At 41.6% G+C, this 144,179-nt stretch overlaps 4 protein-coding genes across 4 annotated transcripts in view; 2 read left to right on the forward strand and 2 right to left on the reverse strand.

Moving 5' to 3' along the window:
• LOC107193116 (PH and SEC7 domain-containing protein 1) overlaps window positions 1–2,135 on the forward strand; it is a 4,895-nt gene extending 2,760 nt beyond the window's left edge. The window contains exons 5-11 of the mRNA XM_015582513.1: window positions 1–39; window positions 125–294; window positions 513–729; window positions 819–963; window positions 1,475–1,618; window positions 1,817–1,992; window positions 2,088–2,135. The exon at window positions 1–39 is cut by the window's left edge and continues 154 nt beyond it. Of these exons, the coding sequence (XP_015437999.1) occupies window positions 1–39; window positions 125–294; window positions 513–729; window positions 819–963; window positions 1,475–1,618; window positions 1,817–1,992; window positions 2,088–2,106 (910 nt within the window). The 3' untranslated portion in view covers window positions 2,107–2,135. The remainder of the gene's footprint in view (window positions 40–124; window positions 295–512; window positions 730–818; window positions 964–1,474; window positions 1,619–1,816; window positions 1,993–2,087) is intronic.
• Window positions 2,136–9,719: 7,584 nt separating this feature from the next.
• On the reverse strand, window positions 9,720–36,100 carry LOC107193068 (histone-lysine N-methyltransferase 2C-like). The gene is made up of 34 exons (XM_015582450.1): window positions 36,012–36,100; window positions 34,516–34,616; window positions 34,190–34,367; window positions 33,915–34,091; window positions 33,599–33,823; window positions 33,283–33,526; window positions 33,077–33,194; window positions 31,867–32,792; window positions 29,863–31,765; window positions 29,658–29,784; window positions 29,353–29,567; window positions 29,132–29,256; window positions 28,230–28,472; window positions 26,142–26,277; window positions 25,957–26,060; window positions 25,206–25,884; window positions 24,947–25,126; window positions 24,645–24,857; window positions 24,291–24,572; window positions 23,667–24,212; window positions 23,201–23,370; window positions 22,487–22,639; window positions 21,255–21,660; window positions 20,819–21,006; window positions 14,252–20,723; window positions 13,730–14,170; window positions 13,372–13,645; window positions 13,029–13,252; window positions 12,722–12,939; window positions 12,172–12,552; window positions 11,454–11,804; window positions 10,376–11,329; window positions 9,903–10,085; window positions 9,720–9,812 (listed from the first exon to the last, which is right to left on the reverse strand). Exons 1-34 carry the CDS (start codon window positions 36,098–36,100, stop codon window positions 9,720–9,722), a joined length of 17,319 nt encoding a protein of 5,772 aa, XP_015437936.1.
• A 573-nt stretch (window positions 36,101–36,673) lies between these two features.
• LOC107193070 (sperm-associated antigen 1) lies at window positions 36,674–39,862 on the reverse strand. Its single transcript, XM_015582451.1, has 10 exons — window positions 39,708–39,862; window positions 39,034–39,310; window positions 38,605–38,818; window positions 38,328–38,489; window positions 38,135–38,262; window positions 37,950–38,053; window positions 37,268–37,886; window positions 37,087–37,207; window positions 36,841–37,011; window positions 36,674–36,753 (listed from the first exon to the last, which is right to left on the reverse strand). The coding sequence occupies exons 1-10, from the start codon at window positions 39,860–39,862 to the stop codon at window positions 36,674–36,676; spliced, it is 2,031 nt and encodes a 676-aa protein (XP_015437937.1).
• Window positions 39,863–42,845: 2,983 nt separating this feature from the next.
• LOC107193102 (ras-related and estrogen-regulated growth inhibitor-like) lies at window positions 42,846–98,022 on the forward strand. The gene is made up of 5 exons (XM_015582491.1): window positions 42,846–43,470; window positions 53,592–53,648; window positions 63,819–63,895; window positions 89,066–89,247; window positions 97,727–98,022. The coding sequence occupies exons 1-5, from the start codon at window positions 43,410–43,412 to the stop codon at window positions 97,983–97,985; spliced, it is 636 nt and encodes a 211-aa protein (XP_015437977.1). The 5' UTR covers window positions 42,846–43,409; the 3' UTR covers window positions 97,986–98,022.
• The last annotated feature ends 46,157 nt before the right edge of the window (window positions 98,023–144,179 follow it).

A 144,179-nucleotide genomic window follows, 5' to 3' on the forward strand; every position in this document is an offset into this window, starting at 1 on the left:
GTACAATGCTATCAAATCGTTCCCCTTGGAATGGGCCCTGTAAGTTCGTTCAGCTGGCGGATCTTTGGAATCATCGTGGTTTTTATTGGACGGGTTCTCATTGATAAACGTGTTGTTTATTCAGGGATGAGGAGGGCGATGAGGCCGCGAATCAGGCGATGCAACAGGGTGACGGTCCAGCTATATCTGGAACCGGGAATCCATTTCTCGACGTGCCAAACGTTACGGGTGCTACGGAGTTCAAGAAGGGTTACGTTATGCGAAAATGCTGTTACGATTCCAACGGAAAGAAAAGTACTGATCTCTTCTGTTTATAGTCCAATACGGAGTCTCACAAATTTGTTCACACAGGGCTATTTAGTTTGATCTTTTTGAATATTAGAATTGGGTAAAATAGACGACAATGATGGGGGGAAAAGTCAACAATATAAGAATAAAGAAATAAGCCACATTTAAAAAAATTAGTTATATCTGAATGAATTTGTGAATCATTGTCACGATTTTTCTTTCAGCTCCGTTCGGGAAACGTGGCTGGAAGATGTATTATTGTACATTGCGAGAACTTGTATTATATTTGCACAAAGACGAGCATGGCTTCCGTAATGATAGTTTACACAACGCCATACGTATCCACCACGCGTTGGCGACAAAGGCGTCGGACTACACGAAAAAACAACATGTCTTCAGGTTACAGACCGCTGATCAGGCAGAATATCTCTTCCAAACGAGGTGACCCGAATGAAAAAATTCTCACCAAGTCGATGACAATACGGGTAAAGTTGTTTAAAAGTTGTATAACTGGAGCTGTTTGTTCCCAGTGATTCCAAAGAGCTGCAGTCGTGGATCGACACGATTAATTTCGTGTGCGCAAGTTTCTCCTGTCAGCCGTTAGCCGGGGCGGTCGGCTCCCAGCGAAAATTTCAACGACCCCTGCTGCCCTGCAGTCACACGAAATTATCTCCTGTGAGTAGTGTCCGAGCGACAGAGAACCCGTTTAACCCTAGAACGCCCAAAGGGGGAGTTTATGAAATTTGCATAAAAAAATAATTTTTTTTGGGAGAAATATGTAAGAAACGTGGGTTTGAGAAGCCCCCCCACTCCCGAGCATTTACGTGACAGTTGGAGGATCAGGCGTTCTAGGGTTAATGAAACGGCGTCCGACCGTGGAGCCACGTAACGGATATAATCTGTGTTCGTTGTTTCTTTATTTACAAGCCTTCCTCTACTATCCCCGAAGCCAACCTCGTTCTCTAATGTTTTCGTATCGTCGAAACGGAATACGGCATTGACCAAACGGGATTATCCCTTTCGGACACGAGATTTAGACGCATCTGTACAGAAATCAGTAGTGTATCATTTACATGCGTATATAAAACCACCAGAAATGTGTTTCCGCGTGTTCCACATCCCACCCGCCGCCTCCCCAAAGCGTTTAGAACTGACGATATCACGGATTTTTGACCCTGTTTGTCAGAGAGAACAGTTACGGGACCACGAGGACAGGGTTAACAAATTAGAGGCCGAACTAGAGGAGCACAGGCGGCATCCACCTGAAAGGGGGGCGAAAGCACTCACTGTACAAAACTATAAAGAAAAGGATGCCTATCTGCATCACGAGGTAATTACCGATGGCATTTAACAATGTAGGCAGAGTAAGTAAAGATTTCACAGAATTTCAATACTCCCATTAAAAAGTAGCGTCTTACCCTCTTGCTACTTATTGGTTCCAATCCTTCGAGCTCCAAATCGAAACTGTATCACTCAATCAACTATTCTAATAATTTCTACGTTAACTTCTCTGCCCTCTGAATTGCAGCTGAAGAGGTACAAGACATACGCTTACTTGTTACGGTCGAGGCTGGCATTTACCGAGGTGGAGCCGTCTTTGGTGGAGAGCAGTATCGGCGAAGTGGACGAGGGAAGCGGGGCGCTGCTGAACTCGGACGTGGCGTTAGTACCGCCGCCGGTACCCGATCGACCCGCCATAAATAGGTACAGTTACAGGGCTGCCATTTACAACCGTAATCTGCTAAACGGTCAGGACTACGGCGGGGACATTGGTTGACGTGTGATGGGTGTCTTTTCAGCATGTGTGGTCTAGTCTGACCTGCGTGTACGCAGGCCTAGCACAGGCACCGGCTGAAATTTGGAAGACATATTAACGAAAAAAACCTAACCGATGTATTCCGAGACGCATCACTTGTTAAGTACTTGTACATCATTGTGTACACCGTGTACTCACCACCATTCTCTTTTAATATATTTAATCGTGGTTTTACCAACGGCCATTGGGATACCCGGGTAGTGGTAGCATTCGTACGGCGTCAATTAGCACAGCAGCGTTTTTTTTTAAGTATCGCGATGTCCATTTTTAACTATCCTTTCTTTGTACACACATTCGATTGATTCATCCGTTTCACTGAAAACGGCGATTTTGTCGATTAGTTTTTATAAGAATGTTCATTATCGTGCACAAAAGCCACACGAACAAAGAAAACGGCTGCTGTCCTAAACGCCCATAACTCCAGGCCGGTGTCACAGACTGGTGATTGGGTCACAGAGAGTTTTCACGCCTAACTCAGTATAGTGTAAATGATTCACTAATTATACCCAGTAGATTGTTAAAGATTTACCAAAGACTTGACAAGGCCCGATTATGATTCGTGCCTTGACTGAAGATAAGACCAGTTACGTATAGAACAATTCTAATAGCCAGACGTGTCAAAAAGATGGTGTTCAGGCGTTGGAGAGTATCGGCATGAAACGGATGATAGCAGTAACCGTCGTTCAATTATTCGCGTAATAAGACTACCTGTATAAAAAAGAAACCACAAAAGCAGACGTTAACCAAGTATTAATTTGACATAAATTTCAGTAATTCCTGATATCAAGTGGTAAGAGGCCCTTCCGCTAGGGAAAAAGTGGCGTAGGGAAAATTATTTCAGTACTTGAATTAAATTTACCAAGTGGTAGGAGGCCCTTACTCTTACGCCACTTTTTCCCCTAGCGGAAGCCGAGTTTGCTCGCGATGGTACACTGCCGTTCATAAGAAATGTATAATATATGACGTAAATGTAACAGAACATTACATATGAAAGAAAGAATTTTGGGGATATTAAAGCTCTACGGGCAACACTTACGCTGACATAAAGTAATGAATATCGCCCAAAAATATATAATTTTTATGGAACATTCCTTCATACGGACAATTTATCCCCAATACTTTTGAACGGCACTGTACATTTGTTACCAGAAAACTCTAAGTACAGTTTTTCATGGTTGAATCACCCTTTCGTAAATATATCATGAAATTCAATTTAATTTTCTCGATATCAAGAAAATAATCCTGTAATTAAATCATTGCTAGATAGTCTGTAAACAAGTACAATCGAACAATTCCATGGTACTTTGTTACTATACCGAACTGTGTCTGTCTTCATGCAAAATATCTTATTCAAAAGCATCCCTTCGTGCTTCTGGTTTTCGCTTTAAGTTCGCTGCTCTAACATTTTCTAACGCAGACTAGCTCGCGCTGGGATTCGTGGTTGTAAAAGTAACATATCTGCTTCTTCTTGCTACTTTTAAGAAATTCGAAGTATCGGCGTAATCCCGCGGGCTCCCAAACCTGATTTCTGTGTCGTTCCACGAGCTTAGATCATTCATGAACTGTTTTAGGGCATACATCACAAAAAAAAAAAAAGAAATGTGAACGAACATGATCGTTCTTAAAATTTATACGACTGACTCCAAGCTGAATTCTGTTTCTTGTTGAATATTATTATTTATCGGTTTGTCAAGATGGAGATTGACCCGAAGATCGTTTATAATGATGTTTTATATTTCTCTATGGTCAAATTATCCGAAAGTATGTTTGTTCGAATCGTGTTACGTTGTTACCAATAATTGTACACCCGAAGACTTTAAGGAAAGTCTGGCGGGAGACGGTTCAGTATGTTCTGATGTTTCAGTTTTATGTTGTTGGTTCACAACGAAGGCAATTGCGTTAGGGGGTAAGAGTTGAGGTACGTTGTGGAAACTGAAAATGGATGAAAAGTATTTACGCGCAGGTTTAACAGATTGAGGATGGCAGCCAGTATCCTGTTTTTTTTTTTATATTGTTAATAAGTATCATTCCTATTTTTAATATGCTTGCTGATTAGATATAAATTTTTTTTGTAGAATATTATACAAAAATGAAATGACCTTCTACTAAGTAGACTCTCTAGTAAGTCGCTTGCATCATGTATTCATGTTTTATTTATTGTAACAGTATAACTCACTGGAGAGTCACGTTGGCCATTCACTTTTATCGATCACGATACTTGGTTCCATTAATTGATCATGTTAGATTTTTTTTTTTATTGTTTATCGTAGTCTGACCTTAATGGTTCACGCCAATCAATCAGGGTCAGTCAGGTCATGCCATCCTAAATATGTTGAATCCCTATTATGGCACGGTGAAACTGTGTATCAGCCATTTTACAACTGTAAATGTACTATATATTTTTATATTTGGTGTATTTATCGCGAACGATTCTATTTGATCTGCGATCCTCGATTTCTATGCGTTTTGCGGTCTGATGATGCTCGACGAATAATATTTAGCTCTGCTATACGAGATGAAGCAATTTTTAATCGTGTACACGTTTTTCTGTGATCGCGCGTCGCTTTTGTGTTCTGTAAATTGGTTGATACGTGAACGAGCAAAAAAAAAAAAGGAACAAGAACAAGAAATAAAGCGTCACTCGGTAGTAGTTTAGTGAACGAAATGTAAACCGCCAGGGGAAAGATCGAAGATCGTTTCGTTTCTCGTAAAAGGAAATTAATATCGCAGATAGGAGTACGTAGGCCTCACCTTATTCTAATCACTGTTCTGACATTACGTTTAGATGCATAACAGTAGCAATTTATCGAAATTATTCTAGCCTTTCTGAAACGACTTATACAGTACCGTATATATATGTATATATATATATATATATATATATATATATATATATATATATATACGTGTATGTATATACTGTGTACATATATACAAATATACGTATATGTATACGAATAATAATTATTCTTGCATAAAAGTATTACGTAATAAGCCAAATGCTTTATCGAACTGTTATAAACCGTGATGAAAGAAGTTTAGTATTTTTACCGGTACGAAAAGCCTGCAGTTTTCATATTGTTCTTTTTTTTTTTTTTTTTAATATAACAAATGTACTTTGTTGTTGACACTTACGTTTGGTGTACGACGTGTATTGAAGTAGTTAACTCAGAGCAGTTGACATTTCTTAAAACTACTCCTTTTATTGAGTAACTGTTGCTTCGAGCTGTCTCGAAATTGAATTCATATTGAAGTGAAAGCATTTGTAAATATTACATAATTATTTTATGCCGACATATTCTGAATCTAATAAACGAAAGCGACACTGTATTCTTGGGAATCCGGTATTAGGGCCCACTAATTACTTTCGTTTCAGTTTAAGAACGAATCAAAAGTTACAATTTTCAGTGGTTACATTGAACAACGTTCATCTAGCGATTTTGGTATAATTTTTCTTTTGTATTATAAATTGCAAGCATCCTTTTACGGCAGATGTTTCGACAAAATTTGTTGACTAGTCGGGTATTAGCATTTTCTAGATATGGTTCCTGTATATCGTATTGCTGCTCAGTATCTAAGAGACTATTAATTTAAACGTAGGCTAGCAAAATATATTTCCTTACTTTTGTATTTTGATTGTAGATAGCTGCTTCGATTCTCTGTTTATAATATTTTCATTGACATCATCCTTTTGTATCGTTCTCGAGAAGTCGTTCACTACATCTAATCATAGTGTATACTAGACCCCTTGTACATAAAACTGTATTATATGTGGATAATATAACGATTATTATAAACTATATAATGCTAATGGCAATAAAGATATACATTCTCCAGATTACATAAATCCACAAGTTTCATACGCAGCTCCCAATGTTTCAAATACCAGTAGGTACATCTAACACAATATATTATTGCATTTGCATTTCCCTTTCGTTGAAGCTGCATGCAACGCACTCTTATGTTGTATGTTATTTAGAGCTGACTACAGGAGTGCACAAGTGCCGAAAGTTCTGTATACTGGTTGCACATTAATTTTACGTTTGGTGAGCAGTGTTGATTGCATTACTAACGATTAGTGCATTGAAATTTTCTGCTATTAGCACGGTCAGAAGCAGTTTCTTATTTAACACAACTTTCTAGGTATGCATGAACTCCGAACATTCTTGCTAATGCATTTGAATATATTAAGTCCTTGCTAATACGGTTTCTATTACCAAGTTTTCAGCTGCAGATGAAGTTCTACAAACCAGCATGAATACTACACTGTCACACGTTAATCGCTACTGCTCATATACAGAACTTTATAATATTAAAAAGTACACTATATGTATTCAAGAAAAAAAAACTATACTTACATGTATTCAGTTCTTCTGTTCGAACTCTTTGCAGGCACAGACTGAGATATGTTACTATTCAAAAAATTAAGATTGTATACAATCTTTGCTGACAATAAAAGAAAACATAAATAATGTAGCCTAGTATACCATGTCTTTGATGTTATATAACATTGATTTTATTCTCTGTTAATAAGGTGCTGCATACATCTTGTGCCTTCAAAGAGTGAGAATGCATAAGCCATTCAGAAATCAATCTGATTAACTCCAAATTGAACAAACTTTAGTACGATTTTAAAAGTCTTTATGACGAATGAAAATATTTTAATCCTTTCGGATTTAGTGCCATGAAATATTAAAATTTTAAATTAAATGGAGTTACTGATATTGGATGCTGAAAAATTCGATACACAGATGTGTGCATTTATAAAAAGCATACAAAGAACAGTCTCTTTTATTTCGAAATGTTTTATTTAAAGACTTACATAATGATTGTGTTAATTTATTCCATGCAACAGGATTGAGCCAGTGTCATCGTGAACGAAGTAAGCAGGTGATCTTCAAAACTGTTCCAACGTGCACCGAAGTTACAGTATTTAAGTTTTATAATGAAAATTTGAGAGAGATTTTCATTTCATAGGACACTTTTATTCCTATATGTCAGATTGGTAAGCAATTGTTTTCATTTGTTAAAAAAGAGAAAGTGAGAGGGAGAGAAAGAGAAAGAGAGTAAATCTGTTCTCAGATGAGAAATAATTTGATGTATGAAACTCATTTGGAGTAAAATCACAAATAATGAAGAAACCAGATTTTATTTTTGGACACGTTTATTTTTCTAATGTTTTTCAAGGGTAAAGCATTTAATGTGTTTAAGGTTCGCTGCATTAAGAAAATTGCCAGAGAGATTGTAGATCAAACAAATTTTATTACAAGTGATACTTATTCAAATTCAGAGATACTTCAAAGATTTAAATTACAAAGTAGTACTAGTGGTGCCTCGAATAAAGCCTACCTAACGAACGAATGAAATTTTCTAGTTAATCTTTTTGTAATAGAGCAGCTCGAAAAGTGTTCCACGAGACCTAACAATAAGCTGCTGGGAGAAAGTCTCTACATCCATCGAAGAAACTTAACGTTTATGTTAAGGAATCACTGTAAACATAATTTCACACAAATACGTCTATGCCTACAAAATATTCAATTGACGTGTGGCGTCGAGAGGACGAAGTGAACTGCGTAGAGATGTAATATTTAACAAAGTGAAAAATGATTTCCGGACACGTTAGAGTTAAGGTACTCCGGCAATCCTAGCTAAATCTGTTATGTTTAGAAATAATATACAATATACAATCAACATCAATGTATACGTTAGTAGCCTCCAGTACTGATCAAGTATAAATTTCACGAAGCTGTTCTCTTTTTTTTTATAGTGGACATTTACAAAAAAAAAAAAAAAAGAACGCGACACCGAATATCATCATAGTACAGAAACTGTTTTCTTTTTTATGCGTTGTACCCTCGTCTTCGTACTTATTTTACGCTTAACGTGATAATTCCTCGATTGTACATACGTTTACTGTAACACGCTAGATCGCCTTTACAATTATATCGTGCATAAATGCCAAAGAATCGCATTTAAAATACATTTTTTTATTACAATGTATATCATCTTACTCGCATTTACACGTTCGTATATCCGCCGATTACATTGCTCGTTTTTGATATTTTGTAACGTACTGCTCTCTTTTGCGTTCACAGTTTCGCGAGATACGTTTAATCAAGTATATAAAGCTCCTGTTATTTTCCCCGTTTTTCTTTCGTTTTACTTCAATTGCACAATTGAACTTCTCGAAAACTCGGTTGTATTCGTTCTGTATAAACTGAATAATCGCGTCCCTATAGCCGAATACTCATTGTACATATTCTTTCAACATCTTGTATTCCCTCTTATAATAACCGAAACTCTGATGAATGACTGTGCACTGTCTGTGTGTACATGCGATATTATTCCTTTGTAAATATCACTTTACAATTATGAGAATAAAATTGTGAACATGATTCCCTTTTTGGTTTTCTTAGTCCTCGCCACTAAAACATATTTAACTTCGGATCATGTTAGCACAACGTTTTATACTTTAATAGAAAGTGTATATACATGGCTTAAAATAATTGTTTTTCTATCATATTTCAAAATGTCACTAGTCACATAGGGCAAAAATAATTTTTTGAAATGTATCTTTGATGGACCTTTGCATAGCTCTTTTAAAAAATACATTGTTTTTTAAAAACGAAAGAAAATGATTTCTTCTCGTCGTTAAGTCGTTTAGATACAGAATGTTATACAGTGGTCATAAAAAGTATTTACAAAAATTTGTTTAAAAATAACTTTATAGATCGTTAGGTTACATTATTAAAATTTCTATGTCACATTAGTTTTAATGTAGTAATTTTGCAAATAATGTACTATTCATTATAATGTATTTTATTCGTTTCTATATAATTAATATAAGAGAACTGTATGTGCAAATACCTTTTTTACTCGCTGCATATATTTACATGACAATATACTTTTAATATGAATATTCTTTATAGAGAAAGGCTGTTTAATATTTGCATATACATCATCGACAGTGAATGTTGGTCATTTTACCTACCACACAACAATATAGATATATCGTATTGCACGAAAAAGGTATTTACAAAAACGAAGGTATCAGTAGATTTTGTACGGATTTATTATCATATAATGAAATAGTTATAATTGTATATAATTCTAAATTAGATACTGTTACTTTACATAATTCATCTGGTGATTCAAAATAACATGGATCTCTACTTATGTACAGATACAGTGCAATGTATATGCAATAATAATTAATAAACGATTTATATTACAATATCGGTCAACTAAACGTTGACTCTACTCAACATACAAAGATACAAACTTCCTGTATACATACACACGACCCATAAAATTTATTTCGCAATTATTCCGCGTCGTGTCTTCGAGAGTGTCCGTAATATACAAGCGATCAATGTTTCTATGTTTTGTAAAGTAAAACTAATATTGTACAACTTTGGAGGAATGTTGTGATGGCATAGCACCAACTTCACTATGAATCAATTAGTCAAACTGCAATGGCACTTTACAAATTAAATAATGTGTCTATCATATATATATATATATATATATATATATTTATATATTTATATATTTTTTTCTTCATGTAAAACCTACCCAATAACGTAGTAACAATAACAACGGTGGATCGAGCTCTTTAGTTCATCCACTTGCGGCAGTTAGGCGCGCCACATGCGCATGCTATCTTGTGCTGGTCATCTTCAATGTCGAATTTATAATCGTATGCCAGCTGCAAGAAATAATAAATGGTTCCCAAAAAACGAATCCTATTTGGGAGAGAAAAAAAAGAAGGAAAGACACATATGTGAATTCTACATACCTCTTCGCCACGTGAGATTCTTCGCTTCGCAAAGATTATGATTCTAAGATCACGTTCGACCTCAACGATTTCTGCGACACAATTCGGGTTACAAGAGTGGTTGATGTACCTCGCGAGGCCTCCACACAATGTCGCATCCACCACTCTCTCTTCGTCTAGCCGGAACATATAAATACCACGATTCTGTAACAAACAATATCAGTATTATTTAATCAGCTAATTACAGTAGTCGCGCAACGGGAATAATATTAGCTTATGATTCTTGTCGAAGAAAGAACTTGGATTATCTTTAAAATCAGAATGTAATTTAAAAAGAAATAACCCTATTACTGTATGCATCTGTGATCTATGTTTAACTCTATTATTACATACAAAGTGTTTAATAAGAAAAACATTTCCGTCAGTGGTACAAGTGGCCTGGAATGGAGAGAATCAGGAAAAAAACGTAGGGTCGTGTTAATAAACAAACATACCCTTGCTTCGTACTGCTTCTCCCTAGTTTCAGCCAGCTCGGTACGAATGATCTCCCCGATGTACTCAATGACCATAGTGTGTTTCTCCAAGTCGCGCGCAGCATAGAGTCCTAGGCCTTGGATTTTCGAGCGGGCCAGGTAAACGTTATTGCGCCATTCTTGCTTCATTTTTTTGATGGAGTGAACGAATTGTTTTGAATAGGGGCAGGCCACCTCGCCCGCGACGGTCGCGGTTGGGACGAACGTGGCCCGGGCCGACGATCCTGTGCGCTGTGTATGCGGCCTCTTCCAAGGAAGTTGATTCCGTAGACGAGCCTCGGTCCTCGCGCTGCCGGTGGGATTGATTGCTAACGGTAATTCTAACAGGGGGTTCCGACCGTATTTAAATCTGTAATCGGTCAAGGTTTCGATGCCTGGAAGACTTTCGAGAACACGAACGACCGCCGGCTCAGTCAGTCCGAACAGATCCTCGCCGGAGACGTAGCGTGGGAACAGCTGGACACTGTGGGTGGATCTTCGTAGCTCGGCGAGTGGTTCAAGGATTCGGCTCCAAACAGCGCGAGGCGTGGCGTCCCGTAATTCCACATCCTCTTGGAGCGGTTCTTGTACCAGTACGCGGAATTCGGGCCGTCCGGAGACATCGTGGATAGAACAGACGTACCGGCACCGTTTGTTCGGCCGTCTCATGCTCCAATAAAATCGAACGATCTTGTATCCGACCGGGTATATGTAGTGCGGTGTGTGAAAGTTGGCAAGCTGATGCGGAAGTAGCTGACCAACGCTCAAGAATATCAGGCTACCGACTCTCAGAAGGTGATTGTGTTCCGAATGATGCATCACAGCTGCGACTTGTCTGTTTTCGTCACGATTGACGTAAACTCTTCTGTACACGGATAGCGTCGTCAGTTCATTGTCCTTCTCATTCTTTTGCACGTGTTGAGAACAATAGGTACTCTGGAAATGTTTGTACAAACAATTAATATCGAACGGTTGTCGAGTGAAAGATATTTGAAAGCCGTGAAGTGAACACGATTTACAGGGAAATCGCGGTAGGCGTTAGATGCTTTGTCTTACTTACCTTATTCTTATAAAAAACACAGCCATCTTTGACAGCGCAGCCAAGGTGGTACACGTTGGTGCAGCGCATTTTAAAGCATTTTACGGTAGCTCCCGGTTTCTCGCAAACAATACAATTTAATACAAGACTATGTTGCAAAGCAGTATCGAGATTCATCAAGGCACCATTTACAGTTTCATACACATCTTCCGACCATAGGGCACAATTCAAGTGCACCCATTTGTCGACGTCAAAATTAAGTAGTCTAGCAGGGCCGTCGGCTGTACCGTCACCTTGACTGTGGCAAAACATGCATCGTCGACTGTCTTCCGCTTTGGCGGGTACCACTGTGACACCCATACGGAAAAGCATCTATGAAAAGTGAAATAAGGGTAATTATTATTACCTTACACTGTGTGATGCACATTATTATTCGACACATACAGCGGGGGACAAAAGTATTCGTACATCCTTTAAAACGGAACAACTTTTTTCAAATTGGTCGGGTGAATTGAGTTCTTTTGTGAAGTTAGGAACATTAGTTTAATAAATCATGTGTAAAAAAAATTGAAAAAGTTGCAATTGGTTGGAATCGCGAAGAAAATAGTAAAGGTCGTTTTTTACAACCTTTTAATCTGAGGCTATAATGAAAATTTAATAAATACGGAATAAGTTCTGTTTTAAAGGGTGTTCGAATACTTTTTGTCCCCCACTGTATGTAAGAATTATTTTTTTTTACCTCTGTGATTTCTTTGTCGGTGGGTTTCTTATACTTCGTAGAAGGTTGCATCGAGCCAATGGACCAGGTTTTATATCGCAAGCCTCTCCATAGTTTCGCAGGTGGTTGCGTCGCCTCGATCGAATCGTTCGACTGTTCTTCAGCAGCCGGATGTTTCTTTGGCCGTTTTTCCTCCATCAGCTCATCTTTCAGTTCTGGTATGTCCTGGTCTTCCTTCTCCGTTTTCACCTTCACCTCAGATTCCCTCTCTGGCTGATCAACCTCCATGTTTTCAACAGGGTCGACCGATTGCTTAACCACGAATTTCTTTCCTTTTTTGAAATCGTCATCCAATATCTTATTTTCTACTTTGTGACACAAGTGATCTACTATGGTTGCAGCCTAAATGAAATAACAGAATATTTAATAATTGTCAACCTATAAATAGTTTTTTTTAGGGGAGCAGATTCTTATACGAGTTATTATATTTTTAAATATTATTCTTTATGTTATTATACTTTATATATATAGGACAAATAGAAACCTACACAATTGAAAACAACATACTCACCTTATATTGAGTATTTGATGGTGTTCTATGCATAAGAGCGAACTGCATGTAACAGGCGGCTGAACAGAAACATAATTCGTCACCAGGCTCCGCTTCCTCCTTACTTAAGAATGGTAAGTCTGATACTTTTTTCCTTATTAAACTATTCAATATCACAACCTCGCAATGGCGACAGAATTTCGCAGCGCCATTCAAAATACTTTGTATATCAATCGGAGCTGTAATATGACGATGTGGATTAAAAGGGGAAAACTATCCATGTCTAAGGAAATATCAATTTTACTTCGTTTACAAAAAGAATACATACCTCCCTCTTTACCATCTTTTCCCTTGGTTCTATAAAGACCTAATTTCTGACTAGGGGGAGTAGTGGTACGTTCTACTATCTGGTAACCAGTGGGAGGAGCTATGTTTAAAATATTAGCCAAATCCTTAAGTACTCCCATTATGTCGTCTGCAGCTTGACTATTCAAGGTCAATGTAACTGTTACGTTACCGTCCCTCAGAGGTATTGGAGGTGATTTTCCCAGTCTGTGTAAAATTAAACATAATATTACGAAAACGATAATGACAAAAGTTTCGTGTGAAAGGTGATGAAGCTTCTTCGTTTATATTTTTATTATGTTAGTTATCGTTATATTTTTTTTTACCTTGGTATTCCTAAATTCTCCTTATCTTGCTTAGCCGTATCCTTGGCGTATGCCGGTTTCAGTCTGATCGGTATCGGCGAAATTAAAGGTATTACGGGCGACACTCGTTTCAACCAATCCGACTCCTCGTCCGATTCTTCCTCGATCAGTCTCAAACCAGGAAATCGGTGTATGAATTCCGGAATAACGCATTCAGGTGAAGATGAACTGACAATTGTATCAGGAGAATCGACATCGCGATTCGCTGACAGAGAATTCTCTTTCTTCTCATCAGCTAAAATATGAAACATTTTTTCTTTTACAAATAATCTTTATAATTATTTCATTCACGAAGAACAGATTATAAAGGAATACTTACAATCGTCCAATTTGAGAGGTGGAAACTCTTGATCGTAAAATCCTCTCTGAGTAGAAGCAGGTTGTTGAGGTGGTAACGATTCTAATTCACCGAACGGCTGCGTGTTATAGTGATCAGAGACACCCGGCAACGTGGCCGATCCGTATGAACCTGCTAAGTCTCCTGTCCTGGTGTTGTAGTCCTTTTGACTTCCGATTTTCATCAAGTCGCCAGAGCCAAAGATGGGGCACACGCCGTAATTCTTGCCTAGAAGGGGTTCTAATACTGCCATTGGTTGAAGCTGTCGCAATTGTGTCATTAAATTGTCAATGAACGTGTCGTAATCCTCGTCTAAACGGGACACTTTTCTAGCCCGTTTCTTCTGAGGCGCTGTCGCCGCGTCCTTTCCCTGGCTTTGTTTCCGTTTCTGTTGATACTGTCGCCTCTTTAACTTCTTGAGATCTGTAACGAAAACAATGATCTGTGAATCGTCGATTTAACGAATCGCCTTTATCGAACAATTTCAATGATGTATCCGCGTACCAGTTTTGTCGTCAATCGATCCATCGATAAGCTCCTCTTTGGCAGTAAGAAAGTCTTTGGTATCGGTTAATTGGGTAGGTGTACCGCTAGATAGAACTTCATCAAGAACTTCCTTTTTGACTTCCACTAAAGGCACTGTGTGTTGTGCATTTGCACCCTGTGACGCCTGGGCTTGGTGACCCACAGTATGAGACACCGTATGAGGCACTGATGGCGGTATTGTGTTTAGATGCGGGGATGATGGTTGTGTCGAGACAATGGGCGGTTTCGGGGTGACTGGTATCTGGGGCTGAGGTTGCATTTGAGGCTGGGTAGTGGTTGTCGTCGATGTCTGTGTCACTTGTGTGGCACTCGATGCTTGTTGCGTCGTGGATTGCATGTTTTTACAAGCTGCTGTTGTGGTTACGGGCTTTACCTGTGGCACGACCCGCTGGACAGCCACAGGTGCTGATACACATTGTTGCGGGATTGGTACGGTGTTATTGATAATAGAGTCACTCGTGGGTTTCGCTTGTGGTTGTGTACCGACGCATTCTTGCTTTACAGGGGTCGTCGTGTCCGGGGGTTTCGCTATGAGCGTTGATACTTGTTTTGTAACCGTGGTCGTTGATTGTTGATTCCCTTGAGTCGAGATCGGAGTGGTCTTCGCAGGCTGTTGCGTTGTTACTTGCTGCTTGGGAAAGTTGTCTACCATCCGTTGTTGCGATAAAACCGGTGCTGGTGTCGGCGGCGGTGGTTTCGGCGGTTCCTCTTTGGTCGGGGGACTTTGTACCTTCAATGGTGTTACCGACTGCGATAGAAACGACGTTTCCCTGGTGAGAACTTGTTTACTGGTCACGGTCTTAGGTGCCGGTACTTCGTTCAGTAGAGGTGGTAAGACGGAGAATGGTGTAGGCGGCACAGGTCTCGCCAGTTGTGCCTCTAGCGACGGTACCAGTGGCAAACTGGGGCCTTGTGAAGAACCGGAAGACAGAGTCGTTGTTGCACACGCGGTGTTTTGCAGCAATTGCTTCAACAGTACATTCTGCGACTCCTCCATTCTGTGCGAACCAGTGGTGCTTTTGTTCATATCTAATTCTGGCCTAGTTGTCGGTGGTTTGTCAAGCATAGATTGTGGTTTGCAGTTTGTTTCTTCTTGGTCTTTTTTCAGGGGTGTACTCTGAGCCAATCTCTCAAGGTCGGTATTCTTCTCTGTTGATAAATGACCCGTTGACTTGTATTGATTCTGTCCAGATGTGAGCTGAGAGTGTAAGAGAGTTGGAGTTTGCGACAAAGTGGACTGCAGTATACTGGTGGTAACATTGATGTTATTGGTGCTTGATGTAACTATAGGTGGCACGATCGTTCTGACACACTGCATGGACGTTGTAACTGTGGTGGACGTAGCGTTGACAACGACACGCGAAGGGGCCGAAGAAACTCCTGAATTCACTTGCAGTATCGCTTGAAGACTCTGCGTACGTTGCACCGAGGTCGCCATCACGGAGCTCAGTAAATTGCTCGCTTGGGTCGGAGCGGTGTTCGTTCGATGGCCAGCAATGGTGGGTTTCGCTGAATTCGTGCCAGCCAACATGGCGTTCAGCATTGCGTTCGAAGTGATCGAAATCCCGGAATTGGTCGGCGGTCTGGGGGTGATCACAGATGACGTTGGTAAAGAAAGGCTACTGCTAGGTTGCGACTGTATCCCGCTGGCGGTTACGCGTAAAAATGGATCCGAAGGCGTGACTTTGCATAAAGTAGAAACAATGCTTACTGTAGAATTTGTACTATCTTTTGTATGTGGCGTATAACTAGTCGTGGTGGTCTCTAAATCAGCTTTACTCGGCGTCGTCGCGTGTGATGTGGTCATGGACGTCTGCATACGAAGGTTCGCGTTGCTGTGCAGATTATTTACAGAATTTGGCGTGGACGCGCACGTAGTCGACAGTAGATTTCCTATTTTTGGGCCCGTGAGCGACGACGACACCATCGTAACCATGGCGGATTGATTCACAGATGTACAATTTTGCGAGTGGTTTGTTTGCAGAGAGGAGAGCAACGTTCTCAGCTGGTGCGAAACGTTGGCAACGTTCGACGTCAGTTCGGTGGGTTTTGACAGCGGGGAAAGATGAGGTACCGTTGTTGTGCATTTCTGCAACTGGGCTATTGTGCTCACTACCATAGGAGTGCTCTGATGAGGAATGGGAGAGCTCTTCTTAGGCGTGGGTTCTACAGGTGGTGAAGTTGCTTTCCGTGGTTTTGGTCCTTTGCTTTCATTCGACAACAGATGTTCATTGTCCGAATGCTCTTGCTCCAGATCCATTAAAGAATCCTGGAGAATGTTCAAAGGCAACGTGTCCAACGGTGTTGGTAATTCATACATCATACTTGTCTTTCTGGACCTATCCTCCTGAAGTATGTCACTGTTCGCCATTTCTGGCTTGGACGATATGATATTATGCAGCATGTCCAATATATCGTCGGACGACTCGTCCATCATACCCTTCTCTTCATTCAAACAGTGTTGCACGTACGATTTGTTCGTTTCAATGTCTGCACACAATTCGTCGTGTTTCTTTTCTTTCTGAGGTACACTCAACGAACTGGTGTCTGCTATACTAGTTTCAATTTCCTTTGGCTTATTATTGATCCTCTGAGCTTCGGAAGTTGTCACAGTCTCATCCTTGTTTTCATTCTCAACAGGCTCTGCGTCATTTTCTAAAATATTTACCAATGATAAATCGTCCGTCACGGGTGATATCCTCTTAAACGAGACAGCATCTGTTTTACTGTCTGCACGGGTATTCTCTCTGCTTATGGTATTTTCGGCAGGATTATGAATCGCTTCTAGCATGCTCTCTAATTCATCCGTGGTGTTCAACGGATCGTTTTTCTTGTCATCCGACGACGTTGGTTCCTGGGCTACAGCTGAACTGGTAATAACGTTCATGCTCAACGAATCCGTACTGTTCTCATCTAAACCCTTCCCCGAATAATCAGTTTCATCCTTCTCGTTTTTACCTTTGGGAGTTTTATCGAAAGCGTCCAATTGATTTTCTTTTGTCATCGCCACCGAGTTACTTCCGGTTTCCCTTTTAGGAAGATCAGGTATAGACATTTTTGGTGTTGACAGCGTGACGGATGTTGGTTGCACACTCAGAACTAATTTTGTGGGATTACTTGACGACTCTATCGTGGTCGTAGCGGAGTTTTGCATGAAACTGGTGTATTCGTTTTGTAAACTGGGAGTCGACAATGTCAACTTCTCCGATGACATCACGAGAGGTTTCGAAACTTCCGGATTTGGCGAACCGACTTTCGGCAACGGCTCCATCTTCATCGTGCTCTGCGAACTAATTGTGATGTTTTCTAAAGCTGTCTGGCTCAGCTTCGCCGCGATTTTGGCATCCGCGACAATGCTTGCCATGGTCGATGGCAGTTGTTTCTTATTATTGAAAGAAGTAGACACAATGTCTTTCGTAATGCTCAAGGTTGTAAATATTGGGGTCGTTTTAACAGCCGAGTCGGTGGCTACTAAGACGCTGGTAGATGTAGTAGCTGTATTTACATTGCTGGTACTGATATTTGTACTTTCAAGAGTAGATAAGGAAACTGTCGGCTTGCTTGCAGACAGGTCGCCTATGTTCGCATGATGAACACTCGATGGCGGGATTTGATTATATAATACTTTCTCAGAAAACACGAACGACGTGGGACTTCTATTCTGCTTTGATTCTTTCTGGGATTTTGATTGATCTTCGGTGACCGGCTCCGGAACGGCGTTTTCCTTCGGTGCTTCCGGAACACTAATGCCATCTGCTTTCTCCACTTCCTCCGTACACGATTCTTTAGATAAATTATCCTCCGGCGACTTTGTACTAGGGTCGATAATCACTACTTCAGATTCACTAACGAAAGACACCATGAGATCTTGTTCGGGTGATTGGTCCATGTATGATCCAGGCGAGGGGTCCACACGAAGCTCCTCCTGATCAGGTGATTCAGGTGTGTCTGTAACTGCGACTAACCTCTTTCCAGATTGCAACGTCCTCACTATGTCCAGCCTAAGGCCCTTCTTATTTCTCGCGTGAGATGGCACCAAGTCCTCGTCGCTAAGTATTGGCTCATCTGTCTGAGATTCAGGATTCTCAATTTCTAATATTTGAACTAAATCATGCCCTTGGCTACCGTCGTTGACCAACGCATGACAGAGAGAATCGTTACTGTCTGCAGATAAGTCCACAACCATCCCAGGCTCGAATAGCACATATTCTTCCTGTATATCACCTTCCAACGTTCCCGATATCACGTCAACGAGTTCTGAATCACCAAACTGATCTATCACTGTGATATCGTCGCTGTCCCGTTGCGCAGTCGAACTTAACGTTACCTCGGTGTTTACAATAGTCTTATCGTCGTCGTAATCGGTTGTGTCAGGGATCGGTTCCATTTTGCTACTTGGGCTACCTAAGGTTAATGGCCCGTTATCAGACAACGATGTTGCCTGTTTACTTTCTATGGTAGTTGGTGGTGTCTGTGGCGGTGTATGCGAGTCATCGTCAAAGTCATTATAATCAGCACAGACTAACGAATTAATCTTCGACTGTGGTATGCCGGTCTTTCTGTGCACCACCACGGAAGTGTTCGGTTTCTCGTCGATGTTTAAAAGATGCGACTCGGACGTTTTTCCTTTACTGGTCTCCGCTTTCGTTGACCACATAGGAGAACCGCCTCTCAGACCGAGCTTAAAGTATCCAAATCGCCCGAAACCACTTAAGAATGGTATTGGATTCATTGGATTATGCGGCTTTCCTCCGCCCCTGTTTGTATGGTCCGCCGAAGAAGCTTGGTCTTGCTGTACTGACTGTTGTTGATGTTGATGAGATTGTTGTATCTGTTGTTGTTGGTCATTTGACACCGGGATGTTGTTTGAACTCTGAGTTGTATACGAACCGTGCGGTGTATGTGGTGCGTGCGGAGTATGTGGTGTTCTTGGGGTCCCTGGATTTTCGACGCTTTGCGGTCGATCTGGCATCGCTGGGCTATTACCAGTAGATTGTCTTCTCTGCATTTGCATGGGTGATCCGCCAACCATCGGACTTCTGGGCATTGGAGAGCTGGGTGGTTGAGACGTTGGAGGATGATGTGTGTTGTTCAATTGGTGTTGTAGCATTGGCGATGTCGAAGGATGATTACGAGACATAGGACTCGGTGGTTGATATTGCGATATCATTGGTGAGTTAGGTGGATGATTATGTATTCTAGTGTTCATTGGACTCGGAGGTTGCGAAGTCTGACTTAACTGCTGCTGAAGCATTGGCGAGCCCATCGTTTGTTGAACCATTGGACTTCGAGGCATAGGTGAACTTGGTGGTTGTCCATAATTTTGTTGAATCTGTTGATGTAGCTGAGGACTTGGAGAATTAGCTGGTTGAGAAACCATCGGTGAACTCGGTGGTTTCTGCATATTATGCTGTTGTTGCTGCTGCTGTTGCTGCTGCTGTTGCATCTGTAAGAACTGCTGTCTCTGTTGCTGTACGATTTGTTGTTGCTGCTGCTGTTGCTGTAGTAATTGTTGCCTTTGCTGTGCCATTTGCAGGGTACGCTGTGTTATAGTGTTCTGCCCATCTTGAAGGATTCCAGCGTTATCGTGCTGTTGAATGATCTGTTGCCGTTGAAGCATTTGTTGGTGTTGCTGGTTCATTAATGTTTGCTGCGTAGGTTGGGGGCTTCCAAGCGGCGAACGTTGTCCATAGACGATTCCTCCTTGTAATTGCATTCTAGGTCTTTGTCCAGGTTCGCCTACCGCAGGTGGACGGACGAAACGTTGAGTAAGGCCGTGTACTCGGACTCCTTGATCCCCAATGATTTGCTGTGTGCTCCGATTGTCTGGTGTAAACGCGCCTGGACTTGTTGCAAGTCTTCCAGTAATAATTGCACGATGTTGAGGAGACGTCATTCTAGTGGCCGTGGGACCACACATTCCTGGAGAAGGCATCGCACCCGGACTGAAGGGACTTTCTTCGCTCTGAGAATGTGGGGTTCCAATTCTAGGCGATTGTTGCATATTATGAGGAGACATTGTTCCTGGATTTCCTGATTGTGGGTTTCCAGGACTGTGCTGCAGTAACGGTGGATTTGGACTGTGCTGTATAATGGGCGTCACCGGTGAATGCTGTATCATACTTGTCGGGACATTTCCAGGGCCTGGGCTCTGAGAAACGACTGCCGCAGGACTGTGCATCGGTGACTGCTGAGCCGGAGACATCAAAGGCGAACACGGTTCGCTGGTTTGCTGTTGAGGTTGTCTCTGTTGCTGTTTGCTATGATACTCTTGTATCAACATCCCGTGTTGCCGCGTTTGCTTGCGACTCGCGTCGAGGTGCTTCTGTAATATTGCTTGCTCGCTGGAAATACGCTGAAGTTCGGCCGCATCGTTCTCCGGTAGTTCGTTCCCGGATTTTCTCAGCTGACGCTGTTTACTATTGAGGGACTGTAAAATTAGGGAAGAGTGTAACTGTAATGAATCTGGATCGTGCGAGACTAGAAAACAGAAAACACCGCAACAGAAAAATATTCTATCCTTACTTTTCGTATTTTACGCAGCTTTTGTACCTCAGTTTCGTAATACTTCAGTTGCTGGGTCAACACTTGATGTTGATGGTTCAGCCACTGTTCGTACTGCGCTTGTGCTTGACGGTCCTGTTCGTTCACGATATTCTCCGGGGGCGTGGGCGGAGCGGGTATTTGAGAAATGTTAAAGGTAGCAACCCTCGCTGTAACACAGAAAATAGAATGAATTAAGTTTCATTTCGATTCTCAGATACACTTAATTCATTTGATTCGTGTCATACTGACACAAACGCAGCAAGAATGCTTCAGTGGACTCGAAAAGTTCTAATTGGTGGTAAGCAATAACCTGTGTTCGACCATTTGGATACTGAAGTCTAACCGAGAACTTTTTATGCATTTGTGTAAGTATGGAACAAATTAAATCAGTTAAGTGTATATTTGTGGTACTGACGTTCAGGTGGTGTTTGTGTAGCTATCGGTTGCCTGGGCACTTGGGTTGTTAATTTTGAGGCATCTGGTACTGGTTGCTGCCAACTGGTACCTGGAGCGGATGGTGGTCTTGGTGTACAAGGTGGCCTAATTACAGGAACTCCTCCAGGTACTGATGTAATTCCTTGTGGAGGAGAAGCAAGAGGTGCAGAGCCCAAAACGTCTGCTTTAAATCTTTCAAACTCACTGTCACTAAGAAGAGATCCTCCAGAGCTTGCATTATCACTTTGTTGCTGCTGTTGTTGTTGCTGCTGCTGCTGCTGCTGCTGCTGTTGTTGTTGTTGTTGTTGCTGCTGCTGTTTCTCCTGTTCACGTTTTTCTTGTTCCAATAGTTCCTCCAGCAACAGCGGTTGTTCCTGCGATAATGACTACTGACAGCTTATCTAACTTTCAACAATTTAACCGGATATTGTGAATGTAAATAGAGAACCAAATGACTAATTCATATATCACAATCTGAGTTTATTGTAGATTGAAACGAAGCACACCGATCATTCCGACTAACGAAAAAATACGAACATGCAGGTGTATTAGCCCTACAACAATTTTCATTTAACTTTCACATCATAAAAATTGTTACATAAAATAGTTTTACAGAAATGTCGAACATAAACAGAACTTTAACATTGTTTTTTTTCCAGCAAATATCAATAATATTACATGTAGTATCATCAAGCCTAATATTTGTCTCGATTTATAGCACACATGCATACATATAAATGCAACATGTTTTACAAATTTTATAAGATGTAGCAACCATCAATCAGAATCCACTGTAATTATTTTTTATCTGTGAAATACTTTCTCAAGATTCAAAATACATAGCAGATTATCATATAGATATATCGTGTAATTACTAACGGTAAATTAATAAGTTAAAACAGAAGCGTATGTGTTGTTAGTACAGACAGAGAAAATCAAAGGGACATTGAGATAATTACCAATAATCTTTAATTAATTACTGAAAATTATTAATACGAACATACAATGCTTTCTTCGAATCGAAATAGTAACGTATTTTAATCAAATAGTATGCAAACAATTTATCATTAAGTGTATTTCTTGCAATCATTGATTACATTAAGGACAGAGGGGAAAAGAAGTGGTGCAAAAATATTGAAAATCTTTAATTCTTGGTATCATTGCAGGTGATACTTTGTGTCAAATGCTATAAATTCCCCAAGTCTTGCTCACCTGCAGAAGCAAGGGCCTTCGGTGAGGGTGAGGTGTCATTGCGGGCGTACCAGTATGTACCACAGGGGCCATTGGTGGGCCCGCCACCGGTACTGGGTGCCCTATATGGACCGGGGGCCGCGTCATACCCCGCCCACCTGGGCACAGCCCCATCTAGACATGCACCAACACCAATGCATTGCAAACACCCAGGCCAAAACACCATTTTACCAGCCAAAATACTCTCATATTAAATAAATTACTTGCCTACACCTACGTTCATAGCAAACTCGAAATCTCCTGTTCTCTCTGGTTGTTCTTTTTTTATAAACACAACTCGGCAGTATGTATCAAACAATTACAAGAATTCAGAATACTACGAAGTTACAGAATTAACTACCACCTTACGTTAAGTACTATGCCCACATAAATGTGAACTCACGTTTGATTACACCGTATTGATAAACGTATTATAATAAATATGTATGTGTGCATGATATTTGTATAGAATCAACGAACAACTTAATATCAAGTTTTATGTTTCTCAAGGTGAACGGAATTTACCAATTCGTGTTACGTAAATCGAAAAGCATTTATTACTTTCGTTCGGACTGCGAGAAATATCTTTTTCTCATGGTTAGAGGAGAGTGTTAGATATAATTGCGTAAAAATACTCAAGATTTAAAGCGATGCAAAAATTTCAAAACATCGAAAATGCCTGTAATATATACAAACCTGTATGGGTCCAGGGTATGGTGGTGGTGGTCCAGGATATGGAGGCGGCGGTGGTGGCGGCGGTGGCGCTAGTGGCATACGCGGGCCGATCATATGGTTCACAGCGACCACTCTACCAGCCACGTTTGGTACGCCTGCTACTCTCATACCTAGACGTTGTTGTTGAGATACTATAATAACAAAACAAAAATTAGTAAAAAAGAGAGGTACACAACCAGAGTTGGGCAGAATTTTATTAGAATAATAGTATCTAAGGGTGTCGTTCTGACCTTTAAACAGTTAATAGGATTAAATACTTGTTCGACGAATGTCGATTCATTCATAAAAAAGTATTATTTTATTATGAAAATTGAAATTTCCACAGTTATTCGAAACTTGTTATCTAGATAATGAGTTTGCCCATTTCTGTACACAACACATAGTTTTAATACGTCACTTATATGCAGTATTTTGTAGCGTTTCCTACCTTGAATATGCGTCTGCGGTAGTCTCTGAGGATGTCCAGGGAATGTGGACGGATAACTGACAGTAACCGTATTGGTCGACGTAACAACGCCAATTGCTCCATCGGGCGATACCAACCGTGTCCCCGGAGGCATAGGTCTGCCCATTGCTGCGGCTTGCTGTACGTGCTGATGCATTTGTTGTTGCACATTAACAGCTTGCACATGCGACTGGGGCATAATAGGGGATGGTTGCTGCGGTGTCTGTGATGTTGCTGTAATAGGTGCTACAATCGGCGCTTGTGTCGGGGCATTGGATGTTTCCGTCGGTGTCTGTACTGTGGTCGTCGTACAACTATCATTTATGTCACTATGCACTGCACTCGTGGCGCCCAAGTCTGTCGACTTCCGCACCTCATCCTTAACCTCCTTTTTTTGTTTTTCATCTTTCGTTTCTACTTCGACTTGCTCGAGATCTAGATCAAGTATATTTGTTTTTTCACCACCGGTTATATTGTCTAATTCGGGATCGGCATACTCCAAAATATTAAAGTCCGCTCCCATTTCAGCTGTAAAAAAAAAAAAACGTCGGTTATGTGTACATTCTGTGTTATACATATATGTATAATTACAGATAAACTGCTTACCGAGCAATTCGTCATCGTCATCGCCTAGGTCACCTAATATTGCACTTACGCCCTCGACCTCGACCATCGGTGCTCCCTCCTGTTCCAATTTCTCGAGCTCTGCAGTCACATTATCCGGAATCTCAGATGGTTCGGAGGGACTGACAGTAGCTTCGCCAACTGTTGTTGGAATAAGGGGTGCTCTCACCATCCCTTGCGTACTTAACATTCTGATTCCCTGATTTAAATTGTCTTGCGGTGCTCGCACTATGCGCGGCCCCATAATTTGTCCTTGATTAGGATCTGGTAATACAATTCTCAATAGTTACATATTCATTGACTTTTAGATGTAATTATATGACGCAACGGACATACCTGGAAACCTTTGTTGTTGTAAGACATCATACGGTTCAGCGATAGGACTCCTAATAGCTGGCATACGTGTTTGCAAAGTCTGACTTCCTTGAAAGTGTTGCTGGGGTATTGCTGCCGCTACTTGTGGTCTTTGCAGCAACATTCTAGTTCGTGGATCTATACTTTGCAGCCTGGCATCTACGTTCGCTGCTACAGGATGTCTTGCATTTATTCCTACATGCACATGAAATCATAGCAACAATGAAATATACATATAACATGTGTATCTTAAAACTCAGTAAACGAAAATAGCATAAACATACCAATTTGATTTCTTATCAGAACATTTGGCTGAATAGGCATCCTGGGTCTAACGATACCTGGAGGAAGAGGATGTCTGAAAGTACCCTCTCCAGTATTATTTGTTGCTTGAGAATGTTGAGGAAGTTGTATATGCGCTGCCTCAAATTGTTGTGGATTGTTTTCAGTGTTGTTCTGACCGTCTGAAAATAAATACACGGAAAATCAAAAATCAATATTATAATAAGAAAACACATACAATAGAGCTTTTATCGAATATACCTTGATTCCACGCAGGATTCACAGGTTCCATTTTCTTGTTGAACTGCTGTCGTTGGAGAAGATCACGCAACTGTCTATTCACTTCTGGCTGTTGATTGAATACCTCGGGCGGCTGCGAATCTTGCCTTGATTCTGGTCTTGGCGAAGGATAGTTTGGGGCAGGAGAGGGCGTAGGAGGTTGACTACTGTAGGGATCAGGTGTACGAGATGGTGCATATACATGTGTAGTAGGACGAGTAGTAGGGGCATTAAACATAGGCCGCGGTGTACCTGGGGGCTGAGAAAATACGTCGCTTCTGGGAGACGTAGAATACGTGGGTGTACCGGATATTTGTGACCTGGGTGTTTGGGATCCTTGGGAAAAAGCTTCGGTATTGTCGAAACGTTGAAAATGATCTTGTGATTGCGAAGAAGCTGGAGACTGCGGAAAATCATGGGGAGATTGTGGAGCTTGCGGCGAGAACGGTGAGGGTGGTTGCGTAAAATTATTCGGTATCCCAGGCCTGACCACAGTTCCAACTGGACGGGTCATTGCTGCGCAGGGTTGGTTAGGTAAACGTGGTATACCCTGATGAGGACTTTGTGGTGCTAGTCCTCGTGTCACTTTCACAGGAGGGGCAGCAAATGTGTTGCGTGATCCAGGAGAGGGTGACGCTAGTGGTCCCATATGATTTCCATCCTGTAATTTTTGTAAAACATAACGTATTAAAAATTATTTACGTTATTATATTGGATATACGATAATACTGACCTGTGAAGTGGTGACTTGTAATTGTGTTGTCAATCCTGCGGTATTGTCAGTATTCATTGGAGTTGTATTGTCTTCGCTTATTTGTCTGTGAACTCTGGCGATAGCTATTGAAGGGAAACGATGAAAAGTTGAATTTACGATATTATTATTATTATACTGTTTGTGTATAATCGAGTATTACATACCATGTACACGTTGCTCATGAATAACTTGCTGCTGCATTTGCGCTTGCTGTTGACGCAATGCTTGTAATTGTTTCCATTGGCGTTCTTGTTCAGCTTCTCTGGTGGAACGATCTCTATTGGAAAGTCTCTCTTGTTCCTGCCGAAAACAATTTTATTAATATAACGAAATATCGGACAATGTGAGATCATTATATCCTTGTAGTCATTGTTATTAGAGCACATAATAAGAATTTTCAAATAGCAGTGACATATTAGTGTTTTCAAATACTCTGTTACTTGATTAATATTAATCAAAGAATATAATGATCTGTTTTTCCTTGAAGCAATTAAAAATATACAATGAGGCGAATTGACAGTCAGCCAAAAGTGTACTTTAAGTTTCAACATTCAGGAAAAACAATGGCATATTACTAAATTAATACGATTAGCGAAATCTCATTGTTTCTGTATGTGCAACACAGTTATAATAATGACCAGCCACCATCTAAAATAAATGTTATATAATCAAAGGTTTATGTGAAAGAAAAACCAGCTTTACCACACAGAACACCCATAAACATCCAATCTTAGATTAATTTAAGTATTCTTCATGCACTGTACCACCGAATATAGAAAAATATATCACTTGTACTGTTTGTAGTACACGAATAAGATTACTTGTTCTGTTACATATGAACCAAGTAAAATACAAAGGACTTATTTCATTACACCGTAATATGCATAAGTATATGCGAAATATTCTGTACAATTTAAGAAATAACTGTAGTTATTCATGTTAGCAACTAAGAATTTTGAGTACATCATCAGACATTAATTAATAGCAGTATCTATTGAACTATAACACTATAAATACAATAAGTAACAGTTCATAGTACAAGAAGACACAAAAGCATCTGGAAAAGCAACAAAAGTTAGTAAAACTAATTATAACATTGTCGTGGATGGGAAATAAAGTACTACATTGCAATAAAAAAAAAAAAGAACTACCAAATAACTCAACACAAGTCACAATAAGCAACATACTTATTTAAGTACATGGGAAAGGAGGAAATGTCATGTTTGTATATAACATTTTCGGAATATAACGGATAAAGAATAAATAAATAAATTTGTGCTACCAGTTGTCTTCAACATGCCATATATATAATGTGATAAACTATGCAAATAAATGACTCATAATACTACAATCTAACATAATATATTGCTATCTAATAGAAATAAATGTATATGTATACAATTAACAGTGTCTGATCAATAAAATATAATACAACTCAATATGTACAAATGCAACATTAAATCAGTCACCCCATTACGAAGAAAGACCAATGTTCTGAAACACTATTTCGTACAGTACGAGACAATATAAATTACCTTCAACGTTAAGTGTTTCAGACCTTCGGTAGATATAACTAAGCTATGACTGAAATTATTGCAAGGCACCGATTCATGATAATTCTAATATTTTCATTCTAAAAAAGAAATGAAACAAAAAAACAGACGAAGGACACTAAAAATGTCGATCAGACACGTGGCACAAGGCAAGACACTAGAGGCACAGAACAGGTGGCTCACCATAGCCGGGGACTGTACAGGTACAGTGTGAATAATTGCAGTGGGTGGCGGATCGTAGTGCTCCTGGCTGAGGGAGGGGAGGGTGCGCATGATTTCAGATGGGGTGAGCACTCTAATCTGGTGGTCTACCGAGGATAATTGGCGAACAGGACCTACCCCCACCATAACGTTGGCAGTGGGGGATGCCTGAGAGATGGTCAGACTGTTAGCAATAGTACTGGTACTGATCGTAATGTGAGCAGGTGTAGGACGTTGCTGGGATGGTGACGTTTGATGCTGCCCTTCACCGGCGCCCGTGTTGCAGTAAGAAGAAGCAGTTGCTGTTGTGCAAGGCGTGGCTGGCGACTGAGCTACTCTAGCCTGGCCACCGGTAATCTCTTGGTGCGCCAGGCTGTTAATGGAATTAATAGAATTCACAGAACTGGGCCTGGGTGAAGAAGAAGGGGTCGTGGATGTTGGAGAAGGACTCGGGGAAGAAGATGTTAGCTGCTTCTGCGGTCCCTGCACCGCACACACCTCCGCATGATGATTACTGCTAGCTGTCGACACTGTCACTCCTGTCGCGGACACAGTCATTCCGTTCTTATCCTGTGACTTTTCACTGCCCACCGAAGTCAAAAGTCCGATCTGCCTTTGGTTGGAGGCCATAGCTACTACTGAAGAAACTTGAGCTGATGTCATAGTTGTGACAGGTTTGGTGATGATGGTAGGTGCACTTGTTGCAGTGACTGGGGTCGTGCTTGGTATATCCTTGGATATCTGTCGGTTCAAGGGGTGCCTCGTTCACACACTTACGTTATAGTATTTCATGGCTTACATATTTCCAAAATACATCATACACAGGTAATAATTCACCAAAGGATTCTAAGGAATATCTGGGGACGCTATGGGGGATCAACTAGATTTAGATTGGTATTTCCTATAGTATCGAATTAGCATCTACACTTCTAACAAAACATGATCTGAAGGTATGGACAGTGTTAGAAGAAATGATTTATATATTCATGTAAGTAGAGAACATGTGTTTCTATACGTGTGTAATTAGAGAATAGAATAACATTCATGATGGTGATTAATATAACGAAAAAGGAATCGCATAGTACGTTCAATATGGAACAGATAAGTATATTATTGGACTTTAAATGAAAGTTAATATAGTTTCACGTCGACTTTTTAAACTTTGCGATCTATACTGTATTTATGCCTCTGCACTTTGTCTGACTTCACGAGTGATAAAAGATAATTGAAACCTTAAGAGCTTCAAGTATAGGTATCGGACACAAAGGACAAGCTGTTAGTTTGACCTGTGTGTTAGCACAAGACATCTTTGAAAATGAAAATGGATACATATCACATATAAGATTCACGCTTCCTCTAACACCTGTATCGCTAATAAGATCTCTAAAAACTATTCCTACCTGTTGAGTCTTTTTCATACGAATCGCAGCTCTATTGTCTCGCGCGAGTGTTAGATATGGGGCTTTCTTGTCGTTGGGCAGTGCACGCCATTTCTTCAATATTTGCTTGCATCTTTCTGACCAAGCTTAAATGATATAGTCAAGTATATTATTAACTAGATCCATCTTGCATGCAAAATAGACACGAGGCGAATTAACTGACCGCTATTAATCATACGTACCTGGATACTCTGTTTTCCATTCTGGGTGATTGATATTTGCGTAGAGTACAGATGATATAGTCGCCCCCGTACCTAAAGCTTCATCGGCTTCCATTTTAAGATTACTTCTTTGGTTGTATGAGATTGTGGTATTGCCTGCCGGTGTGGTACCCTCGTCATCTGGATTAACCCAGGGACTTGGTGGTTCCGAGAAGGCAGGACTGAACTGAGGGCTACTGTATAATGAAAAGTTTGAATGTGTTAACTAAAGTAAGATATTAATTTATAATGTCACGATATATATATATATAAAAATGCGAACGTACTTGCTGTACTCCGAATGATATGGTGATGGTGGTGGAAAACTCATAGGAGAATTTAAGTTAGATTGGCCAACAGAGGGTAGTGTACCAGGTACTTGTGGCCTTGGTATAGGGATGGTTGTTTGCATGCCTGTAATTATAAGAATTAATACAGTTAAACTCGTATTCGATATACTGAAAATAACCATCTAATTAAATAAGCACGTACCAGGGTGTGGTGAAGGAGACACGAGAGGTGTTGTAGAAGATGAAGGGTGAGGGGCTTGAGCTTGAACAGAAAACACCGATGATTCTTGAGACTCTTGAGATTCATCAGTCAAAACCCCTTTGAATATCTCTTCGATATCTTTGCTATCCATATTAGGTAATCCTGTATCCCTAACCATCGATTCTAGGTTGAAATGAGGACTTAGAATATCCGTCAGTTCATCTTTAGTCGTCCCTGGCGTGTCGTCCAATTCATCTAATGCCTCGCCAGCTTTAGCTAAGTCTTCATCTGGTTCATTCATGATAGTATTGACAAGGTCACTATCAAGCAAATCACCAGAAATCGGTAAGATATCTCCAAGTGCTTCCGTGTCACTACCTTCGTCTTCCATACCCTCTTCTCTCTTGATGGGAGTTTCTGCGGGTAATTTTTCTTCTTCCTTCTCCTGCTTGGCCTTAACTTGTTCCATCGCTTTCAGTTCATCTTGAGACAGCTGAATGGTATCCGCGTTTCCAGATACATTTTTTTCGCTATCCGATTCACTGCTACTCTCCAGTTCCTTGTCTTTGGTCGTGTCCATAAGATCTTTGCCAAAGAATGCCTCTTGCATGTAGAGAGGAAAACATTCGGATAATTTCGTCTTTGGTTTTCTTCTCTGTGGTTTCCTCCTTGGCTTGTCATCATTTACACTAACCGTAGAGTCGGATGGTTTCTCAGTATCGCCGTCTTCCTCTTTGTCCTTGCGAGTGCCCCTTAGTCTCACAATAAAACCTCCAATACCTAACTTTTGCAAGTTACGCTGGCGTTTGCGTCTTAAAATTGGTATGCCATTTTCAGTTGTATAAATACTAAAACCTTCGGGCGGTGGCTGGTCGCCACGCGGCGTCCATACCATGCCCTCTTTGAGTACTTCGGTGGGTTCGTCCTTTACATCTCCTAAATCTAATTTTGCTCCATTTTCTTCTAAAGAATTATCTAAACTGCCACCAGCAACTACAGATTCTATGGTGGCCATTATGTCCGCTTCCTTGTCTATTAATGGATGCATTTTTCTTCGTTTCTTTCTCGTCTGTTGATGTTCGGACGTCAATGATTTTATGTGATTCATTCCGGCTTCGGATAAGTAAACACCATCGATCAAGTACTGTTGAGGGGACGGTTTATACAATTCTGGACTGCGTGATGTTGGCGGAGGCGAACGGGGATATTTGTTTGGTTGTGGTTTAGGTTGACTGCATAGAAGGTGTGGCGGCGGAACATCTCTTGGACGACAAAGTATACAAATATAACCTTCTTCTGCGCATTTCTCTGCTTCTGCCTCGCTCTTGATCGTGTCACACGCACAATGCAACCACCTTTCGCATTGGATGCATTGTATAATTAGGTCCCCTTCACTGTACGCCTCCTGACAAGATATGCAGGCAGTATAAGACGCACAAGGGCCACACTGCGTGTAATTCTTCTGCCAGCTGCTATTAAATCCTGGATCATTTGAACCGCACGTCTGACAGTGTGCACACCATTTGCACTTCCAAGTGCCGTGCGGTACGTAATCCAACGGCGGATCCATGCAGTAAATATGATAACTGATATCACAATCGTCACATAAAATCAAACGACCCTCGTCATTGCGTTCGCCACAACCTTCGCATACTGTACAATCAAGGCACCGCCAACCCTTTTGTAATATTACTTTAGTAACTTTGACATTAGCGCAATAAGGGTGATAGCATTGACCACATTGTGCGCAAGCAATTAAACACCCCTCTTGGTCAGTGCCAATTGCACCGCACATGACGCAAATATCTTGAGTCAATACAAACTTATCCTTTGCGGAACATAATACAAGTCTATTTTCAATGCCTGGTTCATCTTCCTTCGAAAATGAGTCTGACATTGGTCTCTGAAATAAGAATAAATATTCGTTTCAGAAGATTTACAATTATTTATGTACCTACATACAAAAAAAAAAAGGAATAATATGCAACGAAGTGTCTACTATACCTGTAATCCTACACCAGGTACTCCAAAGATACCTCTCATTTTCGCTTTGGGGCCTCTTTTCCTCCCAAATTCTGTCATCTTTTGTCGCTTCTGGTATCCAAGCTTACCAATTCCTTTCGGTCTGCCAATTAATCCACTCCCGAGTCCTAATCTCTTCTTTGCGATCTTCGATGCACAGAATGGTTTTCCTTTTCCAAGACCTATAGAATACAGTGCTTCTTCTGATCCACCTTGATAATCGAATTCAGATGAATCTCCATCACCATACAGACTGTCTTGCGACGCGCTTAAACTTAAATCTCCACCGTAATCATCAATATTATCTTTCCTTTTTACAAGCGCCATATTTTTGCAGTGAAGACAAACATATTCATAGTCAGGTTTAGCTTCCTTACGATGCTGGTATGTTAACGGATCAGCCTCAGGGTCACAGGTACCATGAACAAACTTTTTACATGCACTACATTGAACCATTTCTCTATACGCGGCAGCCCGATAAGCCTTTCTACATAGAGGACACGAGAAACCTTTGTTCCTTTGTTGGTAACACGAATCACATACGGTGTAATGAGAATGCCACCGTGATGAAAGACCGGCGCCTGGTGTACGCGAACCACAGTCTGTACATACACGGCAGCACTTACACTTCCAACCATATTTAGGTATAGATGTAACAATTGGTCGTAAACAACTAGGATGATACGCTTTTTCACAACGTTCACACAACATTACTTTCGAAACATCTTCTGGTTGACGACACACTTGACATACTCTGCAATTTACACACTGCCAACCAGCCCGTACACCAGGCAGTAGTGCTAAACCGACACAACTGCCATGGTAATGTTGGCCGCAGATAGAACACATTACTAGGTTGGAAACATCCCCCATTCCACGGCACTGCATACAAGTAACATCACCGTTCACTAAAATGAAACAGATCACATAGATGTACCCACTAATTTACTTAACGAGAACAAATTTACAAACACATTAGGTGTATAAAAGAGTAATGGCCATTGTATTTAACTTGGTACTGTGATTTTAATTTCATTTTATTGACATGGAAGTCGTGATAGTCATAAAAAATGAGGATAAATATTTCAAGTATAAGATATTGTAGTTACTGTTCAATATTATTGAAGATTTTTTATGGAAACACAGCCATTACTTTCGCATATACATAATATAAATTTCACATAGAACTTACACAAAAGTGGAACTTGTCCCAAATGTTGACTGCAAAAAAGGGACAAGCTCTTTGTATCCTGGAAACAACTTGAAGCTGCAGCGCATGGTAAATGAAAATAACGATTGCACGATGCCACCTGTTAAAGTATAAATAATGTACAATGTTATTTATTAGATTAAGAAGAAATTTTCTTTTCAACGAGAGTGAAACGGAAAGGCACTTACTTTGCAAGGAATTCCAGCTCCATAATGGGAACAATAAGCACAGCGCCTCGACGAAGCCTGTACTACTGCCGGGCTTAACGCTTCTGTTGTTAAATCTTGGGTACTGCTCGACCATATTGCACATGATTGATGAACATAATAGTGCCCAGTCGATTCAAATAATGTTCCTATTTCGGGTTCTTCTGAATACCCAACTATTGTTAATTCCTCCACTGGTTCCGTAAAATTTGTTAGACTAGTATTCCTATAAGACATTATTCTAGTACAATAATATTAACAATGTATTCTTTTATTACATAAGAATTTTTTAAAATACCTGCACTTAGCTAGACTCTTTTGCCGGCGGCAAGTCACAGCACCAGGACCTGCTGTACGTGGACTTTTGTCTCCAGTAGATATATCAACAAGATGATCAGTTGTATCGTCGCGATTGGTGGACTTTTCAGGCGTAAAACCTTCAGGGCAGGTAAATCTTAACAGTTCACCCTGACCAAGTTGACTTCGTTCACCCAAATTACACAGAGCACACACTTTCCCTGGCCTAAAAAATAGATATACACAGATATATTGTTACAACCATTCTATACCATCGTAAATTACAAAAAAAAGTAGAAATAATAATGTTTTCTTGCCATTGTTCTGGAAAGTATGGTGGCTCTTCTGGTGCTGGCATACATCGCTCGGTGTTGGATGACTCTCCGTCCGCAGCAGTAGCATCTTCACCGTGACGAAGAGGACTCGGGGACTCTGAATGCGTGTCGTCATCTTTACTTTTAGTACGGCGCGGTACACCTCTTGTATATCCGAGACTAAATGACGATGTATTTATGGATTATACATAACATAATTTAAAATTTCTCTTTCATACTTTTATGTTCTTCATTAACAGAATATATATAGTACAAACCCTTTTCCCCTAGTAGTTCCTCTTCCAAAAGGTCTACGAGTACCACCACCACGTGTAATTCCAGGTGGACGTTCTTTTCTAGGTCTACCTGGACCCCGTCTAATATTTAAAGGTTTACCTCCAGGGAGTGGAAATTTCTGGTACCGTAAAGGATCATGAAAAGCTTCATCCGGGGTTACTGCAAGAGAAACAAACTTTTGTGCTTCCTCTGAAATAACATATATACTTTTAAGTAATATTATATGTATATTGAAGGGGTTGAAAATGATAAAATTTAATGATAAGTAACGTAAATTAATGACTGTAACTGAAACACATATACTCACTGTTACCAGGTGTTGATGGTGTATGGCCAAGCAATTGATCAGAATTTGCTGGAGAAACAGGTATTCCTATTGTTTCTTCATCTTCATCTTCATCAATAAACCTAACAAAAAAATTTGTTTCTTATAAATTAACACTACTCTTTATTAATATAACTTGCATCAATATATAATATTATTTACCATTTTGTTTAGTCATGTGCTTTTAAGATAACAACATGTTGAAATTCTTCCAAATATTGCATTGAAATTTTCTTCAATGTTTAGGTACATATCCATTTATATTGAATTCTGGTCTTGCTTTTATACTACTATTTGTATTTTAAGACATAGAATCTTGTAAAATTAACTGTAGTATATTCTCTTCAAATTAATTACATATAATAATACTAATATGTTATATATTACATTGTGTATAACACAAAATTTAATAGCATCATAAAAACTCATAAACATATGTTATATAAAAACATAAAATATAGATCAATCTTGACCTTGAGTACATCCTCAACTTTTATATTTCATGCTCCTATATTTTTTAAAATAAAACTGATATACTTTAATTTACAAAATTTTTTAGGCATCAAAAATAATGAAATAAATGAAACAAGTTAACATTTGTAATAGAATATTCACTTTTATTTAAAGATCAGAGATATTTCTTAAGTATAGGAAGTACACCTATTTGAATATTCCAAAGTTACACTAGACAAAACTTTGTGCCACAAATTAATTAAAACTACATTTTCATTCAGTTTTATGAATACCAGTGCACTACATACAGTTTTATTAAAAAATAATTCTATTTTTGATATTGATACATCTTGACTACACTTTTGCAAAATTTTAATTATTACGTAAACTGTCGTGAATCTATATAATCTATGCAAAATCAAATGAAAATATTTACCGGGCGAAAATTCATGGTTTTATTGAAAATACGGCAAGATATGCCGCGTCTAAACGGTGTGCAAAACACATCAATCATTTCTTACGTGTCAATGCTCATTTCCACAGCGGGTATTATATATTCCCATGGTAATAATATTTTTCGCGGAAAAAACTCTGTTTCGCTTGAAATCGGCGTATCGCCGATAAATAAAAACACTAACTCGTGTATGGGTCCGAACTCACATAGCTTTTAATCTCTTTACAGTATAGAGCTCAGTCAGCTACAGCAGGATGGCGTGCCGCTCGACGATCGGCGGTCACTCCACGGTGGGGAAAACCGAGGCACTATGATCACCGAGAAAACGCCACTTTTCATCACCGGGAAACACAAATAGTTCTTGTCACTATGAGCCGTGTCACCACATACGAGGCACCGTTTCTTCGGCGGATTACCGCGTGCACAATTGACTTACGCTAAATAAGGCAGGGAACAATTTTGTTGGCACGGCCTTTACGGCGACAGTACGCCATTGCTATGTCAGAGTTTGCAGGCTATAAACATACCCGGGCCGCCCGTAACCACGCCGGATCACGTACCTTCCAGTTACTGCTGTCTTCTTAGCAGTTTCATGGCGGCTTTGCACGCGGAATTATCGGGATCCTCGTTGAAATTCGCACGGCTCATCCAAGTAAACATCTTGTAGTAACAGAAAAAAATGTCACAAGCTGCTTGAACGGAAGAGTACGCAACTGACGAAGCGCTAAAGTCACGGAGTCCGGATGTCGGAATAAAGCCAGAGTGCGCACTCGCTTGGATGGGTGTGTGTGCTGCCACATCGCGTAGTGCACGAAAATGCTATATGGATGATTATGGTCATCGACAATGAGGATTGAGAGAAGTATTAGTTAATAATGTTTCGATTTAACCAATAGATGCAGGAAAAATGGTAAGATAAGTTTCTTTCTTAATTTCGAGATGTCTCTTTCGGGTGCGCGATTGGAAGCTATGCAATTGTAGCGTTACGCTAGGACTTGGGCTAGAAATTATATAAATTAGTAATTTGTCGAAACCATGTTGTTCTTGAATATACTGTTATTATTAATTAATAACAATTCTTTTTAAATAATCACTGTTATAGGTGAAACTGAAAAGTAACTATTTGTAGTGTATCTCGTGTATTGTTACTAGGCTGTATAAAGTTGGTACTCGTCGCTGAAATGTCACTACGAAATTCAAAAATGCCTAAGAACGCGTGTAGTCTTCTTACAATTAGATGCAGTAAATTTGCCGCAATGACAAAGTTTCTGAAGTCCCATGCTCTTCTAAGAAATTGATTATGTATTTCACAGCTATAAAACAAATGCAATTGTCATAATTATGAAATACATAAAATGTTCACTGTCAAATGTATTTCCCAAAATTCAATATAAGCATACCTAGTTTGTCCTCAGTGTTCATGCACAAATGGAGGATGGAGAAACGTTTCACTTGACTAAATGACTTTAAAAAATTATTAAGTAACTCGGTGTCACTAGGTGTGCAAAAATGTCGCTCCAAACAACGCAAAATCATACTGAACATATTCCCATCAAGTTCATTGCCTAAAACTAATATAATTCGTTAAAGAATTAGTTTAAAAATTTTATCACAGAGTGTAAACATTTTATTATCCGAGTACCAACCTGAACCTAACTTATCGACACTCAAAGACCGCAGCAACTGGGCATGCATTTCTAAGTCATCATTCTTCAACGAGCGCCATGTACGCATAAACTCATAGGCTGTTCCAATATTATTATAATTCTGGAATTTTATTGATTTTTATATTTATTTTTTTCTTCGATCGAGTAATTGGAAACCTACCTTTAAAACATGTTTTTCCGGTTTACTAGTCTTTTTTTCATATTTATCAGCTATTTGAATTTTTCTTGCAGAAGACGTTACATTAGGTCCCCTATTTTTATTGGAATTTTTAACATTCGACTTATTATCAGTTGTTCTATTGTTATTTATAGTGTTTCCAATAGAATTATTTTTATTTGAACTTGTTCCGTTAAACTTATTTCTATTTGTTGCAGAATTATTGTTGCAAGTCTCGTTGGGCAATTCTTCTATGATAACCGTGCTGTTTCGTTTAGAGGGTGTCGGACAAGAGAAAATTGATTTCGGTTTCGTAAATGAAGAGGAACTTTTAGTTCCTTGCGTCGAACTAAGATTCTGATTAGCATTAAATTCTGGTATCTTTAATACATCGTTTTTAATCATTATGTTATGTCTATTATCGTTATCGAGGCAGTAATCTGCTCTAAAGTGTGGTCTAGGTTTCAAGTATTGCGATGGTCCTGGTGCTCTGTCGCAATAACATATACTATTTTCAATGCCTAATTTCTTAGTAGATTGCTTACTGTAATTTTGATTTTCCCCAACATTATTAATTTGTGACTTTTCATTTTCAGTTTCGTTCTGCTCCACAATAGTCATCCTGCAAATATCAGATGAGGATCAGTTCAATTTAATTTAAATAATAGTTTACGTTATTCCGTACCTAACTTTCCTAGACTCGCACGGTTTCCTTAATTTTTTCACACCAGCTATTGCACTCGTATTTGTTGGCTCTAATTTCAAAACAACTTCGTAATCAGATAACGCCTGAAAATTAATTAAACATTTGCTTTAACAGTATCTGCTACGAAAGTTAATACATGAACAAACTAGTTGATAAATGAATACCTCAGACGATCTTTTAAGATACTCTAAAGTTATAGCTCGCCGGAGCAAAGCTTTTACATTTGTACTATCCGTGCTAATTACCAAATTGCAGTCTTTAAGGGCGTTTTCATGGCGACCGAGTTTGATGACTGAAAATACGCGAATAGATTATTTTTAATATCAATTATTATAATGTAAAGATAAATTTTCTTACATGTCATCGCACGATTATTATAAGCGGTTACAGTTGAGTCTATTTTTATGCTAGTATTATAATGTTCGAGAGCTTCTTCGTAGTCTCCAGCTCTAAATGCCTCATTTCCTTTTTCTTTTTCTTGTTCCGCCATGACATTTAATTCGGTTCCGGTTAATGATGCTAATGAAATTGTGCGCATTTGTTTTTACTCCATATAATCAACAGAAATTTATTCAACGCTCAGAACAACTATAGGATGTATTGTATATGTGTCTATAGATGTGTTGTAACTCACATTTGTTAATAATAGTTTCTTTATCCAGTTTCTTTTTCTCTTTAAGTTCTTTTTGCTTTTGTTGAAATTTTTTAGCTTCGATCTGTTTTTGTTCGTCCCGTATGTCAATTTTACTTAATTCGGTGTCAACGTCGAATTTATCCCATGCAGCGTAATCACACGAGGAGATTCGTTTTGTTTTATTAGAATCTTTCATTCGCGTTGCTGTATTTTTCTAATTAGATCAAGAAAATAATATTTAAAGAAATGGATTATGGGGAATAGAATTTGCATATAGTCAATCAAGGTGACTTAAATATAATGTTTTCTTGTTAAAAATCTAATAAATACGCCCTAAATGTTATATACTTTTAAAACGACACAATGAAATAATAAGAATTGGCAATACGTAGTAATTGAAGAAAAAAGTATACAATGAAATGAATATACTTTCACGGATTCTTCATTAAATTGTCTAACATTCGGTTGCGGAATGGGATCTGTTATTGCAGTACTCTTTCCTTCCGCTAAATCTTTCTCTCGAGACTGCATTTCGGACGCCCACTGTTTAATGTCTTTATCAATCTCTTTAGATTCACTTGGATTTAACATATTTCGCGTTAGAATAGGTTCACATTTTCTTAGAATTATACTCGTTGGCTTAACAGCGGCCAGCCGTTCTTCCGCGTGTTTCAATAAATCGGGATAATACCCTTCTTCGCCGGACCTATTAATAAAACACCGTGTATGTATTTATTTGATGTAAAAACTATTTTAATTGGTACAATTTTACAGTAATATTCTATAGTAAAGAATTTGTAAGCATAAGAAATATTGAGAAGTTTTGATAAGAATTGAGGATACGAAAAAATGATATTGCTGACAATATTGGATCAGTGCCAAAATTTTGATATAATTTTGTAAATTAAAAAAAGGCGAGTTCTAGATGTCCTTTCATAATGTATTACCTTTTATTATTATTGTTTATTTATAATCCATTTTGTTATAATAGAATCAAACTATGTATTAGAAATTGTATCACGGATTTACAACAATCGAATTTGTTTATTAAAATTCAATTTTCGAAGAATTGAAAACCCCGCTGAATTATAGTTTACACTTACCGCAGTATAGTTACTATACGTTCCAACTTTTTTCCATTTGTACATTGAGAAATATATTCGTACGAAAGATGCTCGACCGGTATGTCGTACCTTTGGAGCAACGACTTTTTCTCCGGTTTCGCGATGTGAATAAGTTCTGTATCGTTCCCATCCATATTTCTAAACAAAATTCCACGTTGGTGGAAAAGACTTCCTCCTGTTAGCACCTGGTTAATACGGTTGCCATGGGTACCATACCAAATTATCAATTTCGTATAATTTATCAGCGAAGAAACATCTAGACTCAGTCGGTAAAGTAGAGATGCTCCTTATGATGCGTTTCCAACGAAAGTTTCATGGGGAATATACAGTGGTGTTTGAATACAATTTACGCGATCATTCATAACACACCACTCCGAATTATACCTAATATCTTGTTAGTTTCAGGCTCAAGCATAAAGAATTCAAAATACAGATAAGGTACGAATTAGATGCATATAAATAATATCTTCTTATCAAAAGTTCATGGGACTGAAGGATATATAATAATTATAAAAATAAATTAACAATCTTAATGTTCATCAGTAATGGTAATTAGATTTTATTCAATAAAAATGAAAAATTTACAGGAAAATTTTTATAAATGTAGAAATAGGAGCTTCTTTGCAGAGCTGCATCATAAGATTAAGTTCCGCAACCTATAGTTCACCTTTATCACGGATGACGGGCTCAACGATTGTTATCTGAAATTATCATCGGTGAAAAGCTTGTTCGATCCGATAACGATAACGCGATAATTCGAGGCACGGTACCTCGGATGCGGACGAAGTTATTGTGCCCATAAAGAGAAAAGTGTTCCCATAGTTACCTGTAGTCGCGCGGGACACGCGCCTGCATACTAGCGCTCGCGCATCGGTCTCCGCTTACCTGTTAACACGCCAGTCACCTTGTCTGCGTCGAGCGGTACGCCATGCCGTGGTCGAGGCGTGCAGTGGGCAGACTGGAGAGTGCATATTAGACAGCGCGAGGCACTCAAGCTCGAGCATTCGCCGGCGAGCGCTCGGTGAGATTGGTGCAGAGATCAATCCGTGTATCGTGCTCGTTCCCATCCGCATATTTCGTCGTCCCGTGTACATTATTTCGTTTCGCCTCGTCCCGTATTACGACGTGGAATAACGAAAAGATACGGGAGGGACTAACTTCGATCGTGGAATTCTTCGTCGAGTGAATTTATTATCGCTAGTGGATATCAAGGTATTTATTTATTCGTGCTTTCCGTACGTTCGTTACGTCGAATCGTATCACATGCCATTCTTATGGAAAGAAGACCGCCTTCCTTGTACAAACATGGGCCACATTTGATGTGCGCTGCTTGATGTTTGCACATGATGGTCGTCCTTCTGGAGGTCGTGCCGATACGATTTATTGACTTCCCGTTACACCTGAATCGATCCCAAAAATGTTCTTTTAACGCGTTTGTTTGTACGCACGGTTAAGAGGTTAAATTCTTTTCTCGCATGGCGCATATGTACGTCTGTAGGTGCGCCTGTTATACGGCGAGTACGATAAACCGCGATGAAGTGTTCAACGTGTAAGAGAAGCTGACTGACGTGTGTATTGTCCGCGAAGGAAATGCTGGGTTTAATTACACGTGTGCCGCCGTTTGTTAACACATAGATATTGATGATTCGCAATTTTGTACGATATGTTCCGGAATGTTCGTGTCTTGGCGCAGATAACGCAGTGTTTTCAAGGACATTGCACCGGTCTGTATTTTCAAAACAACAATACGAGCTGATGGACGGTAAAGTCAATTAACGTTATCTAATCTCGTGCCTGAAATCGCAACAAGTGAATCATATAAGTTGATACACGAATTATTTTCAAGGTTGAAACGTAGTATTTCAAGAATTTCCTTATATACATAATTCTACAACGATACTAGTTTCAAAAGCAACCGTTGTATTGGTCTACGGACGAAATGTAATACTTTATGAAAGTTGAATTTTTCGGTAGAACGGTCTAATATTCAGCAACATGAATTCACTAAAATTTCCCTAAATATTCTTCTGTCGTTAATTATAAACGCCCGTAATCTTTTGCGCGCGAAACAGCGGCAGGGTTCAAATAGGTTCACGGAGAAAAATGACATTTCAGGCGTGCCACCCTAATACCAGCATTCCCTTCTGCCTCAATCGACGCGGGAAACTTTAATCCACAGAAGTGTTCGCGCGTGCATGCCACAGCAGCGAAGAAAGTAGTTCCAAAAGTGTCGGTCTATCTGAATAAATGTCTCTTCGGTGATTGTTCTAAAACCTTTTCAACATTTATTGCCAGTTATTGGGAAACGTCAGAAACAACCGTGAACGAATATAACAAAATTCTTGGTCCCGAATTTCGTTCAGATGGGTCGACAGTTATTCCTGCCGTGCAAAGAATGAAAAAATTCAAACGGCGCGACGCAGGAATTGCGAGAGCCACGTGGGCGGTGCTCGGGAGTTTAGTTCTCCGCGCAGCTTTGCTTCCAGTATTCGTCTGCCCGTCCAACGGAGCAAGCGGTTCCGCTGCTGGTGCGCGCGCGCGTGCACGCGTCTAACCTCTTTTTTTCTTTCCTTTTTGTAATCCGAACGGGGCGACCGACGTTGGCGGCGCCAAGCGACAAGAGAAGATGAGGAGAGGGAGGCCGTCGACCCGTTATAAATGGAACTAGCAAGACAGCATTTCTTGAATCGTTTCTTGTGTTATTATTCGCAGCGTGTCGCGGTGCGCTGGCCCGCATGTTTTCCCGCGACGCGACCGGAGCGCCGCCGTCGTACGCCGACATTTAATCGAGACGTGGGTCCAGAGGTGGTTGATGCAGTCGAGCCGCGGCGAACGTGGAAAGTGAAGTTTTCGAGGGGAACAAAAAAGAGAAATCGGTGAGGAACGAGAAATCGAGGGGGACAGAAAGTGGTGGCATTTTCAACGACGGGACGCAAGAGACGAGCCTGTGACATTGTCAGTCGAGAAACTTTCGGGCCGTGTTCAGTGCGACAAATATTTCGACGAGGGATAAAACCGGAAGCAGGACTAGTGTGTACGATGTTTGGAAATCGCGCGTGCGTGTGTGTGTCTGTGTCGAATCGCTGGAACTAAATAGCAGTTCGTTCAACGAATTCGGTGAGCTAGTTGTCGCGTTACGCCAGTCGTTTAAATTGGATGTAACAATTCGAGGCGCACGGTCCATGAGTTCTTCGCGAGAGGACTGCAACGGTCGTGTAGTGAATCACATTCGAGCGACGTTTCGAAAGATCGACGTGTCGTCGCGGTTAAAACGGTGGTCCTTACTCAACAGAGTTTATCGCACCATTGGGGAGCGTGCATAGAATGAACATCGTGGCTTCGAGTACATCGCTGAGCTGTCCCTACTATTCGACGTGATTAGTGGAAACGGAACAAGTGATCAACGTTACCAGTGCTATTGGTTAGTTTGCAACTTGAACAAATAGAAGCTCGACACGGGAAAACCGTGTTTTTGAATATTCGTTTTGTGGCGCGCTTGTGCTCGTTACCCATAAACCCTTGCGGCGAGTGTCCTTACGCGCGCGTGCGCGATGTAAATGGACCTCAATGCCGCTAAAACGAAACGGACGGCGCGCAGAGTGAAAAGCAACGCGAATAGTGTCAATTGAAGAGTATATAATGTGCAAGCGAAGCTCGGATGACACCTAACATCCACGTCTGATGACAAACGTCAACAGGATCAGGGTGGTCGTCCTCGGCGGCCCCAGAGTCGGAAAGTCAGGTAACGTAAACTTTACATACTTTGAAGTTTCATTTTGTAACTGTTAATATGGCGGCTTCAACTGCGTCGCTATTAACGTATTTTCGATACTTTGCATTTGGACTGTTTTAAGTAATTTCAACTCTTTAATGGTGTTAAAATTTATTTGAATGATTGCATAGTGGATTTGGTTTGAGGAATTGAATTCATGTTTTAAGTAAATGCTATTAAGTGTGTCAATTAGTAATGCATCTTTTTCCTCAAATTCAGTATTTATTTTTAAGGACATTAAATACATATCATAAGAGTTTTTGATAAATACAACTAGATAGTGACGAAGATAAGCCGTTTTTACATTATTGTTTTTGGCAAATGTTTTTTCATTTGTTGGAGCTCAATACATTGGATTTTGTTTATACGCGAGAAATTATTTTTATTCGTGGGTAAGAACATAAGACTGTCTTTATAAACAGGTTTCCAGGAAGTGGAAAATCTTTTCTTTATATTTCATTTCATTTTACTGCATACTCAGAATTCCCTATAAAACATAATATATGTACAAAAAAGAATTCTCACATTCCAATTTATTTTTAACGTAAATTTTTACATGCTTTGATGCAGAAATTGAAACTTTTCCAAATGTAGCATATAAATTGCAAAAAATTGTATTTATGTGTGAAAACAGAAAATGTACATATGCATTAAAAAAATCGTCATTGTTAAAATATCTGAGGATAAACTATAAGTATAAACAAGTACAAACACATAAAAAGAGGGATTTATAATAGTTTTGCCACTTTTTAAATTTGAATGATTTTATATCTTTTTAAATTGTCATCTTTAAGGGGTCCTGAATTGTAGTTGTACTTTCCTCCAGATTTAATTATTTTTTAGTTACAAATTTAAATCCAGGCATGGTTCATTGTAACGCAAATATACAGTACAGTCACGATTGTATAAAAGTATGTCCCACGGTACGGATACAAATGTATCGGTGAGGTATTAATTATTATGGACGGTACTAATATTGTTCCATGTAAAACGTGTAATTTCTGCACGTCTATCTAATACCGCAAACGACGGATTGAATGAAAGTGCCGTTAAGATGAATACGTATAGTCTTTGGTATAATACAGTGCATTAGTTAGCCCCGACAGTCGTACGACGCATACAAAGCGAGTAAATGAAGGCAATAAGATAGTTCACCGACCTCGAATTAATCCCATTAATAAGCCATGGAACTGATACCATGAATAACGTGTAATTTCTCTGTTGTACACACAAGTCGCTATTTTTTTTTATCGTTATGTCGCGATTAATTGTGTGTATGAACTATTTATAATTCTTTGTTTAATCTCAGCTTGATTACTGCTATTGATTTATCCTTATAAAATACATAATTTCAAATACTTTACATTTTCGTTATATTTCTGCAAGTTAAACATTCGTGGTCAAAAACCAGAACATACTCATCATCATGATATTCACTTGTTTATTGGTAAAGTAATTTCAGATCAATCGTATCGAATCCAAGAAAAGTATAAAATGTAATATTTTGAAACGGTATGATAGCAAAATAGTAGTTTTGTTAGATTGCAAAAATTTGTTTAATATTTCCAACCAATCCGAGTTACACGCGAAAATATTTGCAACTAACCGTCTTTGCACGTAAAAATACTTCCAATCAGCTCACGAAATATCACATGAAAATATTTGCAACCAATGGGTTACCACGCAAAAATATTGGCGACTAATGGGTGTTACCACGCGAAAATACTTCGAAGCAACCGTATTTACAGTTTTAGCTGCGCGTCGAACCGCAAAGGGTTAATCCCTTGTCCATATTTCCCCGAGTTTCGCGATCCGAAAATACGTTCTCACACGACCGCCGGTTTCTATCGTCCCACCTCGGATAGGACGAGCGTTTGATCAGAAAGCGGATATTCCCGGCGCGCGGGGGGGAATCCGTAAAAGTCGTGAGAGAGCCAGTGTCCTGCTGGGTATAATAAGGACCTCCGTGGACGTTATCGGATATCACATGAGAGTGGTCAGCAGGTCGTTGAGCTACGAAAAATCCCTGCACGGCAGCAGCAGGTTGAGAGATCTGGACATCCGATACATCCGTTCTGTTACCGAGCAACGCGCTTGCCCCGTTCGGCCTCCTGCATGCCGAGCTTACGCACCGGTCCGATGCTTTCCCTCCCTTATCGGCTTCCGGCGAATCTATGTTTCCACGCTTACCAGCATCAAGGGGGGGAAACAACAAATCCCGTCTGGTTGGAATCGAATTAGTGGAATCCCTCGGTTCGGATGGCGACGGATTTTTCTCGCCAGGTCCTGGAGAGGGCTACCGGTTACTGGCTGGTTGCGTCTTCTTTCTAATTGGAATCCCTCGGCTCGCTTTGTTCCCTGAATCTTCGTTTGATCGAGCAAGGGGAGAACCGACGCGCGAGATTCTTTCGTGCCGACTCGAGTAAATTAACCCCTTTGCGTGCCGGGCACTTTTTCAGGCTAGCCTCTGGTAGCTATCTTGACGGGCTTTAGCGCTTTGACCTTCTGCGGATCGGGCCTCATTTGATCCTGGAGAGAATTATGCAGGGTGTTTAACACGTTGATTACCATGTCAGCTTTATAAAGATGATACGTGTTCTAGCGTGATGTTAATTAATTAATATGTGTAATGTAATTGGTGGCTCGGGCAGCCTGCGTTTTGTCGGTGTGAGTGTTCTAGGACTGTGAAGATAATGTGGGGAATTATCTGGCAGTCACGGTGGTAAAGAAAACGGGTTAAGGTTTTAAGAGATGGCAGAATTGAACATGAGGATTGAGGAATGTTTGATCGATTCAGGGTTCTGAGATCAGTTTTGTATCTTAAAAAATATTACTAGATTGCGGATATTAATGCAGCAAATTATTAACAAGTTCGCTACTTGTATCACGTATGTATGTGCGACTAACTTTTGTAGGCCTTCTTGTAGATTACGTATAAACCAGTATTGCCAATTTTGCAAAAAAAAAATCCACGAACATTTAATATTGGATATAGGACCGTGGTACAACCATGTCCGAGGTACAACAGGTTCCCCTATAATAAGTTCGTAACAATGTTTCGCGGTAATGTATACGGAGCGAAGCAGTTTTGCAGAATACATTAATAGAAAAGCTCCTGGAAGCGACGAGAAGCGTCGATGATTACGGTTAGGGCCATTTATCTGCGTTAGCGCCTATTGAAGTGGCAATTGGAAGCCGGTGCGCATTTCCATGTCGCCGCGAAGTATTCATAAATTCATTTCGGCTAAACGACGCGCTTTATTACCAGGCCTGGAGAAAAAAGTGCAGGGCAGACGGGTGGAAAAAAAAAGTAATTCACCGGCTTTCGTTCTACATCCGTGCGATCATTATTTTATATTGCTCGACTTCCCTCGTGGTTCATCTTATTTTTACGACCGTTGTGGAATCCTGGTTGGTCGTTCCAGAAGAAAATGGATCCTGTCGGAAAATTTATTCATAGGACTTTAATTAAACGGGCGTGATATATGTTAATTGAATGAAAAACATTTTTGGGGTACAAAAAGTAATCCGATTCGTAAGTCACTCCGATGACTATCGGTCTTATAATAATATTAAAGGATATAGTAATCTGAGGTAGGGAAACTTAACATTTGTCGATTTCATTGTGGAATTGAATCACTTCGATACTTATCTTACAGAGATACGATTCGAGGAGATAAAAATGTTGGTATCACGGATTGGAATAGTAGATTATACATTCATGAATGAATATTATTAATAAGTATTACTATCTGTATATAAAATCAAAGCATATGCATCACTGATTACGAGAGTTTATCGGTGTTCTCATAAAAATTGGGTCAGTGTTCTCTAGAAATAGTTAAATCAGTGCATCGAAATCAAAGTGAACCGACATTCTTTTTAATATAAATTGTGTATCAGTCCGGTTCTCGATGGGAACGATTATTTAATAGACAATAATCAAGCGTATCTTTGAAGAATCAATTCCAAATACGGTTGCAGACCGGTTTCAATCGGAGAAAAAAAATACTTTTCGAACATGGTTTTGGTTGTTAAACTCGCGGTGGACACTTGCAACGCGAGACGATCGTAAATAATCCAGCAGTTGTTTCAATATTTTACGAGGGGCGAGCGAGTCAGCTCGAATTTTTGTTCCCGAAGAGAGAAACAAATTCGGTGTCGTACGCATACGTATGCGCGCGTGCATCTATTTCAGGAAAAAGCTCGCGCGCATAAATGAGCATATAAAGAGTGAATCAGCGATTCGCGACGATTTATTATCGTAGCTGAATTCACGGCCCGGAGCCCCGTTCCGTGGGTCTTGATTCATACGACCGGGACGAAGCCTGAAGTTACAAATATGAATAATCATACAGGATGATGGAGTGACCGAATATAAAACGAGCGGCCATATTGTATGTCGGTCTTTGTACGAACGGCATAAAAAAAACGTCGGGACTCGCATTAATGAGGGTCCCGCGTGGAAAATAATTGATTGCATTGCTGAAAACTTTATCGTTTAACATCTCTTCATTTCGTATTTTCTTCTTTTGGTAGGTATTAAGTAGCATGTTGTTGGAAATGATTCAGGTGGATACAACATTGAGTTTCTTAAACAAATTCATTGGGATTGTTTCACTGACTAATTTCGTACGATAGTTTGATTGTTCGAGATACTAGTGTTTTGGGAGTGGAGTATTTACAAATTGACTAACATTATGTAAAACATATATTGTATCTGATTAGGGATGCCCGATACAGTTCCGATACATGTAAATATCGATATTGTGTATACGAAGTGTTCATCTGATACGAAGTTTTGTTCGTGACATCTAGTTTTGTGTGTGATAGTGTTAGCTATTGTTTATTTCATGATTTTCTCAAGTTATTCAAGTGTGTTTAGTTTATTAAATCCTATAGACCTATAGATCATAGTTATACATATTTCGTAGATATTTTACTTATATTTCAAAATAGTTTTTAATGTTTTTAAACAAGTTAAAATGTTTTTAAAAATACTTTTACCCGTATTCAACACATGGAAGTAACACTTTACTTCCACTATCGACACAATCAGTGAAACCAATACCGTTCAGTACTTCCCAAACTAGTTCAACAGTACATACAACAGCAGTCTCGATCTGCGTTACACTTGAACCGGTGTCGGTAGCAACACCTCCGGTTGATTAGACCGAACGAGCCGTAAAAGAAAGTCCATTTCGTCTCTAATCACCTAATAATAATCGCTCGGAAGGCCATTACGCGCTGCACAGAAAAAATTCCCGCCGCAACAAGAGCAACAGGTGTTCGTCTCGTGGTTCAAGTCTCGTTTCCAGACGGTCGACATGCACCGATATCGTACCGGGAATCGCGATAAACCGTCTCCCTGGCACAGATTTTCACTCGTATCAGGCCAATTAAAACGCGCCGATAATGAACTGTCGAATCAATTGCACACACGGCCGTGTATAGCACCGGCGCACGAGCAGAAATGTGGCGATTAAGTCGCTGGTTCGTAGATCGAGGAGCCTGTTGTGCGCTGAAGAAGATCGAAATACGGTTGCAATTGCACCTAACCTGCGCACCGAGAGAAGCAGCGCAGTGCCATTCGCCTGGTGCTCGATCCTTGTCCATGCGACGCGTACAGTCGGTCTATAGATAGATTCACGGCGGATAAAGCTTGGCGCACGTAAGAAAATAGTAATTACGGGCACGATCGCTGAAGATAAGAGGAGCAAGGTAAAAAAGGATCGATTCACGGCACGGTAAAAGCGGCGAACCGAGGGGTTAGCCTTGGTGCTCTTGTCCTGCCTGGGCTAGTCGTGTCCCAACCCTGGAGGCTCGTTGCTGAGGTGAGGTCGGGTCGTCTAGTTTTTTGTTTGGTACGGTAGGATCCTCTTTATCTGAGCGTATTTCATTTTGAGTGCATATGTCATATTAGGCTCCTGAAAATCGTCAGTAGTAGCTTTTGTCAAAGGGTTTTCGTCAATATTAATGTTACCCATATTAGCGAAAAATTGTTCAGTTAATTCGAGTTTTTTAAAGTATAGATTAGAAGTATTTCATAAAATGTATATAAATTATTAGATATTGTCAGATTACATTGCAGCTCAAAAGATTGGAGCACCTCCTCATTGTTTTAATCAACTCCTCTATAGTCGAATCGGGTCAAGTATCACTGAAACAGCATAGTCTTGCGATTTCCTCGAAAATAAGAATTAAATTTGATAATTGGTACACCTAATAAAATAACCAGAAGAAACGAACTTAAACGTAACTCCATCGAATATCATAATTCCTTCATGGGAACATCGATGTTTTCACCCGGAAGTCTATAACACCGTCGATCTCTGTTCAGAAAATCAACCGTCGATTGTGTTGATATTAGAAAAAAAAGCTCGCACGTCCCTTTAAATAGCCTGTGGCTCGAACTTCACCAGACACAGACACGCGTTAACGATGGGGTCGGTTGCGGGCGACAACCGCGACGCGATTAAGCCCCCTCCCCCTCCCTATAACTCTGATTATCTGGCGTTTTATGAATTTGTTTAATGATATGCATTATCGTGTATCGTCGGGTACACAGCGGTTGTATTTACGAGCGTACGTACGCTGAGCCTCGTATCCTCGGAGATCGACCCCGATAAGCCCGTTGACGCGTTCAATTCAGGACTTATGAACTAGACGAAGGCATTCAACTGAGGTTTCTTCTCCGCTGTCGCACGACACCGTGCGCCCGCAACAATGCACAGGCTTAAAGGGGGCCTTCTCTCGCGCTCGCGTATGGATCCCCTCGTAGATCCCTGGCGGCCATAAATTTCCAGTCGCCACGGTGAACTTCTACCTATCTTGATACGTGTCTCGAATTTCCCCCGGCTCTCTGAACTTTCGTCCGGACGATGCTAGAGAGTTTACACGTATTTTCGTTCGACACAAAGGTACAAATTGCGAACGCCTGAAATGTCAGCGAAGGCACCCGAAGCGAACGGATCCGTGCCACTTCGGATACGCGGGCAAGTTTTATGGACACCGAGGTGGCCGAGCTTTCTATCTTTCGAAGACAAAAGACCGGATGATGCGCGAACGCGTCCTCGATACCGATCACGAGCCACTTAGCGCCCTGGTCCGAAGAGATCTTCAGGCTGCGGATCCACGCGAACGCGTGGGAACCTCAGAAGGTTATGCACCACGGTCTGTCATCTAACGAGGTCTATCAGAAACGTAAGAATACTGATAGCGTATAAATTTGTATTGTCAATGTATCCACGCATCGACATTGGCCTAGTTAAAATAATCAGCGATTTAGTATTTCACTTTGACTCAAAGAAAACGAATAATATGTCTGTCTGTTGAAACCATTTCGATATCCTCACCACGAGTCTGACCCGATGTCATAAGGCAAAGGGTTAACTTCCAAGAGACTTCACGATCTCTGCCGAGAATAACTCTTAAAAGCAACACTCTGAACTCACCAGGCAGCACAAGAGCTACTCATTCTCGCGTGGACACGCGGCATATGCTTGAAAGTCCTTTCCAGTTCAATTTCCTACGGCGGAGGCCCATCAATTTCCGGTAACCAGTCCACTTCGCCGGCCGTAGCGAGCGGGAACCGAACCAGTTGCATCACTTCACGGATCAAGTTCTACGCTCCGACAACCCTCTCCGGCTCTCCTCGTGAGGTCTCTCCCGGGACTTTGCCAACCGCTGCGACGACAGATTTATAAACGGTGTATAAACGAGGGCTCGACGAGGCACGGTCCGCGGCGCGGCTCTATGTACTCGATAAGTCTTGAAGGGTCGAACCGGAGGATACTATACGTACGCGACATGTTAAGCCCTCTCGTACGATTCGCGAAGTAACGAAGAAATTTATGAAGCGAGACCGTCCCTTGACGCAAGTGCACTGCCGTTCGTGTGTTCACGGCCGGGGCACAGCCGTGCACCGGCATTTCTCGAGGACGACATTTCCTGTATATCGTGCTCATTAATTATCGTTATTACGTATTCGACGGGATTTTTATCCCCAGCGGCGCACGAGACCCGAGACCGAGGTCGTTTCTCTTTATCTCGTAGGATCGTCCGGTGATTATCATTAGATTGCAGATTTTATGCATTTATATCTCTGTGGAATATAACGAGAGATTTTAAACATTCATCAGACGCAACAAGTTTTCTGCGAATCAATGAGACATTGTGAAAAAAGTTGAAGGACTTCAAACTATTGAACCGATTTTGACAAAAATTTGAATTGTTTCAAAACAAATCTAAAACTTCACTGAACTGAAATTTTACTGAATTCAAAAAACAGAGAATTACGATCTACAAGATTCACTTGATCTTCAGGTGATCGCTGGATTTTTCGAAGAAAGGAGTTGGTCCAGTCTCCGATCCATATCATCTGAAAGTAGTTCGAATTACCGAGTCTCCTACGGTACCAAGAGAAGGATCTCTCCGCCGCGAAATTGCAGGGTTCAAACGGAATGAAATAAGCGGAGGCGCTTCGCGAACGCGCCTAGCGTGCTCCTCTCGCGTCTGCGAGGCTGTCGACAGGAGGTGTGGTGCCGGCAACAGAATACTTTTATCGCGTCTAATGACGTATGGGTGCCTTACTCTACCGATTGCTGGGTTTCCTGTGAGTGTCTGCAGTTCGTGTCGGGGTGCACGCCCACTTTAACGGGGAATCGACGAAAATTCAATTAAGTCACCGGCCACGAACGTGTGTGGATACCGATCCGTCCCGTCTTTTCAATTAATCTCTTCTCTCCGGGGGAAACTCGCGCCTGCTCGGGAATTATTTATAACCACCGCGGCTTGGCCAATAAATAACGGGAATTTTTTTTTTACTAGAATTCTCCTTTCCTGTTAATGGACCGCAGATGTTTATGCAAATTTGTGTTTTCATAGAAGCGATCATATAAATTCGGAATTACGCTGAAACTTGTTTAAAACAATGGCAACATATCGGTGAAATCTGCAAGAATTGCTCGTGTAAATTGTCAGAATTAGAGAAGGTTTTGGTATGGCAAAAAGATATATTTAACATGTATTACTAAAATTTACTTTTACCTTCTGAAATTAAATCTGAACTTTAATTTAACTCAATGTTCACCTTCAGAACTCCGAAATATAATTGAAGAAATAAATTTATTAATATGATGGAAAGTTACAAACGCGTCCATCGTATCGAACTTCGTGACAATAAAAATTGTGTCGATCGTATGTTAATGCCGATGGCGCGATAAAATAAGGAAAACACGAGGCAGTGTGTGAATAACACGATTGCGAACGGGTTACTTTCTAACAGCTGAGAACCACCTGTCAATTTTATCGACGTCAATTAGCTGACCGAGATAGGAAAAGCGTGTTAATTATCCACGAGGTGACACTGGATACACGAATATCCGAATTACTGTAATGAATCCTTCGAAAGTTGGATTTACACGAGTCGCTGCCACTCATTTATATCTGGGAGTTGAGTATTTTGAAAATTATTTACATATCTTCATACCCTAATGTCAAATAAATCATCTGATTACCTTTCTACGACTGCAATTTCAATCTTATTTATCAAGAAATATTAATTCTTTACGAAATTAATAGAAACTATGTTGGACTCATGTTCTAGGTTTCCAAATATATTTTTTACTTAATAAAAGATCAAATTTACGTAACTCCGCAATAATACGGTTCGAAAACTCTCGTCCGGCTATATCTGAAAATCAGAAACCAGATTTCTCTACCTGTGGAATTGAAAAGCTCATTGCACAGTCGTAAGGTTACGTGTGAACAGAGAAATTATATCGGTGATTAATTGCTTTTCACTCTCGTGAACCTGTTGCTGCTGAAATTAAGAAACAAACGAGCAGAACTTTCGTTCTCTCCGTCTGATATCATCGAGGATATTATTGCAGAAACGTATAACTGTCGAATAAAACTATCAAAAGTGTTTAAATTAATATTTAAGGTAATCCAAGAGAAATGTTATTAAACCGAAACAGACGATTGAATTCTCGCTATATGTAATAGTAATCAATCTTCAAATGTTTATTGATACAATGAAAACACGTACGAACTTTTTTTCTTCTAATTGCTTTTTATTTTTATTTCAGCTGTAGTCGTGCGGTATCTGACGAGGCGATACATCGGCGAGTACAGCTCAACCAGCGGTAAGTCGTTTCAAAAAATGATTTTTTCCTTTTTTAAATTATATTTTTAATCGTCGTTATATTCAGCCGGATCGTGGCTTTATAATATTCCTCCGTTCGTCAGAAATACAGTGTGTTTCACGAACTCTGTCCACTTAAATAATTTGGTTATTTCAAACAATATGAGAAAATGTTACTGACAGAAGTTTTTTCAAATGGAATGTCCAATTTTTTATGCTCGATTTCAGCAGATTGGCGTATTCTGAGTATAAAAGTACGAAGATGCATTTGTCCTAAAACTTACCGTTGCTGCAAAGCAGTGAATAATTTCACAAATTTGTCAAATTTTTCATTCCCCATTTTATTTTCTGTAAACACATTCGAATATTCCGATACTTATAATTGAACGATGATTTTCGTCCTAAATTCTATCATTCATCCGCACTGTGCTCTCCAGAAGGAACAATGAAACGTGACCCTCGGGGTATCTAATGAGAACCAAGTAACGTGACCCTCACCTCAACGATAATAGCCGGTTTAGTAGAGCGATTAACAAAAGCGATCTATGAAATGGACCATTGTACTGTCTCGCGAAGTGAATGACACACCGGTCCCGGTGCGCACGCTCCGCGGAGAAAATTGAATTCTCCGCGCGCCGACAAGATTCGCGACGCGCAAGATTGAAATAATGCGGGGCAATAGATAAGACCGATTGTCCGACGCTGGTCTATGGGCGCCGACGGCGTGGCTGTGAGTCACGTGAGAGAGAGGCCGAAAGGATTACTCGAAATTTCGTATTGAATTCGTCAATTTATAACATCCACTGAAAGATTTCTTTAAGTGATAAATATTGCAAAGAATTCAACTTAAAATATAAGACAAGAATTTTGAGACCTATGTTCCTCATGATTCCTCCGATTGCAGTATTATTTGCCCCACAGAAACGACCGATTCCTACCTCATAAACGTTAACTCTTTCCACTTGAGAGGCGACTCTCAGTCGCTGTATAATTTTATGCGATGACTCGAACGGCGAGTGAAAAGCGACAGTAACAATTACCACGGTTACCTTTTATTTTTGCGATGTAGATGCATAAACCTGTCGTGTCAGTGCATCTGGTAATAATACATTGCTTTCGTGTACCCTTCTGATACCGTGTTATTAGCTGTACCAACAAGTAATCTCTATATCTAGTCAAATTCAATACGTTCTTTCTAGGAAAGCAAAAAATCTATGATCGCTTCAGTAATATTTGTTCTCGTGTTTCAAAGCTTTTTACCCTTTTCAAAGACAAATAGGGGGCAAAGTACTGCATCGAATATTTCAAGGTTAACCTTATTAACACTTTATAATCTTATTTCCCGTTTCATCGACCCGGTGACGCTGGTACGAGGCTACAACTGGAACGAGATCCCATTGGGACAATAATCGCGAGGCGTCTGTATTTCTCTACTAACATGTGTTTTCTCTGATAGCAACTATCTCCTAATATTTCAATAAGGTATGATACTGTCGTATAAATATCTCGTTTATCGATTTTTGTCCACTGATTGCCGCACCGTGGGCGCGATTTATTTGGCGAACCGTGAGAAACGGCGGAATATATGAAATGTCGACGATCGACGATCATCCGGTAGGATTCGCGAATTCATATTCCACGGCGCCGATGACCGATGAACGCGTTCGCGCGTATAATAGGCCGCGATTTACAATCGCGACCAGGCCTAGGCCTCGTCTCGGTTTTCACTCCGGTAAATAATAGAGACCGCTCGATTTCACATTCTCCTTTTCTGACGAATGTATTACTGGCTCAGCCTTTGCCTACCTGTGCGATAGCCCGGCTCGCGATCAATTTACGAGGATTTCGCGCGTATTACGTGGATACGCGCGACGTGAGTCAGGCGAACTTGCGATTGTGAAATGTTTTGACTTAGATCTGATTGATACCGGGATGAAATATACTTTCTGCAGAATTGATTTCAATTTCTGAACTGATTCAACAAGATTAAAAATCTACTTTCTGTTTTTTTTTTTTTATAATTGATTATATCGACGAATATGGACATTGCAAAGTTATAAGTGTCTTTTATTCCAGTCTCTGTGGTAGAAAATTTATGTAGTAGAAAGCGTTCCATGTTTCCGGGGCCGATTTTTTGTCCTTTATCACTTATCTATCGTTTTCTATTTTCCCATTATCATCGTTCCTATTTACTTGTCCCCTTTATCTACTTTACATCTGACCCCCTAGCTCGCTATTTCTTCCTGTCACACTCTGTTTCTCCTGCGCCAACAAGCAGCGGAAGAATTGGCCACGGGGTAGAAAACCATTGTACGTACATATACTAGTACAACGCGAACGAACTGCCTTTCGAGACCTACTATCTGCATGACATTGTAGAGAGATAGTTGAATTACTGTTGATGAGGTTGCAAAGACCGACAACCGTTCATTAATAAGCCATGTTCTGTGTTAATAAATAATAGTCGACCAGTGTCAATATTTATTTTTGTGGAGTAATTACTAAAAAGTGGGTGTTTGGCAAGTAGTTCATTAAAGTCAAATATTTGTAGACCACTTCGCAGAATTAAAGAAAAATTTATTTTCACTGTCAGTGATTTTTATCAAGTCATAAATTAAATAAATCATTACTAAATTGTATTAAGGATTTTAAGTAGTAGGAGCCTGTAAGTATACAAAACAGGAGAAGATAATAAATTTTAGAAAAGTTTAAAATAGTTTTGGTATTCTGATTACAATTAGCATCCGGATTTTTATGCAGAATAGTATTCCAGATATGATCGATTCGAAGACCAGAAAAAAATCGGCAAACCCACGATCATCCTATTGTTCTATGGGGGGGGGGCCCTGTGCAACCGAGTTTCACATAGTTGCTACCACGGTAGGGGAAGTGAAATCTGGTTAACTCGGAACACACGCGAGCGGCCACGTCTCAATCGTCGATGCGTTCTGTTTCGCAGATTTTTTTTCCACGGCGTCTACGAAAGCCCCGTTCGCGATAAAACTGGACGCGTTTAATCGCTCCGCGCCGGTTCACGGCGGGAAAACCGCGGCAAAAGGAATGCAATTCAACGTCCGCGTCGCGGTTTCCGCTGACAGGCGATCGAAAGATGAATTTTTATCGTCGAGCCTCGTGCTACGTGGCTGATGGGAATGTTCTTCGCCGCGAGTTTCCATGCGAACACTCGAGGGTGCGTTCCACTTTGTGCAGCTGACGCAAAGAGAAACTTTCAGTAATTTATTTTTATACGATAATATAGTAAACTGGTCTTTGGGGAAAATACCAAACTGGCAACCCATATAAAAATTGACAAAGATACATTATAGCTACCTTCAGGAAGTAACAATGTCAAGTGTCCACTTATTTTTTGTTACTTTTTTCTTATTTTTTCCATTTCTGCTCATATATACTCTGTTTCATATTTATAACCCACTTAGAAATCAGTTATTAGTGTGCGGGTATTTTCACGAATTCAATTGAACGCGATGAAAACACCGAAAAAACGAGATTTCTTAATGAAACATTGAAATTTTCAAGCATTTTTCTATCAAATTTTACAAATCTACCATTTCAGGTCGTTTCCAGTATCCAATAGCCCAGTTATTTTTTCAAAGTTTCCTGAAAACTCGTGATTTCATTTCCTCCATAGACCTCGAGTCCTCCTGTAGACATCCTGATCCTGGATGAAACTACACCATGCAACAAGGATGCCGTGCATACATCGAAGACAGGAAAGACGAGAAATACATGCGAAAATGGTCTCTGTACCGATAGTCAGGCTCTAATTCAAGGGTTCCCCCGTCGAAAAAAAAAAAAAAAAACGAAATCTTAATCATGGCGCCTACGATACACGATGAGATCTCGAGGGCATTCTAGCGGTCACAGGAAAACTCTGCGCGCGAACCGAGAGAAAGAAAGATAGAACAGCGGCCAGCCACGAAGAGGGCGGAGATTTAAACACTCGATATGAAATAGAGCCTATGGGGAGGGCTCCGTAGAATGCAGATCTCTCCCCATAACTCATGCAAGGCTACCTTGCCGTAATAATTGCCGTGCGCGCAACGCCGCCTGGATGCATAAGCTACGACGCCCCGGATAATATCCACGGTGCATACATACCTGGAAAAATCGCGAGACGGGCAGGTGTGTGTCCACGCGTCCCCCCGCCCGTGGGCTGTTCCCCCTTCCTCTGTCCGTGGAGATGAAAACAAAGATAATCTACTCTAACTATACAGAATGTAACAAAAATGTTGGAGGACCCGGAAATGGGAGACTCGTGAGGTGATTTGAAACAAGTTTTTCCTTAGCAAAAATGTTATCCGAGACTTTGTTAACGAGATATTAACGAAAAACTCCGACCAATCGGAGCGCGCGTCTGTCGGCCGAGTTACTGCGGGAACTTGGCTGGTAGAGTCGCGCTGATTGGTCGATGTTTTTCATTAATATCTCGTTAACAAAGCCTCGGATAATATTTTTGCTAAGGAAAAACTTGTTTTATATCATCTGACGAGTCTCCCATTTCCGGGTTCTCCAACATTTTTGTTACATGTATTGCTATGGTCGGGGATCTGGGGCAGTAAAATCGCAATAAATTCAGAGCCCAACGTGGTGGGGGAGAGAATTTGTGTGCCCGAAAGTACGTGTGAAGGGGAAGTGCCTGGTGTGGCAATATGTTCAGTGGCATTATAGTTAGAGTCCACTGTACTTTAATTAATGTTGCCCGTTTATCTGTCCGCCTTTTGAACTGGTTTCCCGGCGAAAAGTAAAATGAGCCTTGTGCTGTTGCGTACCGTTAGATCGGACCGCCGCGATCACTGGCGCGAAGAGATCGAGGAAAGAAAAGTGACGCGGTGACCGCCGATGAAAGGTGTGTAACTGGAGCTTTATTTGCTGGCATGCGACGGCTATTTTTCCAGCGGAGTATTATAGACGGAGATAGTGTTGCGTGTAACGAAGAGTGATTCCTCGACGGTTTTTAGCGAGGCGTAATTTATTTAAGTTATCGCGATAGGGACCGTTTGCGAGGCGGGATTTCGTTTCGATCCTGTCGAAATGGGTGGGTGTCGGGTACTGTTAAGACTGGCTGGATACAGTTTCAAGAATTGACGAGTTGATGGGTGAATAATAATAATAATGAGAGTTTATTGTAGGTGGAATCGTAAGAGTGAGGAAGTTTGAGTATAGGCACGGTGATATTACAGCTTTTATATGGGGGTTAGGTGAAATGTTGTAGGATTAAAGGTTACATTACGTCAGTGGTTTGGAGACATTACTGTATATCGAAAAACAGTAACATTTTGAAAACGTTATATGTAAATTGTATTTCCACTGCTCCCAGAACTCCTTGCGCCTAATCATCCTGAAAGATTATTGAAATTCACCCAGTCTCTTCCGGATTTTTCCCCCTTTTTGAACATGAAGGGAACGTGTCGCACGAGCATGCCACCGATCGATCAGAAACGACCCTATACGAGGAGCGTTTCCCAATAAGTAGCTCGAGACGTTTGTTCGAAATCCGTCGCGCATAACGGTGTGCACGTGATCCATCGATCCGTGGAGTGATCTATCGACCAGGTCGGGATGCACGATCTAATCTGTTCTCATTTTGTTTCTCGTGGACCCGCGGACAAAACGTTCCCATCCACGAACCGATCGTCAATGTATCTACCTACGGAACCGCGAATAGAGAAGAGGAGGGGGTCCCAGCTTTCTAAATCATTGTCTAGAATTATTCCACGCAACGAGCCGGCGGTGAAAGAGATTTGCATTGTTAATCGAAAATCGAAAACAATCACAAAGCTTGATCGGTCCCGGCGAAAGAAGAGGAATATCGATTATTATTCGGTGCCCCGTTAAAACGTTAGACGCCACGCAAAGGACAAGTCTCGATCACCGCGCAATCATCCTCGATCCTCTCGACCGGCCGTCATTACCTATCCCACTGCCATAGATCATCGACCTCATTCCCTCACGACGCGGGGACCCCTCCGAGAAATCAAATTTAATTTGCGAACCTGGGTATACTCCACCTCCCCCGCCTGATTGACCATTACTTTCTACCTGGTGCGGAATTGTCTGTACTTCGGGAACGGCAATCAATTGTAGGAAAGCCGGGTACTATAACCCCCCTCGTTCAACGTCGATTTAAGATAAACCCCGAGTGTGATTGATTGAAAACCGATGGGAATTTCTGTATGATGGGGAATCAGATACCGGGGGCGAAAGGCAGGTATAATCTGTTCTATTAGGTGTCACCGTCGATCGATCTTCCGATAAGGATTTCTTATCTTTCTTTTCGTTTATTTTGAACGAAATGATTTAATCCCTTTACTCTGGACGATGCATAGATCTAGCTTGCTCGACGATGTGTAGATCTGACTGGCTCGATAGTTCGAGGCGATCGACGAATATTGGTCGTTCGACTTGTTAAGTAGAATAAGGCAGTGTAAAAATGAAATTTTCATAATGGTTTTCGTTTTCACTAATTTTATCGTTTACCTTGCGACTTTTTGGTAGCAGTCGAAAGTTCAAGCTTTTAAGAATGTTCTGTGAAATTTGCAACTAAATTTAAAATTATTACAAATTTGCGTGAGCCACCTTAAGTGTTTATCGAAGTTAATCGCCCTAATGAACAGAAATTAAATATGCTACGGGTCCAGTTAGATCCAGCCACCAAGATCCATACGATTACCAGCACCCTAACATTTCGAAGAATAATATTTCACGAGTATTTTTCGTTATTTCCATCGGAATCGAATGTAAATTATGAAGCAAAAGAGGAAATCCTCGGCCTTCCGTATCCGGTAATAAATGTTCTTCCTCGACAGAGTCGATATTTCCCATGCGTGACCGTCATTTCCCTAGTTCCATCGAACCGGGCCTTCCACAAGAATTTTCAATCTCACCGTAAATACTTCCTGGCCGATTTTACGGCCACACGCCATTACGGCCGTCGGTTTATCTGGAGCAGATAATAATTGTCGCCAATGGTCGCGTAAGCGAACATTCACGCGTCGTATACGGTAAACCAACCAGTAATTAACTGGATACCAGTGAATGATCATTAGGCAAAGAAATGTAAATCATAAATTAAAAATTATTAAACGTTTATAAATAGAGTGTGGTTGCACTTATAATATCCCATATTTTCTGTTTAGCGTATTATAGCGTATATTCTTAGAGAAATTTCACGAATAATAAATGTAATTGCAATTTTAACAGCCGTTTGGTTGTTTGAAAAACGTTTGAAAATTTAGAGTCACCGGGCGCGGCGTCAACAGAATAAATAAATTTCTATTGGACTCTCGTCTTCGCGATAAAACCTACAATTTACATAAACACCCGGAATCCAGCGATTCGCGGTATATTTCACGTGAAAATTCGATTTCTATCGACTCACTGGGAAGTTTTCCACGCGATCCCCGTCGTCACCCACGCAGCCAGACCGAACGAAATCAATGGGGTCCCGCTTTCACCGTTCGAGGGCGTATCGTTCGGAAAAGTGGATTCCCCGCCGATCGAAAGCGTTCCGCGAATCGTTCGATTGATCCACGGGTACGTACGGCGACGTGTTTAGCGATCGGTTTCACGCGTGACGTCCTGTCAACGAGAGAATATACGATCGCATGCAACCGTCGTTCGATCCGATCGCCGGATGTAAATTATCCTCTGAGATAAGGAAATCTCCCACCACGGTTAAACACCGACAATTATCCTCTCTCGGGAAGGTTCGAATGATTTTTCCGAAAATTTCACGAGCTTCGTGAGAAACGGAAAAAAGAAGGGGGAACCGCGTGAGAGAGAGTGATCTTTATCCTCCCTGGTCGATGAAAAAAAAATCTCCGTTATCAGGGATGATCTTCAATTGGGAAACGAGTGAAAAGCTTTCTGGCTGGTAGTTAAAATGTTTGATCGATCGGCGAGATTTATCCGGCCTGAAGATCGATGGTCTCAGGCCTTCAAAGAATCTCCGTGGCCCTTGTACTTACTTATACAGGGTGTCCCAAAATAGCTTCGACTCCCGGAAATGAGGGGTTCCTCGGACGATTTGAAACAAGTTTTTCCTAGGAAAAATGTTATCTATTTTCGGACACCCTGTACATGTATCGTGTGAAACGCGCCGTCTCTTCGCTGATTGAAATTCTTTCCTTGCACCCCTACTCTCTTATCCCGACACGATTTTTCTGTGGGTACGCTATAAATTTCCTCGACGCAACGGTTGCTCAAATCGCTTCCCCATCGGCATTGTCCGGCAATAAAACGTTCTCGAGCGTAACGGCTCCGCTAATATAACGAGCATCCTTATTTGCTTGTTTCTGTGGCGTTCGACGGCATCGACGAGGTGTTTATGTGTTCATTTATCGGTTTATTTATTGCATATGTACTTGCACGTTCTACCCCTCCAACCCCCTTTTTTTTCGTTTTATCGGTGGCTACTGTGCTTGGTGGTAACATCGATCATCCTTTTAAGGTGGAATTGTTTTTGGATTGGTCGATGTTCCGTCGAATTGGAGATTGTGCAGACTTAAAGATCATTATTGAGAATTAGAGATGAATTGAGAATTGGAGATTAATTTATTGATAATTAGAGATGAATTGAAGTTGTTGTTACTTGTATGGCTTTGAAGGGGCCATAATTTCAGGTAATTAGTATTTTTTTTTAATGGAATCGTGTATGTTTTATTACCTTAGTTGATTCAGCTTGTAATTTTCTATAAAAAAGTATTCACCTGTTCGTATTAAAAAACCATTAGTTTAGGAGATATTTTAACTTTATATATTCGAAGTGGCATACGTGGTGTATCGCAAAACAGAACACGAATTATTTCCATATTAAATTCATACAACATAAAACTTTACTCTTTCTAGTTTTTATTGATGATTAACACACTACTTTTTCATCTATAACTAAGTATTTGATGTCACGTACCTCACTTAGGTGACTCTCTCTGTATATTAACAAACTCGTGCCGAAGTTCCAGCTCAATTTACTTAAAAGTAGATTTTTCTGTGATTCCCTAAGGGCTCAAGTCGGATAGTGATTCCATTGGCGAAAGTTACGGCGTTATTGTCAGTCAGCGGTGTAATGACAGAGCGGCGCGACGCCCGGCGTCACCGCGTCAAATCGGAATTGTCGTTACTAACTGGTTCGAGACTTTCGCGCATTAGCCGCGTTTTCTATTCGCGGGAAACTCCACGTCCAATATAGCTCGCTTCGACGTTAATATATCCTTTGAAAAATAATTCACTTTGTTTCGTGAGAAATCAATTTTCCCTTACTTTATTAGTAGAATTCCTGTGTCTGTTCATCAAACAATAGGTGTCCACAAGTATTTCCATCATTTATTTATTTGAGTCAGTTCCATTGACACCATGCAAAATACGTAACAAATATTTTTTTCATCACGATAACCTCAAGAGACATTTAAGTGGCCTTACTTAAACGGACCACTCTGTATAGTTAGAGTCCACTGTACTTACTATCTACCAGTAGCGTATGTTACTCCTCTTAATACCGAGCCTGTTAAATTTCAAGAACAATCCCCAGAAATGAAACCTGTATTATTCCAAGCAGTCCAAAGTATCCCCTCGATCGTGAATTTCAATTTCCATCGTTCGCTCCGCTCTACCTTGTTTCGCGTCGAACCGGCGACCGAAGACAGCGGACAAATGGTGTTCGTAAATCACCCGCGAGAATGTCGAGCGAGAAGGAAGCCACTCGGTAAGCTGGACAGAGAGGGATAGACAAAAGAATAATTTCAAGAATTAACAGGGATTTTACCCCAGCGCGGCCGTTTCACCGTCGCTACGGCATTAATATCGCTGGTTTAGCTCCTAGATCGATCTCCGGGGGCCCCGGTATTCAGTTTCAATTTATCGTTTCTCGGATCGCCTGGACCAAGGACGCTAGGCTAGATCCAACCGATTACTCGTCCACCATGCCACGGGGTAAGATCTCTCTCGATCCTCGAAGAGGACTGACGGATCGATTTCATTATCCTCGCCGTGGCGAGCTCGTACGTCTTCTCTCTCTTCTCGCGGGTTTGCCTCCCTCCATTTCGCCTAGCCCTCTATAGACCCGGCGATAATAGCGATTGCAGACGAGTAGGTGTAGGAATGCATAATTCATCAACGGCGTCGGTATAATCTCGTTTTCTGGTCTCTGTTACAGATTTCCTGTACCGGCACAGCGTTACCATCGATAACGTTAGTACCGAGGTCGAGATACTGGACACTTCCAGGTGCGAGGTAAGTTGCTTCTCTCCTCCCCTAGACGATATGGGACCGTTTCGTGTTGTTTCTACCCGTTCCGTCGTTTCCGCACCTCCGGTCGGGTTAATTTCACTCGGATCCCCGTTCCCCTCTCCGAGACGAGTTTATGGTAATGAAACCGAGCACGTAGAACCTAACGCCCGGGAATCTCTGTTCTTATTGACTTTCTTTTCTGCGAAAGCTAAACTCTTCACGGGGTTGGCGGGCGTCGGTTGAGACCGACGGAATGGAATCTTGCCTTTTGCGTGTGCTCGACGAGTGTCTCGGATTCGGTGGACCGTGGCTGTTCTTTCGGTGCAGGTGAAATATCGCGAGAAATTATATCTATTCGGGTCAAACGGCTTGCTTGCGCCGATAGTCTGGAGAGGCTTGCACTCCGATTGGGCTCTGTCGGGATCTATTAGGGTGAAAGGGGGTAATTGCGGTCGTTTCAATGGCCCGTATAAAGATTAAAAAAAAACGAGCATCAGCCGAACCAATGAGTAAAATTCTCCGTTAAATTTATTAGCAGTTCCACTAAACCATCTCACCGAACGCATTCCAAATCAGCAATTTTCGCATTCCTCCACGAGATAGGAACAATTAACTCTTATCCCAAAAGCGATTGACTTAATGGATAGAAACAGTAATCAGCTTTGTCTAACCGGTGAAGGGTTCGTTCTCGATGGAAAACACGGTAAAAGTCGACCAAACGATAGACCAAGATAAACGTTAATATTAAATTTACCACGAGACAGCGTGAAACGCTAACACGATCATTTACAACCATCCCGATGATCATCATTTACCAATCTCCCATCGTGGCCGCTGATATTATTCCGACTCGATGCAACCGAGTTCGAAACGAGGAGAGATTTCTGATGGGCACGGCTTCGTACGAAATTATTCCGTTGCTTTTTCTCCGTGGAAAAGATTCAGCACCTAATGATCGCGGATTATTGATGGATACATGACACAGATTGCCGTTAAAATCATTCACCTGGCTCGCCAGGTGAAAATAATGTACATTTACGGGCCGCGGCGTGTTTACTTGACAGACTGATTTGCCCGCGTGAATTAGGATAAAACATCTATTTTCTGCCTACCGAATTACTGTCATCCTAGACTGTTATAAATAAAGAAAATTCTGCATGTAAGTAAAACTAATTCATATGATAAAAAGAGCGGTACTTAATTTCCTTTTTCCATCAATTTTTGTTATAAACAAAAGTAGAGGTTTAGAAAGTTACGACAAAGTTTTCCTTCAATTAAACGTATTAAATAATAATAAATACAAATGAAAGCTCATGTTTTTATTAAAAATTGTGCAATAATGGTAGTGTCATTTCTTAAAGTGTTAGTAATTGGGTCCTTTACCTTATAAGTACCTAGTCGCGAGCGTTTCGTACCGGTTGTAAATTATTTCACAACGGGATCGTCGTCTCGGGGGGTTCGATTTCTGTTTTATCACGAGAGAAAGAGAGAAGGCTCCCTTCTCTGGGCGCTGTCGTCCCCTCCGCGATATCCACTCTTCCACTTTCCGCGCGAATTTTACCATCGCCTGACCGGTGCCCGGCGAGGCGAGATCCTTCACGGGGCCCTGTCTAAATATATCTTCCCCTTTGGGCCCCGGAGGCGCTCGAATGGAGGCCCTTAAGGGCCCACGTCTGTCATACGTCAGCCGTGCCAGAGGAAAATAACAAGCTTCCCTTCTTCTCGACCCACCTGGTCTCTCCGGGGCCGATGATTTTTTGGTTATTGATCCCGACCGATGGGAGACTTGTTTTCGTGGAACCTTTCGTTTTCGCCTGTTTTTTTTTGGCCCAGGGGGTGGGTATGGCCAGTGGGGTTCTGGTCGTAAATAACTTCCATCGTGGACGAGGAAAGTTTAATAAGCGACGAGAAAAATTACGTGCGTCCAATTGTTGTGTGTCTACGGTGTATGTGCAGGATTGGTTTTGTAACGCGACGACTTTGAATGACTCGTAAATTATTTGCTGGTTTCGAAAAATTGTCCGTTAAAAAGTTAATTCACTTGATTTCGTCTCGTTTTCTATTTGTTCCATATTAAAATACACCAAACGGATTAACAGTCTGGGTCATCAACCCTTTTAATAGTTCAGCGGCGATCATCAACCGCGAAAGAAAACGACACGGGGCATCAAAGGCGTCACGGAAAAGAGAGACACGTCCGGGGCGTCACGTCTCGTGCGCGCATCGAAGTCTCTCGATAGTCACCGCGACGACGGCGACGGCGATAGGGGCAAAACGCAACCAAACAGAATCCGCATTCTGACCGTCGCTTTATGTACTCCCGGCCGGCATAATTCCCGCGTGTTCGGAACCTATCGAGGCCCCGGAGGGCGTGTGCGACAAATGCATTCTCTTTATCTCTTTATCTGTACCTTTCTCTATTTTTCTCTGTCTTTCTCTACCTAGTTTTCTCTTTTTCGTCTCGTTGTTTCCCTTTCCCGCAAGGTTCTTCCTTGCCAGTGTATGGAAACCTTGTTGAAGTGTTCGTTTCATTATTGCATTCTATAAATTTACTTATCCTCTAAGTGTCCTCACAAAATTCGAAAATTTAATTCTTGTTTTCCAATTCTACTTTTTAGAAAATACTCCGTAAAAATTGGCATTTCCAAAAAGTATCCATAGTATGAAAAAATTGTAACCACCATTTCTATCAACTATCACTTCTACCATTACAATCTCGTTTATTCTACCGTAGAAGAGGAGTCATTCGAACGTTATACTGTAACAAGAACCACGCGTTCCCTTTTTCCCCCGTGCAAGACGAACAAGCATACAAAATGCAACCTAGAAAACACCGTACCGAACAATCGTCCCGGCGACCTTCTAATACCCGGTGATTTATACACAGTTTTTGAGCAATTCGACTAGCAACCACCGGCAATAATTTACGACGCTGAGAACAATGGCCGCCGGGGGGACGGTAATATAAAAAGACCACGACGGAATCTCAATGAGGATTCCGCTCTACCTGCGACAGGTGAACACAGCGATCCGTGAACGTGGCCTCAGCCACGATCCACCGTGTCCCTTTCTCCCTCTTCTATTTCTCTCTTTCTCTTCGTCTGTCCCCTCCTGAATATCTATATATGTGTTTGCGCTCGCGCGTTCAATCCCCGGTCGCCTAGATTCGAATTTAAAGGCGATCGTTATTCAATTCAAATACGCGGTTAACGGGCCGTGTCGTAGGATTTCCGCTTCGACGTTCGCGTGCAGTTCGTTACCGTATTCTAGAAGAATCGGGTTAAGGAAGGTCAGGTCGGTGCGATCGGCGGCGGCGGCGACGGCCTGAAGCCGGCCGATTCCGTCTGAGATTTGGGTTAAGTAAGGTCAGGCTGGTTCAAATGAACGACGCGTCGTCGTCACGGTGGATTGCGTAGCTACCGAGACGCGTTCGACACACACACATACATATGTATGTATAATAAATATAATAAATATAATAAATATATAAGTATATATATAAAGATACATGCATAAAGACCCGCAGTGAATCACCATCAATCGTAAATTCCGTCTTTGGACTCTAGATCATCATGCAAATCCAAATTCTCCTAGATTATTATAAAACTCAGAAACATGAAAAAGTCAATTTTACCTTGTGTCTCTAACTCATTACAAGAAACTGTAAATATTCCATTCAAAAAACAATTATATTTCTATTAACCCAATACCTAAAACTCTAAGAGTTTTCAATGGAATTCATTCGGACGGATGGTCATCCGCTTAAATTTTTTTATCAGTAGTCTTTTACTCCGAAATAAATCAAGCCCATCTCCTCTCGCGAATTAGCAATTCCGCGTCCCTTTTGGTCACATTTTTCGGGAATCGGTTAAGTACCGAGATTCGTTCCAGCTGATTAAATTAACAAAACAAAAAGGCAACCACGAAAAAGAGAAACAACCGCTGGTCCCCGAGACACCACGTATATACGACCGTCCAAGTATGCGCCGGCGTTGCATGTGTATTCTCCCGTCTGCAAAAGGAATCCAACCGTGTTCCTTATACGCGGTCTCGTACTCACGGTACACTGACTCGTCCCGTCTTATTCGGTAGCCCCGCAACAAGACACGATCGAGCCCAGGTTGTTTTTAGCAAACTGGTTTTTCTACCCGGGGCTTACAATTACTGGCTTCCTTTTTTGCGCTGCCCTCCACCCATTCCCCTCGCCGAATGTTTGCACCTGTCGCTTAAAAGGCTGCGAATCTTCGGTCTGGAGATCGCGTACACCCGGGCGGTTTCGGATTAGTACGATGTGTATAGGCAGCCGTGGAATTTTTCGAGCGTCACCGTCTCGATCCCGTAGCACGGATTCGACGTAGTGAACCGATTGTGCCCGCGATCCATTCATCGGATTCCGACCATTCATTCATGAGATTTCGAAGACTACACGGTGGGAATTTGGGAAAGCAAATTGCTCGTTCAGAAGAATTTTAGTGCGTCTGTTTAGGGGGGAAAATGTTGTTTAGGGTAATTGTAAGTTAAGTGTGTTAGAGTTGTATTTCTTTTTCCACGTCGAGCTTCCTTGTACTATATTACAGTCTATGAACAAAAATTGGTAAAAACAAATAAATAATTTCTGCAGCAATCGCCGTTACAAATGTAATATCAATCACATTAATCATTTAGTTTCCAAGCACTATGTTTTCAAAGAATTGAGGAAGAAGAAAAAGCAGAATTCTAATAGAGTGTCGAACATCCAGGAACGACCGCGCGAAAGAGCGAACGCGAAGCAATTTGCGCGTCGATTTAGTTACAACGATCCGCGAATAAAAAGCTCCCGCGAACGGACATGCACAACAGCGTCTCTCGCCTCGTAAAGCCGATTCTATTTGTATCGGGGAGGCTCCTCGGTCCCATGCCGAGCGTTTCAGGCATTCGTGGTGTTCTTACGCTGTTTCAATGGCCGCCTTGTAATCGTGCACCGTACGTACAACGGCGACAAGGATGCGGCCACCGGTGTAAACAATGGCCGCGCGTCGAGAGACCGTCGCGTCCCCGGGATCCGTGCACCGTTAAGCGCATAGATTCCATAAATAATGCGATACAGGAAGCCAGCCGTGCCACCGATTTGTATGTACGCGTTCGAGAACGGTCGCCGGATCCTCCGATCCTCCCGTGTATCGGACCGTCGAATCGAATGATCGTTATCGACCGATTACGCGATTCAGTTTATCGAATGTTTTTACGTGGTGTTAAAATGGTTGGAATCGTGAAGGTAGTTTTGTGAGTTGGTTATTTTTACTTTGGGCATAGATTGTGTTTAATTTCGATCTGTTGTAAAATTCAGCGCATACTTCATTTGACGTGTTCTTTTATGTAGAAAATTATTTTGGGTATAACTATACTAGATATTATTCTATTATCAGTCACTGATATGTTGCGAAAAGGATAGATCTGTCAGTTAGGATGTCGAAGTGTTAGTAGTAGGATCCAGCTAATGTGATACCTCTTGCTAACGGATTAGTAGTATCTGTTCTTTATTTTTGATCGACAGAAAAAAAACTCGCAGGAAATACCACAATGCAACAAAGTCTATTTCAGTAAGAAACGTTTGCTGCTTTAGAATCCAAGTCTGAGATCTCCCTTCCCAGCCAGGTTCGATGTTTCATTCAGCCGTAAGAATCTCCGAACGTTTCGATCTCCTCGCCGAAAGAGTGAAATTTATTGGACAGCGGAGCAAGGGAACGGCTCACGCTTAGATCTTGCAACGGGTGGGTATAAGTGAAATATAAGGATCTACGATCCCTAAATCTCCGGGTTATAGCTGTACGCTGTTTTGTCCCAAGAAGTTCCTAACAATGTCCACGATCTCCTCCTTCCATTCGAGCCGGTGTTTAGTGGACGTACGAACACGGAAACGGCACCTGACCGGCCAAATCTCCTAGGCTCGTGCACGGGATCGGTTAATGAGCCCGTATACAAAAGGAAAATACGAGGCGGAGCGGAGATTAGGCCACGGTGTACCGTTTACAATGGGATTTTATAGCGGACCGCGCGATATATCGGCGCAAAGGAGTTAAAGTATTGCTGTCGGATAGCGGATTTAACGATCTCCGGGCCTGTTGTATGTGCGTGTGTATGGGTTGTGTTCGCCATCCAGCGCACCAGTGCCACACTGATCCACATCGATATCGATATATCCGTAGATCCTGTTCTTACGCAGACGCGCGCTGGTTGAACGCATTCCTGCCGTTGCATTCCCTTGGAACTGCACTCCCTGGATTCGGCTCGAGTATCGAATGAACTCTTGAACGTGGAAAAGAAGATAATTTTTTGAACCGAATAATTTGGAAATGAATTAATGTGTGATTTTTTAAAATTTGATATGGTTACGAGGGTTAACCATTTAATCCTTCAATTGCCGTCATTTTAAAAGTGCATCAAACTTTATCGTTGGTTAATATTTCACTTCTGTCAATAAGGACTGCATTCCTTATAATGAAAAATATATAAAAAAATAGTTTTATTTTAGAAAACAAAAGTTAACATTGATATCCCCGAAAAAATGCAACTAAACAAACCCTAATTTACGAGAGTTCTGCGCATTTAAATATAGTTCCACTTTTGTTTAATGCCTACAATTGTTTGTGAAGTTCAAGTTCCTGAAATTCGCGGTGACATTTACGTGCGACACCCAATCCGCCTCAACAACTCCCAACTCTCCCAACACGCTCGAAGTAGCTCAATGTTATCTAAAAGGCGGCTTCATCCGGGATGAGTCAACCCCTAAATGTCAGATGTACAAGAATGGCCAATTATCCTGCTATTAAACACGTCGAACGTTAGCCGATCGGCCGTTCCTAATCCGCCGATCGTAAAAACCCCGCGATTACGCCAGGTTGTTAGCGTTTCGACAGCCCTATTTCACGGTTTTTAATGGCGTCGATAGCGCCGGCTAGCGCAACGGAAAAGGCACCGGGACCCAAAGGCATATGTACATACCTCGACGGCCGGTAAAGTGTCTAACCCATGGCGGTTACAATCTTCCCAATTATCCAACCTAGGGGGCAGGGAAAAGGAGGAAGAAACGCATCCATTCATTGGTCGGCGCAGATAGAGCCTCGCAGATATACGGATTTTCGAGGCGTATCTAGCGGCGCGTAAAGTCCATTCGAAGGCAGCGGGCATTTCGACACGATGTTTATGGGTGGACGTTAGCGAGACGTAACCGTTTAAAGCGCGCCATAACGTCCACCGAGTGCGTCTCTAATCTACCGAATTATCCGTTCCCAGAGCGTTTCCACGTAACGTTTATTTTCACTAGTATCGATCCAGATAGAAGTTTATCAGAATGAACAGATAGGTAGAGGAAGCGTTCTTGGAGCGTGTTCGTGTGCCGAGGTGTAGGGCAGATCTGTTTCGAATAACGAATAAAAGATGAAAAGAATATTTTTAAGATAAATAATATTTCTTCTTGAATGAATAGACACTTTGCAAATAATTATTTAATCTCGTGAACTGTTTAAAGGTCAGGATGACGATCTGAGATACTGCTGCTTCTCACTATCTATTATTCGAATAAAATTGTGCCCGTCTGTGCAATAGCTTCTCTATTTCACTGAATTCGGAATTCTCCAGTTATTATTGGTTACAATAAAATAATAACATTCCCGATATGACATTCATTTTATATTTATCATATATTAATACCATTTGATATTCACTTATTATTTATTTAGAATTATTACAGTTTCTTTGAAAACCAGACATGAAATTTTATTAAGAGAGGCCTAAAAATTCTTAATGTAATTTCCTAAATTCTAACGAATACCCTGTATAGACCATTGTCGATTCACTTATTCCTCGCATTAACGACGAATACCATTCTAATGCAGTAGGCAGTTTCGATTCACCTCATTACATGTGCACCTTCGCGGTCCATCGACGGCCATTTTGAAACCACGACCCTCTTCTCTCTCCGTGGGTTGATCGAAACCTAACCGCGACGGTCTCATCGGTCCTCGCGGTTTCTCCCGTCGTGATTTCTGCGCCGACTGTAATAACAAAACGCGGGACCATTCCAACTGGGTACACTATACTTTCCTCCTCGGATAATTTTACCGGTAAATGGGTGCGTTAAAGACCCAGACACGAGGCTCCTGGGGAAAAATATGAAATTACGATGCCATGGAATCGTCTTTTTGGCGAATAAATGTGAATCTGATTGAACCTTCTTACTGACCTTAATATGAAATCTGATTAATCTTATCATTTATAATACCTCAAGCCAACATCTTATGAACACATAAATACATAAACATTGATGTATGTTCATGATTTTTGAGAAATTGTAATAGATCTTACAGATTTTATTCTATTCTGTCCTGATTAATTGCATTGATGGTATTTTGAAAATATCTATGAAAATCAAGATGACTTTATATAAATCTCGACTAGCCTATTTTGAAAATACGTATCTGTTCTTGTATGTTTTTGTAAAGTAAAGCTTAACTCAAATTTTTCATTGGTAGAGAATAATTATAAGAATTCATCAAAAAACATGTCGACTTTATACAAATTTCGGCCAGTGTAGTTCAGATACAGGAGGTTCTACCTTCCACCGTTCGCATACTCGCTCATCGACCGCTGCAGCTTCCACGACAGTAAAATAAAACTCGAACACGCGTTCCTATTCCTTTTTCCTCGCGCGGTCGAGCCCCTCGCAATTGCCACCAGAGGCCCCGTGCGTAAAAAGCGAAGAAAAGCGTCGGGCTCGTCCGGCACGTGGTCGGCCTGAAACGAAACGAGTCCGACGGAGCTCTTTTTGCGTCGTTTCAGACCGGGGGCTCGTGGAGAGGCACACCGTGGGCACCGCGGCGCGATCGTGATGTCAATCACCAATGAAGACAGTCCACTGGTGTGCCGACTGTCACTGGCCACGATCCCCGTGACAGCAGCACGCGCCTTAAGCCGCATTCACAAGCACCCGGCGGAGGGGCAATAAATTCTTAACCGTGGACGCTTCTCTCTCCGTGTGTTTCTTGCAACCCCGGCTAACTGATGTAAACGCCTGGTTCGTCCGGGTCCACTCTAGGACTTAATTAATTTTCATCCGGCGATCGCTGGGATCATTAATCATCGATTGTTCGGGCCAGAGTTGCGACCGGCGTCGATCTATCCCTACGTTCCTCTTTTTCCACTCGATTAGATGCCTACGGGTGAAGTTGATTTTGCATTCCTTTTTCTTTTTGCGTTTTTGCACTGGTTGCGGTGATTTATTGGGGGTTGATGATCGTGGTGATTGGTGAATCTTTTTATGTTTAAGGTGATGTATATTGTAAAGTTTTTTAAATGCTTGGTGTTCTAGTGGTGAGAATTTTGGAACGATCCCGTAAAAAATCCACAATTTTCCCCTTCCTCGAAGACAAAACAATCGGAAAAACAGTTTGTACGTAGACTTCAGTCGTAGTCAGTTATATTTCCGGGGCGTGGGGGAGGCACCACTCCGCCAGGAACGATACAAATTGACCTTATAAACGGTTTCCATAGCGCCTTATCTCGTCCTCGGTAGATTTACGTGACGAGGAACAATGCACGATGGAAATATTAATCGTGGCAGGGACGAGGTCGGGACCCCCCGAGCCCGGCAGCAGCCACCTACCCATTTGTTGCTCGACTTCCTACGTTCCCCTCGGCTCCTCGCGTTGCCTGCCTGCCTGGCATCTCTACCTGAACTCTCCCCGATGCCCTTGTTAGTCGGTTTATTATTATACCGTGGCGCGGGAACACCTACCGCGATCCTCGTGATCGATCGTGCGCCATGGGACCCGCGGAACGATCGGTCTCACTGGGGCGTAGGTAGGTATACAGGGTGTCCCAAAAAGATGGGACAATTCGAAACGTACATATTCCTTATACGAATACAAATCGAAAAGTCCTTTACCGTTTTGTAATCTGAAGCTCCGTTTCGGAGATATTAGCAGTTAAAGGAACTCCAATCAGTTGACCGACGGGCATCACGTACGCGCAGATACAATGTAGAAGCGGAGGCCAGGGACCGGGGCCGTTCGCGTAACTGCTCGACCTGTTGCTTATCGCTCAGCTGATTGGAGTTCGTTTAACAGCTAATATCTCGGAAATGGAATTTCAGATCAGAAAACTGTAAAGGTCTTTTCGACGATTTCTACTTGCATAAGGAGTATGCCTGTGGTAGATTATCTCAACTTTTTGGGACACCCTGTATACACACCACATAACCGACATAGAAACAAAAGATTCGCGGAGAGTCGAGCAAACACACCACCGTCAGGTCTTTTCTACCGTCTGCTTTCTAGGCATTGTGTGTGCGATCCCGGGCAAGGTGGTGGCTTAACGATTTTTTGTTTCCTCTTAGGCGAAATGTTAGCGACTTTCGCTTCCGCGGTTACATCAGCTGGCAGCGGCCGCCGCTTGAAAATTGAGTTGACTTTCATAAATATCATTACCCCCGTAGCTGCCTGGACGGTTGTCAACGTATTCGCGTCGAGATTTCAAACGTCGTCGGGGATTAAAGTCACTCGTTGTATAAATCATTCGTGAATCGTCCAGCGACGTCTAGCGTCGGCGATCATTCGAATGGCGCGCAGCCCTACGGTATATATCTTTCTCGGATGCAAATGAACGGGTAAAGAGAGTGCGTTCGCGTCGTTTATCTCTCGGGCTATGGCGTATACTCGTGGGCAAAGAGCAGCAACCCGCCAGGTACCGTATGCATAAGGGGAAGAACCCCCCTTCCCTCTTCGGTAAATAAAATTATCGGTGCTCGCCTAATGGTGGCACGTACAGCTTATCAAGTGGACGCCGTGTGTCGGCTGCACTACGTGATTGCATTTTGATACGGGGGGAATGCACTTGTGGAATCGGGGATGATTAAAATACAATTGTTTAGGGGAATGGGAAGCCAAAATGGGGGACTCTTTGTGTTTATGTATTACCATGTCGATTAACACTCTATGGACCGTGGTCTATACGGTGTTAATAAAGATGTGGGACACTTTCGCTGGGTGGATTTTATATGTTAAAGTAAGACGAAAATACACAGGGTGTAACAAAAGTGTTTGTGGGTGTTTAAGTTTTGGCCAACTTCTTCCATACCTCCACTGTTGCGTCGTCGTGGTAGAAATCATTCCGACGTCATCCTCCGGTAGATGCACCACGCTGCGAGTCCAGGTGTGTGTCCCGCCTGTAAACACGGACTGTGGCGGCCCAACCAGCCTCCTCTCGTGGCACACTTCCCCAATTCTCGCATTGTTCTTCATCCGTATGCGCACACGCTCGAAATAAATCTTTTCGGTAGGTGGAGGTATAAAGCGTGTACGCGCGCCACGCATCTCTGGCCTCGTGACCGGCTGGTAATTGCAATTGCTTTTCCCAAGTGGGAGGGCCGTAGGTAATTGATAATTAAACGGGCGTCGTCCAACAGGAGAGGACCGAATTTAACGACGTTGTTCCTTCGCCGTGTTAATATTACGATAAATCATCGTAACGGATTAACGTGGCCCGATTGTCTCTCGGGGGGGACAAACAGTTGCCGGAATCGTGACCGAGAATTTCGCTGCAACATTAATTTTCACTGTGGAACAGGATGGAATGTATTTCGAGGAGATCGACGACGAGGTGTTGTTGTGTAAAAAAAAATTAGGTGTACAGAAGTCAGCCTATTCACCGTGAAAGGTGCGAAAACATAGATCTAAATGTTGCATTAGAAAAATGTTGTATTACACGTTCTTAGGGCTAAGGCTAGTTAGGTGATTTCAATGTCTGACAAACGATGACTTCTGCTACTTCCACAGAAAAATCAAAACTTCGCGTTCCTTCCTCAATAAATATCAATTATTCGATATTTCAGATTTCAGTCATTGTCTACATTCTACATTATAACAAATAAAATAAAATTTTAGAAATAGGCAACTTTCGATACATTGAAAATAAACGATATTGAATAAAAAATCTGCTGCGAATAATTACAGAAACGAATGATTTTATGAAATCAGTCAAATTCTAATTGCTAATTTTATTCTCCATAAATAAATTCGAATATATTCATGATTGAATCTCGATTTTTCTCCCAAATTCTATCATTCGCAGGGGTTAAGCAAGCCTCGCTGATAGATAAACAATCGAGCGTTAATCCTTTGTTTCCTCGCACGCGTGAAAGTGGCCCAGAGTTCTTTTTACGGTGTCGCGTACGTTGTAAAAATCCAAAGATTATTATCCCCTAAAGATCTCGGAGCACGCCACGGTGAAGAAATGTCGCGTGAGTAAAAACGTGACGGGAATTGACAAACGTGCCCGTCGTCGATCGTATCTCGTGCATGTAACGATTACCATTCGACGTTCGGGAGACAAGGGACACGTCCACGTCGCTGTCTTTACTTCAGTCGTTGTCGAATTACTGGTGTAAAGACAACGCAGAATGATTTTTCGCGATGCGTTTCACTGGTCCACTGGCACGCGCGTGCGATTTTTGACAAGGTAAACGTGTGCGCTACCCACGAAGACCACAGAGGAAATAATGGATCGTAATGTAAAAATAAACTGTACCGGTTAAACGAAACGATATAAAAATACAAATGGTGGCGCTTGAAAATAGCTGAAGTAGAGTCATGCTCGAAGACACTTTATTGTAACGCTGATTGTAGTGTCCTTGAGGTATCTGGGTTTGTTGAGTAGATGTTGCTTTATGCTTATGTTACCAAGGTTTTTATTTTCTGTCGAATCTCAGAGGAGTCTTAAAAAAAAAACAAATGAATTTCTATTTGATTCCAATCTTTATAAATCAGCCCACGAAAATATATACTTGCATAAACATCTCGCGGTTTAATTATGACTCACTGAAGAAGTTCGTTTCTACACTCTGTTGTTTTCTTCGTCAGCAAATAAGTTAGCAATACTAGTTGTAATTTAATGCGATTGGATCACAGACATTGCAATGAATGTTTATTTGAAAGACTGTGTCTTAATAGCAAGCCTGTCTATTTCAGATTATTTAACGTGACTTTTACAATGAACAATTTCAAAATAATAGAGTGTACAGAATATACAACAGGAGATATATATCCTAAAAAATTATGGAATGTACGTCAGTGTTCTATTTGTTCGCGTTTGTTTTACACGAACTGGCTCAACGGAGGATCAAAATTTTATTCTTTTTTTCTTATGTAAAATCGCGTAGGTGATACGAATGTCACCTTGATTTCTTGGCGTGTAACATTTTATTTTAAAACATCCACGTTTATCGTGTATTTTTGGAAGAACACCATGATAACAAACGCGATAATAAAATAAGGTGTAAAAATTTGATTTACGATTCGAAGAGATTGAAAAGAATAAAAAAAGATATTAGTGTCACCCTTTACGGGTTCCAACGAATTAAAACTCGAATAGAAGCAATCCGTAGGTACGCTTCATTAAACCCGTTACTTTATTGTTCAGTACGGATTTAAATCCGCCGTGTAAGTGCATAAAATCCGCGGTTTATTCGCGAAGTATGAGTCATACGTTCGAATAATATTATTGCCGCAGCGAGACGATTTCACGCTGTGTTGCACGAATTACGCCTAAACAAAGATAAAAACGTAACAAAGGGGTATCCGCGTTGTTATTGGAAATCTTTTGTTTTAATGGACAGGTGTGTGACTGGCTCGCAACGAAAAACCAAAGAATGTCTTTCGAGCACATTTTTTATTCACGTATGTGCAAAACAGAAGTTCGAGAAATAACATTCAGGTGTGATGATCACAGATAAAAGTTTCAGGGGTCCGTGTAATTAAAGGGTAAGGATAAGTTTTTTTTATTAAAATAACAAAAATTCTCAAGCCAGTATTCTTTATCTCTATTCACCACTTCTCGCCACATTATCGCAGAAAAATCCCGAACCACCCTGCGCAGGGCGAGTTTACAAGAAATTCCTGCTAGGTATCGAAGGGAAATAATTAATGCCCCGGAGACCGTTCGCATCTGCTCCCCCCCTTCGACATCCTCCGATGAAAAATGGCTGCCCTGGCTTTGTTCGTGGGTGCAGCCATCGCTATTTTTGGAGAGACAGGCCGGTGTCGGGACGTGTAAACGATATCGGGGCTCGGTCTGACGACTCGTACAGTTTATTTGCACGCTTGTACCGGTATGAAAATTCCACGATAAGCAGATCGTCCCGCGGAATTTCAATGCCGACCTCGGACCGATACCGTGTCAGACACCTTTGATCCCCTCCATTTTACGAGATACGATGAATGGTTGGGCTATTTTGGCTGAGGTGACGAGTCTAGTTATTTTCTAGAGAAAAATAAGGATAATCATTACAAAAATTTATTACGGAATATCATATTGTTAACTATTACATTATTAATTAGTATTAACCTTTAGAGGACCAGTAGGTTTTTTCATGACTTTTTACATTTTCGAATTAGAACATTTATAGATTTGTCATAGTGCTGTACTACGAAAAATAAGCGACCCCTCTTGAGCTTAAAAATAGGCTTCTTGTTCTCTACAGGTTAATTATTATTAGAATATTATAGTGGCAACGCTATTAATATTCCGGATTTTATGCATCTATAGAATGCACGATCCTCTGTATCTCATTATAGTAAAATATTTAATAGTTTTAATGAGGTTTTTAGTTTGCTTGGAACCTAACTAGAATACGATAGAACTCCTAATGAAATGAAATCATTTCTGTTTAATTGCAGTCTTTTTGTAGAGTCGTTTTAGATTTATAAATAAGTAATTAGATCCTGCAAGATCTAGTTAACAGTTAAGTAACAAGAAAATTGGAAAGTTCAAGGCGAATATTAATTAAAAATTCTAATTCAGGAATATTGAATCGTAGCCTGTTTACAATGAATATTTAAAAATAATTTTTCCCTGATTCCAGTCAGATTACATTGTCTACAATCACTTCCACGAGGTTCCTCGTTAATTTCTATGCATGTTCAAGTCTTCTTAGAAATCAGGCCGGAATTATTCGGCAGCATTGAATTGGTTAGCGTATGGATAATGTTATAAAGTTGATGTTCAAGGTACGTGAAAGATACCACTGATACTACAATAAAATGCTGTTATTTACCAACTATTTCTTCGAAGTCTTCTGAAAAGTTATAAAATGGCGCCAGCACTCAGTGTCACTATATTTAGCTACTTGAATAAATAAAAAATATATTCGAACACTTCAAGTACCTGGAATAAAAATTCGCTGTAAAAAAGTAACGAAAACATAAGTCAGACCTTCAAAGAGTTAATATCCCCCCCGAACAATATTTGCTTCAAACATTCAGCAATTTCATGATACTTCGTAACATTTACAGTGATCCCTCCATGAATGCGACACGAACAACTGCGTTATTCCCACCACTGGGGGGCTTCCCTTCTGGAACCAATCATACCAGAAACTAAGCAAAGGCTTGGCTTCGTGCAAAAAAAAAAGAAAACAAATTTATAAGGGCCCGAAAATCTTTTCACCTCGCCACAAATGCTCCGAAGTGGAGCCCAGTATGTCGCACTCACCGAGACATTACGTCTACTGCGACTATTCGATAAGTGTTTCGTTACTTATGAGCGGGAGTGTACACGATTGCAAACGTTTATCCAGCCGCGTACCACCGGAAAGATAGAATATAGATCAGCACCGGCGCGATTCTGTGTGGGTGTTTCTGTGTGCGAGTTTAAAACAGTTTCGGTCCGGCCGCAGCACTACCTGACGAAGCCAGACGAATGAAAGTGGTGTGTAACGCGATACACGGGGGAAAGGTGGGAAAGGTATCTCTCGGTTACGTTGAACCCGCGCCCGGAATCAACGAAACTGGTCAATGGGCCTTCGTTTTCGCGTTCAGTATCGGCGGTGGCATTCAGTCGACCAGTGGGCAGGGGGTGGGGTGGAGGTACCCGTCGACTTCCGCTTCGCGAAAGTCGCCAAACGACGATTTCGATCATCTTTTCTACCAAGGAGACGTTGACTCTAATACACACCGGCGACCGTTTCGGTCCGCGCTCGTGGTAAATCTAGTTTAAGTAACGCAATAAAAGACAGTGAAAATTCCCGCGAGATGGGGGATTAGCCGTTTCTGATACCAGGTTTCTCTCGTATCTTCAACTTATACATATATGCACACGCGTATGTATTAATAAATACACCGCTCCTCTGATTTAGACTTTCTAAGCGTGTATATTACGCGGGGAGAAGCAGTTAACGTTTATACCCATAAAATTATTCGCTTTTTTCTTTCTTTTCGCGAGACGGGAAAAGTGATCATTTTTCCGGGAATAAATAGCGTGGATTTTCGAACGTCGGTTCTTAAAGTACTACACATTTTTGAAATTTAGTAGCAAATGGAAACTGGAAATTTAACATCAATATTATTTATATATCAATTAACACTAGAACTACCTGCGTTTTCAGTCGTTTTTCACTTCTTTTCAAAACTCTTTCAACCCTTTTCAACTTTCTTCAACCTTCTTCAATTTTCACAACCCTCTCGAACCTTTCTCAACTTTTTCAACGTTCAATCAACGTTCAATCGCCTCGCCACGATCAAACTCAGCTTGAACCGCTCGGGCATCTCGTCAGACGTTCAACCATGTTTGAACAGTTTGATTACCCATCGAGCATTAACATTAAACCTAGTCCCCCCGGTTCATTCCTGTGCCTGCTGTTCTTGCCGTTGATGCTCAACGGTTTTCATTTACGAGCGAGTAGGATGTATCGCGCGGGACAAGCCTATATAGAGAGTCTCCCATAGATCCTTCGAAAATTTATCGCTCGGTCTTCTTCGAAAGTAGCCACGGTGTCATCGTGCGGCTACCGTGGTCTCGACGACCAGGAAGAAGAAGCAGAAGAAGAAGACGAAGAGGAAGAAGAAACGGCGTGGACGTACGAGAGCGGTTTAATTACGACGCGAACGGATCGGCCGGGTAATTAAGACGACGGGGGCAGTCGTGAAACGGGGGGAAGACGGAAGAATGGACCCTGGTGGGCGGGGATGACTTTCAGAAATTTTGATTTTAGTACCGGGGCCAGATGCCTCTTTCCTAAAGGTGGGGTACGTGAGGGGGTGGGGTGGTGGGCCGTAAACGTCCGTCCGATTTTATGAAGAGTCATTCAGCTTTTCCCTCCCGCCGGCAATAAAACATTTCCTGAGCCGTGAGTATTAACTGCTGGTAATCGGCCCGCCGTAAATCTTTAGCCACCGCGCGCGCACGTCTTCCATGTGTGCCTGTGGACTGCGCCTGTTTAGGAGATCCCCGTGAGTTCTCTCTGTCTTTCTTTTGTTGCGCAACAGTCAGCTCGGCTGGGCCGGATAGATGAATGCAGGTGGATGAAACGGGGACAAGAGTGGCTTCGTGTTCGCCACGGTGAAATCGAGTGATCCTTGAGGTTCGAGGGTGAACGGATGACAGGGGAATCGAAATTTGTTTTTTTTTTTTTTTTTTCTTTCACGTTAGAGGCCAATTTTGAACGAAAATGTCATTTTTTGAAATTAAATAAAAAGTGATTAACTTTACAGTATCAAGTACAGTTACAGTTCCATAAAACCCATGTTAAAAAAATTGTTGACCTTGCGATTTTTTGGCAGCAATTGAAAGTTCAAGCTTCTAAGAATGTTCTGTTAAATTGCCAAACAGATTTATAATTATAAAAATTCATTTCCAAACAATCCAAATAAATATTCTTACCGATTCAACGTGTTAAATAGAAAACGAGGTTGCATAATTGTAACAATTCAGTCTGTCACCCCGTTTCTCCTCTGGCAACACGACCATCGCTCGTTACATCAGCCAGTGAGTTACTGTTACTGCTCTCGAGAAACGGCGGGGAGAGGTGAACCCGGTAGGAACGGTATCGCTGTAAAACTACGAGTAATAACACTGTAACTCATTGTCAGTGGCTGGGTAATAACAGTGGCTTCCCGCGGCGTCGGCGGTTGTACGCCGTTTTCGTGGAAACGTGTCTCGTCCGAGACGGGGCAGCAGAAAAAGAGAAAGACACTGGCTGTAGCGTACCGATCTACCGGTCATAGGCGTACACGAGGTCGACGCTGAGTGTCTGGACGTCACGGAAGAAAGAATCTTGACGTGATTTCATCTAAACCCCTTGGATAAGAGATTTAATTTGAAGAGATTTTCTACGTGGATCCGATTTTAGTAATTCTGTGCATGCTGTCACGTTCGACACAAACGATTGGCCAATTTGTTTTCTTCCACAAAGTGGAAACAACACAAGTAAACATTTTTCACTGTCCTCAATTTTCCGTCTTCCTGAAACCCTTAAACGTCCAACCACTGGGACATTTATCTTACCCAAGCAGAGCAACCAGATCGCGTCGGGGCAAGGCTCAGGGGCCGGGTTGATCACAAAGTGGAATCCAGCAATCGGCGGGACACATTATTAGCGGACAATATCGCTATCTGCGAAATGGGAATAGCGGCGGATCGTTATCTGCCGCACGGACACGCCGGGACATAACTTGGCCGTGGCGATCGTCGCTTATCCCGTGAGATCGCGTGGGCGTTAAAGCGCGTGGTACTCGCCCACCTGAATCGATTCCGAATGGACACACCACCACCACCACGACCGTCCTCACGGGGCCCTCGTTCCGTTCTATCCGAGAGTGTCCTGTTAACGGTCCACTGGGTAAAAAAGTACACTTGAAGAGAACCCCTTTTTTTTGCCCGGGTACCCTTTTACGACTTTCCACCGCATGTGTGTGTCTCTCCCATCGGAGCTCGCTCGTTCGTTCGCGATTATCATTAACCCGGGGCCTGTTCGAATCGTTCGTTAACCCGTTAACTGGGCCGTTAAAAAACGCTGGTTTAGCGTGGCTGTGCGTGTGCAGTGGCGAATCTCCGCAGGGACGAGATCGATTAATGAAATATCGTCGGTTTAATGGTTAAATTTACGGAAATGAGAATTTTCAGAATATGAGGTAAATGGGTGATTTATTTGTACTTTCCCGTAATTACAATGCAATTACATTGCAATTGCGATTTAGATTTCGTAATTAGATTACGTTTTGCCCAACTCTGCTATACAAGATATATAAGTACCCTCCACAATTCCCCAAAAGTGGGCATTCGATTAATAGGGCTTGGGATCTATAGTAGGACCGCAAGATTCGTCCATCTTGGGACCTACAATTCCCACCCGTACCAAACGTGTTCATTTCTACGAGCAAAAATGGTACACGAAGTTCCTGAAAATCTAGATGAAAATGAACCCTAGATACCGTTGTCAGGGGGTTAATACAATACCCCTAAACAGGATTATACACCTGTCTACATGATACTTTGTCAGCTCTGACGGATTCTCCGAGGGTGTAACGACGTAATCGTTCGACGAAATCTCGATAAGTTAATTTTAGCCTTCTGATACTCGTCATCCTTCGAACCCACCCACGAGTTCGCGGAGTCACACCTTGAACCATCGGAATAATAATTTCGGCGGCGGAGTATATCCACGATGACAATGACGTCGCTGTTACGGCGCGAGAAAAAGAGGAAGAGGCGTGTGCGTGCGCGATAACGTCGCTCCGATCGTTTCATAAATATTTATCGATCGATTGTATTCGCGAGCCGCGATGCCGGAATTGCGTGCGGTGGAACCCAGCGAGCCCATCGAGGGATTGTGCAACACGACGGCGGCGTGGCCGCGCACGCACCGGCGACGTAATGGCACCGGCCTGTTATGAAACGACGGCGCGAAGGTGAGACGCACGTCGTTTCGCGCGGGGCCACGTGTGTGGCAATGTACACACGTTCGAACGCTGCGAATACCACAACAATTCCTGGAAAGGCCATGCAATTGATTACTGACGAAGTGAATCGACGGTGACTTAATCCCGATCTGATGTTTTGCCAAACAAACGGGGGCCGTTCTGTAATGTTTATGAAATTAAGGACGGATTTGTAAGCAGTCGGTTGCGAATTATAAAATTACACGTAGGGTTTTCGGGCACTGTTGAACTGTGTACTGGCGCGGGCGTTTGTTTAGGTACAATTTTCTACGATATTGAGTCTCTGTTTAGATCTCAGATTCTGGTACAAGTAATGAGCACTACCTAGGTACTACCTAGGTACTTTTCGGCTACTACCAAAATACTCTTAAGTTAACTTAGGCACTTTTCAGGTGCCATTTAAACACACTTCAAGTGCCATTTAAACACTCTTAAGGTACTACTTAAGTACTCTTCAGGTGCAACTAAAATATTCTTCAGGTACCACTTAAACATTCTTCAGGTACCGCTTAAATATTCTTCAGGTACCACTTAGGTACACTTCAGGTATCGCTTTAGTACTCTTCAGATATCATTTTCCGGAATACTAGAGACTCTCCGTCCTCGCTCGACATCTCTCGGTCTCTCGTTAGGTTAGAGAATTGTCGCAAGGTCTCGTATATGGCGATTAATGACACGATGATGCCTAAGAAATTGAAACATCGACGTGTATAAAAATCGAGGGAGTCTGTTCTCTCTCTCACACACGCACACACGGTTCTCTTCGGTGTCCCGGCGCGTTTCCACAGCTTTTATTTACGAGCGCGTTACATGCAATGTTAATTCGACAGATTTGACCGTAAATAACGACCATAAATACCTGGCCGGCAGAGTATATATTTATCTCCGGCTATAAAATTCAGTCTCGCCGGATGCACGGTGCTTCGGGAAGATAGCTGGAATTTGCCAGCACGTCTAGCCTAGAGGAAGATTAACGCGGTGAATTTCGTCATGTTGTTTCTCGGCGGCGACGCGTGTACAACGCGAAAAACGATTCGAGTGCGTGAGCGGAGGAACGTGCAGGCACGCCGGAAATCCTTGTCGATTTTCGATTATTTGACTTTCGAATTGATAACCGACGCTCGATTTTTCGTTCGACCTTTGAGGATTCTCAATGGAAGTTTATTAATACGTAACAACATGAAATTGTTACGTAAGAGATTATCAATTTATGTGTTGTCTTCGGAGAAAAGTGAGTTTCTTTCGTGTAAATATTCACATAAATCCCCAAATATCTCAATTCAGACATAAATTCCTTAAATATCATTATTCGGACATAAATTCCTTGAGTATCTCAATTCCGACAGAAAATCTCACATATTTCATTCCGTCATCTGACCGCAAAAGTGACAGAATTTCTCATTAAACCTAACACATCTTGTCATCCAGTCTTCGGGGAGCTTTCTGATCACCGTGAAGCCCCACGGATCTAATCGTCCACCGTGCCGACAAAAATGAACCCCCACGAACATCCACATTCCACCCGGCCACGTTACGGTTCCCGATGGAGATTCGCATATTTCTTCCCGACAGTCGGCTGTCTCATTTCCCGTATCAATCACGGGAACGAGCCACCATGTGGCCCATGAAGAATCGTCGTTCTTGCCTTTTCTCCATCACCGTCAAAAAATTCGTACCCCCTCCGTTTCGTCTGGCGACAGACGTCCACGTCGGATGGGTTTCCGTGGACCAGTCGCGCCAATTATGGTCGCCGTTGATGCCACCCGGCGTTTAGCAGATCGGGAAAGTTCACGGCCGCGTTCACCTTCGTCGATCCCGCGAGACTAATGCGCTCAGACCCTTCCTATATAGCGATCCCCGATGATCACGATCCCGTCGATCCTGTTCCTCGGTAATAATTACCGGTCCTGCTGTCAGTGCCAGGTCAATGGGAAACCATTGGAACGGCCAGGAGAATCGACAGCTTCCGCGGGTCGTTAAACCTGAAACGTTCTCGCTGCTGCTGTTGCCGGTCAATGCGCGCGCTGCCTCGCTCTTTTCGTCGTGATCGATGCATTAGCAATTAGAATTGTTCTCCCGTTACTTAGGCACCGGAATCTTTCGTTTGCACCTAGATAAGTACTGATAGGAGCTAGTTCTAAATGTAGATGTTAATGCTGCAGGGTTAATGTATTGGGGTTTATAGTCTCATTCAACTCATAAGTAGATGTCAAATTTCATGATTTTATTGCAAGTATGTCTACAGAAAACAGGACACTAAAAATTTACCGGAGATTAATAGTGTTTACAGTTTATTTTGAAGCTAGTAAAATTCGTAACAAAATGTTTGAATTTAAACGTCCTCAAGTTCTATAAAAATATGAGTTTGCAGAGATATTCGAAACATACTCATACGATTCGAATGTGTCCAAGTGTACACACAGATCCCTGCGGTATCTCCTTCGACATCTACTATGTAACGTATTTCTAAAACTCGACCAAATAGGCCTATTGACCCTAATTAGTCTCTGATTCACAAATTAAGATTACGAGGACTCCGAGCAGCGAATGTTTCCACCAGAAATCGACGACTCTTTTCTCTAAACCGAAGGAGAAATTTCACGATGCCGACTGGTATTTTTCGGAACTAGCGATTTCACCATTAAAGGAAAAACGCGTGTATGTATGTCCCTAAAATAAAAGTGCCCAGGCCTAACAAGCTTGTTTCCGTTCCGCGGCTGTTCACGGCGGCTAATTATCGCGCACATCTTTTTGCACGCTCCGATTGCCGTGAGAACGCGTATACAAAAGTGTTTGGGGGATATTTACTTGGCGTTTCGGTATTTGGAAGTTCGATCTTGTACGTGGACAAGTGCAGATTTATTGCCATCGATATTCATCAAACTCTAATTAATAATGTATATTTTTTTGCACACATGTTTTTCACTTCAATACAAGCAATAGAATTTTTAAATCTCTGAAAAATAAGTACATCATTTGTCTATTCGTGTTTAGACAAATGTTTCTCTTTTTACGTATCCTTTTTGAACTTCTCAAGAATTCTGTAATTAATGATTCCATTCGAATTAATAATCTGTGATTCTTTTATATATTTTTTCATTTAATATAGGCATGCTATTTTTTAGTTCTTCAAAAATAGTTATAGATATAATTATTTTGTATAGGAATTGTTCCTGTTTAAAGAAAAATGTTTTTCTTTTTAAACACTGTTTTTTAACTTGTGTTAATATTCATCAGAGTGACAACATTAGGGATCGATCTATTGAAAGTCCTGTACAAAAACTATCAATTAATCATTCTGACCCCCGAACCGACTGGCCCGATCTATTGAGTCACCGTGGAACAGGAAGAAGGCGAAAGGCTCTTTCCACTTGTAACGACACTGGAAACAATCGAAACCCCTTCTCGGAAGTCTTTTAAGCATCGGCGATCGGTCGGAAGGTCAGAGGTGAGGCACCGAGCGTGCCTCGAAAATAGAACGTGCTCACGACGGGTATACCAGTTCAACCGTTTCTATTTCAATTATCGGCGACGCGGCGGTTCCCGGTCTGGCAATTTGCTGGCGTTAATCGTCGCCCGGATCGCCGCGGATTCGAATTTATAATTCGTAATGTCTCGCGGTTAGCAAAGTGAAACGTCCATCAGATCTAGATCGGAAACTTTCCAGCAGACTCGTTCCAGGAATGTTGATTAACGTGTTAATTAACCGCCGAAAAAGAATTCAATTCCACCGCGGCCGACAGAACATTTTCGTCACTCTGGGAAATATACAGTGGGTAATACAAGTATTTGCACACCCTTTAACCCTCGGCACTCTTAATTCTTATGAAATTTTCTCTCCAATAACTCCCTATTGTTTTAGGTGTTTTATTATAAATGTATTTCAGAAAATTTTTGGTCGATAGGAACCAATTTAAACAAATATTTTTCAGTAATTGTATTGTTAATAGCGTTAGAACTTTGGTAAAAATGTCGAGTATGACTTGACATTGGAGTACCAATGAATGAAAGTGACGTCGAGTCGTGGAGTTCAAAGGGTTAAAAACAATTTTATTTTATTATTGTTAAGAAATTTCGTTGTTTAAAATATGTTTGTTTTTAATCATTTTGACTACTAAATTTAGTACAAGTATTAAATTCTGCAGACAGATCGCGAATAATTTTTACAGTGTTCGTAAAGTTTGTCCTCCGACAAAATTCGTGTAGCAGAAAAAATCCGCCGGAAATTTTTGCTCCGATTCCCAATATTTAAAACGGAGATCACCGCTGCGGGACAGGTGGATGAAACTTTGACCCCGAAAGTGAAATCGATGTTCTTCCTCTTTTAGCGGTTCCGCCGGGGGAAAACTGGCTCGATGGTTGCACGCCACTTACGTAAGTCGTAAAGCCACCAGGGAAAAATTTTGTGTAATTATCGGCCATCTTTTTTTTTTCGGACTTTCTAAAGCGGCTAGGCGTTACGACGCCTCGGGAGCGGCGATGAGCACGATAATTGAGCAATTTGGCGTGGAACCCAGTCGAAACCAAGAAAGTTCACTCTTGTTCCCTCGATTGCGGTGAACTGCTTATTTTTTCGTTCATTAAAGTACTCTATGATGTTACGGTAACTTAGAACAATTTAGAACAATTTTAATTTTGAAATTAAAATTATGGTCGAAACTGAACAAAAAATAAATTTCTGCGTAATTCTCATTTTCATAAATTTGTCTGCAAGAAATGTGATGCTCTATAAATATTAACACCTTAATAATTAGTTTCAGGAATTTTAAGTAAATCCATCCCTAATTGATAATAAATAATCCATTTAAGGATTCATTAATCAGAAAAGGGAGTTAAGTGGAAATATATTTCCTGTATTCATAGCTTTATATTTCGCTGTAAATACATAAAAATTACACTCCGTTAATGAGGCGTCTACAATAATATGATTTACCATATAACACAATGCTTATTATTGTTCGATTTCATCACGAGATCGTGGAAAACCCCTTAAGGTCATCCCAGTTTAACTATTTAAGATCATTCATTACGAAAACTTCACTTTATTACGTACATATATTTAAAAGGTTAATTACTCTCAATATATTTAACCGGTGTAACTGCATTTTTCGTCAAAAATAAATCACGGATTTAACTGCGTAATTAAATAAATCGTAAACGCCCATAAGAAAATTTAACTTGATGAAATTCTCAGTATGAAAAAAACCGTTCTATATATTTCTCATTTGTGAAAGTTAATATTCGAAATATGCAATGGTGCAAATACGGCCGTATTTTACTAACCACCGTATTCGATTCAGTCACTGCAAAATAGTCGACAGTTGAAATAAAGTTCCATAGATCGAAGATGAAATTTGGTATAAAAAATCGACTTAATTGTTTTTCGTTTTGTTTTTAATATAATTTTGTTCCTCTGTTGTTGTTTCAGGAAAATGGTTGTCTTTACTCTCACATCCGGTGGGGTGAGGCGTTCGTGGTCGTTTACAGTGTGACGTGTAAACGAAGCTTTCAGGAAGCCCGGGGACTGTTGAAGCAGCTCGCTGATTTACGCCTGCCATCCTATTTCACCGCCCTGCTGCTTGGCAACAAGAGAGATCTGGATCATGCTCGGTGAGTGTTAAATCAAGTTCCCCGCAGGGAGATTAGCAACCGACCGAATTAAAGGTCAGATTCTCCGCAGAAGTCGTTGGGATTTACTTGTTACCCTCCGCTGATAGGATAATTCGAACATTCGTTCGAATTTCTGGCGTTCAAGGTTACTCGAAAGTCGTGTTTCGTGGACCATTATATTGATCATGTTGATGATGACCAATGTAACTTGAAAGATTGCAATTTTAAGTTATGAACCTCTTTTGAAAAAAATTAAAATCTTACAAATTTAAAATTATGAAAAATAGGTGTCATTCTATGACCATAGGTGCCAGACACCTAAAACACTACGGACTCTAGGCCCAATATACCCTAAGTCTCGAGCCTAGGTATACCCTGACTCCCCAATTTATTAAACATACAATAGCAAATCGCGAGTAAATCACGACCAAGCCACAGCAAGGTGAAAACGGGTCAATCAATCCTCGACCAGTGGTGCCAGGCACACCGGAAGACATCCGAACACGAATCCCAGTCCTCAGCCGAAGGTGTACCCTAAAAAGAAGAAGTCAGCGCTAAAATCGGTCGCGAGGCGGTGCCAGCGCGCAGGATGCTCTCGCCTCGCGGCCAAGTCGGCCAAACGGGCCGCGGTAAACAGATCCTCGTCCGGAGCGGGGCGATCGCGTGAACGGTTTCTAGGTGAGCGACCACTCCGACCACTACCGGGTGTCGTGCTCGAAACGGTCTCTGGTGTCCGGGGGCGCGAGGTGCGGTCGGTGTGGCGCCTCGTTTCGCGTTTCACGCGACATCGGGGACCAGACGGACGAACAGACGATCATCGCCGTCGCTGGCGGATGCGACGACGGGCGGCAGGTGACAGGAAAAAAAGCCTGGGACAAGCGGTCGAAGGGGAGGAGCGGAGGAGGATCGGTAGCTGCGAATCGCGTGGCGCACGCGAAATCTCGCCTCGTCTAGGAAACGTTTCGCGAAGATCCTGTTACCGGGCGACCGATCGCCACCGCGACCGGGAAAGTGAACCCGTTACCGATTTATAGGCCGAACACGCACGTGGAAGAAAGTAGAGGCAACGCCGTGGTGGATCGCGATCGATGGGATTCAGGGTGGAGGACGAATAGGGATGAGCATGTTGGAGGGAATTGGCCATTTTGGCTAAACTGTTTGATACCGTTGAATGGCTGGGTTGCCCAGTATGTTTGTGGGGTTTGTTATGTGTGTAGATATTTTATTTCTTTCATAACAAGTATACAGGGTGTTCCATTTAAATCGACCCTGTCAAATATCTCTGGAATTATTTGTGAGCCCGGAAAGTGTTTCAAATGGAAGTTGAATGGTATCGAGGGGGACATAATTTGATGTTAATAGTGTTATTTGTAGGTGGAGGCGTAGAGGACGTATGAAGGTTAACTTTATTTTTCTTAAATGGAACCATATATTTTTTTATGCATTGTTCGATGCAGCTCGTCATTCCCTGTAAAAAATTATTTACTCATAATACTTGTGAACATCATCTTTACGATGGTAAACATCGTATCACCGGTACGAATGCGTCAATTTTTTGCTGAAAATATTTGTTCTAAAACGAAATCTCTATAATGCCAATAATTCCGACTAGACCGCGAATATAATTCACAGTTTCAGCCACAAATACATAAAAATCAGTACTGCACAGAATTCTATTTTCTCTATCAATGGTTCCAATACCCTTGTAACAATACATAAATTGTATTAAACTTTGTTCAAATTCTTATTTTATGGGAATGCTGTTTCTCGTAACATCTTTATGTATGAAGGAGTGGATTGGGCAAATACTTTGTACGACGATGTAGGTATACGCGAGGTATAGCCAGAGGGGGCACCGTGAACTCAGCGATTCGGGACCACCGGTGATATTGTGATTCTTGTTTCGTGGTCGGCCGGAACAGGGACCTGCAATTAGATGACAATCAAACCGCGCTGGAGGGAGAAAAAGTGGGTCGAAGGTACGAGGGAAACGGGCCAGGCACGGGTTGGGTACAGTACCCAACGACGTGTAATATATTTGTTATTTTTTAACGGTTTCGTGATTGAAAGATTGACACGGTTCTAGACCGAATCAGGTTCCTGAAATAGTTTGAGTGAATTAGATTAGAGATTTGGTGTTGAGATTGTTTTGATTCACCGTGTTAGATTTAATTGCTACTGCTGTAGTCACGAATTGGGGATAATTATAAAGGGAGGTTAGGTTTAGATTTTATATCTAATAAATATTTTTGTCGACTGTTGCATAAATAAATAATAAATATCAATTTCTGCGATATCAGAACTCTTACATGATTAGAAATAGGGACATTGACCTAACTCGTTTCCTGTCGCGATCAGTTCAAAACCTTTTCGAAATTAGCCTCGATCGCGTAAAAACCCCAGATTTTTCGCCTTTCACCCGCCGTTTCTGCCGTACCCGTCTAATCTAACAGTCGTGTGATTTCGCGATCGCTCGCCCCGATAACCTCCCTTAATTTCACTCCATCTGTACAAGAGAACCACGGTTCCGAATCACGGTCCACGGACTCCGATTAAATGAACTTTTCCCGCAGAAACATTGGCCGACTGAGATTGGCGCGAACGGATTCGGCTGATCCGGGGTGCGTCAAGTGCGCGCCGGTTGCATTTTACGCAATCCCCCGCAGACACCTCGAGTGCATCACCGGCGTCGCGTTGCATGATTCGGACAGGAGAAAGCTAGGAAACCGTACGAACCAGTCGACGGTTCTTTTTTTTTCTTTTTACTTTTTCTTTTTTTTTTTTCTGTAGTTGCTTTTATTGTGTTCAACCGCGAACGTTCGCGATAAAGATTGTGGCCTGCGAGCGGCAGCTTATTAACCTTGTCAAATCGAGCGCACGATTGCACCGGCTGCGCTGCTCGGCCCGATAGTTAATGGGAGTGAACCGAGGGAGCGATAAGGAGCACGACACTTGGGCTCGCGGGGTTTTGCTTGATGTATGGGCTGCGGAGTAGACTGTAAATAGTAAGTAGACTGTAAGTAGTAACAGAAAGCTGCTGGGATTGATGGAAGTCATTAAGAAAGCGAGATTTTTGGGGTAACCGGTCCGGTGCCACGGAACAAGGTCGGGCATTGAGGCGAGCGTTTATCGAGGGAAAAACAAAGTCTAATATATTCACTTATGTTCTTACATCTTATAATATTATCTAAAACATCTGCCTAATGCTTCATAAAAAAAGTGAACGGATTATACCCAATAGAGTGTTGGAAATCTGTTATGATCTGTGACTAATAGTCTCCCAACAAAATTGCGGTTGTATCGAACGAACGAAACCACTAAATATCCTTGATTACAACTGACCACCCTTTCCAGTTCATTCGATAATATACCTGGAAAAGGATCACACGGATCTTTTCCACCATTAAAAAATCCTTACCTATCGCAGAACTTTCCTCCTAAGTCCAGTAAAACATTGATCCTTCCACTGGAGGGACTAAACCACTGATCCATATTCAGGAACCACCTATGATAACGAGACGACTAAAATACCAGGCGGCGCACTGGCAGATAAAATCAATTACGAAAAATGAAAAACAAGGACACACGCCACGACGACGAGGAAAATTCTAGGAATATGTATATCGAGGGGAAAAAAGTATAGCAAAACGGACAAATATGATTAAAGTATATAAAACGTCACGATGACGCGATATCGATGTACCTGTTTGATCATTCATTGGTTCTTACACCGGCATGCAAACCTCCGTAAATGAATGTTGGAACGCGAACGAGGAGGAAAAATCGGAAAACGTGTCTTCGCTAACGACGATCCGCATTCCTACTGGGATCGCCCAGGAAATTCTTGTTCCAGAGCTCCGGCCGGCTAAGGATATCGATGTCCGGTTCACCTACGTGTGTCACCGGCTCCCCTGGCCGCGGATAAGTGCGGCGATTCGTGTCACATTCAATTTCCATTCGGAGCTTTTGAATTTCATTATCGATTGGCTTTCCCCTTGGCACGAAAACCCGCGATTCGTGTGATCTTTCTATTCCTTTTCAAATACTTCTACACTTTCTTTCGCTTCTGTTCTCTTGCTGGTGCAAAATTCTTATTAATTCTCTTTTAATTCTTATTTAATCTTCGTGTGCTATTTGACAAAAAATTAAAATGTAAAGTTAAAATTAAAGTAATTTTACAACGAATTACAATTTAATTGTAATTGTCTCGAAAATTACATTACAGTTACATTGTAATTACAATTTAGATTTTATAATTAGACTATATTTCTGACAACTCTGCCCAGTAGCAATAAAAGTGATGAATAATGTAGAATTTGAATTAAGAGAATAAATTTGCCTATCACCCGAAGGAACCAAACTGAAGGATACTCAATCTTTGATTCATCAAGATCGAGAATCTCCTGATGATCTTCGCGGGAGAAAAGGGCAACGCGTGGTTATGAGCCAACGATGTTCACGGAATTTTCTCTAAGGTGAACCTTGGAGATCAGAAACGATCGTTTGCAGCTTTCCTTGCTTGGAACGCCGTCGTGAGAAACAGTTTCAGGAAGTTGGGAACTCCGGCAACCTTCCACCTTTTCAGAGGCTTCTCATCAATCACCGCGGATTATCTTTCGTCACTGTGCAGGCCTTTTGTCTGCGGCTAATCTAACCGGTAGATTAACGTCCGGTTCGCGAGAAACGCCGTTTCATATTCGTCGACCCCGTATTTTTATCGCATCAAATATCACTTAGGCTGGGCTGGATCCGTTCGAGATGCGAGAGGCTTTGGGCCGGGACAATTCAGCCTCCGATGCACTTATCCCAGCGCTGTTCTAAATTAAACTAAAACTAATCTAGGGAGGAACGTAGAGAAGCCCAATATGTCTGGTAGCTGAAGCTAGCTCTCTGAAGCGCGCGGCTTTTCAAGCGGAGCTGGTCGGTTTTCAGCCGCGGCCGAACCAGTTTGTCAGCCGTGTGGCTCCGAGGGATTCGCCAGCTGATATTTCGCGATAAGTTTATCGATGTACGATATTCGCGGACGGACGCCGCCGCCGTCTCGGATGTATCTAAAGCGGCGATAACTCGTTCCTACGGGAGAGTGGTTTCACCCAGGCCCCGCAGCGCAGCCAGCCAGCCCAGCCAGGCCACGGTCTAATCTTTATGAACTCCATTAAGACGACCGGAACGGCTACTGGGTAGGAAGGAGGCGATGTGGAAGAGAACCAACCGGGCGGGAGACTCCACATCGAGCTCTCGGTCGTCTCCGCGATGGCTGAGAAAAAATTCCAGTTCCCCGACCCACGTAAATTTAATTAGTTGGCCAGGGGGATTATTGGCAACAGAATGGCCCCAAGTATACTAGTTAGATATTATAGAATTTAATTTAGCGTACATTCAATCCTGGTAGTTCTAGTGTTAAAAATGTACCTACAGTAAATCATCGACGAGTGTTCGAAAGGGGCTTCTTGGCACTGATAAGGACAGGTCCCCAAGTGTAAGGCTGACTTTTTAATGAGGTTTAGCACATAGGTAAAGCTTCTAGGTAAACCATAAATGTTATGAAATTTAGTGATTACGTTTGTGTAAATTTGAAGCAATTAAGTCAATTATTCTACTAAAACTATTTCGAGAATATTTCCGAATTCTTAATCGGAATACGACAGCGATAAAAAAGAAAAGAATAATATAATAATACCTCAGCTGAAGTTCTAATTTATGCAATCGTTCGTTAGATTCAGGCTATCTAGTACTCCATCGCACGATCATTTATTTATCTGATTAAAACTTCTGCCACGATCTGATATTTTTTTTCTTTTTTTTTTACCTCGATCCTGTGATCACTTGGGCGTTTCTTTCTCGTTTCCCGGCGACCGTTTGTTGAAATTGCGGCGCGCGTTAAGCTGGCGCCAAGTAGAAAGCACGTGTCTCGCGCAAATGGACGAACAAGTCTCACGGCGAGATATGTAGGTGAACAATGTTTTGATATCAAAGACAGGAGTCCCTGATCGGATCGGATTTTTCCGAGGATTATTGAGAATTGTCGGTGAAGATTACTGTTTGAAACGTGACGTGTCGTAGGCGTAGGATAGATAGCTTATTATAAAACTACAGACGTTTATGCAAATTAGAATTTTTCGAGATTGTTTTATAGTCAGAGTTAAACAGAAGTCTCTGTTAAAGATCCGAATGTATTAACAGTATCACTTATTAATTATTTTCGTAATACTACATATTCTATTTTATTCCGGAGAAAAGATTTATTTTGCTACAATCTCTTTTCTCCTGAATTACAAAAAATAAAGGTTGTATACGACATGGCGATATTACCATTGGTAGAGTCTAATGAAGGAAACACTGTCCACGATCGTGAAACTAACCTGGCAACGCTAATTAATTCCACCATAACGTAAATTTGTATTCGTTCCTACGTAAGAACCTATCTCACGCTTCGGTAACAAGTGCGTGTCTAATATCACAGTATCGGACATTCGATTCGCCCATAAAAATGTGAAAACCCGGAAATCATTCAGTCCTGATACACGTCATTAGCCTTTAGTATCGTTATTACTGCAAAAGTTTCCTACATAATCTCGGGGGAAAGAAACTCCAGTAATCTTCACCACTTCATTTTCATATTAGACACTTTTTAGTTCTTTAAATAGAAAAGGGAAAGTGGAAAAGTTCAATATATTATACTTTACGCTTAATACACTTTGATTAAGCAAACGTTACCCGGGAACTGTCTCCCACGTATGTATATATCTATTATACGAACCACATATAATTGTTTTTCAGTTTGGTTTATTGTATTTTTCACGTTTGCCGTCACGCTCCTTTACATATTAGTGATTATTTTGATTATTTTTGTAACTTTCTTACAAACCTCTACGAAACAGTATTAATTTATTTAATTTATTTATTAGTGTCGCATCAACTGCCAAGGTTATTAGCGATGTATAATACATTGCATAAAAATATTACATTCACCTAGATTTTTAACATACACACATAACAAAATTATAAAAGATAATAAAAAAATGATCTTTCGTGACCGAATAAATTTCCTTCGAATAAAAAGATTATCTTTCACTTTCGAATAATGATGTTTTATTTGAATCGTTATTTAAATGACTGTTTGTCTAGATAGCGTGTAATCCGGTCGACGGTGATTCGCGTCGTCGCTTTAAAGGTCGCGTCGTTTCGCCGTTGTATCCTGATCCGGCGTCTCGAGGCACTGAAATGTCGAGCCTCTCCCCGCAGTCGGCCATCCTTCTTTCACGAGATATATTCAATTTTCTTCCACTCGCGACCGTTCCCTCCGCGACGAATACTCGCCGTTCGACCGCGGGAAACGGAGGGTCTCGAATCCTGACGGAGTTCCTCGTAAAGCAACGGATCGCCTCGTATAAAATAAAAGCGGACAGATTAACGGCCGTGGACGTGGTGGCTGCTCACGTGTGCATGCACACGGGGTCTCGTGCCCGAGCGATTAGAAGTGTGCACGGCCCTCCCACGCGCCGCCACCTCATCTCCTCCACCCCTCTCTTCTCATTTCTTCCCCTTTCGACGTGTTCGCGAGTATCATGTGTTCGAGCGAATTTAATTGCCACCATAAATATCGCTGGTCGCCACGCTGGAGCTCGTCGGGGCTGAAATATACTGGAGGACCCTCATCTGTTTACTAGTGGATCGATGATCGATCGAGGGAGTTCCACCGAAAGTCTATCCTCTATGGGCGATGAATTTGATTATCTGAAATATAATAGTGTACTATTTCCGTTCATCGGAGCACCTATCGATTATCGATCGAGAGGGCTCTAGCAAAATGCTCTTGGAACTCTTAATAACACGACATCCCGTTTGATTCCAGTTTCTGTAAATGCGTCCATAAAAATTGATATTTGCATTTTAATTAGAAAATTCTTTCGTTGCTTTGTACGTCGACGGTGGCTACGAGAAACGACGTATTATTCATTCCGAGAGTGTGTACGTGACGATCAGACCGGATTATCGAACGTACGCAATTATAAATACCCAGGCCGACGATTTTCCAGGCCTGGCGAAATTCCAGTGACTCGGCGCGCTGCGTTCTTCCCGCCTTTATGTCCGCGTTCACTCACCTTTCGCCGCTTCCGTTCAGCCGGAACGCTGTTTGCCAAGAAGTCGCGACCCGTCCACCTGTCCTTGATCCTCATCCGCGGACCTTGACAGCTTCCGTTGATCCCCCCGTGACGCCTTTTTCCGCGACCCGAAAATTTACGGTCTCCGCGTGTCGCGAATGAGACGTTTCACTCGCGATTGTTTATTTCCTTAATGCTGACTTGCCCTGGTCTCGGTTTAGCATTCTGTCGACACGCTGGAACTCTGGACTGGTTCTTTGTATCGCTGGAACTCTTGCTACAATGATTGTTTTATTCGTTAGGTTTAAAAACGGTAATTATTAGAATTGTAAAATTCACGAAAATAACCATGAAAATGAACATTCCTGTTGCAGAGAGGTGTGCGTGGACGAGGGTCAGCAGCTGTCACTGGCCCACGGCTGCCAGTTCTACGAGGTCAGCGCCGCGGAGAGTCCGGCGGGCGCAGCGCTCGCGTTCCAGGCGTTGCTCCGCGAGGCTCGATCGGTCCAATTGCTACGAGCCCTCCCTATACGCCGAAAATTGGGCGTGCACTCGGTCTCGAGGGTGCTGGGCACGATCTTCGGCAAGAACACCACCAAGGACCGGAAAAAGAGGCCCTCGTTGAGCATATGACGCCTCCTCTGCGCCCTCCTCCTCGGAGGTCGTGACGAACCGGACCTGAGAGCCGACGTGGTGGTTCTCAGCAGCAACGTCTACGTGAACCGCTGACGAGGGCATCCAGAAACTATCCACATCGGGCAGTGTATCCTCCCGAAGAACGTTTTTGGCGATCTTCTCGACAATTGGTTCTCAGGCGTCCTACAATGACGATCTGGACGAGGACGTTGAGAAGGTACTCGATCTCCTCCTCCCTGAAGGATCTTCAGGAGATGTTTCCTTTCGAACGAGTCGAAATCACTGGTTCAGAGGAAAAGGAGGGTGCAGGATGAGCGCGTTTCTGACGTGCACCAGGATCTGTGTTTCGCGCAGGATCATTGGATATGATGGAGCTGCCTTGGAGACCCCGTGACAAGGGGCATTCGACGTGTCGGGACGTATACTCTGGCATTTGCGTGAGATCCTGCCGTGGAGACGTTTCATTTGGTATCCGGCTAAGAAACATTCGTGAGAACAGTGGATTGATCGGGCCGTGTGAAAGACTGCTGCGACCGTGGAGAACGAACGACGAGTGCCTTGGTGTTCATAGTGGATGTCGAGTACACAGAGGGACGCTTCCGTTGTTCCTCGGCTCGTGGACCTGTTGTGCCTTTCCGTGTGTGTGTGGTTGCGTGAGGTATGTCCGGCTCCCTCCATTTTTATTTTCTCGTTTCAGTGCACGGGGCTGTGGTATTAACCGGCCCCTGAGACGCCTCGACGATGATCGGACTTTTGGTGTTCCTGAACATTCTAGCTTTAAACGCGTCCTGGACGACACGATCGTGATAGCGACTCTCATCAGGGAGACTTGTGTCGCGTAATGTGGGAAGAATTTTGTGATCTTTGATTCGTGGTTCGAGCAGTTTATTTTGGTTACTGTTACATCCGTTTGTCATCAGTTGTTTCTTTTTGCTGGTAGGAAAAATTGGAAAGTCTGTTTGGTGGAATAGGTCGATTGTAGAGGCTAATCAATGACTCGACTGCAGATCAGAGTTTGGCAGAATTTTATGCGAACAATACACAGTGAAAAGCAGCAGTATCTAAGGGTGTCGTTCTGAGCTTTAAAAGTCACCAAGTTATCGTCACGTTCCTAACGCTCCGGTACAGTCCTTTCCAAAAATACGTACTCAGATGTTTCCATTAGCTAATTCTCCAGTATAACAAAATGGAATTTCATATTTTTAGGTGAACAAATTATCAGAATATCTCTGCCAATTATCTAAACATTTAATCTTGTAAAACATTATTTCTATATCGAGAGCAAAAATTGAAAATTACATTTGTATACTGTTAATTAGCGAGCCTCTTTAGTAAAAAAGTTTATTGGTAAAGAAAACAGTTTTCAAAAATCAGTTGATTCAGTTTCGAAGATCAGTAGGTGAAATTTTTTGATTGTTGTGGAAATCGACTCGCCTGATGAGAGGATTACGGTAAACGCTTCACAAGTGATATTATAAGATTCGCCAATATTCTGAGCTCGTTTCGCACAGCCGCGGAACCGGAAACGAGCTTTGAGTGCGGGGACCAGCGTCGCCTTCGTTAACTAAACCCGACAGTCTTTCAAATTTCGCAGCCTCCGCCGAATGAAGACCGTTCATTCAGCGCGGGAAGCGCTGCAATTGCGATTCGATCGCGTTGTCTGCTCGAAAATAGCTAGGATTTATAGTTACTGGATGCGTCACGTTGATTTCCTCTTACTCTGAATTATAGACATAAATCCTGTTTCAAGTTCACAGAACGCGTATTAAATGAACATATTCCGGGCAGAAAATATTGAACTGACAAGTTGTTCAGAGAAATGAAAGCATAAGAATGCTTGGAAGTATTCGAAAGACGGACCGAAGATTTTCTACGCATTACGGTGATCATTAAAATAAACAAACAAGTACAATCAGTGTGTTGATTACTCGCCTGTACATATGTTTCAAGAGTATATTTTATTTGTGTTTTCTAGTAGACGGGCTATGATGAACCAGTATATCATGGTCGAACTACGAATGTTAATGCGAACTGACGGCTGCAAGGCTAATTTATAGCCTGAACATAACTTTAAAACAGAGATACGATTGAAGTAGAACAAAAATTATCCAGTGAACGGTTGCACTAGATCAAAAATATAACAGTTCATAAATATGTTTTGATGCGTTCTGTATGCTAAAAAATTCTTCGAATTTTCAAACAGTCCTCGAGAATTTACTGTATTCCGTTTGCTCAGTAACGTGAATATTTTGGTTGCCCACGCAAAGGTTAAACGGCCAATATTTTCTGTCCAGAACCAACATCAGTTCAATTACATTTTTTTTGTTCCTTCGATTTTTCAGACACTCATTTTACATTTTAATTAGTACACGGTAACGTTATATCGCCTCCATCAACTGTATCCTCGTTCGCAGGGACAGACGCGCGACGATCGTTCCATTAAACGGACGAGGAACTCGCACCGAAGCGATCGCTCTCGATCGTGCTCTCCTCGACGATCGTGAAACGAGAGGAGGAAGCGGCTGAAATCGTAACGAACTGGTTGTAATGTCAGGCACGCGGCCGAGTTTTGCTTTCGAGAGTTTATTCTGCGCTCGGGGAACGATCGCGAGACGTACGGACGCTGTGAACCTGTCGGTGGCACGTTTACAATTCATTAAAGTCACCGAGACACGACTTCGCTAAATATTAGTCTTTCGAATTCCATTCCCCCGAATACCGTTCGCGGTGCCAATCAAGCATTTCGATCGTGTGATTCATATGAAAATTGTGTCTAAATAATTAGTGTCAAGTGAAGAAACGAATCACCATTAGAGAATGAATTTCAGGTGTTTAAAAATTTAAAAAGTTCTATATAGGAACTTTTAGGAGAATAATTTTTCATGTTCCAGAATTTATAATTCTTCCAACCGTAAGTCAATCGATACTTACAGTATGTTTATTGATGCAATTAATATTAGACGGTTTTCGTAATTTTGTTCTAATTTTGTTCAAATCATAATGGAATTTCTTTTTCTTAATATTTATATTATCAGGTCCACAGTGTTAAAAATAATTAATCAGAAGTGTCTTGCTGAACCTTGAAAATGGTGGTACCATTGAATACAGGTACCATTATCTTATCAGTTACCATTAAACCAACAAGGTATTAAAACTGAATTCCTAAATCTTTGCTGCAAATTATATTACTCTCGACGCCAATCAACGGCCAGAATCGAGATAAATAACAAAAAAATCAGAATAAAAAGCGATTCGGCGGGAATGGCGTAGTGCCAAAAGAAATGGCGCGCAATGCAAACATCGTCGACAATTCTGAAGTCGTGGTCACATAAAAACGCAAGGTCCAAAATCGAAAAGGAGTCGATCATAGATCATCCCGTCTCGCGATCGAGCGCCCGTGTGCCGAGTAATCGGCTCGACGACCTTAATGTTCCTACTGAAAGTAGCCTAAGTGTACATAGCGCACATTCATGAGTATATAACTCTTAAAGTGATTCGAGGAATCGATGAAACGTAGCTGGTAAGATTGAAAGCTGGGCGGTCGAGGACGGTCCGACGAATCGATTGGTCGAGGAAATAATATTTATCGCGGTTTCGCGCGTGTCCACGTTTTTCCGTTCGTATCGTGTGAATTCGGAACCTCGGTTCATTATTTTTTTCGTTTCCTCTTTCTGTCCCCTACGACGGGGAGACCATCGTGACCAGGTTCGAGCATTTTTGTAAAAAAAAAAAAAAAAAAAAAAACGTTCGTCTTTCTACGGTAAACGTACGCTGAAGTGGGAATGGCCAGAGTTGATATATGCAAGCGGTGGAGAACTGGTCTACTCACATCATCGACTACGATCGAGTTTAAGGTTCTAAAGTAAGTCGTGTATGTATATGTTCAGTGCCTTCATTGTCAAGTGGTGGGTGTCAGTGTCCTTTTGAGCCCGCGGGCTACCTTTTCTCTGCTCGATCGTCGATCTTCGTTCTGTCGAAGGAACTAGGAACTACAGTGAAAGCGAATTGACACGTCCTCTGACGTGTGATGTCGACGATAAATATTTTATTACACTCGAGTTCACGAATTTTTGCCGATTAGGATGATTTTCACAGCAGCGATTGAAGGTAAATCGACTTTCACTCGATTCATCTCGCTTGTGTGCTTTTGTCACATCGAATTGCAGGGCATTCGATGGCTATCGTGAGATAATGGGGACGCTTCTCGACTCCATTTGTAAAATAATCGAGTGGTTGTCGTTTATACGAACTTTGTTATTGTGTATAGCTCTGTTGTGCACGGTTGATAGTTGTAGAAGTAGTTGATGGAACAGGGTAAAGATGTGAAGACGGTTGTAGGAAAACTTTTGGCTGTCGATTGTTGAAACTGTGCAGTCATTGTTTAATAAGTAGCTGTAATAAAAAATTGTAAATAAAGAGAGAAGAAGCATGAATGAAGAGGGATGAAGGGAGATAGAGAGCAATGGATCCATCAGCTGTGCTTGGCCGAGCTATATCGTAGAAATTCATTTTCCCTCTTAAGTATCTTATTGGGTTCAGAATAAAATAGAAAACTCGTTGGATCCGATGAAAATTTGGTTTTTTATTGTATTTCACAGAGTCCTATAAATGCATAAAATCTGCAGTCTACTCATGACCAATCAAAGCTGATGAACTCGAGTGTAATCATTGTGTTCTCTAATAAAATACGTAAAAGTTAAACTTTACACAAGATGTACACCTTTAGTTATGAATATTGGAACACTTATTGAAGGTGATGTAGACCTCAACTCACTTGATATGGTCCAATGCAGATTTTTACAGTGTAACCGGAAGTTGAAAATTCAAGCGATAGAGAACGTGTTAAATTCTCGACTCCAATTTTCACTGAAGTGAATTATTTTGCATTGAACGTGCAGTCAGCAATCTTAAGCGGAACAATAAATGGAATAACAGGGTATATAAATGAAAAATCGAGGGTGAATCATCGTGTGATATTGAGCAGAATGTGAACACCGCTTGAATTGTAGATCCTGAATGTGCTGTGGATATATTTCTCTTCCTCCGCGCGGTCTCTCTGAATTCGTTAATTTTTTTTTATATTTTTATACTTTCCACCATGGTTGTGGAACGATAAATATTTGTACAGCATTAGATCGATTGTTTGTTGGTTTATTGAAATTCGTGAGGGATGATAAGACGACGGCGAGAAAAGGTGAATTATCGCGGGTGATAGAATGGAGAGAATGTGCTTCCAGAGCCTGCCTAAATCGATACATTCCAAAAGGTGTGAAATTTTCGAGAATCTATAGGGGCGCGAGTGTGTCATGTCGCTTTCGAGTTCTGGCCGATATCGATCGCTGTATTTTAAGTGCTAGTCACTTGTTATCGTAAATTGAGAAAGAATAAAATTCTTTTGTTAAAAAGTTTAGAGAGAATTTTGTTCTCCTTGGACTACTTTCCTGTAAGTTGTATCCACACCTTGACCGTCCAATATCGCCTGTCGACTCTGATATTTTCGCCTGCAGTTATTTCCAATTAGATCCATATTCTTTTAGTAACATCCAACGACCCGCCAATGCTGTAAAAACTAATATTGGGCGAAGTCCTAAATAACTTCCTTCATCAAAATATAAAAATTCCCAAAAATTACTTTTTCAGCCTCCCGACTAGGCATAACCCCTTAACACTTCGTATAGGTCGTCTAGCTGCCAAGAGGATCTGATTTGACCCGATGTTTTCTTGTTATTCTCCTGTGATTCGTCGAATAACCACTGGGATACGAAGTCAGGGTTCCTTTGCCGCGGCAAAATTAGACGATTTGCTCAGGCCGGGGATGCACATGACACCCGGGACCGAGTGAATCAACGATGTACTGACCGAATAACTGACGATTCGGGCCAAGGTTTCGGGTGCAACACGTGTTTGTCAGCCGTGATACAGAAATAAAATACGGCGTGCACAGCAGCGAATGCATTCGCCCTCTCGCGACGATAACTCCTCGCGGGCAATATCGTTTGTCAATGGAATCGCGTGGAGAGAGGAGGAGCATTCGTGTTGGACGTAGGGGGATGAAGACATTCTTGTGTATACAGGGTGATTCAGGTTGTAAAAATGTTAGAGACTATTTGGGTGGTCGTTCTGTACCATATTTACTGTTGTACGATTTTTTTTTTGGTAGGGTGGCTGGAATTAGGAGATCTTTTTTAAGACATTGTAGAATCTTTTTTTTTTGATCACCATATTTAAAAAAATACCAAAAAAGAACTATAAATGGCATAGTCGATGGATAAAATCAATGTATAGTAATTTTACATTAACCAACAAAGTAATTTTCTTCTCTCCTGAAAAATGCAGTTTTTGCAGTTTCGATATTTCACGATTGCAACCACGATACGTTTATATGACACTTTTACTCAGAATTTTTACTCGAACAATCTATCAAAGATTTGCACACATGTTTTGAATCGCTCTGTATAGGAAGAAAAAGCCAGGAGAAAAAAAGATGCGAAAGAAAGCACCCAGAAATAAGCAGGCCGGTATTTCGGCTTCCCCGCTGCGTGAATCACGGATCGTTAATAAATTTCGATGAAAAAGAAACCCTCGCATCCGCTGTCTTCCGGCGGTGGACCATGGTACGCGATTCAGAAAACAGGCAAAAAAGGGGTTCACGTGTGCTCGAGACCCTTAATGGCTCGGTGTTGGTCGATTACCGGTGTATTATTGCTCGCGTGCTCGCCAGGTGATTTATGGGTACCGAAGACGGTCTAACTCGAGCACTGGAGAACACGATTTAACGTGATCGTAATCCAGTGAGACAATTTGGATTCGATTTTTAGAAGTTCGATTTTTAGATTCTGGTTTGACTAGATTAAACAAAGTGTAGGTAATACTGGGATGAACTTGAACATTCAAATGGCTTTGCAATTATTATACTTAAGTCTGAAGATGAAAGTTTAAGATATACAGGGTGGTAATAATCGAGAAGGGGATGATTTAATATACAAAAAAGGGATCGAAAGAAATTTTGAATGTTTTGAATTTAGATGTTTGGAACAGCACTTTTATTTGATTTACTGTTTGGGACACCAGGGTTAATTCGGGGTACTGTTTTTCTATTTGAAGGAACCATGTGGAGTCAAATTTTCGAAGCAGATGGTAATGGAGGCAGAGTGGGAGAAACGGCGGTAGTAGAGGGGGGGAAGTACCCTAAGGTTCGAGGACGGACGAATATCACTCATTCGAATGTTTCCTTGCCTTACAGTGGCTATTCAATATTTTCGTGTGTGAGTGTATATACCTACATTATGGATTCACGAATGCATACGCCCGTCAACTACGTAAGTACTACAGTTTAATACAGCACGAATCCATAATTTTTTATACTTCATGTCATACTATTTATATGTTTGGAAATGATACTGTCGTCGTGTCGTATAAAAAATATGTTCAAAGATGTCAGTGTTGAGTTCTCTATTTTAATATTCAATATCACATTGTTTCATAATTTACACTGTAAATGTACTGATAGAAGTTACGCGAACCTCGTTAGAAGTCGTCTTTCATAGAATTTTACTATTTAGTACAAAAATAACGTTAAAATAAAAAATAAGAATATATCATTCATGGGCAATAATCGTGTAGAACAAGCCAGACGATAATCTAGAGGAGACTGTAACTCAGCCACTGGGCAAAAATCGTGTCGCTTTCTTCTGCTGCCCTAACATCCTCGAGTTTTCATCCAGAGACGCGACACAATTTTCCAGGCGGCTCGTAGTTCCGTAGAACGACATTACGGGGTGACAGGTACAAGGCCTGAAAACGTGATCGGGTTTAGGATTTCCGAAGGGGTGGCCCCGCCGTTCTGTCGCCTCGTAGTAGAAAATTTCCCTCTCCCCCTTCTGCCGTGGACCATCCGGTCATGTTACCGCGTTGCGTCGAGCATCCCCGTTCGCCATTTTGTCTTGACCGAGACAAACGAGCGGCCGTCGACGATAAAACGATGCCTGGCGTTGCTCGATTTATGGCCGCGAAATGGTGCACCGCGCGCCACGGGGACAATGTCGCCTCGGACGGCTCCAATTTGCGTATTTCAGCCACGTGGAATTGGCACTTCACCGGTTGCGTGTCACGTAACCCGATAACGGGGCTAACCGTTCTCCTCTTCTCACCCCTCTCCCCCACTGTGATTTTATCCGGCCGCGATTTGCATTAATTGCCTTATCGTTACGGGGCACGCTCGCGAAACGCGACGTTCGCGATGGAAACTTTATACGAGCAACTAAATTATTTCCGCTACTATTGAAGGTAAGAAAAAATGACTAAATAGGATGTACATGATTTTAAGGTGTATCTGAGGTGTTCGAGTTAAAATAAAAACCCTGTATATTAAGAGGTTTAAGGATGAATGAATTATTACAATTGCAACCCTAGTGATGGGGATTTATTCAATTTACTTTTTGCTTAGTTATATTTTGAGAAGGTCGTACATTCACTATTTAATGGTGAAATCTTCGACAAGTTCACCATGAATAATATTAAATTTTCCTTATTTGTAAAAACATATATCTCTTCCCTTTCAAAAGTTCGTCGATCCCTGCACTAGACCATCAACAATACCCAGAACCGCGTCTACTAAAGAGAAAGAACGCCAGCATTCGGAATAATTCAACGTAACCCGAGTCCAGGCTCCGTTTGGGTCACCTCCGCGAGGCCTGGCATCAATAATGCCCTGCGTGTTTATAGACCTTTGCGTTAGGACGAGGCGCTAGGAAACGGTATTCCGTAGTGCACGCGCGCGTATAGACGGAGAACAGGGGTGGGGGGACGCACGGTGCACACGCCGCCACGTCGCCGGATCGGTCCCGGTCGTGACTGGCAAGGTCGTAGGTCGGCTCCGCTGCACCTTGCACCTCCACCTTGGAAGGCAAGGAACCGGCCGCGGCGTGTCTGGCCTCGGGCGAGAGTTGAAATTTAATACATGCGCATAACTCTCGATACACTCGTCGTGCCCCGAGGGGGTACGTCGTCGTTGTCGTTCACCCCCTCCCCCCTCTGGTTCTGAAATCTACCTAGGGCAGGGGTGGCCAACGAATGGCGCATTGGAAGATTACAAGTGGCGCATTTCATCATAAAATTTCCTCCCCTAAGCGAAGCAGATCCTACCCCTTTCCCTATTCAAAATCAAGCAAATGAAACAATTTAATTTTTATATTTGTTGAATCTCGGGACAATCGATCTGAGGACAAAAATGGGCGAAGTTTATGGACCTTTTTGCATGGACATCAATAATATTTGAAAAATAATATTTATAAATTATACGAAAACTATGCATCAAAGGTCGGTAACAATGAAGGGGTTAAGGAAGCAAGGTACCGATTCACCAGGCCATCTCTGTCAACCTGTCAGCGATAAAACGTCGCGATTCGAGGTCACGTTTAATCGCCGATTGTATTCAGCACCCGCATTCCAGCGCGATAAGTAGTGTTTACGAGGCTTTGAACAAAGCTTGTCGCGTACGAGTCGAATGAAAAGAATGTCGCATTAATCTCAGAAGTGGCAGTGCGTCGCATAAAGCAACAACGTTACACGTGTGGGTATACAGGGTGATTCATTAATGTGGTGATCTACTATGCATGCTTTTTTGCAAGTAGTACAAGTCATTTTGACTTGTTTGGTAGTTCTAGTGTTAATGATGACAGGCATTTAAAATATTTTGAATTGTTTTGAACCTCTTCGTTGAGACGGCACGAGGCCCCAATTAGCACTCGCGAAAGCTTTCGATTTCAGTAACACTTTCGAAGCAATTCTGGCAACATCTTCGAAAATTGATTTACCGGGTTGTGTGCCGGTAATTGGACGGAATTTATGGTCGCGTTAAATAATAGTTGGAACCGACTTCCTTCCCCCCAATTGCCGAAAATATTTAGTCGCGAGTGTTTTCTGGCAGCGTAAGTCATTATTAATGGCTGGAGATAATACTGCACAGTGACGTACGCCCTCGTGATTCCCCAGGAATGCGATAAATATTTAAACAATACACGCGGTTGATCCATTTTTCTCGGAAGAATTCTCTGTACGAAGATTGCTTCGCGCCAGACCTCGGCATCAATTATAATACTTCGACTGCGAAGTAAGAAAGTAGTTTTTCAATGGATAAATAATTGTATATTCATAAATTTTCAACATAAACATTTGTATATTCACGTTTTAAATATGGAGAAAGTATTTATTTTATATCGAAACTGAGTTAATTATTTCGAAGTAATTCTGTTTAGATTATTAGTATTACGTGTACCAATAAGTGAGACGTTTACTTGTCAAAGTGATTAATTCTACATAATTGATATTTAAAGTTCATTTTCAATATGAAAAGTGAAGCACCGATTAGGTACTTCAGTAACAATATTGGAAACAATTCTGAAAATGGGATCAATCACTATTTTCTTTTTGTTAATTATAAGGCAATATATTTCAAATTAAAAATATATTCTCCATCTTCTGCTGAGTAAAAATTCTGCGTGTATTTATCGCTTGCTCCCTCGAGAATATGTTGAAAAAGAGTAAACTGGTTAGGCGCCACGAAATCGGTCGGGTCGCCAAGAAAATTACGTCAAACGGAACCACTTCATCATACCACGCTAAAAAGAATATTCTATACAACCCTGAACTTTCATCCGTTCGCAAATATAATACTCCACTAAAATACTAACTCGCCTCCTCGGTACACCCAGCGATCAATTACACCATCACCGACCCAAGACACCAATAAAAGAAACCACTGTCAACACCTCGAGAAAAAATATCTCACAAGAACATCCCATACAATACTCCATCAGTGTCTCGGGACAAAGAAAAACATAAAAAAAAATCTCGGTTCGTTGACCTTTCCACCGTGCTCAAAATAATCCAGGTGCGCCACACGCCACGCCCGATAAATAAAATCGTGAAAGAACCATAAATTCCACCGATCATTATACAGAAACCGTGTAACTCACAAGGTTCGCCGGAAATTGTTATGTTTTTTAAACTTCGCAGGTTCGTAGGGGATCTTGTTCAGACAATTTTTCTTTTTTCGGTAATTTTTGGTTCCTCAGAGTGAAAACACCACTCAAAAGTCAATGTGTATTTCCCTGGATTCCTGTATATCTTGAAAAATATAGTAATATAAAAAAATTTTAGATTAAAAATTCAGTAGCTTTTTATATTGTATAAAATTGTGCAAAAAATTCTGAAAATTTTCTTGTTTCATCCTGGCTCCCTAAACGATCCTGTGACTTACGTTATTAGTCAATCTATCGCCGCGAAATATTCGCTGCTGCTGCGAATATTTCGCGTTGGTTTGTGGGAGCCTTCCCTTTAGTTTCTAAAATCGGAAACTTTTATGTAGAGGTGCCCTCGAACCAGCGTGATTTTCGTGGGACACCAAGTCCCATAAGATGTTAGGTATATTCTTATATCTCGTCTGCGATCTTGTTAAACGTAACCAAGGATCAATCTATTAATCGTTCGTTGATCGTAGCGTACAGTTCCGTGGCCGGATCCGCGATTCTCGCGTCTCGAAATACGTATCCGGCCCCCGGGGGCGGTCCAGCGACGTTTTACGATCGTAAACGGTCGCGCAAGGGTGTGGTGGACCGCGGAGAGAAAGAGGGAGAAAGGAAGAGAAGAGGACGGGAAATACTAGGGCGACGACGATGAACGTCGAATACTTTTTCCGACGTCTGTCCGTCGCCTCTGCGGGACGACCGGGTTGGGCCGGGACGGAGTACTCGTTATTCGTGCTCGTAAAATTAGAAACGCCGCGGCGCCCGGCGAGGCGCCAGTTTCTCGGGCTCGCTCCAATTCGCTCTTTGACATTCTCGATGATAACGCCTCTGGTATCCAGCTGTTGGGGGACGGACACTTTACGCCGGGTTTACGATACCGACGTGAATTCTGCGATATTTTTCTAGTTTCTTTTCGTTTCTTAAGTCTTCGACTGTGTTTTTTATCCGTGGTTGATCATTCGAATCCTTTTATTCAATTTTTGCGTTCATGAATTAGTGTCATGCTATTTTCTTTGCAAATGTGAATACACTTTACAACAATGATATTTTTTATGAACAACCCTCTTTATTTGGACATACAATAAATAATATCTATACTTCTTTTTACTCGTTTATTGCTTTAAATCATTTGTCATTTATGTTGCATACTTTTACAGAAGTAACAGTTACTTAATTATATAACAATAATCAATGATTGACATATCTTCATATTTAGAGCGAATTTTTTCAAGGCGTCTCGATTCACCTTGTACAATAGCAACTTATCTGTTCCATTTTTGGCCAGGACTCGTCGACGCGTTAAAAACAAATAAAGTACCGGGGTTATTATTGTATATCCTGTATTTTTTTTTTGCTCGGGGAGGCCCGCACTTCGCCGTAGTTATTTGAACGAAAGTGTATCAACTCTAAACAGTAGGCGGATTAAAAATATCAGGAAACGCGTGTATTTATTTTCAGCCGGGGTCTCGGGCCCGATTCGATTTATTTCTATTGTCGAGGAACTTTTCTTTCGTTCGGGATTTGTTTTTTCGAATTTCTCGCGCGTATGGAGCTGGGATCGCACGGTCCAAACAAATTGGGTATGCTCCACAGACCGTTGCTTTCGACTTCACAGTGTAAATTTCAAACATCGGGGAAAGTACATTTCTCTCCTTCACCTGAAACATCGTGGACTTTATTTATTCGTCGTCGGTAGGATCTTTCAGTTGTCGTTGTTTGTTTCGAAGCAGTCGGAATAATTTACATTGGCAATATAACGCGTAGTAATTCTACCGGACAAATTTTTTCCTCCACGGTTGTTTTACACAAGTGACACAGGTTTTGCGGAAATTAAACATTTAGTCAGTATTTTTAATTTAAGACACAAAAATTGTCGACAGTCCCCAACACGAAACTGAATTCCCACCGTGAAAACGTGTCCGACTCGTTAATAGAAAAAAAAGGAAGAGGAAACTACCGATCGCGTGCCACATCGGGTTTCACCGGGTATTAATTTAACCAGGGCGGAGACTAACATTCGGCTGTGCGCCCATAGAAATTTGCACGATAAATCTCTTATCGCGAGAGACAGGCGAGGCCTACCGAGCGACGATCGTCGTCCCCGGTGCCCCGGCCGCCGCCCCGGTATCTTAAGAACAGTAATTTTAGCCTCTGCCTTACGATAGTCTTTTGCCTTCTTGCGCCGTGTGGCCGAGCCGCTATTTATCGGGCACCATTGTTCGGGCGTAGAAAGTCTCCCGGCCGCCCGGATAATCACTTCTAATTATCACCGGTCCAGAAGCACGATCGCGATAATCGTATTTCCTGAAAATAAACACGTATGCGCACGCGCGACCTAGGTGGATTTCACCAGGAAATATTTTCATTGGGGGGTGGGTGGATACCTGGTGCCTGTGGATTCGCGATTTTTCTCGAGGATCGATCGTTACTTTTCCCCCTGTGGATCTTTTGTAAATACGAGATGATCGGAAGTGCTTGTGTGATTAGTGGACTGCGGATGTTTATGCAAATATACGTTTTTTTCTGGAGTAATTTATGAAGATTGGAATCCAGGGGGAAATTTGTTTGCCTTATTACTTCGCAAAACTTTGGTAAAACAGCTGTAGTTAGTCGTATGGTAATAAATCGTTTTTAATTTCATATCAGTTTCATAATCGAATCGGTTCCAATTTTTCTTTCACTTCCAGTCCCAAATTGACTTCTTCAGCTTCAGTCGTATTCTAATTCACTGTATACATTCTCCAGCTTGAATTTTCTCGTTCGAAACATCAGTTTTATATCTACCGATGGAGTATTTTTATTTATCAATCCTCGTATAACGCATGATAACTCGGTGACCGTCGACGATCGCCGTGCACCACAGGATGGAATCATAATTACGGTAAAATGCAAATCGGTCGCGTGGTTGCCCGGTGAACGCGAGTCCAGCAATTAGACTCGTGTTTATTGCTACGTCCAGCAACCGTATTTATTGCGTACAGGGGACGGCTGGGCTATCGCTTCGTTAGAGAGACGAGGCGTTTTATATAGTTATTTCTTTAACCACGGGTTACACCACTGGCCGACATTAGCTCGCCGTTTTATGCCGACGGATTTTTCCGCGCCGCCCGCTCCCGTGACAACGATAAAATTAATTGTTAACAAGCGTAACAAGAGAAACCTGATCCGATCGACCGGTACGTAACGCTCCCTGTGAACGCTGCGCTCTCCTGATTGGCCGCCGATTTAGGCGCTCGTGCGAGTTACCTGTGTTTCCGTTTCCCTTATTTGTTTAACAATCACATTTCGGATCGATTTAAACGTCTGTTCGTAAAAATTGATTGTTGAATATGTATACAGTGTTTTATTTGAAATTTTAATTGAGCAGACTGGATGATTGTAGAGGGAACCATAATAGAGTTAAATAGGTTGCAATTTCGTCTATATTTTGGTATTAATCCTTGTAGTATCTTATAAGTTCTCCGGGTGTCATCCAAAAATACCTTGACAAATATGCAATTTTTGAGGTATCTATTAAAATTAATATATTTCTCACGCGCTTATGACTTAAAAAACAAAATAAACCGTGTCTGACTACGTACGACTTTTTTCACTGTGGCGGGGAACGTGTTAAATTGATCTTATTTTTATGTGAATTTTGATAACAAATTAAGTTCAGTTTCCTGTTATTTTGTATGTATGATCACTTTCAATTTTATTTGCATGTCAATATTAAATCAATACAAATGTTAGCGATGTTGAGTCAATTTTGTAATAATTTTTCATTCTTTTTCTCAGCTGACTTACGGGAATATAAAATGGCGTTGTAACAGTGCCTTGAATCGTGCGCGATCTTTTCAGTGTTTACCTACGTTCGAATCGTTCGACTGACCGTTATTTTTTCTCACCGCGTTCAAGAAAATATTGTGAAAGAAAGTGTTTTCTTTTGCGGTTTTTCACTTTTCGTCCACGCCCAGTATCGTAGAAGCACTGTTTCTCTCGACGTGAATTTTATTCGCACCACGCGAAAATAGATTCGAGATATTGCTGCGCAGTTTCAATTTTTTTTCCGGTGGAGGGTCGATCGCGTTTCTTATTCCGTATGACATTCGTACGGGTTATCGCTCTAAATACCATTTTTTGAAGGGGTTATTTATTTTTTTCCAATTTTCTGCCACGTATGTCGGTGCTCGAGCGAATGAAAATAACCACAGTTATATTTATGTCTGGTCGATTCGCCGTTGGAACAAAAAATGTGGGTATCCATGTTTCATCGGTTCAATAAAATTGCGTCGTAATGTAGTACGAGTGTGAATTGGTTTTAGGGAAATAAATAGCGTTAGGTGCGCTAATCAGTGATCCACTATTTCTTTTTATAAACTGAAGCGTCTTGCACAATAATTTACCAACTATGTAATAACATTAGTGAATTTACAATTTATAAATTGGAATTTGTAGAGTTTGGTTGTATAAACAGTTTTTTTTTTTTACAATTTTAGAAGGTAAAAGTTGAGTCACTAATATTATTAGTAGATTTTACAAGTTTTACAAATTTATTGGAAACTTGATAATTTTGTTTACAGGCTAATGCTTCTGACTACATATTGATTAGTGAATATTTATTGATTCTGCATATTTTAGCCAATGTAATTATAAACATAAACTATTGATGTTCTCAAGTTTCAGTATACTGATTTTTGATATTAAACTTATTGTTTTATTATAGATGGTCAACAAGTGGCAGACAGAGGTACTCAACGATCGGTGAGTCGTAAGATTTGTTTCTGTAAACTATATATAATATAATAAATAGACTGCGGATCTTTACGCAAATATAGATTTTTATTATCTATTTTACAAAAACTAGCATCAAACAGAAATTCCTTTACCTTATTAAGGATACTATTAAGGTCCAAATAAAACAAATACCTCATCGAAGTTCATTAAATATGTTTATATACTGAGATTTAAGCAATAATATTCGCTATAAATGCATAAAATCCGCAGTCTAATAATAAAGAATGATCGTCGGAAATATCGTTGAATTTCGCAGATATAATTTTTATACGGTATCAAAATGTATTAGTGGGTGTCTAATACCAATTAAAAATAAATTGCTTTATTAACTAGAGAGTCAGGTATGAACCACCTTAAAAGATCGAACAATGAGCCAGATCGTCTAGGGTAATTGGCTCGTGTTGTTTGTTCATGGCTGACAGAGTACGTTAACATTCCTTGTTGCGGATGATTGGTATGCTTTCACCTACACTTCGGCAAGTGCTCATTGTCCGGGCCCGTTCGGGGCTGGTTTTCCTCGTTCGATCGTCGTACGGGCAGCGTTCTCTGTTATTATATGAGCTTATCGGTCCCCGGGGAAACTCGCCCGAGTCGATTTCTCATAATTATGTGAAACGCGAAAAACGATACCATCTGTTTCCACAATTTTATAGCTTGAAAGCTCCCCGGTGTAGTATTTCAGATATTTTTATCGGTCAAACGTATCACAGAAATGTCGTGTTATGGAATGCGTATCAAATTTTATCTTTATTTAAAAAGGATTCTTTACGTCACCATGTGTTTAACACTCTCGCGTTACTTTTAAAGATTGTTGGACACCCTATATCTATATTTTACTTTCTCCCCACTTTCACGTACATCTCAAGTATTCGCAAAACTCTCTGTTACTCTCTGTTACTCTCAGATATTCTCTGATACTCTCTGATACTCTCTGATACTCTCTGAAACTCTTTGAAACTCCCTGATGCCATCTGATACCAGCTGATACCATCTGTAACTAACTGGGAGTGTCTGAAACTGCCTGATAGGTACTATCTAAAAGTAAGTGATAAGTACTATCTAAAAGTGACTGAAAATATCTGATTGGTACTGTCTGAAAGTGACTGAAAGTATCTGAAACTGTCTGAGAGCCTCAAGTCTCTAATTGCTGTGCTCATTACTTCCGAATGTCAAGTCTCGTTGCGCAATGCCCGGCTTCGTGTTGGTCGGGCCAAGCGGAGCATTCGAGAAGAGCGCACTGTGACCGTTCGCATTCTTCGGTGTCTAACCGGCTGGCACGATCGAGGTAACATCGTCCAAACGTCCCCGAGAGTACCGGTGTACCATGATAGAGTGCTGGTATTGCTCGAGCGGCGAGATAGAAACGATTCCTCAAAATCGTTTCACCGTTCCTCGGTTCGAGAAATTTCATCGGGAAGCTATTATTTCTCGGTCCATCTACTTTGTTATCTCTACGACCGGCTGGATGTTGCATGACAGCCTAGTGGACGGAAAGGATAGATCGTATCTGAATTGTTGCGTAGATTTTCGCGCGGAATGTGACGTAAACCTCTTTGATCCGATGTGACAGAGTAATTTGTCTTACATAAAGAAATTTGTAACACGAGGAAGAAACATGAAGTTTATAATTTCTTATAAGTATGTTATGTATTATCTATATACAACGGGGTATTGTTTGGTAACCTGATGTTATAAATCAGGTTTTTTGTGTTATTTTGATTATACTGTAATGTTAACGGAAGTGAAGTAGAAGATTTAATATTTCTGGTTGAATGGACATTCAACATTGTCAGTTCCCATTTATGGAAGTTCTTACATTAAACTGTTTCTAATAAATTTATGAGAAGATATTGAGTGAGTTAAGAAGTACCTATTTTCAATGGTCTTAATTCTCCGTGACCACCCCGAGGGGTGGTTTCACCCCTTAAAGTCGCCGCCAAGCCTTTCGATTGGCCCGAATCAATAGAGGACGGGAAAAAGGGGGTCGGAAAAATGTGAAAAAAGTCGAAAAGAAAAGAAAGAAGGCTCGTCAGCGGGCGGTATCAAGACGCCCTTTCGCCGGACGCGCGGCGATCTCATTGTCCCGGCCCGACGGTGGCGGTTTCTACCCTGCGGCCTCGGATAATGCGATTTCCGCATATTGTTTTGGTCCGCGTTTCTTGCAAAAGGCGGCTCCACAAGAGCGGTCTCGTGGGATCACGATTACATTGTTACCGCGACGGTGCATATATACACGTAAAGGCCCCCGTCATCCATTATACCGCGGCGAATAAAATAGAGATGTATTGTCCTTATATACGCGGCAAGTTGTACGGCTGCGAGGTACACCGTCATTTATTATTAGTTAAATAAATATGTACGTCGATACGCCCGGCGTGGCTTGTCCAGCCGCGTTTGCCCCCCGCTCGATCTGTGTTGGTTCGCCATCTTTCACCAGGAAACTGAATAGATCACCGTTATCTTGATCATTTTGGCCTAAACGATTTTCTGGTTTCTAAAAAACATAAGAGATTTATAATATTTCTGGAAGAATGGAATTAAAATTTAAAAATTAACTTAAAATTAATTTATTCTAACAGAGAGCCATTAGAGTAACGTTTAGTCTTAAAAAATCACTGTATGAGAAACCATGTAGCTACAGGGTCACTAAGAAAAAGAAATCACAGGAACCATCAATAATCTCAATTAACAGTTCGAAAGCGGCGCGTGTAGCACAAGAGATCGCGCTTATCATTCTCGAGTGCGTTTCTTATCCGATGAGGAAAATTCAGATACAGAGGCGAAACGATCTCTACGCGAGAGATCGCGACGTTCGATCGATGGCAAGGTGTTGTATATCGAGAACCCCCTCTGTGTATGTTGTCGCCAATTAAGCTCTTTTCCGTTAAGCGTGCCCTCGAAAAACGAACGATTAAAAATCGCGATCGTAATCACGCGGGATAAAGCGCACGCGATAACGATAAAATTCAAGTAGCAATTTCACTTATCGAGTCCGTTAATGGCACCTCTACGACGCGATTGCGTTAAGCCACCCGGTGAAAAAAAAAAGAACAGCCGGGGATTCACGATTGGTTTTAGAGAAAGGAATGCGTGCGTACGCGCGCGAACGTACACAGCCGGTGAGTGACCTAGAAACACATTATCGCGATATGTTCTGCTCGCCGACCCACTGACGTGACACGCCCAACAATCCGGACCGATGTGTATAGTCGATGGAAGAGATATAGTGAACGCGATGGGCGTCACGTTTCGAGGTGATTGCGATTTTATGTTGAATTCACGGTCGATGGTCGTAGTCGAAGTGATTGTGATTTTAGGGTGAGTTTATATCTCGTATCACACTTAAGATGATTATGATTTTACGTTGAATTCCTGGACAAAATCATAGTCAAGGTGATTGTGGTTCTAGGTTGAGTTGGCGTTCTATATGACACTTAAGATAATTACGATTTTAAGTGGAATTCGATTATATGATAAACCTAGTTTTTAGCGCAGAAATCCCCTAAGTGATGTCGCTTGTCGGGTTTCTGCACTAAACGAATATTTCATGGACGCGAAATGGAGGTATATAGAGCGTTATTTTAGTGGGTTTCTGCACCAAACGAAGCGTCAATCAATCAACTACAAGAAACCAGTATAAATTCAATTTCGAATTTTTTGTCAGTTATGGGGTTTCTGAAATAAGCGATTCAATTGGGACATCCATCGTACAGGATCCAGTCGTCGTTTCAGCGAATCTCATCTACGTGTCGAACTCCACGAAAATTATTTCCAGAATATCGATCCTGATATAGCCGCGAGGGATCGGTTATAATCGTTGCCAGGCCTCCAAATTTATCCTTCTGTTTGTTTGTTCGTACGACTTTTAGCCCAGCGGGGACGTCATCGAGCTACGATAATACGCGGAATGGCTATTTTCGCGTGGAAATCAGCCGGGAATAGAACTAGCCTCTAGGAGACGCGAAATAATATCGAATCTCGAGAGGGAAACATTTTCTGTGTCAACAACGGGCTCGATAAATGCCCGCGAAACGCGACCAACGAACCATAGGGCGATAACCGTGCGGAAACTCTCACCCTTGGTGGCAAACACTTCCATAGAAGATATAAGTACATTATAAAGAGTAAAGATTTAAAGATTCAATCTATTTATTTATATCGTACAATCTTGACCAAGGTTTAGGAATTTTGGTTTTTAAAATTAGGTGAATTTTGTTCAGAATTCCAATACAATTAGGAACCAAATACCAGTTAAAACCTCTAGCAACTGCGAATCAACCGTAAAGAAACGATCTGGTAGTACGGAATTTTTCAGGGCGCTGTTGAAAAAGCCTGGAGATTCTCGGCAGAGGCCTACGATTCGCGGCTGGATCCTTGTACGGCACGAAGGGACGGGCCACTGCAAAACATCGTTAACGATTTTAATTAACTCCGTTAGCTAGCGGAGGTCGTTGCGTACGCAAATGCGCCGGACGGAATTTCACCGTTAGACCGCTGATAGAGAATAGACGGGAGGACATTCTCCTATTCGTGTCTCGTGCGGCCGGGGACTAAAACCTGGAGAAAAATTGAGAACATTGGTCACGAACCCGCGGGCCGTTTCAACCTGTTCGTATATTTACCCGCGTGGAACTCTTCCTGGCTGAGACCGGGCACCGGCGGAGACGTCGTAGAGTAGATCGAATTTAATGCCCACGTTGAGAGCTTGGCTTCGAATGTTTCTTCTTGGGATACCGCTCCAAAGGCAATATTTTATTTGCTTACTATCTAATAGTCGGTAAAGATTCTTTTACTGTGAATACTATGATAATTATTCTAGGTACTTTTTCCATCGAGACTGTTTTTTTTTTTTTCAAGTATAATTGCAACAGTACGAAAATAAATGTGCCTCAATATTCTGGAGACCACTTAGAGAGAAGCTACCAAAAATGTTTTGACAAATATAGCGAACTTAAGTAGAGACTCTCTGAAGACGAATTACAATCGTCAATATAAGTTATTGTTATCATTTTTGTCTCTCTAAAAAGTTACTTCCATATAAGTCCATTTCGTTAAAATACTGTTTGTGCCAGGAGACAACAGGAAGTAAGAATAAGGTTGTCTCTTAAGAGCATCGGATGAGTCGTTCAAGGTTTTTTCGTATCGTAAGATACAACACGGATCCACGGAACGTGGAACCGTACAAAAATACTCGAGGGATACCGAATCACTGACTCCTCCGCGATTCGAGCCCGTAAATCCTATTAATAGGTCAGTTTGTCGCGCGTTGACTAATTTTTCTCACGTGGCGGACGGCGTATCAGGTGTTCCATAAATCGCGGGTCGCTGCCCGATGGAATGTTCGGCAGAATTTATCGGGAGCGTCGGACTTCGAGGTCCCCCAGACATGTACCGGATAGAAAATCATGTGAATTATTGCGGCTAGACCCGAGATATATTTATTTTGATCGCATTTCATGCGAATATTAACCCCTTAATAATTTAGTGGCAGTGAGGATCAAGTGGGTTTGTCAGAGAGCCAATCGTTTGGAGTATTTTACTGTGAACGTAACACGTGACTGTTTTATATAATAATACATTTGGCGGAAGTTTCTTCATATTTCGAGAATATTAAATATTCAGGTACAGTTATTCATAAAACGATTTTCATATCCCATTCGTTTTACATATTTTCCATACATTATCAAAAAGAAAAATTGTTACGTTTGTCCCTGATCTCCCCTATCCAAACGTGTCTCGGTCCGATAATTTCGTTACTGTTTCCCGGTGGGTAGCTTCCTGGTTCTACGGTGCGACAACCGGGACAGGTGTGCAACCTGGTCCGTTTCGCGCCACCATTCTGATGTCGCGCGTCTCTGTATTCCGGCTGGAAAGTAAGTCGATGCTATCTCGGGGAGGGACCCCCTCGCGATGCGCGCCGGCCACGGTGCATTTGTAAGCGCGAGCGACTATAAATAATCGGGCGTCCTCTCGCTACCTGCCCGCCTCGTCGTTGTCGTCGTCGGTGCACGGGCGCGTGTGTACCCACGGTGAACGACCGCTCGTAAATTCGCCTCCTTCGCCAGTGAGTTACGTGTCAAAGGAACGGAAATTAGGCCCACGGAGGGGCCTCGAATGACTATTTTTTGATGAACTCGCTGTGGTGGTGGTTAGGACCAAAGTTGGGTAAAATTTTATTCGAATAATACACAGTGAAAAGCAGCAGTATCTAAGGGTGTCGTTCTGAGCTTTAAACATTTAATGAGATTAAATAATTGTTCGAAGAATATCGATTCATTCGTAAAGAAGTATTATTTTATTATAAAAATTGAAACGCATCGTCACATTACTGCATCATCGAAAGTATAATACATATATTTCAATAAATAGTTATAAAATTATAACATGTTAAAATTTTCGTCCCTTTACTTTTAATTTTATTTGTTAATCAGTAAATTTAATTACAAAATTTTTTTTACGTTTATTTATACATGTATCATTTTTTTAACGATCATTTTAATACAGAGACTCCATAATTGGGACACAAACTCTACGCCCTTCTTCTAGACATCAATTCCATTTGGCGTCTTTCGCAGTGAATGTGTTAATTCGCACAATACTGCAGTAGGGCCAGAACCCGTATACCAGATCACACCTACCTATCGTGCTCACCTGGTGTAACAGATACGAGCAAATTCGTTACCGGGCCCCGTGTCCGATGTTCCTATCGTCCAGGTCATTATTCATTCCCACGGTGCCCTCGTATCCTCGCGCCGTTTCGTCGTCCACCACGACTGTGTTACCCCCCCCCCCCCCCCCTTACTTTATATTGATTTCACTTCCACTGCCCACGTTAATTTTCACTGAACGCATCGTGGTCCACGTGCAGGCGGACCAAACGAATAAAAAGTGTGTTCCGGTCGGACGTTGCAACATTTCTTTATGCTTCTTTTTTCTTTTACGAGATGTTCGTTCTCGCCATCGCCGCTGTAAACCGGAGAAAGGGTTCCGGCCCGTGTAACGTCGATGGTCGTAAAACTTAGAAACTTCGAATTCCTGTCCTCTTGAAACCGCGGAGGGGACGCTCTTGGAGGATTTTATCTGTTGCGGGTCCCAGACGGTAGCCATTTCGAGAAATTATTTCGATGTGTGTAACGCTTTTAACAGCGTTTTGTAGTTAGTGGTTCTTGGGTCGTGAAGTTTGGCGTTAATTTATGGTTTCGTAGATTATTGTGTATTTAATGTGCTTTGATTAATCAACGTCGGAAAATTTTCATAGAAAATTTATCTAAGGGTACGCTGCATTTGAAAGAGACGATATCATTTACGACAATAGGAAATAGCAAATAATGGTTAGACAGGGTAGATACATTCTGTTCAATAATGCAAATAATTGATAATTTTTCAATATTGATTTTCTCAAAAAATTATGCCTCATTTGAACCATTATACTTCCAACTATCCGACGAACAATAACAGAATAGTAAAAAAATAATAGTAATTGTCATTTGTAACATCTTCTCACAAAACGAATCGTCCACGAGTCGTTTAATTTCTCATGTCGAATGACTCACCCTAAACGTCGAAGGCTAAAACCACGTGGCCATTAGACTTATCATTGCTTTCTAAAATTAAACTCCCGATAACCAGCTAATGAAACTGCATTAGAAGAAAAGCTTCTACTCCCGCATTAGAAGAAAAGTTGTGACCCGTTCTTAAAAAGCCACCTATCTCGTGCACTAAGATAGGAGCAACTTAAGATTGTCACCATAGCTGTTTCATCCTGTATAGTGAGGTCTTTAGCTTTCGATTGAAAGTAAATGTTTCATGAGAATTCATCTCCTCACTAATGATCCTCGTTTATCTTAAGCAATTACGAATAAATCATTTGAAACTATTTATCGTACATATTGTAGGAATACTTTCTACTTGGTACTATCTTGTACTGCTTTGTAGTACTTTGTACTACTTTGTACTACTTGGTACTACTCCATACTACTTGAGACTGCTTGATCCTGCTTGCTACTACTTGATACTAGCTATTACTACTCATTACTACTTGTTATTACCCCCCAAAAGAACTTTTCCTCTCTACAAATCTACTAATATATAAGAACACAAAATACCAAAAAAATTGTGTCAACTGTTGCACGCCATTCTCTCAAAGACAATGATTTTGTAACATTCCAAAGATACCATTAGCAACGATTGATAACACTCTCGTTAAGAACACGCTCTTATTTCAAGGATCCGTTGGTTTCCTATGTCGCTGCAAGCGAAATAAATAAGATCACCAACAAGCATTCTCCCTTCGCGTATCCTCGATTTCGCGATAAGATCCGCAGGCTATACTTTTTTCCCCCCTCGAAAACGCCCGAAACAATAATTTCCGGCGACATGTTGGTACAATTTCGACACTTCGGTGTCCCTGTTCCCGGCGACGTGACCTGTCGGCGACACTTTAAATTTGCATGTGTAAGTATCCCAAATTCCGACGAAATTGCTACACGAGACACGGTGAAACTTGTGCTGAAGAATCTGCATCCGGCTCGTCCGCGACACGAGATCATCTTCGGTGACATATTTATTTGTTGGCACCTAAGATGTTGCGATCTCTATTAGGTTCGTGTGCTGTGGGACGCTATATTTACTTATTATCATCATTGTTTGAATATTCGATCGGAGCCTAAGAATGTGCTAAATATTATTTTTGGAGAGATTTAAGAACAATTGCTTGATACCATGAATCATTTCATAGAAAGCAGAAATGGGCCAAGTTATGCAGAAACCGACCAACCCTGAAAATGGCAAAAAATTAGTTAAACACAGTACGGATCCCATAATTTCGTGATCTTTATTCAGCAATAAGTTACCAAATCATAGAACACTCTTATATTACACAAACTATCAAGCCATAGAAAATAAAAAATATAATTAAATTTAACTACAGACAATTTAAAGTAATATTAATTATACTACTCGCTAGTAAATGAGTGAGTAAAATACATTGTAAAACAACAACAAGAAATCAAATATACTCAATAGAAATAAAGCTAATGCGTTCAGGTAACCATTTAGTTTTCGAGTGCTCCACGCTAAAAGGGTTAGTGGCGACGCAAGCCTCCATTTGGAGGACAGTCTGACCGCCATCGAAAGCAAAGAAGCAAAGATTGATGACGCTATTTGGATAATCGCCACCGTCGCGACCGGCTGTCTCGGCAGTTTCCGAATAAAGTGGAATCGTTTCTCGGAGCGGAAGGCGTGAAAATGGGGACCTGGTACGTGAACACCAACCGCACAAATCACCGTCGTTCGAACGAATGGGAGGAATGACCCATTTCCGGGGTGCTACCATATACGACGTTTCTTGACTCATCCCGCGCAGGATGTGTCCCTTATCCTTGTCCCACCTACGGCCATTGAAAACGAAACCGGTTACTTTTGTCTCTTGGGGCTCCTCTTCTTACTCCTAACACCGAGGCGAAAGCCAGTTTCGGATTTGGTAATCGAACCGCGTCGGGAGATCGACGTTTCGACACTCTTTTCGTGAAGTCGAGAAAAGACGATGTCAAGGATTCACCTTTGCGCTCTGAAGGGATATCGTGGCGATGATGTTGGGAGACTCATTAAGGAAGATTAGTTACTTTCGGGTCGGTTGATGTTTTTACAAAAGACCTTTTCATTTGTATACTTATAAAATAGTCCCAATTTTTGTATTTAACCACAAATTATTTCCCTATTTCGTTACATACAGCTCAAACGAACCCAATATTCCCCAACCAGGGATTTAAGAATAGACCTAACATGCGTCCGAAACAGCGTGATTTTCGTGGGACACTAAGTCTCATAAGATCTTAGGTCTATTCTTGTATCTCGTCTGTGCCCAAACCCACGAATATCAGCTTCAGATCCAACAAGTGTCGATCGTAGAAGGGGTATGCTGGTTCACGACCGAAAGGAGGTTAAAACGACCTGAAAAAAAATATCACCCCTCTCCCCTTTATCCCCCGTTGTCGCATCGAGATGAGGGGAGGGGGATCGGCATCACGCCGGAAGAATTTAGTCGTGGTCTCTCGGCGTGGTTATTATGCCTGCCTTAACGTTCTTCACATTCGCGTCCGCCTGCCCACGCGTAGCCTGACCGCCCCTTTAACATCGTCGGTATTCGCCTGATTTATGAATGCCCTGGCTATATTTAACAGCGTGTTCGCCATTGAAGACATGCCTTAGGCAGCGCAGGCGAGCCGGTACCGGGCGAGAGAGGAGATGTCGCGCTTACGAGGGGACGTTAGGGTAGGTACATCGGCGCGTGAGCACGTAATCCCACGTAATGCGGCATATATCCTACGTTCTCGATATTTTCGACCGGGGAAATCGGGGGAATCCTCTCGTGGGCCCTTGTGGGCAGAGACTTTATCTCGATGGATCGTCCTCCGGATCGCTTCATCTGCGATCCACGGAATTCGACGATTGCATTGCCACGTGTTGCCTTTGACTTTGACACGGTATTTCGAGACTGTTCTTTTTTTTTTTTGACCGTTTCGGCTATTTGTGATAAAGTTAGTAGAAAATGTCAACTCGGTGTCCTGTAAATAGTGTGGACGCAGAAAAATTTTTCAATAAATACAATTTAGTTGTAACTGATCGTCGCCCTAATTTAGAAGAGTCGTCTGTAGAAACATGTTCTATGCTTAGTTTTAATAAATTTTAACTTAATGTAATATTTTATTTTTATTTTTATTGTTCAATTCTGTATTTTTTCCATATTGCTATTTCTTACTTCACGTTATCTACTGCTTATAAATTGCGTTCATAATTATTGCAATTGGTCCTTATTTTGAAATTTATGTCTAATAAAAATAAAATGTTAAAATTGGTAAAAACAGATGTTAAAAATACGTGTCTCTACACATTGGCATACAGAAGGAGTCTTCGTGGATCGCATTAAAATTCGAAAGGCTCGTATCGAGGGACGAAATAATCGGATTCCGAAACACCGATTTGTCCTCCATTCCCGCTGACATTACTGCAATCTGCGTTTCGCTGCTCTAATCCCGGTAATACCCCTAGCCACGGTAATTTGCATACATTAAGTCGATCGAGATAAGGATCGAACTCGGTTCTGGATGGCGTTATCCTGGATCATCGAAGAGCGGGATCAGATATCCTATTACGCGTGGCACCAACCTCACTGTCGCTGTTCCACATCCAATCATAAACCTCGTCATCCCGTCGTTTCCTCTGCATTATACACACGCGTTTCCTTTCGTCCATCGGCGAAATTATTCAACCGTGGAGGTGTTCCCTGTCCGCGCTACACTCTCTGGAAACAGAACGAAATTCCTTGGTATTTAGAAAAAATTTCCATTTGAATAGTGTCGGGGAAAATTCTCTGATTTCCGGAGCTTATCTAAGCCAGCCTTCGTATCCAGAGTGTGACAAATAAATTGTGACAAGAAAAGTTATTCGATGATACTGGTGATATTAAAATATTTCATCAAGCCACGTTGAAGGTTTACAGTGACACAGGATTTTTCTGTAATTCTCATTTGTGTTTCACTTTTACCGACCTGTCGTAGCAAAGTTTTTCTGAATTTCGAAATAGGATTTGAAATAGGATTGAATAGGTTAAACCAGATGACGCGTAATTGGCCTCGTAATCTCCATAACTACAAGGAAACAGAATGGGACAAACTGACTCGTTCTCTGGACTCTTTCCTGATCACTGTTATCGACAGGCCCGCCTTACATCGGGAGTCCAGCTCCGTAAAGTGTTAAATTCGTCTAATATTTATTCTCACACCCAGTATAATGATCGTCACAGCTACCCAGGTAACCCGGTTCATAAAAGCACGAGATTCCCTTGAAATCGGAAAGACATCGGACATCGAGGAGAAAGATTGCCCCATGTCTTGAGCTCTATCGCGCTGGTTTCTACCATGGTCGCACCAGTCCCACCGGTAATTACAATTTCAAAGGACACCCTTATCAGTGGCAGCGGCGCGTGATTAACACCGGGAGACTCGGGGGAGCGACGCCGTACGAATTATCCGCTCGTTATCCGTGGCTCATAGCCCTAGGAGGGAACGGCTTTCAGTATTCCGCGGCCGTTATCGCCCGGTGCACTCGTGTCATCCGCTAAAAGAGGCTCGCTCCTATCGTGATCTACATAGTTGCATAACTTGAAACGAGCATCGATTCTCGGAGGCGAGGTCCTCCTCCTCGCCATGGCGATGGTAAACGAGCGACTGAGCGAACTAGCGAGCGCAACCGGCGAAGAGCAAGGCGAGGCGTGATGAGGCCGGTGCACCCAGCCCGATGCCCGATAACAAACCACCCGGCGCTAACCGCTGGTAGAGGAACGATCTCACTCCTTAACTGTCCTACACGAGATCCTTCTCGATGAGGATCCTTGCGAGGTTCGCTTGAATGGCCGCTGTTTCTTGGCGATCTCTTGTTCTGGGAGCAATCAGGCTAGAATAAGAGGAGCTTCATCGGTGGTCCTTTCCAAAATTTTGCGTAATATTTAATATTGCAGTATAATTTAAAAGACAACCAACAGCCTCTACAGATTCCTCTCGATTATCGTCCCGAACTGAGGTCCGCGCCGAGACAATAATCGTATAGGGAGAAATGTATGCGCTTGACAGTCCCCCCCCCCCCCTCCCTGCCCAATGATGGGTGTAACGCCAGGACAATAATCGTGTAGAACAAACCAGACGATAATCGAGAGGAGTCTGTATTAACAAAACGCATACATTTTCAATGATTTATGACTCGAAAAAGAAAATAAAGTGTGTCTGGCTACGTACAGCCTTTTTCACTGTGGCAGTCGATGTGCTACGATTTTTTCCACCCCATTGTCAGTGGTGTAAAAATACCGTTGCGGATTGAACTTTCAGTTACGAACCATGAGTATTTACGGGGTTAAAGCTGACCACAGATTCTATAACGTAACCATCGGAGGTTCATTCGGTGTGAATTGCCCTTAAGCCGCGCGATCGCATGCGACCGAGCCGCGATTCCGTGTGGGCGCGCGGGACTTTTTTTCCTTTCGGCGTCGATTTTAATAAGGAACAACGACGACGAGACGCTGTTATGACGGCTCCGAAGGTGGTGCAGTAAAACCGGGTGATAAAGATACGCGTTGGGGCGGGGTGCGCGCGCGCTCGTACATATACATATAGCCTACCTCTCGCGTGCGTTTCGCCTGGCTTCGTGAGACCTCTACGCGGGGCCAGATACTGTTACTAAGTGTCGTAAAGTTTATTGCGGCGACTTTGCGGCGTGGTGTGGGTCGCGGATGAATTCATTGTAGGTGCCCGGTTTCCAGGCCCGTGCCCGAGTAGGCTTTAGACCCCCTTCACGGCGTGAAAGTGGCCCACCCCCCTTGGCGAAAGTGTCGTCCCCTGGAATGGTACTTTGCTGTCTTTTTTCGTTCCACTTTTGGTTCCGTGAGTTCCCTTTTTAGAAAACAATAGAATTATTTTTTAGACAGTATTCTGTTCAAAATATCTTATCGAAAAATTTTGAATGTTCAATCTGAAAAAATTAAACAGCATAGATCCTTGACTTCTATAACAATTTGTACTGATTATGTTGAAAAATAGTGGATTACTTATTGGTACACCCAATATTTTTAGATACATTTGAAGCTTAATTTACAAGAACATTACGAATTTATTATATCGCAATTTGTCAACATATATACAGAATGAAATTATTATTATTATTATTATAAAACATCTGTAAAGCTGATAGGCATCTTTGCAACGTACATATGTATGTGGTTAAGGGCCATAAAATTGAAAGTAGTAAATTCTCCGCATAGGCGCGTATCATCGTTAGTACGTCCACCCTATCGATGATAATTGCGGTAGACGTCCATGATAGCTGATTGGCACCTCGTTGAATCGTAATGATGCAGCCGGTTCAATCAACCCTGGCATTCAATCTAATTGCAACCACGTATACTGTTACGTTTCAAGACTCGGCGAAAAGCTTGATCCTCGATAATCTTTCGGCGTAGCTTATCGCTTAGGCAGATGTTTAATTCTATCATCTTGGCGCAGCTTCCTTGAACGATGATTGTCGTTTCTATTTGATTTTTTTCGTTGAGGCGTTACCAGGAAGTGAAACTTACAGGGTGATTCAGAAACGTGCGATGATTTTAATAGTAATGGGAATGGAATTCTACGCTAAATGTAACGGAAATGCATGTCAAGAGCCACTTTCTTTTTCATGTTTATTACATCTAAGGTCGGATTCTGCGAATAACAGAAAGGTGTAATAAATTCGAGAGTGAATGATGTGGCATAAAACGCTTCCAGCAATAATATCTACAATACACAATGTTCGAGAAAAGGTACACGCTCGAAGCAAAAGATGTCAGTAGATATTCAACGTTGTGTTAACTGATCGTAGGATCAACAAAGCCTCGATCGATCGTGTTTGAACAAAGGATTTGGGTCTCGTAGGCGGTCGAGAGTTGTTCTACACGAAATTAATTTATAGTCGATTAACGGGATACGATGAATCGAAAGGTCATCGATATCGAATCAAAAACACCCGATGACGTGTCTGGAGCATGTGTCAGTCGATCAGAAATCTCGATTAGATTCGCTGGCAATTCCCATTTCATTTTTGCTATGTCTGAACCGTTCAGTTCGATAGTGGCGTAAGTTTATCTATTTTTTCAACTTTTTTACACTTGATTCAAACTGTTTATACGTATAATAAGAAAGTTTTGCTGAAACCCACGTGTACTATACAGTACAAAAAACATACTATTAATCAATAACTTAGAAAAATAAAAGTGTTAGAAAATACAAGTTATCTTTGCTGCCATAACAGTGTTAAATACTTCGACCTATTTACACATCTTGTCTGTATTTCAAACATGTTTCACTAATGCGATCGCCCACAACTAATGGTTCGATATCGACGGGCACTTTCCAGTAGACCTAATAACATCAAAAGGTGCGTCGGTCGTCACTGGGAATATCATCAGCTGCCCTAAATAGCTTGGAGAAAGGGCGAAGCTCCATGCCGACAAAGCCATGGCGCTGCGTGACTCGAGACGTCGCGAAAGAAACCTAATTGCTCTCCGTATAATGAAACGCGTCGCAATCCCATGGCTCGTCGTAGACGTTCCCGCCACGTTGCCATGGGACAACTGTCGTAAATCGGGAGGATCGAGTCGCGAGGCCCTTTCGTGTAAGAGCTTATGGTTCTCCCGTAGGCGTCGTCCCGCGGACACGAACCGTTTACTTTATCCAGCCGACTGGAATTCTTCGCTTTTTTTCAAGACGCGTTCGAGCGTAGATGCCAGGCCTGAGAGTGTCCTCTATGCGGAACGGAAGCGTCTTTAGCCTTTGGCTTTTGATTAACACTGTGAGCATCGGGTAGTTTCGCTCACCAGTTGAAGGCTCTTTTTGTCAGATAAGAGATAATATTAAAAATCATATTCCAATTTCATTTACGTCGAAGATAAAATTACCAGTTTCCTATATGCAGGGTGTCCCAAAATAGCTTCGAATCCTGAAAATGAGGGGTTCCTGGGATGATTTGTAACAACTTTTTCAAATCCAGTGTAACCATAGACATATGATATCCTTAGTCTGGTAATTACTTGTCAATAAATCTGTTTCATCTCTATTCTCTGCACCCCCACCGAGCTAATAGTCCTATCCCCGCCTACCTTGCTGACGCGACGTGTCTTCCCCCGGTTAATTTATCGTTCGGACGTTAATTCAGCGCTCACGTGCGCCCGTTCCACGTCGAGGAAGTCTGATTACGAAGTCATTCGTTCGGCGGATCGTGGCCACGAGAACGGCTCCGTGCGTCTAACGACGACGCATTATTCCCGGCCGCGGAGGTAACGCCACGGATTATTCACGGCGAGTGCATTCGATCTGGCGACCTCCCACCAAGTACAATGCCACATTATTGCTTTCAGGATTTACGACCGCGGCGACCTTAATATTAAAATTGAACGAACGTGCCGGTGCCGCGAGCCGTCGCATCCTTCAACAATAGATCCCGACGTTGTGCCGTCGAGATTGCGGTGTCACGCAACCGTGAGCCTCCGAACTTTTATACCGATCGAGCTGTCTAGCGCTTTTCCTATTAACGAAAGCGGCCCTCGCCGACAGAAACTGACGTGTATGAAGACCGAGTCTTCGACCTGTTTGTTGAAGTTTACCTCGAACTGTGCGCGTAGACCCCGGAACTTTATTATCAATTATTCAACTTTGAGTTGTTTTGTATTGGTATGAAATAATTACCGTTCGTTATTTCTAAGTGCATTTGGCACCATGAAAACCGAGAAAATAATTTTCACCAACTTTTTCACACAAGCACTCAACCGTGCGCCCAGATCTGGAGCTGAGAGAGGCCCCGACAATCGCCATTCACGCGGCTTGTTGTACCGTTACCTGTTTCCACAATAGAATGCCTAGACTCGTAGCAGGCGCGCGTTACGCAACACGCGAACCAGATTTATAAGCCAACCGCGCGACGGTTTTGGTGCGCGCGCGGGGCTTCGATCTGTCGTTGTCCTTTGCCGGAACAGGTTTCCAACGACGACGACGACTTTTCCGCTGGATGAGCCGCCCGGGACTGGTTGAAATTTACTTTTGTCATTTATTAATCCCGCGATACGAGGCCTTTCGAAGGTACGAATGATTTATCCGTGTGTTGACCACTATCGTTCACGGGGCATAAACGTATTTGCAATAAATTATAATAACATTTATTCGGATATCCTGCGTTTAAGTTTTAATTGGATCGGCATAGATTGACCTACATTTTCCATGTAACAAAAATATTATAATCCTTGCTGAAGTTTTTATCCTTTTATATTCTTTTTGTTCAGATTTGCTACAAATACATACGATCCATAGTTAACCACGATGTACTTGACGATAATTTTCCATTAATCACGTTCACGTCCCGCGAAATGCTGCGTCTAGAAACAAGTTTATCGTCCAGGGGAATTAAAGTACCATCAATTTCGTTTCCTGTTTACCACGATTATTACAAGAAACGTGTCCATTTCACGGAACAGCATAATCAGACGCTGTTTGTCATCCTGACGGTGGCCGATGTGTTCCCTGAAGTTTTCCACACGGGGTCAATGTTAAACGGTCTTTGTCCCGTGACCATTCCCGCGGACACATGGGACATTGATTGATGTTGCGTCGGTGCACGGTGTGGGTCACTTTGCCGCCATTACTCTCGACTCTCGTCTTCATTATAATGTCACGGGGCTAATTCTGTCGGCCATTTAAGCGTTTTTATAAGGGTTCCGTCGTGGACATTCGTTCGTACAATCGATCCTTCCTCGCGTGGACTGGTCCGATCTACGGTCCGTGTCCTTTATCATCGATGGATCGTACAGGATCCTTCGTACAATTCTTTTAATTGACTGTCGTCTGATGGATAGCGGACCATTTTTATTCTCAAGTGGATCATCGTTAATCTTTTTCTGACAGTTGTTCACAAAATTACGATATTTTTTGTTGTTCCGTTCAATCTGTGTTGAGATTTCGAATTTTTGAACTTTGGAGATTTCGGATAAGATTTAGAATTTTCGAACTTGGAAACGCCTTTCACTGCAAACGCCGATTATTATGCGAACACGGGTGGCTTGTATCTCCGCTACAAAATGAATACACTATTCAACTCTGTTTCCATACTTATTATAATTTTGTATTTCTCTATAAATATACACATGCAATTTACACTATATTAAAATCTAATAGCTAACTACATAACGAAGTAAAAATATCGAAAACGTTATTTCGAAATTGCTTCACGGTCCCTCGCCACTTTATAGTATAATGATACGAAATACGATACACTTTCAACCGATTTTACCGAGTCGAGTTTCACGACTAGCATTTAATTAACCTCAAGACGCCTCGATACTCACGGAAACCCCGATTTTTCTCAAAATAGCGTCGCCCGATCCTATAGCACGTGCTCATTACAGTGTTTCTTTCTTTGCGATTTTTCGTACCGATCGATCGCATCGATCGATCCCCCGCCGTCAAATATTTTTCTCCCTCGATCGATCGCGCGCGCAGCGCCTTTTGATCATCGAAAATAATATTGAAGCGCGGCCTCGCGTCGAACGGGACGGGATCACGTCGGTTTCTCCGTAACCTCCGATGAGGATTCGCCTTTAATGTTCATGATTATCCTCGGTACCACTCGGGGGATTATACCTCGTGGAATTATAAGGTCGACGCAACGAATCTACATCGTCTGTCTCGAGGATCCACGCGAGATCGAACTAAGATTTTCGAAGATTTCTTGGAATTTTTTTCGGTTAACGAGATCTATGAGGTTCTCGACAAAGTTACAGATATCTATCGTTTAAAATGATACGGATTCCACAGATTGATGATTCGTCTCATATAACAAAGTCGCAAAAAGCGACCTTTACTATGTTCTTCGCGATTCCGACCAATTGCAACTTTTTCAACATTTCGTTAACACATCATTTAGTACACTAATCCTTCTAAGTTCACAAACAAATAAAAGTCACTTAGTCCAATTTTGAAAGAGTTGTTCTATTTTAAAAGGTACGCGAATACTTTTTTTACCCACTGAATCAATAAATTTAAACCTTCAAAAACAACTCCATCTCTGTTTCCCACCGAAATTTAAGTCGAACCCGTACAGTCGGTCCACGGTCAAGGACACAACGATCTCGGATAAAAAAGGAGCAGGAGGAAACGGAATGATAAATGCTCGCGACGCGGTTCAATCTCTATCTCGATCACGTTCGTTCCCCGGCGATGTAATGTCACGATAAGTCAGCCCACAAATGTCCTAATTAGTGTGTACACACATATATACACACACACACACACACACGGGATCTCTTTCTCCAGCTCTCGTGGCCGCCGGCTCTCCTTGTACACGCGTAATTTGTAACACCAATCGGCCGAGAGAACGTTTTACACGTTATGCTGTAACGCGTGTGCAACGTGTCGACGAGGGCGTAATGCAACACGCGGGTTGCCTTTGAAAGTTGCTTTACACGACCCGGTGTGTGCTCGATTAACGGGGAACGATCTATGCCATCTTTACGGTGTGGTCCCCTCGCGATTCTACGTCGAACTGACATCGTGTCAGGTGGACGTCCGGTAGCTGGCTACTTCCGGTCCCCATTAAAATTAGTAGAATTCAGACGGTTTTTTCCTGCGACTGTATTATTTCAAAATCGCGTAAAAAAAGCCCGCGTGGAAAAAAGGTGTAGTTACATTATATATTTACACGTACAAACATATACAAACTGTTTATTTAATATTATTTTCTACAAAAAAATCGGTAATCCTTTTCTGCTTCTCTGATTTAATTTTGTTTATTAATACGATATCTATGTACTTCAGGACAACAAAAATGTGGCCGGTTAAAGGGGAGGGGCTGGATAGTCTGGAGTCTACAGTATTTTATTTTTCGACTTCAAAATGGCAAAGTACCCTCAGCCTACGTTTTTCTTAAAAATCCTCATCGAGGTGCATAAAGTCTGACCAACACATATGCGTGTGTGTATACAAAACATATAGAACACCTCTCGACCGTATTCGGTTACATAATTCACGATCATCTACGGTTCCGTAAGGTGACTGGGAGATTGCATCTCAAGCGACGATTGCACGATCCATCGGCGGATGGTACCCCAGCCGAAAATAAATTTGCAGTCGGTACACTGGACGTGGCTCATTTCGTTGGAATCCCTGTTAATTGCCGGTAAACACGCTCCCCGACATGAGAAATTCCCTGGCGCCGTCTCGTTGGCACCGACCAGGCAAAAAACCTAAGTATGTGCGGAGCGGAGGTTGAGGAGGATCGACGGGTACGTTTGTAAGAGATCCAGCGACGTCGACGATTCCATTGCTCGCGAAGGCCTCTGCAGTTAGATCGTAATTTATTAGATTATTCTTAAACTCAAGATGTGCGTGATAACAGTAATAAGTATTTTACAAGTGTCTGCATTTTGTTCTAATTCACCAGGTATCCACAAACTATTATTGCTTTCTCATTAAATTCACGTATTCTCCTCGCTATAAAACCCTGTGGTAATCTATCCATCTAACCACTGAAAAGTTCTATTCAATTTCAAACGTAAGTGTTCGAACCAATCGTTTAATCTCCTATCTGGTCCAGACAATCAGGACCATTCTGACCAGAGGACGTGCAAGACATCCAAACAATTTAAAATCGTAATTGCATACCCTCCACCTTGTCCACCTTCAAATGGAACTCTTTTTCACGACAAACAATCCTACAGGATTTCATTCGTCGGTACCATTAGTCTCCGTCGACGATCTCTTAATTGCAGCTGCGAGCCATTGTCGCGACGCCGTTTCGTTCCGCGCGTATATCCCTTATTCCTATTATGTCCCTTCGCGGCATTCCCTGGCAGATTAATCCGCAGATACGACACCGTGAACCTCCACGTACTGCAAGCATTGTGCGTGCATTGGCTCCCCTATTCACGTGATATGTCATCGGTCGACCATCGGCTATAGACAACTATTCACCACGAGAATGTACGTTCTTCCTTTTACAAATCTGACGCGTAATCTGATCAGAAATTATCTGTGTATACACATTATCTGTATACAGGGTGTCACAGGCTAACTTGATCACATCGAATAATAACGGTGCACTTTCTGAAAATTTTCATGCCTGGAACTTAAGAAGTATTAAGGGGCACGTCTTGTAAGGCATGTGCCTTTTGTTGTGGGTGGAGGCATTCCGGAGATTTCAAGGTCACCTGGATTTTTTGTACCATAGATCGATAAAGCATCAAATTGTTAGTAAAAATGTGTTGATCTTCATACGTCCTAAACCTAACAGTTAACGAGATATTTACAAAATAATCCCTGTATTGAAGTTAACATGAGTTAAACATCCATATTCGAAAAGCAGTTTTACGGTGACCACTGCTATTCCAACCTAGGTTATCTGAAATCGAGAAATCGAAAACATTTAGTTCCCATATTATTCCCTTTTTACAAATGTCCATCGATCCATGGGGTGTAGAATCGCCCCCCTGAAGCGACGACCATTAATCTTTTTACAGCCTCTAGGTACAGTCGACTCCTATTCACGTGATATGTCACGATCACCTACAGACGAGACCAACAAGCACGTGTATTCCGCGTGTACCGTCGAAGGTAGCCGTGTAATGGCCGCTACGGCCATCATCTCGACCCGATTGGAAAGTGTATTGGCGTTCTGGGCCGCTTTGGAGAATTAACAGGTGGGATCGAACGAAGGGTTGGTGGGGGGAGGGGCCGAGGAGAGACGCCGCCGGGAATTGTGTAAGCGGTGTAATGCTGTCCGTCGCTTCCTTCTTGTTCTTCTTCTTTGCCGCGGTTACTCGATGACCGGCTGAATAGTTGGCGCAGAGCAAATAGAGGAGGGGTCGGCGGGGAAACGATGAGCTTTCTTGCGGAGCTAATGGCGAACGTGGTCCTTGTCGGTCGGTCCGATGTACGTTTGCGGGATGTTTGCGATTGGTCGGGAACAGGTGGACGATTTTCCGTAATTTTACAGTTTTAGTACATTTTACAGTTTTTTACAGTACATAATGTATCCCTCCAAACTATACAACTTTTGTATAAAACGTGTGTTCATACAATGCATACGTTAGAAGTTATTCAAGGTGAGCAAGTTGCGTGGACCAATCGGAGCCCACGTCTGGCAGCTGAGCTCCTACGGTTAATATCTCGTTAACAAAGCTAAGGAAAAAGTTGTTTCAAATCACCCCAGGAGACATCCCCTTTCAAGGTTTCACACATATTTTGAGACAGCCTGTATATGGTAACTGCAGTAGAATAGATTATTGAGTTTACCTTCACGTTTGGACCGTGAGGGTTTAATAAGCGTGAAAACGTTGCCGCGGCGCGATTCCGTCCATTAGCGTGAGCTTCGTAGAACTGCGTGAAAATCGAGAAAAAATATCGGGCAGCTCCTAGGAACGTTGGGCATTCGGCAAATAACGACTGGAAAACAAACATCGTACAGCTTGAAAGGGGGGAGGGGGGTCCTCGAGTAATTCACCTGTACATGCACTTCTGCAGCGCAAATAAACGTGACGCATCGACGACTGTGTTTTTCTCTCCGTGGTACTAAACAGTTTACAGAGAAGTTTGTATCCTCTGTGAAGAACGTGAGAAGAAGGATGCATCGTTAAGTCGCGTCTAGGTTTCGCAGCCTCCTTGGAAGCTGGACGTAGACAAACACACGTCGACAGGCTCGAGAACTTCTTGGCCTTTGCACCTATACTCAATATTACAATATTAAAATATTTTAATAGAATTAAATTGTCTTCTCGGCTGTACAGGATGTCCCATTTAAATCGGCCCACTCGAATATCTTCGAAATTGTTGACGATATTAAAACATGTTTCAGACAAAAGTTAAATGGTGTCAAGGAGCATACTTTCTGATGTTAGTTACATTTTTCTATGTGGACGTGTTGAGATCATATGAAGGTCATCTTTGTTTTTTTAAATGGAAACATATATTTTTTAAGCCCTTATAACTATGATAATTATGGATTTGTCGTGAAAATAAAAGTTTTTTTATTCAGTTTAATTGTAAAATAAAGTGTTCTCCAAGTTTCAAAGACGTTGGTGTAATACTGTCTTTACAATAAATTCCTAAAAATTCGTTCAGTTTTAGCTGTTTACGCAATGATCTCCTCTTAAAGCCACGATAAAATCGCGCCTGGCCGCTCGTAAAAGCCCCCAATCACGTAACTCGTTCACCCTTTCCGAAGCCTGGTAGTTCGAACGAAGTTGCCTTCGCCTTTTCACCCAGCGACTTACATACAAATCACAAAGACTCACTTGTCAGTGAAAGTTTGCGCTCCGGAGCGGTTCGAAGTCGGCCGATCTGTTACTAATCGGCCGCTTCCGATGGAATTTATTTATGACCTATCAGGTGCTGGTAGGCCCTGTTCATTTTTCATTGGTGTACTTCGGTCTGGGTAGCGATCAGTCATTGGACAGATTGGAATGGAACGAGGCAGTCTTGAGATTCGAATTATTTCTCGTGATTAGAGACAGAGAGGATGTAATGTCGAGCCAAGGAAGGTTTACTCGAGTGTTTCGATGATGTTGGGACATTACAAGTGCTCAGAAAAGCAACTTATACCCTGCGATTGACGCCTATTCAATGTACCCAGAACAGAGTTGGGCAGAATTTCATTCGAATAATATAGTGGAAATATATAGTGAAAAAGCAGCAGTAATCTAAGATCGTGATTCTGACCTTTGAACAGGTAATCAGATTAAATTGCTAAGTGTCTATTGGTTCAAGGAGGAATATTATACTGACAATGAGTATGTCCGAAATATTATATTAATATAGACCAATATCGACTCATATTACTAATTTTAGTACTAACTTATTAGTGAATCTAGATATACACTATTCATGCAACAGATGGAATGAAATTAAGTTTATCTGCCTACAATGTTAATTAAAATTCATAAAAATGACTTCGTTGGCTCTTGAGAGATAGCGAGAATCAATTATCCCCGAGAACTGACAGTCTGCGAACGTGTTTTCAAGATATACCTGCTCTAGTAATCCATATAAACTGATGTTTTTGCATTAGTTAATGCACAGACCGTCGTAACAGTGGGTTAAAAAACGTTTCCATAAACTTTTGATCTTTTCAGTGGTTCGAATCAACTGAGATTCGTGTTTCTTGCGTAATGTTCGCACAACGCTCGCGTAAAAAGTGGTTGTAATTCGATTAAAATGAAAGTTCGTCAAATTGTATCATTTATCATGCAACGTTACGTTCCACTGAAATCTATTAATCAAAACGCATGTAAGTACTTCCTAGTTACTCTACTTTTCAACGGGAGCCTTTGTTTCTCTTTCTGTAATTATATTAATGTTCGAAGCCCGAGAACATTTCCACGTGGTAGACACATTTCCTTTCATAATCTGGTACGAAGATTCGTGAAAAAAGATTACGTGTGCGTTTGAGTTATGTATATAGCGATCAAATATTCTCTACGTATATCTATACAAAAATGATCTATGTACTCTCTTGTACTTTCGTATATCATAATTAATCTAATTACAGATTTAATTTATAATTTGCTAATCAGATCAAACTTCTAGTATAGAATTTCATAAATCATGAGACTAATTAATTTTAAGTAATTTCGAGGAACTCGAGACTAATTTCGTATCAGATATATTAACTCGAATGCTCTAAATAATCCTCCTGCATAAATAATCAATCTATAATCCTCGACAATCAAATTATATCGTGTCTATTACAGTTTTTATTAATTACGTGCGCAAACTATTACATCAAACTGTTAGTTTCAAATTTACAGATCATTGAATTATTGATCTATCCGAAGACCATAAGTGTCACAATGCAATCAAAACAGTTTAAAGCTACCTGTACAATTCGATTCATACGTGCTCCAATGCAACTGTACCAATTAGACACAGTCATAGAACAAGTTATTTCGAACCCATCGAATTTTATAATCCACGCAACGAATCATCCATCATAAAGCAATCCGTCTACCGATCACCTTATAAATAACAATGTTACGATATATCCAATTGAATTACATCGAATTTATTCCCATTTTACGACCCAGACACACGTCCGACAAGCACAAGTCCCAAGATGACGAGAAAAAAATCTGAAATACGTCTTACAAGCGTGACGAGTCGACGATTGGAAGGTTCTTTAACTATCTCTCTCGATTTACGTAAACATCCCCCACGGTGGTTCGTCTATTTACGGACACGATCGACGATTAACGGGCCTCAAATTGAATTTACCGACTGGGAGGGGGGAAAAAGGCGGCGGTGTACGATCACTGACGAGGATTAGCTCGACTCGAAATTGACATTTCCGGCCGCGCCTATTTCCACCGGCTCCTATCCCTATCGCCGACTGCACAACTCGATATCGTGAAAGTAATTCCGTTTACCTGACAGTGGTTAACCGGCCAGTCTTTTTCACATGACGAAGAATTCAACGGTCGATCTTCCTCGCCATTCAGGGAACCAAAATGGCGGCCGAAACGATGCTTCTGTATACGAACTCCTCTCGACTACCAAACATGAATGTTTCTATTTCTATCGCCTTGTTAAAAGGGGCAGCTTACTTGAAGCAACCCAATTGATAAATTAACAAAATCCTTCACTTAAACACAACAGTAAAAATTACAAATGATCCCAGAAAATACACTGTTATGGCAGCTTAATAATTTTTATAAAATCTTACAAACCAGTCATTTTGACAGCTTTGGTAGTTCTAGTGTTGAAAAAAAAAAACCAGTTTCGTCTTTCAAAGAAACAACAACATTGACAAAGACTTCTATTACCCAAGAACTCCACAAAAAATAATCCGAATTCTGTCTCACGCGTGTTCAAATATTTGCTCCAATTTTCACCTTCATGTTGAATATTCTCCCCGAAAGAAGTCTTCGGAAGCCGACCATAGGTGGCTCGCGTCTTTCGTCCCGAGGATCATTTCAGTTCGCGTGATCACGCGGTGTTATCCGTTCGCGGATAGAAAAAGTCGAAACAGGAATCGGAATATAGAGCCGTGAACACGGCATTTCACTTAGCGAAACAAATATGTAAATAGTGTGGTTGAAGCGTCGGGTTCAGCGTCCTCTTTCCGGCTCGAAAACGTTCGCCGGGTGAAAACCAAGGTCGAGCGGGATGGTTTCCAGCTACGGCTGACGGGGCCGAACCCGCGGCCCAGGTAAATTCGAAGTGCGCAAATATTGAATCTTTGCGATCGGCTGGAAGGTACTTTGTCGAGGGGCTCACAAATTGCCGACTCACCGTTTCGAGTAGAAGGATTTCGGAAATTCGCGATGATCGACGAATACGCTTCGACCTTTGCCTGTAATATACTAAATAATGTAATACAGCTTAGCATACTGTAATAGAAAGTGTATATGAAATTAGAGGTTAACATAAAGTTTGATGAAAGTATTTTCTAGAGTTTCAATAATTGTGAAATAAGAACTCTGGAATCGGCCATTTTGACGGACTCGGTGGTTCTTGTGTTAAAATCCGTGATGGTCGTTATGCAGGGTGATAGGAAGGATTCATAACTTAAATGTAATAACTTAATAACTTTTTGTTTCGGTAAAACGACTGAATTTGTCATTTCGAGAGTTATTGTGCCGTTTTGAGTCACCCTGTATAAATTGCATAAGGTGCTCAGCAGGCGTCTATCTATCAGAACGGCGAAGTCATACTGTACGTGACTTCGCAACACAAAGTGTCAACGTTTAAATAACAATTACGAAGAATTTCTGTCGCCTCGTCGTGACCTCTCAACACTATGCAATTCAACACGTTCGTTTCATTTCGAAGCATTAGAACGCGTACGTTGACGTTCTACGAACGATAAAAGATATTAAGAACCGTTTCTTCTTAGAAGATCCTGCCTGAGATCATTCTAGACATAAACTATGTATAATCTACAAAGTAAGAAATATCATGTAAAAAATATTAAATTGTCTGAGATTTATTTTATCTTCTTTGCAAAAGTTTGCGAACCCATCATATCGAGTGCTTTGGTAGTTCCAACGTTGAATCGTCTTCTACGCGACAAAAGCATAAAATTCCCTGTCTAATTACAACTAATCGGTCACAGTCCAATACAATATTTACTTATGATTTAAGAATCGTTTGAGAACAATCCTGATGGTTCGCGTGTCACGTTCCATGTGGCCCTGTCGCCGTAAAATCCAATATTTGCCCGCGAAGCAGTTTCCCTCGCCTGGCGCCAACGAATTCGTATTTCACGAGCGTCGATGGTCAATAGCATCGTAGATTCTCAGAACGAATCCAAGGGTCAACTAGTCGGCTCTCTCCGGTGTAAGTACGTGGATTCTGATAAATCGTTATCGCCGCTACTTCGAACTGTTTTGACTACGGCGACGGTAGCGTGGGGCAAGGATGTTTAACTTTGGAGCCCTGGATTCATAAAACCGACTCTAACATTGGAAATTTCGGAACTGTTTGCAGAATCGTTTTAGAAATTTGGATAAATCAGAGCAACAGCAAAGATGTCATGGTAAAGATAGTAACAAATATTGAAAAAATTCACCGTCCAATCGTTTACAAAGTATTAATAAGAATTCAGAAAATTAATAAGAATTTGCTTACTTCATAATTTATATTTGCCAACGTAAGAATCCAATGACTTATAAATGAAAGTGTATTTACTTACATATACTAATATTGAATACATATACTATACACATTATACTAATATTGGATGTTGAAGTAAAACAACTTCCTCGTGAAAGGAACAAAAAAATTTTCGTCGAAGACCAATGTAAATATCTTCAAATATATATTATATATAGTATAATATCTTCGATACAGCGTACGATTAAAAATAAAAAAAAAAACACTACACAAATGACAGATGACGAATTGATGAGGCTCTCGTCACCGCGACAGAAAAGAATAACACGTGGTGCACGATGTCGAGTAATAGAGAAAGTTCATACTCAATTAACTCTCCCTTGTACAACAGTTCATAATTCAGATGATGTTAATGTTTCCGCTTTTCTATTACCGCTTTAACGACTCTTACGGATTATAAATAGAGGCTACTGTTTCCTTTCCGATGGTCCTTTTAGTTTCTCACCGTCCGTTACTGCGTGACTTACAACCGAAGAATGAAAAAAAAATGAAGAAAAAAACGGGACAAATGACTTCCTTGTGGTAATGAACACGTTAGCAACGCGTACTTAACGCGTTACCGAGGTTTCGATCTGCGCATGAACACGTCAATGTAACATAAATCAACGTTATGCGTAAATGTTAATCCTTAACGAACGAGCGAATTTTTGTCGATGAATACTAGAGGAACGAACGGATTTGGCCGACATTTGTAAAAATATGAATCTAGGTAGATAGTAACGGAATTTAAAATTATATGTTATGACTAGACAAATTATAAAAATCACCGAGTTGGAACTAATTTATCACAACATCACGAAAATATATATTTACTTGATTGCATTTAGTGACAATAAAACTGGGGATCCACGCGAGAAGCTAATCTAAGCTAGGCTATGCTCTGCTACAGTAATGTCTCGATGAGTGCGACAAACTCATGAAAGGTTTCCAGTCCCTAATAAATTTATTTTAATTTTTGCTTTTTCCCACTTCTTTGTAAATCTCTTTTCCATCTAAGTATTTAAGATCGACAACGTTCGAGTAAAAATTATACACGGTGTTACACAAAGAATTCTCGCCATTTTACCGCATTTCGATGGTATCCGCGATACACGATACCTTTAGTCCCAAAGCGAGGTTCTCACGTTCGATACCCCTTTCCACGGTTCCTCCATGCTTTCTGGTTGCCTTCTGGTTTCGTTGAATAATGGAAACGCCCTGGGTGACCGAGGCGTGTGGCTTTCTAATGCCGTCTCTAGGAGTCGGTCCCAGAACGGGCCCAGGGTGGGAGGGGGGTGGACGCTGGTGAATATACAGGTGGCTCCGATCGAACAATGCTACGCGCGCGTTCCCCTACAATGGAGATCATAATCAACCTCTCGACGTGTAATGACTTATGGGCCGGTCTTGGTCGTCCGAGTGGCGAACAATAGATCGGCGACAGAGATGTTTATGGCGGGGAAACGGTCCTAAATCGGCGCTCGATATCCCCCTTTTACTCTTCAGTCGATGGTCGAATCGACAACGAGAAAATCGACCTTCTATCGTCTCGCTGATTCGGTCCAGCTTGGTGTGTCGGACGAATGGAAATTAGGTCGTGTCGCGGACAGGTTGTTCGGTTCCTTTGTTCTCGTCGATGGAATACTGTTTGTGCTTCAGGGGGAGATTGCTTCTGAGGTATCGCGCCGGATCTTTATCGGTTAATTGGAGGGCGTTCGGCCACGATCGATAATCCGTTAAGCAAATAGAAAGTATCTTCCGATGAGTTTTTTATTAGGTAGAGTGTCTGGGGAGTGTTGGGTTTATTATTGTGATACACTTGGCAGGGTTTTGGTTAAGCTTTAGCTGGCGACAGGTCCGGATTAAGATTTTCCGTGGCCCAGGGATATCAAATTTTAGGGGACCCCCTTGCTTGGAAAGCGGGAGAGAGGATTTTTTCTAATGCAGCACAACCAAATATATTGATATTAAAAAATTGAAATTTATATTATATAAAGTCAAGTAACATTTAATCATAACGAAATACTAGGTTTAGAACGGGGTCCCACTGGAATGTGGGGCCCGTGGCTGCAGCCCCCCTCCTGATCTCGCGCTGACTGGTGAGGTAGTATCTGGCCCATGATTATTAACGATTTTTCGTTAATATTTCGTTAATAAAGCCTCGAATAATATTTTTGCTAAGGAAAAACTTGTTCCGAATCACCTCACGAATGACCCATTTGAGGGACCTACGATACTTTTGTTACACCTTGTATGGGAACACTTTGATCGGGGCCCGCTCGGAAACCGACACGGCCCCCAGGGGTCATATAACGCCGTGGTCCCCGTTATATTCTCGGACATGTGTGTACAATAATCTCGGAAAAGGAGCACACCCGTGACACAGTGGGGCCCGTACTGTTACCGAATTCTTCAGCATAACTTCAGCATAAAAATCCGCAGTCTAGTGATTAGAAATAGGGACATTGACCTTAACTGTAAGTACCTACTGCAAATTCTTCTCGTCTAAATCATAATCTCATTCTCCACTGCACTCGTGGGAGCCAATAAGGAGGCTCAGAATCGCGCGTCAGCGCGAAGATATTTGCGTGTTCCATCAGAATATGTAGATTCGCTCAGCTCTGCATTGTCGAACGAAGTTAGGGGGCCATACCTGGAAACGACAGAGGCCACCTCCAGTCAACGGAGACGGGGAGAAACCGAGATTGCCGAGGAAGGCGAGATTTAATTACGACGACCGTGATGGGGCCTCGTATCTGTCCACGGGAAATTATAAATTACGGAAGGAATATTGCTTCTCGGTTCGAGCAAGGGGAACAGAATTGACAGTGCATTCCCCCCGTGTGCATTAGGCTTGATAGTGGCTCGGTATACCGGCTAATCGCGCATCTTCTAATTCAAACGGCTTTGTGAGTCCGCCCGAAGGATACTCATCGACGCCCTTCTTGCTGCTGGATGATGGAAGTCAATTCTGTCTTAGAACAGTGATTCCCAACCTGTTTGACACCACTTCTGGTGCTAAATTGTCGATTAAAACCCCTATATTATGAGGTGGAGTCTGAGGAACTCCATGAACATTTGTCAAATATTTTATTTTTATTCAATAGTTACTTGACGAGATGATTGTTTATTTCGATGGTCCTAGTATTTAATTAACACTTTTAATTTTTATGAATATT

This window comes from Dufourea novaeangliae, unplaced genomic scaffold (genome assembly GCF_001272555.1).
Source record: "Dufourea novaeangliae isolate 0120121106 unplaced genomic scaffold, ASM127255v1 scaffold493, whole genome shotgun sequence".
Classification (NCBI taxonomy): domain Eukaryota; kingdom Metazoa; phylum Arthropoda; class Insecta; order Hymenoptera; family Halictidae; genus Dufourea; species Dufourea novaeangliae.

Coding starts and splice junctions, on each gene's coding strand:
- LOC107193068 (XM_015582450.1), bottom strand. CDS start 36,100: ATGTTTACTTGGATGAGCCGTGCGAATTTCAACGAGGATCCCGATAAT. Junction 23,371..23,666: donor ACCGCAGACGCATATTCAAG/GTAGGAAACGCT, acceptor TTGTTATTATAG/TATCTCAACAACAACGTCTA. Junction 21,661..22,486: donor GAAGGCCCTTGCTTCTGCAG/GTGAGCAAGACT, acceptor AGCTGTCAGTAG/TCATTATCGCAGGAACAACC.
- LOC107193070 (XM_015582451.1), bottom strand. CDS start 39,862: ATGGATGGGAACGATACAGAACTTATTCACATCGCGAAACCGGAGAAA. Junction 39,311..39,707: donor CGTATAGTAACTATACTGCG/GTAAGTGTAAAC, acceptor TTTTATTAATAG/GTCCGGCGAAGAAGGGTATT. Junction 37,208..37,267: donor CGGAAAAACATGTTTTAAAG/GTAGGTTTCCAA, acceptor ATAAAATTCCAG/AATTATAATAATATTGGAAC.
- LOC107193102 (XM_015582491.1), top strand. CDS start 43,410: ATGACAAACGTCAACAGGATCAGGGTGGTCGTCCTCGGCGGCCCCAGA. Junction 53,649..63,818: donor CGAGTACAGCTCAACCAGCG/GTAAGTCGTTTC, acceptor TCTCTGTTACAG/ATTTCCTGTACCGGCACAGC. Junction 89,248..97,726: donor AGAGATCTGGATCATGCTCG/GTGAGTGTTAAA, acceptor TTCCTGTTGCAG/AGAGGTGTGCGTGGACGAGG.